Source organism: Polypterus senegalus, chromosome 12 (assembly GCF_016835505.1).
Source record: "Polypterus senegalus isolate Bchr_013 chromosome 12, ASM1683550v1, whole genome shotgun sequence".
In the NCBI taxonomy this organism is placed as follows: Eukaryota; Metazoa; Chordata; class Cladistia; order Polypteriformes; family Polypteridae; genus Polypterus; species Polypterus senegalus.
This window is the reverse complement of record NC_053165.1, coordinates 157659664-157771069: the sequence shown is the minus strand read 5'-3', so window position 1 is coordinate 157771069 and position 111406 is coordinate 157659664. Positions and strand designations below refer to the sequence as shown.

At 43.5% G+C, this 111406-nt stretch overlaps 3 protein-coding genes across 4 annotated transcripts; all 3 read left to right on the top strand.

Annotated features, from left to right (window-relative positions):
• Nucleotides 1–16836: 16836 nt before the first annotated feature.
• Nucleotides 16837–37395, top strand: LOC120540012 (volume-regulated anion channel subunit LRRC8D-like). The gene is made up of 5 exons (XM_039770455.1): nucleotides 16837–16997; nucleotides 19930–20789; nucleotides 29816–30066; nucleotides 31256–32653; nucleotides 34894–37395. Exons 2-5 carry the CDS (start codon nucleotides 19932–19934, stop codon nucleotides 34958–34960), a joined length of 2574 nt encoding a protein of 857 aa, XP_039626389.1. The 5' UTR covers nucleotides 16837–16997; nucleotides 19930–19931; the 3' UTR covers nucleotides 34961–37395.
• Nucleotides 37396–45229: 7834 nt separating this feature from the next.
• On the top strand, nucleotides 45230–52382 carry LOC120540947 (formin-like protein 14). Its single transcript, XM_039772147.1, has 4 exons — nucleotides 45230–45401; nucleotides 46221–46290; nucleotides 46886–47737; nucleotides 52190–52382. Exons 2-4 carry the CDS (start codon nucleotides 46228–46230, stop codon nucleotides 52190–52192), a joined length of 918 nt encoding a protein of 305 aa, XP_039628081.1. The 5' UTR covers nucleotides 45230–45401; nucleotides 46221–46227; the 3' UTR covers nucleotides 52193–52382.
• A 3827-nt stretch (nucleotides 52383–56209) lies between these two features.
• Nucleotides 56210–86627, top strand: LOC120540011 (ATP-dependent RNA helicase DDX39A). 2 transcript variants are annotated; one of them, XM_039770453.1, is made up of 10 exons: nucleotides 56210–56304; nucleotides 70864–71072; nucleotides 76311–76438; nucleotides 78661–78937; nucleotides 79154–79272; nucleotides 79558–79689; nucleotides 79825–79934; nucleotides 80139–80283; nucleotides 84311–84458; nucleotides 86528–86627. In XM_039770453.1, the coding sequence occupies exons 1-10, from the start codon at nucleotides 56210–56212 to the stop codon at nucleotides 86542–86544; spliced, it is 1380 nt and encodes a 459-aa protein (XP_039626387.1). In that variant the 3' UTR covers nucleotides 86545–86627. The 2 variants fall into 2 exon arrangements, with proteins under 2 accessions (XP_039626387.1, XP_039626388.1); XM_039770454.1 differs by lacking the exon at nucleotides 56210–56304 and adding an exon at nucleotides 57776–57850.
• Nucleotides 86628–111406: the final 24779 nt, after the last annotated feature.

Below are 111406 nucleotides of genomic sequence, written 5' to 3'. Positions count from 1 at the left end.
ATTGTTGTAGGGATACCAGAACAGCCTGACTACAAACTCAACAGGTAGGCTTTGGCCTCCACAGGCCAAAAATCAGAGAGGAGACTTTAACATGACCCTCAAAGGAGACGAACTGTCAAGTGTCTGGCTTGAGGGACAAGTCCAAACAACAAATCTTTATGTGAAGGAATTTATTTGAATTTAACAAAAAGAGGCACAAGGGCGGCACGGTGGCGCAGTGGTAGTACTGCTGCCTTGCAGTTAGGAGACCCTTCCCTGCGTGAAGTTTGCATGTTCTCCCCGCCTCGACATGCAGGTTAGGTGCATTGGCGATTCTAATTTGTCCCTAGTGTGTGCTTGATGTGTGTGTGTGTGTGTGCCCTGCAGTAGGCTGGCGCCCTGCCCGGGGTTTGTTTCCTGCCTTGTGCCCTGTATTGGCTCCAGCAGAACCCCGTGTAACAGGTTGGCTAATGGATGGATGGATGAAAAAGAGGCACAAACAAGAGGCAAAAGGGTTCGCCTAACAAGGAGACTGACAGCTAAAAACTCTGACTTTGTTACCCAAACTCAAATCCAGTAATAGAAGTAGAAAATCCACAAACCTAAAGATATTGTGCTTGTCATTTTGGTGAGGAAATCCAACCAGGCAGACCCCAAACTCCATTGGTGAGCTCTGGCATCCACAGGCCTAAAGAGAGGGGAACAGGCTTTACGAGTTCAAAAAACTGTAAATGATCCACAAATATACAAGAATGCTCTTCAAGGGAGAGGAGCCATCAAATGTCTGGCCTGATAGACCCTAACCCTAACAAAGGACCTTCATAAATGAAGGAATGGATTTGAACTTAACAGAAGAGGAGCAAAAACGAGGCAACTGTCAGCTAACAAGTTATCCAAAAATCAAATCAAGAGACTGAAGAAGAAAATTCACAAGCCAGAAAAATGTTTTTGTGGTTCTTTGTGGAAAGGAAATCACTGCAGCCAGGCTGCAAACTCAATGCCGTGATCATGGAGTGATAGATAATTGGATGGACAGATGCATGGATGGATGGCTGAGAGAATGTATCCATGGATTCATAGCTAAATGAGCAGATGAACAGATAAAAATCTGAGGGCTACTGTACAGATAAAATGGTGGATGGACAGATCACTTGAAGAATGAATGAATGAATGAAAGTAAGGAAGGATAGTATGGGAGTAAATGAACTAACAGATAAATGAACAGATGGATGAATGGACTACGAGTCTGAGTTTTACTTCAAGGAATGGAGAACTTTATAGATGAACAGATGGGTGGACTTCTAGATGAATGAATACATGAATTGATGGCTGGAGCAACAGATGAAAGAATACATGGATAGATAGTCTGGAGAATAATGGATTCATAGATAAATGAATAAATTAAAGAATTAATAGTATGAGGGTTACATCAATGGATTGATTACTGTACAGAATTGTTGAATGGATGTTTGGATGAACTGGGGTTGGATGGGTTGCTGGAGAGATGGATGAATACCTGAGTGAATGAATACATGGACTGATGGCTGGAGCAATGTGTGACTGAATGGATGGATGGTGTCAGAGGTGGCTGGGGTGGTGACCCGGCCGGGACGCCCAGGAGGACCAGAGGAGGGCTTGCGCCTTCCCAAGACCATCTGGGAGTGACCGCCCTGGTTCCTTTTGGGGCCACAGGTACAGAGCTTTGAAGCTCCACCCTGTAGGGGCCCCTGGTCACTGCCAGGGGGCACCCCCATGCCTTTGGAGCCCTGGACCTCAGCACTTCCGCCACACCAGGAAGTGCTGGGGGGAAGAGGAGCAGGCACATCCGGAGTGCTTCCGGGGATACAGCCGGCACTTCCGCCACACTGGGGCGTGTCGGCAGAAGATTGCCGGGAAGCACCTGGAGCACATCCGGGTGTGGATAAAAGGGGCCGCCTCCCTTCATTCGAGGGGAGAGTCGGGAGTGGAGAGGACTGAGCTTGCTGGAGGAGGCAAGGAGGCGGCCTGAAGAGAAAGTAAGGCATTGTGTGGCCAGGACTTTGGGGACTTGTGGGGTTTTGTGGTGCACTTGACTTTTATATACAGTGTGAATAAACGTGTATGTGGGTGACATGAACGTGTCTGCCTGGTTGTGTCCGGGCCAGCCTCCACAATGGATAGGCTGGAGAATACACACACTCATTAATATGTGAGCAAATGGATGGATTAATAATCAGTGGATTACATGAATAAATGGATTACTGCACAGATGGATGGATGGATAGTCTGGAGAATACATTGACTCATAGATAAATAAGCAAATGGATGGATTAATAGTACGTGGGTTGCATCAATAAATTGATTACTATACAGATGAATGGATGGACGGACATCTGGATGAACTGATACGTGAATAGTTGGAGGGGTTGCTGGTTGAATGGATGGATGGATGGATAGTGTGGAGAAAACAGGGAGTTATAATTAAATGAATGGATGGATGGATGGATAGTGTGGAGAAAACAGGGAGTTATAATTAAATGAATGGATGGATGGATGGATGGATGGACGAATTTGAGATATCTGAGAGATACATTGATGAATGAGTTATGGTGCAGATTGTCATAAACTTGACAAAGAAACACAAAAAGGTTTGGGGCAGCCACCTGTACATTGGCTGCAAAACTGGCCAAATAAATGTATTACAGATTAGAGTCCACAACCGAACTGATTTGAGATGGCCAAGATGGCAGTTTTAAAGGCAAGTAGAGGAAGTGACGTCATAAAGGGGACCAGAACCGGAAGTGGTGTCATCAGGACCAGGAGGAGTTTCCCATAACTGCTCTGCAGAGAAATTAGATAAAGAGTCAGTACACTCCGCCACCCCCTGGTCTGGTGTGGAATTACTCTCATTCAGGCCCTTTAGCTGCCTCCCATGCACACGTGTGTGACAAGATCAAGGGATGGATGGACATGTGGATGAATGAATGGATGGATGGATGCCTGAAAGAAAGAATGGACTCATAAATGGATGGATTAACAGTCTGAGGGTTACATCAATAATGGATTACTGTACAGAGGAGTGGGTGGATGAGTTTATACACGAATAGGTGAATGGGTTGCTAGAGGGATGGATGGGTGGACATCTGGATGAATGAATACATGGAGTTGATGGGGTTGGAGCAATGGATGTATGGATGGTCTGGAGAATCCATGGACTCATAGATATAGAATAGTCTGAAGGTTACATCAATGAATGAATGACTGTACAGATGAATAGATGAATGGACATCTGGATGAACTGATACATGAACGGTTGGATGGGTTGATGGAGGGATGGATGGATATCTAAATGAATGAATACATGGATTGATGGCTGCAGCAATGGGTGACTGAATAGATGGACGGACAGTCTGTGGAATACATGGACTCAGATAAATGAGTAGATGGATGGATGAATAGGCTGAGGGTCACATCAATGAATGGGTTTCTGTACAGATAAAGGAATGGATGGACAGGTGGAGAAATGAGAGGGATGGATGGATTGCTGGAGGACTAAATGAAGGGTCGGAAGGAAACATAGCCTTGGGATAAATGGATTAATAGTTACATGAATAGGTGGATGGGTGGATGGATTGATAGTCTGAGGGTTTTATCAATGAATGGATGACTGCACAGATGAGTGGATGGATGGACATCTGGATGAATGGATACATATGGATGAGTGGCCTGAGGGATGAATCAAGTGGGAAGTCTGAGGGATCCAGGGATCTGATGGGTGGATGGACAGCAATGTGAACGAATGGACGGATGACTAATGAATGGATAGGTGGGTTGATTGATCATTTGGGGGGATACTTGGATAACCAGATATCTAAATATACAGTAAGGATGTATAGATGGACATCTGGATGGATGGATGGACATGTGCTGATCTTAGGGACTGCAGTGCCTTCCAGGCCATCATCTTCACGCAGCCCACTTCTTCTTTCTTTGGACTTTCATTTTTTTATTGTTTTATAATTTCTAAACTGCTTTATAGATTTACTTTGGCATAAAAGAAATGAAGTGATTAAAGCTCAGTCATAAAGAGCCCTTCATTTTCAGGCCGGTGTTCCACATTTGGACTTCTTCTCAAACACTTTCACCGAGGACTCAATCCAATTAAACCAGCCTGCCTCTCCCCTTCGCAGTGCCATTGATTGTGCCAGTCACAAGTTATCCAGTGTGCCTTCTGTAAATTCCCTTGGCAACCGGAGCATCCACTTCTGAGGTCGTCATGGAAACTGGCACGAGAGCGGATTAGCCGGCTCCTTTGGCAAAGTGTGATTGACAGGAACAGCAGCTCGCCGACTCCTCCCGGTCCAGGCGCAGGTAACAGACGACCAGCTGGAGGAAAAGTGGGCACCAGGCTGGCAGTCGCCACTTGCTTCTTGCGAAAAGTCACCAGCTGCTCCAATAAAAAAAAAACTCCAACGGTGAGGCAGACATCCTAGGAATGACCTCCAAATGGCATCACGTTACAAAGAAATAATTTAAAATCCTCTATGACACGCTTAGTCAGTTATGGGCAGCTGATCCACAAACCTGTGCCAGATCTAACGCCATAAGGGGCCAACTGACATCAATCAGGTCACATTTTCCAAGTTAGTGCCGTTTCAACAAGGTGACTGTCGGTGACTCAAATGGATTGGCCTTATGGTTAGTGACTAAAGTCAGTTTGTGGTGGAATGGGACGGCCCAGCACCCCCTGAATGGGGGGCTCTTTAGTGCAGTGAAAGTCCACCACCAGTTTTCTTGTTTTTTCCAAACACGAGTGGCAGATAATTCTCAAAGTTCTCCACCCGACTGCCCTTTTCTGTCTCAGCCCCCTTGTCCATGCACTTCATTAGTATTACATTTCTAGTCCGAGATGTGCAGGGTGACCAGAAGAGGTGACAGGCCTGTTCCTCCACTGTTCCTCACACAGTCCTTGAGTCTCACAAACTGCGGTCTGCTCGACAGATAGTCCATCATCCAGGGAGCCACAGGCCCATCTCCCTGCTTATCTCTGAGCTGTCCCCTTAACAGAGATGGCTGGGTGGTGATGAAGGCACTGAATAAACCGAAAACTGAAGGTCTCCTGTAAAGCGAAGAGTTACAGAGGGACACGGAGTGGCCAGCAGTGTCAGTACGCCCCCTAGGGACAGGACGCTGAAAAGACAGCCAAAGAGGCAGACAGGCAGATGGCAGGATCTGGGCAGCCTGCTCCTTCAGAGCCCCATAATAGAAAAGGCGGATTAAGAGAAGGAACGGATGGAAATTAAACTAAATAAAGAAAGAAACCAAAACAGATTTTGATGTTTACTTCATAACTGCGCCTGTCAATACACAAGTGAGACAAAGTTAATTCCTCCTAGCTGAACAAATGCACCCCTGCGGTTACTGAATCCCCTTAATCCAATAGCAAAGAGCCTGAGCCAGACAGACAGCAGGAGGCAGCATGGAGAACGGAAGTGCCAGTCAGACAGGTGGGCGGGGCCAGGCGGCGGACCAATGGCTGCCGATCAATGGCCAGACAGAACACTTCCAAGAATCCTGCCAGTGGGATCGTGAAAAGGCAATAAAGTGTCATCGACCAGACAGAAGACAAATAGCGAGGCACTGGAGACTATGGATGGCAGGTAGCCGAAAGACGGCAGGCGATCTCCGAGGTGCAAGCGGGTTGGATGAATTCCCTCAATTCCTAAATGGACACTTTTCTGCTCCGATTGGCATTTTGTGCCATCAGGAGGACTACCAGCTCTTATAAAGATGTCACTTTTTTTGGCTTAACTCAGGTCACATTAAGTCACTTGTCTTTTAACGCCATTCCAATATAAAAACAAAAAAGGATTAAATATGAAATGAAGAAGTTCTCCCCGTGTCTGCGTGGGTTTCCTCCGGGTACTCCAGTTTCCTCCCACAGTCCAAAGACATGCAGATTAGGTGCATTGGTGATCCTAAATTGTCCCTGGTGTGTGTGCTTGGTGTGTGGGTGAGTGTGCATTCTTACAATGTAATCAACACATAAAAGTGCTGGCCAAAGTTATTTTTATAATTGTAAAAATGAATAAATAAAAAATTGTAAAATCAAGTATTGTATAAAATAACATATACTATAATAAAATGAGTGTGGTGGGCTGGCACTCTGCCCGGGGTTTGTTTCCTGCCTTGCGCCCTGTGTTGGCTTGGCTTGGCTCCAGCAGACCCCCATGACCTTGTAGTTAGGATATAGCAGGTTGGATAATAGATGGATGGATCGATGGATGGATGGATGAAGAAATTAATTCTCGATAAAGGATTGAGGAAAAATAAAAGGATTTTTCTTTTTAATAGCACCAGCCTGACTGATTGCTTTTCCAATCTCACAACAACCTCTTTAACCTTCCTCTTGAAATCAGCTGTTCCTGCTTCTTGTCCCCTGTCCCTGGTGGGTGGGTGGTGGCATGTCAGGGGCTTACAGATGCTTCCTATCCAATCTAACGGAGCTTGAAGAGATCTGCTGGGAAGAATGGAATAGGTCCAATCTCCATTAGATTGGAGAGGAGGTGTCTGTTAACCGCCATCTTTGGGGTCTCTCCACAGGTGGTCTCTGGGGTTTAAGAGTGGGCCACTCAGGAGCAGTCAGCGATGTGTCCCAAAGCCACTCCAGCGTTGACTTGACTGTATGCTTCAGGTCATTATCGGGCTTGGAGGTCAACCATCACCCCAGGTGGAGGTCTCGTATATTCTGGAGCAGGTTCTCTACGAGGACCCCCCCTGGATTTAGGTGCATTACTCCTTGCCCACCCCAATGCTGACCAGTCTCCCTGTCCTTGCACACCCCATACCCTGATGATTCCACCACCTCTGTGCTTCATGTCTGGGTTGGCATTAAACGGGTGATGAGCAGAGCCTGCTGTTTTCCAGACAGAGTGCTTGGAGTTCTGCCCAAAGCAGGTCCTTTTTAATGGGCATAGGCTGTGCACCCAAGGTCTGCCCTCTAGTGGTCAGGGCGCATTACTGCAACCCTCAGTAGAGATTCCTATCATTATTTTGTTCAGAAAAATTTGTGTGGACCGGACCGGAGCACAAGGAGATGTTTAGGTTGTGCCCTTCAGTAGTGCCAGCTCTGTCTGCACAAGGAGTAGTGCAGGCAGCGCGCCAGGCATCTCGTGCAACATGCGGCCTCCTTGCTACCTGTGCGCCATGAGGCAGAGCCGCTTGAACTTTGGCAGTTTACTGCTGCCAGGACCAGGAGTCAGGACTTACCCCCTGCACTTCCCACGTGACAAGTGGCCTGCCAGATGGATACCCAGCTGGGTCCCAGTCCCCCCCTCCTCCTTTCCCAGCAGGGTGAGTGACAGCAGACTCCAGTGAGTGGCCGAGTCCATCCATGCCGCTTCCTGTTGTCATCGCCACGGCCCGCTTGGCTTGTTCCTCAGGTTGGGAGGTGCTAAGGTGAGACTGAGAGTGAGGGGGTCTTGGAGGCAGGGGCACTGGCACTGCAGCAGGGACATCATGACCACTACACCACCAGGGACTTCTAAACAATGCATACACTCCAGGGCAGGGACACATTGAATGTTTTATTATTAGTAGTTTATTATTCTACTTACATGTCTTCATTTTTTTATTAAATAAGTGATTGACCTATGTTACTAGCATATTGTGTGTGTCTGTGTATGGCGGTGTGAAAATGGGGTAGGGGGCAGATTTTCTTGCCTGGGGCACCAAATAGGACAGAAACAGCCCTCCTGCTGTCAGAATCCTTTAAATGCCAGTCGACAAACTCCTAGTGGGCAGCCATGCGCCTTGTAGTCAAGAGGAGCTTCTGTCTGGCCATTCAGCCATGAATGTCTGATTGATGGAGTGCTGCTGAAATGGTCAGGTTATATAGCGCCTTGACGTGAGGAGTACAAGTCCAATTAATGCTTTATAACACACTGGTGAGGCCTCATCTGGAGTCCTGGGTGCAGTTTGGGTCTCTGGGCTACAAAAAGGACATAACAGCACAGGAGAAAGTCCACAGAAGAGCGATGAGGCTGATTCAGGGCTACAGGGGATGAGTTATGAAGACTAAAAGAGCTGAGATGAAGAGGAGACCTGACTGAAGTGTTTAAACTGATGAAGGGAATCAGTCCAGAGGATCGAGACGGTGACTTTAAAATGAGTTCATCAAGTCCAATGTGTGCTATATAACACACTGGTGAGGCCTCATCTGGAATCCTGGCTGCAGTTTGGGTCTCCAGGCTACAAAAATGACAAAGCAGCACAAGAGAAAGTCCAGAGAAGAGCAACAAGGCTGATTCAGGGCTACAGGGGATGAAACTGACTGTCAGTAAATGTAAAGTACGACACGTAGGAAGACAAAATGTGAGCAAAAGGAGATGAAGAGGAGACCTGATGTGTGGACTACAAGTCCTATTAATGCTTTATAACACACTGGTGAGGCCTCATCTGGAGTCCTGTGTGCAGTTTTGGTCTCCAGGCTACAAAAAGGACATAACAGCACAAGAGAAGGTCCAGAGAAAAGCGACAAGGCTGATTCAGGACTGCAGGGGATGAGTTATGAAGACTAAAAGAGCTGAGATGAAGAGGAGACCTGATGTGTGGACTACAAGTCCTATTAATGCTTTATAACACACTGGTGAGGCCTCATCTTGTTAGGTCTGAATACACAATGGGGGTCTGAAAGTCGTACCCTTATGAGAAGGAATTGGGAGTCTTAGAGGAGTCAACACTATCAACGTTCAGACAGTGTGCAGAGGTCATTAAGAAGGCTAACAGAATGTCAGGTTATATAGCGCCTTGATGTGTGGAGTACAAGTCACAGGAGGTCCTGCTCAAGCTTTATAACACACTGGTGAGGCCTCATCTGGAGTATTGTGGGGAGTTTTGGTCTCCAGGCTACAAAAAGGACATAACAGCACAAGATAAAGTCCAGAGAAGAGCAACAAGGCTGATTCAGGGATACAGGGGATGAAACTGACTGTCAGTAAATGTAAAGTACGACACGTAGGAAGACAAAATGTGAGCAAAAGGAGATGAAGAGGAGACCTGATGTGTGGACTACAAGTCCTATTAATGCTTTATAACACACTGGTGAGGCCTCATCTGGAGTCCTGTGTGCAGTTTTGGTCTCCAGGCTACAAAAAGGACATAACAGCACAAGAGAAGGTCCAGAGAAGAGCGACAAGGCTGATTCAGGGCTACAGGGGATGAGTTATGAAGACTAAAAGAGCTGAGATGAAGAGGAGACCTGACTGAAGTGTTTAAACTGATAAAGGGAATCAGTCCAGTGGATCGAGACGGTGACTTTAAAATGAATTCATCAAGTCCAATGTGTGCTTTATAACACACTGGTGAGGCCTCATCTTGTTAGGTCTGAATACACAATGGGGGTCTGAAAGTCGTACCCTTATGAGAAGGACTTGGGAGTCTTAGAGGAGTCAACACTATCAACGTTCAGACAGTGTGCAGAGGTCATTAAGAAGGCTAACAGAATGTCAGGTTATATAGCGCCTTGATGTGTGGAGTACAAGTCACCGGAGGTTCTGCTCAGGCTTTATAACACACTGGTGAGGCCTCATCTGGAGTCCTGTGGGCAGTTGGGGTATCCAGGCTACAAAAAGGACATAACAGCACAAGAGAAGGTCCACAGAAGAGCAACAAGGCTGATTCAGGGCTACAGGGGGGTGAATTATAAAGAAAAATTAAAAGAGCTGAGCCTTAAGGAGATGAAGAGGAGTCCTGAGTGAAGTGTTTAAAATGATGAAGGAAAACCGAGACGGTGACTTTAAAATGAGTTCATTGAGAACACGAGGACACAGTTGGAAACTTGTGAAGGGGAAATTTCATACAAATGTTAGGAAGTTTTTCTTCACACAGCAAACCACAGACACCTGGAGTAAGTGACCAAGTAGCACACAATATGGGAAGAGAATCCATACTGGGCTAAATGGCCTTTTCTCGTCCTGATTGTTCTAAGGTTCAAATTCTCAGAAGAGGACGTCTGAGGTTCTGTCAGAGTGACAGTTGGGTTCTCGGTCACCTCCCGGCCCAAGATCATTCTTTTCTGTTTACTGAGTTTGGCTGGATGGCCAACGCTAAGACAAGTCCTGGTGGTTCCAAACATCTTCCATTTCAAAATGTTTAAGGCCACTGAGCTCCTGAGAACATTCTAAGCTTTACAAATGCTCTTATCCCACTGTCCTACATTAGATTAGATTAGATTAGATTAGATTGGATAAACTTTATTAATCCCATGGGGGAAAAAAATTCCCATGATATGCCCCTGAAGACAGAATTTGATCACAGTGGTCTACAGAGAGTTTCGTGGACTTTATGTCTTGGCTTTTGGACCGACACGCAGTGTGAATTGTGAGACCCTTAATGCACGGGGGGCACATGTGATTTTTTAAATGACATCCAGTCAGTTCAGTTGGCCACAGGTGGACTCCAATCAAGTTCTGGACACAACTCAAGGACAGAACTAAAGCAAACAGGATGGAGCCGAGCACAACTCGGAGTGCCACAGCAAAGAGTCGGAACACATCTAGGAATGGGAGATTTCAGCGTTTGACTTTGAAGACACGTTTCTGAAAACAGTTTCTCATTTCGTCGTTCTGGGTTATTGAATTGTAGATATCCATTTAAAACGAAATCTGCAACACAATAATGGGGGTCTGAAGCCTGTGTGAATCCATCGTATATGGCAAACCAGTTCGCAATAATAAAAAGCATATCTTTATTTTAAAGGATTTATTGTATTAGTGCAGGAATGTTTAGACTCCAACCCCAACCGGTAATAAAGGTGGTAACAGGAAAGGCCCTGTTGGGCAATCCCGCCCATTACAATATCGTGACTTTGAGCTCTGCTGGTGGCCTGTGCGACATTTAAAGCGATGAGTGTTTTCAGTTGTACGAACCAGAGAACGCGCAGCTCGGCAATTGCCGGAAAAGCGCACTGCACTGCTGCCATCTAGTGGACAATGGAAGAAGCGCTGCTGCCCGACGATTGTACTGTCATGTCTGTGTATGTGGACTTGTCGTTTTTTCCGAGCCTTTCCCTACCATAAACAGAACCAACACCCAGAAAAAGCGAGTACCTTAAGTTAATAGGGGTCTCTAAATTATTAGGACGGTCCACCACCCCGGGGCTCTTTCCTGCCTTATGGAAAGTACTGCCTGGACTGACGCTAGTCATTAATCTGGGAATAAATGAATGAAGATGTGCAGATAAGATCTTTGTCCAATTAAAGTGCTTTCCAAGAAAAAGTAGTCAAACTAGGGGTCTCAGACTCCAGTGGATTCATACAATAGATTCAAACCCCCCTTCACTTTCTGCGCACATTGCTGTGCTGTCGATTACATTTTAAAATGGATGCATTTGCCATTTTTGCACTCAGCAACTCATAATGTAAGAATAATGTAAGTAAGAACAAATTTAATAAAAATCAAAAAATGAAATCTCTCCTTCCTAGAAATATTCAGACCCTTAATTCAGCACATTATTGAAACCCGGCTGCCAGTTATGAAGGAGATGAAGCGGAAGGGGCGGGTCCAGCAGTCCCAGGACCGGAAGTGACGTCACAACCCTCAAAATCTTGGGCGCCATATCTGAGAAGGGCACAATAGGAGAAACGTTACAAGGCAGCGCCAACTTCTGGGTTGAGGTGGAATTACAAGTCGACAAGCCCTGAAGTTGTCTCGTGACAAGTCTCACACTTGTTAAGGAAAATTACGAAAATAAAAATGAAAAAGAGTGCAGAGAGTGTTATAGTTCAGCCAGGGTGGGGTTCACATCTTTGTTTTATATCTTCATTGTTCCTGTTTGATTGTTTTGTTTATGTTAATATTGTGAATTATGTTGGAACTCTGTGATTACTTATGTATTTGATCAGTTTGGTTTCTTTGTCTATCAGTTGCCTTTGTAATGTATCTTGTGTTCTTGTGGGTGGTTCCCCAAGAGGCGGGGCCAGCTGTCCATCATCGCCAGGGACCGCCCTCAGTTCTATAAAGGTGAGGAATCCCCACAGTGCCTGGCAGTTGAGCAGCAGTGAGTTACTGTGATTTTCTATTTTTATTGTGATTTTCATGTTTTGACTTGGTGCTCTGTTTTTAACATTGCTTTTCTGATGGGCAACACGGGTTAGCTGGCATCCCGGCCAGGAGGGCTGGTTTCTTACCTGGCAGGGAAGCCCTTGTAATGGAAGGATGTGGGAAAACAAACATCCTGACCAGATTGTTGAGTTGTGCCTTTCTGGGTCGGGAAGCCATTATAATGGATGGACAGTGGGAGACTGCTTACCCAGCATCCCTTTGTTTGGAAACCCACAGGGCTGCATGAGAGTTGTAGTTTTGGCGGACGGTCCTGTTAGGGTTCTTGGGTGCCACTAGGGGGAGCTGCTGGAGGCTTTCACAGGGAGGGTCTGCATGACCTGGAAGGGCTTCTGGAATACAACGTGACAGCACCGGAAGTAGTCCACCATAAAAGACGCTGCTCCGCTTCACCTGGGGGTCAGAGTCAAGAGGAGGTGGACGAGAGTGCTTGGAAACTGTTGAGAAGAAGAAGAAGAAGAAGAAGAAGAAGAAGAAGAAGAAGAAGAAGAAGGCAAAAGGAAATTGTGTCGTGTTCACTACTGTTAAGAAGCCTTTTGTCAAGGGATCATCTTATAGTAAACCGTTGAGCCCGGGGCTTGCATGGTGAAATTGTGTTTTGATGGGGTTCGGGGTGTTACAACGCCCCCTACAGACACAGTTTCCTTCCTTGCATTGTTTTGAGCTTCATTGTTATTTGTGAAGAATAAAGATGTTATTTTATAAAGATTCATCCTGGCCCTATTTTGTATCTAGCCAGGGTTTTTTGACAGGATTTCCCCCTCTAGTGGGCATTTTTGGAGCTGCTTTTTGAGACACACGTGCTTTGGGACTCCCAGTACATAACAGATAGCAGGTCAGCTCCCGAAGGTTAAAACTAAACTAAGCATCCTTGCAAGGTGGCAGATGGACAACTGGGACAAGCCCACTAATTAACCAGACAAGCTTCAGTAACTTCAGGAATTGGCTTTTAATTAAGAGCGAGCTGGCAGTCCTCAAGGAATTGGGTGGTTAGATGGCGGGGTTAATTAAAAGTCAGAGTTGAATTCTCAGCAGGCTGCGGACTCCGACTGGCATCTCATTTGGCATGAGAAGCTGCACACGCTGCTTGCTGCTGTTATGTGTGTTAGCCGGAGTTTTGTTTCTAACAGGGGACAACAAAGACAACACAGGGACGGCTCAGGGAATGTCCTCGTGCCTGATGTCACGTCCCCCCCGGCTGGGGTTCTGATTCATGTCTTACGTCTCTTTTCTTCATGATGGTTTTGTGTATCTGCTGTACATAAGCCGCCTGTTAATGCTCCATGTGTTTTGTGGGTGTTCCCTTAAGAGGCGGGGCCACCTGCCAATCACTGTCAAGATCCGCCTACAAATCTGGAGGGCGTCCTACCATTCCTGGTAGTTCATTGAATGTGCTGGGGAGTTGGTGAGAGTTGTGAACTTATTGGACTCTCTGCTCTGTTTTTAGAACCTTAGGACAATCTGGAGGAGAAGAGGCCAACAAAGCTTACCAGTCCTGTCCACTTCATTCTTCTAAAATAACATCAAGGTCCCTAAAGTCCTGCCGTCCACCACACTCCTTGGTCACTCAATCCATGGGTCTGTGGATTCTTGGATAAGTGTTGGCTTTGGATCGCCTTTTGGTGTCACAGGCAACTCCTTTTTGTCTTTTGTGCTCCTCTTGTGCTTACAAGCCATTTTGGTGAAGAGTAAATCTTGTATATTTTTAAAGACTCTGTGTTTGCCCTTATTACTAGCCACAGTTTGACCATGATCTCCCCCTCTAGTAGACATTTTGGGAAGCATTTTTTTTAGATTAGGTGCTTTGGGACTCCTAGTCCATGACACCAGAGACCAGCCTTGAACCCAATTGAACGTCTCTGGTGGTCTCCATCCAACCTGATAGAGCACCTCCAAGTCCAGGTGTGTGAAGCATCGCATGTCAAACCCAGGATGACACCAGCCTGCCAGATGGCATTGCCCAGGCTAAACTCAATGGCATCTTAACAACAGCATCTGTCTTTGTCACAACATTTTGAAACTGCAAGAGGCTTCAACTCATTGGTACCTGCCGTCGCCTTCAGGGCTCACCTGATGTATGGAGTACCACCCCGGGATGAGAGGGGGCGCTGATGCTCACGGTCTTGTTTTCTTTCACAGTGCAGAGAAGATACCCAATGAGGGTAACTGAGCCAGAGAAGCCCCGCCCCTTCTGGTCTAGACAGTATAAGAGCAGAAGTCGCCCCCCCCTAAAGAACCAAACCTAACCAGACCCTTTTGATTGCTTGTGTTAGAGCGCCACCATGAGCCTGCTGATTTACTTGATTTTTCTGCCTGCATTGAACACGGCGGGCCCAGTTAACACTCCAACATTTTTGTACATTTGTCACTTGTGCCACGCTGTGCAGGTTTAAAATGAGGAATGTGACACTTTCTTCTGAACACTTGGAAGTCACTTCAGTTTTTTATGTCCAGTGCCTCCTGACTCACTGGTATAAGAAAACCTACCACATATGATGATATGATGTGTTGTTGGACTCGCCTTGACATCAAGCTTTATGGGGTTTGCCCTCGTTCTTAAGCAATTTTCGCACCACATGTCATGCAGGAAGTGACACCCTTATGACAAAGAATAAGCCAATAGGTGTCTTCGGCAACAGTGATAAGAAGGACTTGAGGTGGTGCAGGCCACATCAACTGACCCCCTAATGGGATATGAGGGGTTAAAGTTACTTCTTTTCAGAAAACCATGGAAAAATGAGGATTGGCAATAGTGGCATGGTGACGTCGGTGGCTTCAGCAGTTAGTAAGGGCATAACCTCCGCTCTCTGATTAAGCAGATGGAAAAGTGGTGGGAGGGAGTTTTCATGGGGTTGACAAACACGGGCGTCCCCTATGGGCTTTTTACACAATCGACAAGAATTATCAGAATGTCAAAATGGGAAGGAAAAAGACCCGGACTTGTAAAAATGGGGGGCTATAAGCCTATTGGACAGGTGAGGGGGTTGTGCTCTCATTATTCAGGGGCCAAAGTCCCAGAAGCCCACCTAACGACCTCGCTTATGAGTAATATAGGCATATGGAGCATCTTGTTATGCTATTTTGAGGTTAATGATCACAAATATGATCAAATTTTGGTTATCTAATTTATTTCCAGTGGTCCTAGCCCTCTGAGAGCCACTCCCAGAAGGTAAAAAAATGACAAATTTCCAACATAAGCATGTGCGGTATTGTTTTAGACTAGTTTATGGTCAGTGATTATGAATTTGATAATACTAGCTGTGCTATCCAGCTATGACCACCATGTATCTGTTATATGCAACTTGGCATAGGATTTGTAAAAACAGGGTTAATGCTTGCAATGCACCATCTGTTGGAATGTGAAATGCAATACGTTTTTTTACTTCAAAAATGTACAATTTGCAATCTGTTGAAATGAAAAATGCAAAGCATTTTATTACTACACAAGTGTGTAATGCGCCATCTGTTGGAATGAAAAATGCAATGCATATGTCTCTGTTACATACCATTGGGTATGGGGTTTATGAAAGCAGTGTCAGTGTTGGTGATGCACCATCTGTTGGAATGACAAATGCAATGCTCTATTACAGTAGTTCTTAAACTACAGTATAGGTGACGCCTGAACTTGGGTCGCTCTGAGGAGTGAATTATAATACTACTGAATGAGAAAGGGTTGCAAACAGTATACAGAAAGCCTTGGGTTGCAAGACAAAAGTTTAAGAACCACTGCTCAATGATTAAAAATGTTTTTGATGCACCATGTGTTGGAATGACAGAGACATAGCAAGTGGACATACATGCAGACACTTATCCTTGTAGTAGGGTGCATTTCTGAACCTTTACTAGGGACATGGCCCTCTATGGACCTCCATCAGAAGGTGAAAAAATGACCATTTTTTATTACAATCAAGAATCTTTAGACTTTAAACATTTAAACTGGAGCAAACAGTTAATATCTCAAATATGTAACTCGGCTATTCTTGTTTATTATGCACTTCTACCTCATTAAATAAATGTATAACGTTTCTTAGGAACACCCCAAAATTTGAGTGGCTTATGCTAATTCAGACTTTTGTATTTTTGAACTTAATAAATCAATTGTAGCAGAAAAATGTGTATTTTTTGAGGTTTATGAATGTGGGGAGAGGGGACATGCAAGGTGTGGATGTAACGGAGCAAGATGAAGAGGACAGCAAGATATGGATGAAGATGATCCGCTGTGGCGAAAACTAACGGGAGCAGCCAAAAGAAGTAGAAGAAGAAAAAAATGTCTTTAGGTTACTGTTGACGATGTTCGTAAGTTGTGTGAGTAAAGCTGCCTAGAAACGAAAAAGTAGCCCACGTCAGCCTCGTCGACCTGCGGGGCTCCTGCATCCCGTCTCGACTTCACTATCGCGACCCTCGAATGTAGATAAGAAAATAAATAAATAAATACATAAATAAAACGAGCCGTGAGGTTGTCGCCGGGGAGGCTGCAGGTCCTTCTCGGCGCAGACATCTCGAGAACCTTGGGGGTCTGTTGGTTGCATTAGACGAAGGGTTAGTGCGCTGATAATAATAATAATAATAATAATAATAAAATACAGACAAGCTTATGAGCGAAAGGTAAAACTGACTTATTTATAAAGAAAATGTTACAGATACAGGGGCACTCGAGACAAGTTTAAACAAAACAACGAAGGGGGAAGCGAAGGAAAGGAGGAGCTCCGGCTCGGAGCCAACAGCACAGAGAAGCGACAAATAGACCGCGAGGGGGCGCACTTTTCCGGTTTGATTAGCCGGAGGAGTTGAACTTGGAGTGGACAAGACGTGCGGTCGTTCGGACGGAGTGCACCTGGACATGACGATGAAGAAGTGGGATCTGCTCTGCGGGCAGCTGGGCACGTGAAGTAACGGAGGTCCCGGTGGAGCCACAAGCGGTAAGGGTCGGGGCGCGCGGCGGGCGGCGGGCGGCGGGCGGCGGGCGGCGGGCGGATGGGTGGCGCGCTCCTCATCGTACGAACACCCCCAGGCAGAGGCGGGCAGATGAGCCTCCTTTTATTATTTTTTTCCCCTTTTCTTAAATAGCGTAGCTTGTGATGGCGACGCTGCAATTGTACTTTAGAACCCCCGCCCCTTCCCCCAGGCGCGGACCTTTGCTCAATGGCGTGTCTGCGATTTCCGTGCTTGCGACGCCTTTTTTTGGGGGGGGGGAGTTTTGGCGATCCAAGTTTTCGGGCCGAGAACTTCGTGCTGACTTGACGGACGGCTGGTGTGTTGGCTGGCGATTCGGTTTGCCTGAGGGGTCCGTTACAGCGCGAAGTAGTGTAAAGCAGCAGACCACCATTATTTCACGCAGGCCAGTCTTCCTCAATTCTGTTTTTATTTATTTATTTTTTAATTGCCTAATCTGTAACTTACGCGAGATTCTCTAGCTGAACTTTTTGTCGCACTTTATTCCATTACGGTGTCCCTTTGTCGTCCTGCGGTGATTTCGAGTCTCGTAGGGTGGCGTAACGGTGAGCACCGCGGCCTCACTGCACCTGGGATGTGCGTTCAAATCCGAATCCAGCCTCCATCTCTGTGGGGGTTTAAATGTCCTCCCGGTCTCGGTATAAGCGTCCTCTTAAATACCAAAGATGTCCGTGCAATTCGGTTTTATTATTACTATTATCGTGTTATTCGTGCAATGATCAAATCAGCCAATCACGTGTCAGCAGCTCAATGCATAAAATCCTGCAGATTCAGGTCAGGCGCTTCAGTTCATGTTCACATCAAACACCAGAATGGGAGGGAAAAAAATGTGATCCCTGTGGCATGTGTCATTCCATGGGACTCTGGGAGAACATGCAGGCTCCATGTAGACTGCCCATAAATCACGGCATCTAAGCGTTTTAGAAAAAGTCAGCCGCTTGCCATTTGATGGTATCTGAGCATGGCGATTAAAAGGAGATCAAGCAGCCATGAGGTGAGTCATCCGACAAGCATCTCCATTAAAACCCGGACACGGCCACAGGCTTACGAGATGTGTTTACTCTGTTGACTTACTGAAAGTGATGCTTTCATCCTCTGTGGATTACAAACAACCACACTTGTTGATGTGTTTCTACGAGTGGCGCGCCGCCTGCTGAAGCGCATCACGGTGGGGGTCACACGAGGACACACAAACAAGATGGTTATATTGTGCCTTTCTTGTCCAAAAGCTAGTAGCATGTCTAGTCGAAGTAAATTGGAGCGGCTGCAGGCTACAAGCTGCAATTATGGTTATGCAAGGGACACTAAAATGTCATTTTATACAGCACCTGTCTGATAGGAAAGCCATCTCACTGCTAATAACAAGTTTTGTACAGTTATGTATGTGTCTTTGTCAAATGGAGCAACTGCAGGCTACGTGATGGTTGTCATACCAGGATATAAAAATGCCATGTTATATAGCTCCTTTTTATTAAGATGACAAAATTTAGAAGTAAAAAATGCATTGCATTTTTCATTCCAACAGGTGGCACATTACACATTTTTGTAGTAATAAAATACATTGCATTTTTCATTCCAACAGCTGGTGCATTACAGACTTTTGAAGTAATAAAATGCATTGCATATTTCATTCCAACACATGGCGCATTACACACTTGTGTAGTAATACATTGCATTTTTCATTTGAACAGATTGTGAATTGCACACTTTTGCAGTAATAAAGTGCATTGCATTTCTCGTTCCAACAGATGGAGCTGTACACATTTTTTGTAGTAATAAAATATATTGCATTTGTCATTCCAACAGATGGTGCATTGCAAACATTAACCCTGTTTTTACGAATCCTATGCCAAGTTGCATATAACAGATACATGGTGGTCATAACTGGATAGCACAGCTAGTATTATCAAATTCATAATCACTGACCATAAACTAGTCTAAAACAACAACTTGTTGATGTGTTTCTACGAGTGGCGCGCCGCCTGCTGAAGCGCATCACGATGGGGGTCACAAAAGGACACACAAACAAGATGGTTATATTGCGCCTTTCTTGTCCAAAAGCAAGTAGCATGTCTAGTCAAAGTAAATTGGAGTGGCTGCAGGCTACAAGCTTCAATTATGGTTATGCAAGGGACAATAAAATGTCATTTTATGCAGCGCCTGTCTGATAGGAAAGCCATGTCACTGCTAATAACAAGTTTTGTACAGTTATGTATGTGTCTTAGTAAACTGGAGCAACTGCAGGCTACTTGATTCAATGGTGGTCATACCAGGATATACAAATGCCATGTATATAGCTCCTTTCCATTAAGATGACAAAATTTTGAAGTAAAAAAAAAGCATTGCATTTTTCATTCCAACAGATGGTGCATGGTGTTTTTATGTCCTTGTGTGACCCCAAGTGAGTCACGTAACCTGAAAATGCTTCAGTTACTGCCATAAACAAGTATGGCACAACTGCTTATGATTTTGTAATTGGAGCGACTGCAGGCCACATGATTCAGTTACAGTAATACAAGGACACACAAATGTCACTTTGTATAGCGCCTTTCCATTTAGACGACCATCTTACTGCCGTAAACAAGTTTAGTACATTTGCTTATTTGTTTTTGTAATTGAAGCATTTTCAGGTTACATGTCTCACTTGGGGTCATACAAGGACATAAAAGCAAATTCACTTTCACTTTATATAGCGCCTTTCCAGTAAGAGCAGCATTCTGCGCCTATTAACGAGCATTCAGTAATCGCATGATTGTTTTTTTGTTGTTTCTGGGACATTTCCAGGTTACATGATATGGATGGGGTTACCCAAGGCCAATATAGCACCTTTCCATTAAGAATGCCAGATATTCTACACCCGTGGACACTGACAGGCTTCTTGTGTCTTCTTTGTTCCAGACATGTTTGCCCTCAGTGAGGTTTCCTCCCTCAGTGAGACTCAGACCACCTTTAAGATCCTGAAGCCATGGTGGGATGTCTTTATGGAGTATCTGGTCTTCGTCATGCTCATGGTTTCCATTTTCGCCGGGACCTTGATGATCTCCAAGGACCAGGTCGTCTGCCTTCCCCAGGACTACGACACCCCCACCAATGCCAGCGCTCCAACCCCCGGCCCTCAAAATGAGACATCTGTCGCCCCAAAGGTGGCACCCACCCAAGCGCCAGCCCAAGGTGGGCGCCCGACGAACCTCGACTACCAGCAGTACATCTACATCAGCCATGTGTGCTACCAGAAGGCCATCCCCTGGTACTCGCGCTACTCCGCTTACGTCATCCTCATCCACTCCATCCTCCTGATGGTCAGCAGCAACTTCTGGTTCAAGTACCCCAAGACGTCCTCCAAGATCGAGCACTTCATCTCCATCCTGGGGAAGTGTTTCGAGTCACCCTGGACTTCCAAGGCCCTCTCCGAAACGGCGTGCGAGGAATCGGAAACCTGCGCTGCCATGGAGAGGCTCATGTTCTCCAGCATGCCGTCCAAGAGTCGAGGGGCCAATGTCTTTGAGCAAGGATACGGGAGACTGAGTAAAGATTTGGGAGCGGGTACACCCCTGTGGGCCATGGCCAGTATGTCACAGCTAGCCAGAGCGAGTTGTGCTGCTGCTGCTGCTCCTCCTTCTCCGGTGGACAACCCCGTGACTTCGGGACCCCCTTCTATGACGATCCTGGACAAGAAGGACGGGGAGCAGGCCAAGGCGCTTTTTGAGAAGGTGCGCAAGTTTCGCATGCACACGGAGGATGGAGATCTGGTCTACAAGGTGAGTGGGGCCGGGGGTCCTGTTGGCCAGACATGTTTCCTCTTGAGCTTTTTGGTGGTTGTGGAGTGGGAGTTGCATGTCATGGCTCCTCTTGTGGTTTCCTGGTGGGGATGATGTGGCCTGAGTGCCCCTTTAGGACAAAAATGAAAGAATGTTTAGTGTAATTATAGACAACTGAAATACGCAGTCAAATACCATCCATGATCAACTCTAAAGAGGTTGGTGGTCTACTGCTTAAGATCACGGACTGCAGTCCAGACTCCTGCCACTGTGAGACCTCAATCCCACCCATTCCCCAGATGGAAAGGTTAACCAGTTTATGATAGCCCTGGATTTGTAAAGGGCCACCATAGAAAGGCGCTATATACAATAAAGGTAATTCATTTGATTGTTAGATGCTGTTTGAGTGCTATGGAGATCGCAGGCCTGATTGAAGCCTACAGTGCCTATCCAAAGTATTGGACCCCCTTGTATGTTCTCACATTTTGTTGACCTCCAGCTGGGTTTCTTACTACTGGTTGATGCCTCAGGGAGAAGAACTGTTTAGGCGTCTGCTAGTTTTAGTTTTAATTGACTTTAAGCTTAGTAACATGATACAAGGAACACAGATAAAGAGTTGGAGTCCCACCTTGGTAACCCCTGTGAGTGGCATCTGGGTAGGACAGGCTTCCCAGCCAGGATGGAGGTTGGCTGCCGGCCATGATGGAAGGACAAGAGGCGTCTTCCACTCAAAGTCATAATCTAACCGTACACAAGGTGGCAGCATCCAACTAGTGGGACATCCATTGGTCTAACCGCAGAGCAGGCTGGGACTTGTAGTCCTATGAGACAGCCCTAGTTGGGTTCTTGGGGGAGTTGCAAGGGACTCATATGACCCCCGTCTGACCTGGAAGTGCTTTCAGTGTGTGCTGCTGTGGCACTAGAAGTACTCCCGAGTTTCCTGTGAGGACAGTCAGAGTCAGGAGGCGTGTGGACGAGGCTTCAAGTGAGGCGTGGAAAGAGTTAAAAGGCAACTGTGTTATTCTGGAAGAGAATTTGGAGAACGGTGGAGGTAAACAATAAAATAAAATAAAATAATAACGTTCTTGTATTTGAACCCTGGCCTGTGTTGTGTAGTTGTGTTGGGGGGGGTTTGAGACGAGTCCAGAACAGAACTGAAGCAGGCAGCTGGTCTTTCAGGGTTATGAAGCTAGATGGCAGGAGGGGGCGGGTCCAGGAGGACGGACTCTGGTGATGGATGGGCTGTCAATCATCTGGTCTGCAAAGCGAGAGAGAGAGAGAACCGGAGAACAGCGCCATCCTCTGGCTCGGCGGGTAACTGCATTCAAAGGAGCCTCCTTAAGCTGTCTCCCGGGTGCATGTGTGTGGAGGGGGAGTCAGAGGTGGTCCTTTTTGACATGGTTAGTGACACACAGGTCTCCTTCTGGTGGAACAACACAGCCATTGCTCTTCTCAGCGGACGTCACGCCACATCATCGTCGCCAGTCACTCTCGTGTTTAATGGGAATGAGTAGCAGATGGCTTGTGAAGTGGGAAGTCACGGGTTGACTAAGCAATCAACATGACATGATCATCGTTCCCCAAGGAGGACCCTCATCCTCGCTTTGATAATCAGCAACGATTCTTCAAGGGGGGGACACACGCTATGATGATCGTCCCCCAATTGGGGGTTTTGGTGGGGCAGGGGGTGTCCCACATAGGGTGTGTGATCCCAAGGAATATGTTTGAAAGAAATTACAGCTTTACTAAACCAAAAACTGTTTATATATAATTGTGAAACAGAAGATATCCCTCCCTGTTTTCGCGGAGGTGATACTAAGATGAAGAAAGAGAAACGGCACTAAAGACAGGATGCACATCCTGTAACCTCGTTGAACATCGGCTTACACTCCAATAGATATTTAGTCGAAGGAGCTGCGCTGTGACGATCATCCATGAACCTCCAAGGGGGATGTCCCCACATGACACTGCAGATCACAGGGGCACATTATAAACCTTGGGGGTGTCCAAACCCCATTTTGACAATTGGTCGATATTCTCCACGTGGGACCCCCAGCCCCACATGCTCTGATGATAATCTGTGAACCTCCAAGGGGGTCCGCTTTATTGACTGTCAACACTGAAATTAAATTCACAGCTCACAGGGGCACATTTCAAACCTTTGGCCCGCACCTAAACACTATGATGAACATTTAGGGGGGGGCACAACTGGGTTTCAGAAAGCCTGGTCGACAGCATTGAATCAAAGTGGCCTGTAGAGCCACAGAAAAAGACCCTTTAATGTCAAAGTGAAATCCGATCTCTGCAAACTGGTCCAAATGAATTACAAAAATGAAACACTAAATCACCAAAGGCGTGAGAGTTTGTATGATAATAAAAATGTGAGAACTTCCAAGGAAAGAAAATATTTTTTATGGGCACCATATGAAGGTCAAGGTCTTTTTATTGTCACATGTGGAATGTATGGTGACATTCTTATTGTGTGATGTTCCTTGCAGGCACAAAAATTCAAAAAAAGAAAATCAGGAAGAGAAAAAAGCAGAAACGTAAATTTACCAACAATAAAACACCGAGGTCTTCATGTCCAGTCCCTCAGGGCAATCTGATTGGTCAATTTGTCTTTGTTGTGACTGGTCACTTTGTCATTGTTGTGACTAGTCAGTTTGTCTTTGTTCTGACTGGTCACTTTGTCTTTGTTCTGATTGACCAGTTTGTCTTTGTTCTGATTGACCACTTTGTCTTTGTTGTGACTGGTCAGTTTGCCTTTGGTGTGACTGGTCACTTTGTCTTTGGTGTGACTGGTCACTTTGTCTTTGTTCTGATTGACCAGTTTGTCTTTGTTGTGACTGGTCAGTTTGCCTTTGGTGTCTTTGCCTATCTCATCACCCTGCCATACAGATGTACTTTGTGTAAATTGCGCTGAATTGTAGGACGATGTACAGACACACCGTCTGCAGTGAGATGTTCTTGCAGATCTTTGGAGGTGATCTGTGGTTGTCTGTCACCATTCTCACAATCCTGCCAGTGCATATGCCACTCCTGTATTTTTCTTGGCCTGCCAGACCTGCTGTGTTGGTTTAACAGCAACTGTGCCTGTGGCCTTCCATTTCCTGATTCCATTCCTTACAGTTGAAACTGACAGTTTAAACCTCTGAGATGGCTTTTTGTAGCCTTCCCCTAAACCAGGAGACTCAACAATCTTTGTTTTCAGATCTTTGGAGAGTTGCTTTGAGGATCTCATGCTGTCTGTCACTCTTCAGAGGAGAGTCAAAGGGAAGGAAGCACAACTTGCAATTGACCACCTTAAATACCTTTGACCACTCATGATTGGACACTCCTGTCTATGAAGTTCAAGGCTTAACGCGCTCATCATACCAAGTCATCAGCACTGAGCAGTGACAGGCATTCAAATCAGCACAATGACAAGGGGACCCACATTTGTGCACATCCAGTTTTTCACATTTGATTTTATTTCAACTAAATACTGCGTCACTAAAAATCTTTGTTCGGAAAACACCGCAGTGCTCAGATGTTCCTAGGAGATGAAAGACATACCACTGTTATCTTTACTGTTGAAAGGAGAGTCGATTATTATGCAGGCTGAGAGGGGGTCCCAACCTTTTCATATGACTGTAACATCTTTCTGTGGTGACAGAACATCATAACGTTTGTGCTAAATGCTGAACAGTTGCTTCCCTGTTTCTATAATGGGAATCTGGGCTGGCAGAGTGACTCGCCTAAAGGGCCCAAAGTGAGTCAATGGTGGGGAACGAAGTGGCGGTCTTGTGCCTTCAAGTCACAAGCTGCTGAACTGAGAAGCCTCCGCACCCTAAGAGACCTGACCGGCCCCCTCCGGGACCTTTCATGGTTCCTGCACAGCAGCACCCCCTAGTGGCTGCATCCCCTCCAGTACTCTCTGGATGCCAGTCTTTCCCAACAATATGCCTTTACCTTGGATGATAAGGTGCTTTACAGGTAAGTATAACAACAATAACATTTATTTTTATAGCACATTTTCATACACACAGTAGCTCAAAGTGCTTTACATAATAAAGAATAAAAAAATAAAAGACACAATAAAAACCAAAATAAGTCAACATTAATTAACATCGAATAAGAGTAAGGTTCAATGGCCAGGGGGGACAGAAAAAACAAAAAAAAACTCCAGACGGCTGGAGAAAAAAATAAAATCTGCAGGGGGTCCAGACCATGAGACCACCCAGTCCCCTCTGGGCATTCTACCTAACATAAATGAAACAGTCCTCTTTGGATTCAGGGTTCTCACGGAAGGACTTGATGATGATGGTCACGTAGACTTCTGCCTTTTAATCCATCCATCATTGTTGGAGCATCATGAAGCTTTGAGTAGGTGGAGGTGACGCAGGCCAACACCACAGAGAAACCGGAAAAAGAAACAGAAAAGAGAGTAGGGGTCAGTAGTGATTTTAGAGCCACCATGAATAGTTATTATGAGGAAATTGAGCATACAGAGTACAGCAGAATAATGCAACATTAACGCCTCCGGTCAAAGGTGATTGATTGTGAAGGAATATTTCAGGCCAAATAAAATACATTGTGACCACCAGGGTGCGAGGTAGCACCCCAAACTCCCTCAGACACGACACAGTCCTGGGTTCAAACACAACATCTTCTTTATTTTTCTTGCTGGTGTGGTGTGTCATGGAGAGGACGTGCAGCATTGTTCATAATGGCACTCAGTTCTGTTTTCATTCTTTCCTCCACTTCTACCTCCATTGTGGGTCTCGTAACATAAATGAGCCTGCCCTTTTAATTAGCTTGTTGAGTTGGTGGTCCTCGCTCTTGAAGTGATGTGACCAGCCCAGCACACCACATTGGCCAACACAGAGTTGTAGAAGATGTGAAGGATGTCACCATCCACAGTTAAGGAACACAATCTCCTAAGAGTCTGGGCTCTGCCCTTTCTCCTCCAGTTCCTCTATGTTAGGAGACCACTCTAAACTGTCATTGATGTGGACCCCCAATGCAGTGACGTGCGGTGAAGTTCATGGCTGGTGACTCCTTCAGAGTGAGATTTACAAATAGATGAACCCAAAGAGTAGCTTCTTCGCCATTCAGTTGGCACATTGCCTACTGGTTATGTTTCATAACTCATTCTTTACACACACAGAGGTAAGGCGCATATTTGGCTGAGAAAGAACGTTACGTTTATAGCGCAGAGAGCGCATTTGCTCGGCAACCTCCACGTGTTCTACAGTTGCTGTTGCAATTCCACAATCCAGATGTAAGTATCGGGAGGTGTACAAAAAAACGGATTTCAATTTTGACCTTAAGTGAAATATTTGGCTGTTTTTTAAAAGCTTTTAATTCTGATGCTTTAATCAATTTTAATACAGATTAGGGGGGCTTCGCTCGCCAACCCCCGATTTTTGTTTTTCCACATATACACTTTTTTTTCTGTAAAAACAATATTTGAAATCTTTTAAATGAGGTCTGTGAGACGTGTGTTTGTACCATAATTCAGGATAGCTTTCTCTGTTTGGAATTTCAGCACAGACAAAACGATCTTCATCATCAGCAGTTAATTTTTTTTTTTTTTTTTTTGCAAAATAACCAATAAATGCATGTGAGGTAAACTCCGTTTTTGAAAATCTCTTGACTTAAGCCTTACAATATTTCCATACTTCTGACATATCACCCATGTCCATATATTCGATCTCTATTCGCCTTTTCGTTGTTTCTCCGAGTAATAATTTCTCTTTCTTTGCGCTAATGCGATTTTTACTTTCTTTGGTTTGACACGGTCGTTTTTTTTTTCTGCTTTCATATTCGGTATCTTGCTCTGTTTGTGTTTCGCGCCTGCGTTTTTTTTTCCTTTGAATTCCAGTTTTCATCATCTCTAACCTCTGCGGTGGTCTGGCGCCCTGCCCGGGGTTTGTTTCCTGCTTTGCGCCCTGTGCTGACTGGGATTGGCTCCAGCAGACCCCCGTGACCCTGTAGTTAGGATATAGAGGGTTGGGTGATGGATGGATGGATGGATTATCTCTAACCTGCTCTGCATGTGTTTGCCCCCGTGTTTTTAACCTTTTTATGACGTTTTACTTTGTTTTTACGGAAGCGTATTACTGCCACGACATAATAAAACAAATATGCTCACTATCACGTTATAACGTGAAAATATTACATTATACCGTGAAAACATCACGTTAAAACGAGAAATCGTATCATGTGATAACGTGAAAATATAAGATTATAACGTGAAAACATCACGATAAAACGACAAATAGTATCACGTTAAAACGTGATAATATTTCACGTAATTACGTGATAAAGTTTCATGTTATAACGTGAAACTTTTTTGGTTATCCAGTGAGGAGTGCACGTCTGCAAATGAAACGGTCAGATGGCTCATTTACACGACTTGATCAAATTCTACTTTATGCTTGGGGTCAGACATGGAGAGATTCTGCTCCTGCTGACTAAGGTGGATGGTTTTGTAATAAGTATGCGTACACTGAGAAGAATTTTAAAAGACATGGGGCTTTACAGAAGAAAGAATCAGTCCGACATTTTGGAGGTAGCATCATTTCTCATTGACCAGCTGGAAGGGCACGGAAGGCTCCATGGATACAAGCTACACCATCTCAGCTGCATTCAAGCTGGGCATGTTGTGACCCAAACCACGGTGAGGCATTTAATAAAGTTTCTAGACCCCCGTGGTGTTGAGCAAAGACGGAGGAATCGACTGATGCGACGCGTGTACATTAATCCTGGACCTAATTTTATGTGGCATGTTGACTCTTATGACAAACTAAAGCCGTTTGGAATACTGTATGTATAAATGGAGCGATTGATGGTTTTTCAAGGCTCATGATATGGCTTCATGCTTATTCAACAAACAGCGATCCCAAGTTTTAACGTGATACGATTTCTCGTTTTAACGTGATGTTTTCACATTATAATGTAATATTTTCACGTTATAACGTGATAGTGAGCATATTTTTTTTATTATGTCGTGGCAGTAATACGCTTCCGTATGTTTTCTACTCTATATTTGGTGATTATTTTCCCTTTTTCGAGTAATAATTTCCGTTTGTTTGCGCTCCTGCGATCTTTACTTTCTTTTTTTTTATACTTTCTAATTTTCCTACTTTCATATTCTTTAACTTTCTCCACATGTGTATCGCACCAACTATTTTTTGAGCCTTTCCAATTCCTCTGCTTTCATTATTTCTAACCTGCTCTGCAGGTGTATAGCGCCAGCGTCCGGGTTGGACGTGCTTTTTTTCAATTCCACTTGTTCCAGGCTGATAAGTACTTTCCTTATTTTCTGAATTTGCACCTAGATTATTCTTTTTCTTTTTTGTCTCTCCAACGCTTGTGAGTCTCTTCTCCGCGTTACTTTCTTCTTCACTTTGTCGTCAATTTCTCATTTATAACGTACTGTCCTTGTACGCTTTATATGCGCTGAGAGCCCTGGATCTGTGTCTGCTCAAAGCCAAAACACGACTGAGTGTGTTTGCTGGCCGTGCTCTTATTTCTAGGGTGGCCCGGATCTAATTATGCAATTTTCATTAGGCTATAACAACGTGCAAGGCAGGAATTTGGACCGCCTGCAGTGCATAGGACCACGATCTCCCAAAGCAACAAAATGTCTGACCGGACTGGTAGCGCCAATCACCCGAATTGTATTGTTTTCCTGCATTGCCTTAAGAGTTACATAATTAGATATGGACCACCCTGTATTTGTGAGTAGGGCGTGTCTTAAAGGATCGAATGTTCTGCGTCATCGCGAGACGGTCCTGGGTCAAACTCTTGGCACAAAGTCTCATGTTTAAGGTCCCCGCGAGGTACTCTGTGGCCAATCTCTCTAGTCTGGCGGGTATTTTAAGTGACTCTCATGATCTTAATGTGAAGATCACGTCTCGTCGACCTACTGTTTCTCTCCAGCATTTTCTTTTATAATAGACCGTTCAACAAAAGGATAACAAGAAAAAACAAAAGAATATTTTATTTAAGGGCAAAATTTAGTTTTTAAATATTGGATTTTTTATTTCTAAGTCTGGTCCCATTTTTTATAAAATTGAAAACCGTTCATGCTCTTACCGTTATTTGTAAATGAAGTCCATGCGCCGATCCATGTCCACGAAAATCTCCGTCACTTTCTTGTAAAAAAAATCCTCAATTTCCATTTCCATTTTGTCAGTCAGTCGGGACAAAAAATAAAAATAAACGGACTACGGACCGCTGCGGCGCACTTGACTTTCTGATGTCGCTAACTCCTTGGCGCCAGCAGCAACGAGGAATTGTTGGGCTCACAAACGCCCCCTTCAGGACGTCACGGTACTGTCGGCCTCACACTGTCTTTTTACTGCGTTTTTATGTCCGATCAGCAACACTAAACATGTCACACGCACTCATTAAAGATATTAGCCAGACTGTGGAAAGTCAGGGTGTATAATAAACGTGTCTGCACAAATTATATTGGCGACGTAGAGAGAGACAGCGACAGGCACGCGACAATCGTGTGAGGAGGGTGCTGTCTGAGGTGAGGCGAGCCTCGCGTTTCTACCCGGTATTTGAACAGGAAATGCGTCAATTCAGCGATTTTGACGATAAAAATGATAAGAATTATTGGAATCGTACAGAAATCAAATTTAAAGCATAGAGCAGTGGACATATTTATGTTATGTTACCATTATTGTTTTTTTTACTTTCTCTGCCTCCCCTGACCGCACGTCCCTCTGCCCCAATTCAATCCTAATATTTAGTTGCAGACGAGAAGCAAACTCCTCCACCGCTTTTCCAACAATCCACGTGAGCTCCGGCAGGTTTATTGGCCCACGCGGGTCACACAGGAAGTCAATAGTAGGAACTGAACCTTCTTCTTTGTGATTGATGGCCCAAAGTGGTGGCCACGATAAAAGTTGCTCTTTCTGTGCTTGTTTTTTACAATTGTTTTTTTAATTGTACCAACTGTTAGAATGCCACACGGACCCCTGTGGTGGTTCTCAGCCTGATATTCTGTTCTTCTTCCCCACCCTCAGATCTACGTGGGCCAGACGCTATTCAAGGTGCTGAAGTTCCTCCTCATCCTGGGCTACATGTCCACCTTTGTGGAGTCCATCACCTTTGAGCACGTCTGTCGCCCCCACATCCGCAACCTGACGGGCTACAGCGAGTTCTTCTGCACACACAACATGGCCTTCATGCTGCGCAAGCTCCTCATCACCTACATGGCTCTGGTTTGTCTCTATGGACTCACCGGCATCTACACTCTCTTCTGGATCTTCTGCAGGTATGGCTGACCTCTGCCGGGGGATGCTCTGTGAACGTCTAGTAGGTCCATCCATCCATTATCCAACCCGCTATATCCTAACAACAGGGTCACGGGGGTCTGCTGGAGCCAATCCCAGTCAACACAGGGCACAAGGCAGGAAACAAACCCCGGGCAGTGCGCCAGCCCACCGCAGGGCACACATACCAAGCACACGTTAGGGACAATTTAGGATCGCCAATGCACCTAAACCTGCATGTCTTTGGACTGTGAGAGGAAACCCACGCAGACACGGGGAGAACCTGAGAAGCGAACCCGAGTCTCCTAACTGTGAGGCAGAAGCACTACCCACTGCGCCACCGTGCCACCCTCTAGTAGGTCCGAATGTTGGATATTTGTGTTGTGAAATGCGTGTGCCAGTTTGTTTGGGTTGCTTCCTTTGTTTTCTGTTTGTTTTAGATGTTTAGCTAAACTTTCTTCAAACGGTTGTATTAAGTGATCTTTCTGCAGCTCGCACTCTTTACACCCATCTATTTTATGCTGCTGGCTCAGTGCAGGTTGCAAGGACCAGCAGTCTAAGCAAAGAGGCTCAGATGCCCCTTTTTACCCCAGTCAGCTCCTCCAGGGGGGCATTACCAGGCTAGCCAGTGGAGGTATTGCCCTGAATATGCCCTCTCCTCCAGTCCTTCCATTATAGGGGCGTCCCGGCCGGGTTTGTGCCACACAGTCCACTTCTTCTCCACTCCTCAGGCTTCCTCTCATGTTCCAAGATTCCGTTAAAACAATCTGGATAAAATCTCCACTGCTGTCCTCCACAGGTATGTCGTCTGGATCGACGGCCATCCCGTTCTTCATCCTCTTCATCCAACTTCCTCCTTGTGAATCCGTTGCACTTCCCGATTTTCTCTCTCTCTCTCTCCATATCATCCACCCTTCTTTTTCCCTCTCATTCTCTTCATTCATCAGCCTCTCCAAGTACTCTTTCCATCCACGCTTCTAATGAACTGGTGGGCCGTAAATCCAAGGTGCTGCCCCCACCACTCTACCTGGCATGACTCGGATCCTTTAATCGGGTTCTGTCTGTTAACACTTCCTGTTGTGAACGTCAAGCGACTTCCGAACACTTGACTTGCAGCCTTTGCCGCCCTGCCAGGTTTTCACGTTTGAGGCCCTCACTCCATTTTGTTCTTGTTTCTTCTCTCCTTGGCAGGTCCCTGAAGGAGTACTCCTTTGAGAAGCTGCGGGAGGAGAGCGGCTTCAGCGACGTTCCCGATGTCAAGAATGACTTTGCGTTCCTCCTTCACATGGTGGACCAGTACGATCAGCTCTACTCCAAACGGTTTGCCGTCTTCCTGTCGGAGGTCAGCGAGAACAAGCTTCTGGAGGAGAACCTCAACCACGAGTGGAGCTTCGACAAGCTGCGGCAGCACGTGTGCCGCAACGTGCAAGGAAAGCTGGAGCTGCAGCTCTTCATGCTGTCCGGCATCCCCAAGGCCATCTTTGAAATGACCGACCTGGAGGTGCTCAAGTTGGAACTGATCCCCGAAGCCAAGCTGCCCGCCAAAATCTCCCAGATGTCCTCCTTGCGCGAAATCTACCTGTACCACTGTCCGGCCAAAGTGGAGCCCATCGCCTTCAGCTTTTTGCGAGACCACCTCAAGGTCCTTCATGTGAAGTTCACCGACATCGACGAGATCCCTTCGTGGATCTACTCTCTACGGGGTCTGGAGCAGCTTTACCTGTCTGGGAATTTGAATTCGGAAAACAACAAGGTGATTGCCCTGGACTCTCTGAGGGAGCTGAAGCACCTAAAGGTCCTTCATCTGAAGAGCAACATTACCAAGGTGCCATCGGGGCTGGTGGAGGTGGCCAGCCATCTCACGGAACTGTCCATCCAGAACGATGGCGCCAAACTGCTCGTTTTCAGCAACCTGAAGAAAGCGGGCAACCTGACGGAGCTGGAGCTGCTGCACTGCCAGCTGGAGCACATTCCTCATGCCATTTTCAGCCTGTCCAACCTCCAGAAGCTGGACCTCAAGGGGAACGCCATCTGCACCATCGAGGAGATTGTCAGTCTTCAGCACCTCCGGCGGATGACCTGCCTCAAGCTCTGGCACAACAGCATCGTCTCGGTGCCTCCGGCCATCGCTCTGGTCCGAAATCTCGAGTACCTCACTCTCTCCCACAACTGCCTGACCAGCGTCCCTGTGGCTCTGTTCACTCTCAAGAAGCTGAGACACCTGGACCTCGGGAGCAACCTCATCGTCGGCCTGCCCAAGGAAGTGGGAGAGCTGGACATGCTCAATTACTTCTCCATCAGCAACAACAAACTGGAGATGGTGCCTCCCGAGTTATTCCAGCACTGCTCCAAGCTGAAGACCCTCAGCCTAGCGGACAACTGTCTGACCGCCATCCCACCTGAAGTTGGCCTGCTCCTTCAGATCACCTACCTGGACCTGCAAGGGAACAGCCTGGAGTCCCTGCCCGTGGAGCTGGCTGGCTGCGTCATGCTGAAGAAAGCCGGCTTCCTCGTGGAGGATGAGCTCTTCAACACCCTGCCCTCCGACGTCAGGGAGAATTTCCTGGAGACGGACTATTCATCCCCGGTGTGAGTGTTGGGACCTCTAGACTTGGAAGGCCCTCCTTGTAGCTTTAGATTGCGGTCTTCGGTAGCTGAGTCCATCCCTGTAATAGTGGACCACAAATTCAAGTTTATAATAAAATGAGACTCGTCCCACCGAATCCAAATCCAAATGTATGGAAAAGTGCAGTGGAAGTGTTGCAGCTGGCCGGCTGGTGGTCTCATCTCATGGAGACAAACGAGTTGGGTCAACAACATCCCGCTCTGATTTATCCTACTGAATGTAAACTCTACGCTGTAAAATATTGCAACAGGGTGGAACTCGGATCTTGGGGAGATAAACAAGTTGTCACATCAAATTTGAGATAATTCCAAAGTGGATTTACTCCAATAAATCCAATTCCCACTCTTGGAAGAGTGCACTGTAAATTTTGCGTCTGGCAGGTAATTCAGTCCTACGGACACAAAAAAGTTGTGATAAAAGAGTCCAGTTAATTTCAACATGGCTTTATCCCACTGAATCCAAATCTTGCAATTGGAAAGGTTCACTGTAACTTGAGCAGCAGGCTGGAAATCGGATCTTGTGGAGACAAACAAGTTGTCGCGCCAAATTTCAGTTAATTCCAAAGTGAATTCATCCCAATAAATCTAAATGCCACTCTTGGAAAAGTACACTGGACATTTTGGGGTCTGGTCGGTAGTCGGATCTTATGGAGAGAAAGAAGTCGTGACGACAAACTCCGAGTAATTCCAGCCTTGATTCTAACTGCATCCAAATCTTATGCTTGGAAAGCATCCCTGTAAATTTTGTAGCTTGCCGAAAGTTGGAATTTATGGAGGCCAAGAAGCCATGATGACAAAATCCAGTAAATCCAGCCCTGAATTATCCTACTGAATCCAAATCCTACACTTGGGATTTTGCATTGAATTTTACTTTAAATTTTGTAGCTAGAAAGAAGTTGAATTTTATGAAGGCAAACGATCCATGCTGACAAAATCCAGTTAATTCCAATTGGGATTTATCCTACTGAATCAAAATCCTATGCTTGAAAAAGTTCATTTTAAAATTTGTAGCTGGCTGGAATTGGAATTTATGGAGGTAAATAAGCCATGATGACAAAATCCAGTTAAATCCAACTGGGATTTATGCTACTGAATCGAAATCCTACACTTGGATTTACATTTTCTACAAACAATTTTAATTTAAATTTTGTAGCTATCTGGAAATCGATTTTTATGGAGGCAAAGAATCTATGATGACAAAGTTCAGTTAATTCCAGATTTGTCCTACTGAATGTAAATCCTATGGTTACTGCAGATGTTGTAACTGGTAGAAGTCAGGTTTTATGGAAGCAAGCAAGTCTTGATAAGCAATTCCAGTTAATTCCATCTGGAATTTATCCTACTGATTCCAAATCCTACACTTGGAAAACTTCATTGTAAATTTTGTAGCTGGCAGGAAGTTGGAATTTATGGAGGTAAAGAAGCCAGGATGTCAAAATCCAGTTAATTCCAATTGGGATTTATCCTACTGAATCGAAATCCTGCACTTGGATTTTACTTTAAATTTTGTATCTGTCTGGAAATCAAATTTTATGGAAGCAAAGAATCTATGAAAACAAAGCTCAGTTAATTCCAGATGTATCCTACTGAATTGAAATCCTGCACTTGGATTTGCATTAAATTTCAACAAACAATTTTAATTTAAATTTTGTAGCTGTCCAGAAATCGATTTTTATGGAGGCGCCGAGTCCATGATGACAAAGTTCAGTTAATTCCAGATTCATCCTACTGTATGTCAATCCTGCTCTTGTTAAATTGCACTATAAATACTTCAGCAGGCGTAAACTCTGCTCTCATGATAAGAAACAAGATGTCACATCAAATGTCATGTAATTCCAACCTGGATTTTTCCCACTTAATCCAAATCCCATGCTTGGACGGATGCACTTTAAATATGGCGGTAGCTGGCTGGCAGTCGGACTTTATGGTGGCAAACATTCCTCAATGACAAATTCCACTTCATTGCCACCCAGGGTTATCCCACTGAATCCAAATCCCACACTTGGAAAGGTTGCTGCTGGCTAACAGTCCAGTATTAAGGAGACAAACCCGTCGTGACAACAAAGTCCTGTTAGTTCCAAGCGAGACTTGATAACACCGCACCTTATATTTGGTAGCCTCCTGGACATCGGATCTTGTGGAGGCGTTCAGGTTGTGACTCTGGAAGCAGACTGCAGTAAGAACCTCTCTCTTTCTCTTCTCAGGTGGACTGGCATCTCGCCCAGGGCGTCCCTTCTCCCTTCTGCCTTGTGTCCAGTGTGGCAGATCTGAAAATGGACCCGACCATCTGTGACAACTCAGGACCAGCCTTCGCCAGGGAGACTTGTCCGGCTTGAACTCTCCATCGCGTCCCATCGTTTGATGTGTATGGTGACTCTGGATGAGAAAATCTGCCACCTGGCGTCGATGCCATTTGATTTTGCACATTTTGGCCACCAAGTGTCCTTAGGCTCTCCTACTGGCTTGACGTTCTTTCATTGTTGCTTTCCTTTTCCCGGTGCCGTCTGGGATTTAGTGAATATTTTCATTAATATCTTGGAGCGGATGCCTTGATTTTTTTTTTTTGTTCCTTTTCTATTTGCATCCAAGCCCGAAGTGACCGCCACGGCAATTTACAATGGAGTTCCCACAGCACCCTGTCCTAGGGGGCCGGAGGCATTCTCGTAACTTTAAAAAATAAATCAAATTCCCACGGAGAAAAAAAATAAGACGACCTTCGTTGCGCATTATAACTCCAAGCCGACCTGAAGGCTGCCCAGACGTGTGACGTCTGTTCCTAATATCTCTGAGATTTCTGATCTCGCATCCTGATAGGAAGAAGTCTGCTGATGTGTTTATTTTTAGCTGCGCTCCGAGTTTATTCCACTGTTTCGTGAACTGCATTTTCGGACGGCTTGGATGTGTGCGACGTTCACACTAAATGACGCAAGCGGATCAGAGACTTGAAAATGAATTTGGAATGTCTGGCGTGATCCGTCTTCACTCACCCCTCTGCCCATCCATTTTACGCTTAATGGCAGTCAGACATTTGGCAGACGATTAATGAAGGTCCAGAGGGTTTAAAGGAAAATGCGATCCTAAATTGTCCCGTGTGTGTGTGTGTGTCCTGTTGTGGGCTGGTGCCCTCCTTGCGCCCTGTGCTGGCTAGAATTTGGCTCCAGGTGACCCCATGTTAGGATATAGCGAGTTGGATAATGACTGACTGACTGGCGCTGGGACCCTCCACCCTGACAGCCTGAGCACCGCGTCCGGGGGATACAAGGGTGGATATGAGAAGGAAAGGCTCCAAGCCTCTGCTTAATCCTAAATTTCGGGAGCAACACGCGGCACCTCAGTCTTATCCTCATTTAGCTGCAGCCATCCAACTCTTAACGGCAGTCAGACATTCAGCAGATCATTTATGAAGGTCCAGCAGGTTTAAAGGAAAAACGCTTTGGTCCTGCAGTGCTTGTTTGAAGGTCCACGCTGGGCCCAAGGGTCTCTTAAAAATGAAAGAATATCTGCAGTTCAGTGAGCGGGCAGTCCACAAAGGGTGGTACAGGGTAAAGGTGGAGTCCAGCATGTTCCTAAGTGAGAGAAGTAGATGTTGGCATAGTTTCATGCTAGTGCAGAAGGGTGCACACTGGCAAGGCAGCAAGCCCTATAAATATACCAGGTACCCTGAACTACAGCCCAGGCACCTGAGGGGGGTTGAGTGTTAGGTGCCAACCGGAAAGGAAGATTATGACCTTAGAAATGCATTGCCAGATCTTATGTCTCAAGGTGCCCGTCACTGAAGCTTCTTCTGCCCATTAACAGTTCTAGTGCCACCCTCTGTGACCAGAACCTCCACCTACATAACAGGGGGGAGCTTTTGTGGAAGTGAAACCACTAAGACCCCCTGTCCTGCAGTGCTTGTTTGAAGGTCCACGCTGGGCCCAAGGGTCTCATAAAAATGAAAGAATATCTGCACTTCAGTGAGCGGGCAGTACACAAAGGTTGGTACAGGGAAAGGGTGGAGTCCAGCATGTTTCTAAGTGAGAGAAGCAGATGTTGGCACAGTTTCATGCCACCTGAGGGTTGTGTTAGGTGCCACCTGGAAGGAAGAGTACGACCTTTAGAAATGTGCCTTAAGTGCTCACCGATATCTGCCCATCCAATGTATAGTCCATTAATTGAACTCTAGTACCACCTACCTAACGAGGGGGGTCTTTTGTGGAAGTGAAACCATGCCGCCCTTTCTCTCCCAAAAGAGATGAACTTGCTGAGGTGCCACCTGAGTTTTAATGCCCATGCCAACTAAGTAAGATCCTCTCATCATCTGGCAACCAGCATCCCCACACAGCCACCTTGCATCTCAAAGTTGTTTTTTTTTTAAATAATTTTTAATACATTTGCAAATATTTCTCGAGTCCTGCATGAAAGAGAAGTGACTTGCAGGGCCCTAAAATAGTTTGGGGTCCCCCATTTAATTGGGTCTCGATTCGTCATAAATAAAAGGTAAGAAGGTAAAGCGGTGCAGGGTGGCCTTGGAGCATAAGCCAGCCTTAAAAGTGACTCTGGAATGACGGGCGTGATCCCTCTTCACTCATCGCTCTGCCCATCCACTTTATGGGCTCATTTGCCTGACGCTTCATCCATCCATCCATTTTCTAACCCGCTGAATCCGAATACAGGGTCACGGGGGTCTGCTGGAGCCAATCCCAGCCAACACAGGGCACAAGGCAGGAACCAATCCTGGGCAGGGTGCCAACCCACCACAGGACACACAAACACACCCACACACCAAGCACACACTAGGGCCAATTTAGAATCGTGCCTGACGCTTTTATTTCACATTTCACATCCATTTTGCTTTTCCAGGTGGAGCCCAGGCAGGTGAAGTGACTTGCTGAGGGTCCCACAGCGGTGTGTCACCCCCTTGTAAGCCCTGCCTGACTTCTCTTCTTTGAGAGCTGCTGCCAGCGCATGCCCGCAATCCTCCCGTGTGCCACATCTGCCTAAGATGGTTTAAGCCACGTTCCTCTCCGGCTATTGCACATCTATTTTTTTTTTATAGCCAAATACTAATTTATATTTTGTATTTTAGAATTTAATTACAATAAAAAATTATATAGCTTATGAAATATCTGTTGTCTGTCTTTCATGTTCAAATAGTTTTTATTATATGTACAATATTGAGAATTTTTTTCAGCTTATTTACAGTGTGGCCACTAGGGGGCTCACCAGCACTCCAAACCCCAAGCACAACTGCACCACATAGAGTCACGGGTTCAAGTCCAGCACTTTTACACTTTTGAAAATTTACCAGCTTCATTCCTTCAGTGCTTTGGTGGCTCGCACATCTCCATACAGCCCAATTAATACCGTCAGTCACTCCCTTGGCTCCTTACGTTGTCCTCCATTTGTCCGAGTGCAGGGCTCCCGTTTAACTCTGGACCTGGGAGGACTTCCAGCGCGTAATCAGTCGCCTCCAGGAGGCACCACAACGGCCCTTGTATTGTCACTACTCAAGAGCTCCCCCTGGAGGCCCTCACAGAACCTGACAGGGCAGTTCCATGGGACTACAATTCCCATGCTGCCCTGCAGGCATCTGTAATGGGGCTTGCCAGACAGGATGCTACCACCCTATGTACGACGACGGGTGGGGGACAACTGTGCCCATTTGCAGGCAGCCACCCACTGTGCTGTCCTTCTAGGCTCCCAAGTCCATCTCTGGGTGTCGCTCAGTGGCTGTTAGGACACCAGCCCCTGTGTAGCTGCTGTAACATCCAGGGGTCCTGGCATGAATTCTGGGGGTCCTGTCCTTCCATTATCAAGGCCTCCTGGCCAGATAAGGGAGTGGTGGGGGTCCATACACATATGCACAATTATACCGGTGACATGTAGGCAATACCTTTTCAAAACAACACAATATGTTGGCAGAAAAATACAATAATTGTTACTTGGTAAAGCAGGGCTTTTTTTTTTTTTTGAGGACTGAAAATAACCTAAAAAAATCCTGCAGACGTCAAGTTCAGGTGATAGAGCGACAAACGACATGAACAGTGGTGGGCGACTGCTCAGCGAGGCCAGCATTGGCACAACAAGAAGAGGAGAGTCAACTGTTGAAGAATGAACCCCAGAAAAGAGGGCGGGGCCATGGGCACACCTTGCGGTGGCTGTAGATGGAGAGCCAAAGGCAGGCAGACCTAGGGGGCGCCATAGAGCCAGGTGAGCACTCACACAGATTTTGGCCTCCGTTGAGTGAGGTTTTCTAAGTCTTTGCTATTTCAGATATTTAGACACACGCACTACACCTTGACCTGAGGGTGCAGACAGTGGCGGTTTTAGAGTTGGCATCAGTGGCATACTGTTGTGCTCTTGGCGATTACAGGAAGGCTGACCCACAGAGCCAGGTGTGGCACAAATAAGAGCAGAGAGTGCCTCAGGCCACGTGAATTTCCATATCCATGAATTCCTGATAAATATCAATGTAAATGTGGCGAGTGAGACCACATTGTCCTGGCAGCTACTCTTCTGCATACTTGTTTGGCTGTGTCACCCACTCCTCTGCTCCTGCATGACTCTAATTGCTGTGTTTTGATGTGAGCGGTTCTGGCACGAGCTGTGATTTACCACCTAACATCGCTCAGAGGAACTCAGCCAAGCTTGGCAACTGAGAATATGGAGCTCACCCTGTCGTAAAGGTCATGGGAATCCTTCATGAGCCCAAGAGGTCATCCCACAAGTGGGATTTACAGCCTTATCTCCATGGAGAACATTTAGAAATGAGGTGCCAGTGGGGCGCTTCTGCTCTTAAGCTTGCATACTTTGAGTCACCATGTGACAGTGTGCCCAGCTGAGTGGCACGGGGACAGTCCTGTAAAAGTCAGGTGTGAGAATATCTGCCCTGGATAATAAGCCACCACTGTAACGCAAATAAGTAAACTTTAGTTATATAGCGCCTTTCATAAACATACAATCTCAAAGTGCTTCACATATACAATAAATAGATACATACATACTGTATATAAACCCAACTAGTTGTGGTACCCATTTAAAATGGGTGGAAATCTAAATAATAAAAGTAGACCTCAGACTTAATGTTTGCAGTGCAACATGCAATGTGTATGTCACTCTATTATAGGCCATTTGGTGCAGAATTTGTAAAAGCAGCATTCACATTTTTGATGTGACACCTGTTAGAATGACAAATACAAAGTATACGTCTCTGTTATATGGCATTTGGTATGGGATTCATTAATGCAGGATTAATGTTTATGATGTGCCATCTGTTGGAATGGCAAATAAAATACATCTCATCACTACAAATGTCTGTAATGCACCATCTGTTGGAATGAAAAATGCAATTCATATGTCTCTGTTATATGCCATTGGGTATGGGGTTCATAAAAGCAGTGTCAATGTTGGTGATGCACCATCTGTTGGAATGATAAATGCAATGCTCTATAACAGTGTTTCTTAAACTGTGGGTAAAGTCTGAACTTGGGTCACGTTGAGGTGTGAAGTACTGAATGTGAAAGGGTTGCAAATGGTTTACAGGAAGCCTTTTGATGGGTCACTGCTTGCAAAGGGAAGCCTCCCCCTGGGGGTGGTGATTGGTGGCAGTTCCATATGGAAAGGATACCCAGGATTAAACTTTGTGGTGATTATGGTCTGGAAAGACATACAAAAGGCAAGACTGGGTTGCAAGAAACAAGTTTAAGAACCACTGGTCAATTATTACAAATGTTTTTGATGCACCATCTGTTGGAATGACAGAGACATAGCAACTGGATAGACATGTATCCTTGAATTCAAATGCATTTTTGAGTCTTTACTAGGGATGTGGCCCTCTATGAACCTTCATCAGAAGATGAAAAAATAACAAATTTCCATTATCATATATTAAAAATCAAGAATCTTTACAGTTTAAACATTTAAACCAAAGTACGCAAGTTAATATTTCAAACATCTGACACAACTATTCTTTTTTTTTATTAGGCATTTCTACCTTCATCCATCCATTGTCCAACCCGCTGAATCTGAACACAGGGTCACTGGAGCCAATCCCAGGGCACAAGGCAGAAACCAATCCTGGGCAGGGTGCCAACCCACCACAGGACACACACAAACACACCAAGCACACACTACGGCCAATTTAGAATCGCCAATCCACCTAACCAGCATGTCTTTGGGAGGAAACCCGCACAGACACGGGGAGAACATGCAAACTCCACGCAAGGAGGACCCGGGAAGCGAACCCGGGTCTCTTAACTGTGAGGCAGCAACGCTACCACTGTGCCACCGTGCCACCTGGCATTTCTACCTCCTGAAGTAAATAATGCCATTTCTTAGTAACACCTCGAATTAGAACGGCTTATGCTAATTCAGACTTTGGTATTTTTTCAGCTTAATTGCTACAAAGGTTTATGATGCACCATCTGTTGGAATTACAAATGCAATGCAAATATCTTTGTTATTTGCCATTTGCTATGGGATTTGTAAATGCAATGTGCCATCTGTTGGAATGACAACTGTAATGCATTTAATTACTAAAAAGTGCTTGTGAGATGCCATCCGTCGAAATGACAGAAACATTTAAGCCTCATGGACACACAGACACTTAACCCCAAAAAAATCATAAAAATTGCAAATGTCACTTATTTTGAATATCTAAAATAAATAAAATCTATGAGGAGAAGTCTTAAGCTTTATTTTTAAATTATTTAGAGTGCTCTAGAAACGCAGAGCCGCAGGACGTGAATTTCAATATCTTGGAGCCTCCACCCTGACAGCCCGATCACCACGAGTCTTTAATCGAGTCCGGGGGATACAAGGGTGGATATGAGAAGAAAAGGCTCCAAGCCTCTGCTTAATCCTAAATATGGAGTTTTCGGGAGCAACACGCGGCACCTCAATCTTATCCTGATTTAGCTGCAGCCATCCAACTCTTAACGGCAGTCAGACATCCGTCTTCACTCACCCCTCTGCCCATCCATTTTACGCTTAACGGCAGTCAGACATTCAGCAGACGATTTATGAAGGTCCAGCGGGTTTAAAGGAAAAACACTTTGGTCCTGCAGTGCTTGTTTGAAGGTCCACACTGGGTCAAGGGTCTCTTAAAAATGAAAGAATACCTACACTTCAGTGAGCGGGAAGTCCACAAAGGGTGGTACCGGGTAAGGGCAGAGTCCAGCATGTTCCTAAGTGAGAGAAGTAGATGTTGGCACAATTTCATGCCAGTGCAGAATGGAGAACACTGGCAAAAAACGAAGCCCTATAAATATACCGGACACCCAGAACTACAGACCGGGCACCTGAGGGAGTTGAGTGTTAGGTGCCACCTGAAAGGAAGATTATGACCTTAGAAATGTGCCTCAAGCTTTCCCATCGGTGAAGCTTCTTCTGCTCACTGATATCTGCCCACCTGATGTATAGTCCATTAATTGGACTCTAGTACCGCTCTCTGTGACCAGAACCTTCACCTTGTGGAACTGAAACCACGCAGACCCCCGGTCCTTTCTCTCCCAAAAGAGATGAACTTGCAGAGGTGCCACCTGAGCTTTAAAGCCCATGCCAACTAAGATCCTTTCATCATCTGGCAACAAGCATCCCACACAGCCAACCTCCATCTCGAAAAGTTGTTTTTTTTTTTTTTTATTTTTAATACATTTGTAAAATTTTCTGGAATCCTACATGGATGAGAGTGACTTGCAGGGTCCTAAAATAGTTTGGGGTGCCAACCAGGCCACCCCGTTTAAATGGGTCTCAATTCATTATAAATAAAAGGCAAGAAAATAAACCAGTGCATGATGGCCTTGGAGCATAAACCAGGCGTTTAAGCAGCGGTTCCTTTCCTCCTTTCTGAACCGGGAGCTCCGCCCTGCTGAGAGTTTGAGTCGCAAGTGAGACTCCTTCTTCCTGGGGCGGGCTCTTTTATATGCGTCAGCCTAGAAGGGGTGGGGCTTGTGGGAGTGATGGGGGTGTGGTGTATTGGTCTCTTGGGCTGTCTTCTCTAAAGCGCAGAGGGAGGAGACAAGACAGCAACAGCGCCCCCTGTCACCTTGGGGTGGTACCACATGCTTGTTCAGAGCTGACTAGGTGGTCCTCAGATGCACATGCGTGACTCCTGTTTATGCCTTATTGTTCTGGGGTATTGATGTGTGGGAAAAAAATGATAATTTTAGCCCATGGCAGCAACATAACAAAACATATAAAAGGTGAAGTGTCTGAAGACTTTCTCAAGCTGCTATATGCTGTTATATAAACTGTGAAGGGCGGTCGGCAGCTCAACCCGGCCAGGACCACCAAAGAATGGAAGGATGGGGGAAGGCAGCTACTTTGGGACTCTGCCTCCCCCAGGACACAGGATTGTGACTTCCCTGCAGCATGGTAGTGTCCCGGATTCACACAGGGCACCATGGGATCTGGAGTTTGGCTTCACAACCTTGCTGGGTACGGTGGGTGCCGCCAGGAGACACTGCAGGGGGACCTGGGAGTTTTTACTGTCTGCATAGCCCGGAAGTACTCCCAAGTCACGGGGACGGAAGCCCCAAAGTATTTCCAGGCTGAAGAAAAAGCAAGCTCTGCATCTGACCTGGAAGTGCTGGCAAGTCACGTGGACGGAAGAATGGAAGCACTTCTGGGTCAAGGACAATATAAAGGACTACTGAAGACCCAGTAAGCGAGCCGGAGTCTGGAGGTGTAGGACAGAGCTTGCTGGGAGGTGTGGAGGAGAGGATTGTGGTTATTATTGAGAATTGCATTTGCTGAATTGCCTGTTTATTGTGGCTGGGGTGCCTGAAGGCACGATTCCTAGAAGAAAAATAATGAAATATCTTCTTGGTGCTTTTAACCTGTGACCTGTGCGTTTGTCTGTTGGGGTTAAAGGGGTAACAGCGACCTCTGGTGTCCACAATACATACTCATAGGCCACTTTATTAGGGACACCATGCTAGTTAATTGGGTTGGACCCCCTTTTGCCTTCAGAACTGCTGTAATTCTTCATGGCGTAGATTCACTAATGTGCAGGAAACATTCCTCGGGGATTTTGATCCATATTGACATCCCGGAGGTGCTCTACTGGATTGAGATCTGGTGACTGTGGAGGCCATTTGAGTCCAGTGAACTCCCTGTCACGTTCAACAAACCAGTTGGAGATGTTCTGAGCTTTGTGACCTGGCGTGTTATCCAACTGGAAGTAGCCATCAGAAGATGGGGACACTGCGGTCATAATAGGATGGACACAGTCAGCAACAGTTCTCAGGTAGGCTGTGGCATTTAAATGACTCTCAGTTGGCACTAGGGGGCCCAAAGTGTGCCAAGAAAATACCCCCCACCATTAGATCACCAGCCTGAACCATTGATACAAGGTAGAATGGATCCCTGCTTTTATGTTGTTGACTCTGCCATCTGAATGGCACAGCAGAAATCGAGACTCGTCAGACCAGGTGACGTTTTTCCAGTCTTCCATTGTCCAATTTTGGTGAGCCTGTGTGAATTGTAGCCTCAGTTTCCTATTCTCAGCTGACAGGAGTGGCCCCCGGTGTGGTGTAGCCCACCTGCTTCAAGGTTTGATGTGTTGTGTGTTCAGAGATGCCCTTCTGCACACCTCGCCTTTCTATCAGCTCAGACCAGTCTGGCCATTCTCCTCTCACCTCTGGCATCAACAAGGCATTTTCGCCAGGAGAACTGCCACCCACTGGATATTTTCCCTTTTTCGGACCACTCTCTGTAAGCCCTACAGATGGTCGTGCGTGAAAATCCCAGTAGATCAGCAGTTTGTGAAATACTCAGACCAGCCCATCTGGCGCCAACAGCCATGCCACGTTCAAAGTCACTTCAGTCCCCTCTCTTCTTCCTCATTCTGATGCTCAGTTTGAACTTCAGCGGGTCATCTCGACAAGGTCTACAGGCCAAAACGCATTGAGTTGCTGCCCTGTGATTGGCTGATTAGAAATTTTGCGTTAATGAGCAGTCAAACAGGTTTGCCTAATAAAGTGTCCCCTGAGTGTATGTTAAGACTCTAAACGAGATCTGTTCAGTGGACACGTGACTCTGACTTGGCCCAGTGACTGGCTGTGTCCAAGAGGGTGGCCTGTGACCTACTGGGTGTCCCATTCACAGTTAGGTTTAGAGCTTTGCACCCATTGCTGTTGGCTCAGGCTCCAGCTCCTTGAGCAACTACCAAGAACACGCCTGCTTTCATGCTGCCCTCTACAAGATGTTTGGCAGCCGGCTTCACCACCATCCATTGTCCTCTTGAGGCGCTCCTGTGATGTACAGATTTTAATCTGAATGGCACCTTTGGGATCAAAGAGCAGTTTCGGATGAGTCAGCGAGTGCCCTGAAGCGAAGCTCCGTGTGCCTAATTAAATGGCCTCGGTAATGGATGGATTGTTTCTCGTGCGGTCTAGCAATCTCTCCGATGCAAAAACCTCACTCTGGTGTCGAGAGTCTAGCCAATCCGCTAACCACCTGGGCAAAGTCGGGCAGAGTGGTCTTGCCAGGGCACGGCAGCGACCTCACGGTAGAGGAATGCGTGCGTGTCGGTATCTGCTCGCCCGTCGCTGCTTAAATGAAGACGCTGCAGACTTGGCAGGCTCAGTTGTGCTAGCGGAGAGGACCGGATAGAGTGAGAAGAGCAGCGCCGAGACCTTCTGACAGCCATCGTCACGCCAGGTTAACTCTGTCGAGGTGGAGCGCACACCTGAGCCGCGGGAGGATACGGGACGATCTTACGGAGAATGTGAGTTCATCTCATTGGGTCTGCCGCACCAGCTCCCCTCACTTGTGTCAGCAGCCGCTCCTGTGTGTGTGTGTGTGTGTGTGTGTGTGCACGCGCGCGCGTGCGTGTGTCTGTGTGTGACCTAACTGGCCTCAGTAAACAGAAGTGCGTTTCGATCACTCATCGCGTTGCGCGCCGGTTGAGTCTAAAAGAGGCACGCCAAAGCCCACCCGAATCCCCCCTGTGGCAAAAATTAATTATCACACGCTACGCAATAAACATGTGACTGAGCACAAAACGGCGAACAAGAAACCCTACCAATGCAGTCCACTAACTGTCCGACCCACCCCAGCTGCGAGGCTGGTGAATTGCAGGACGTTAGTAAAACTCGAGCTCCCCGTCCGAGGCCACGCTGACAGCTCACTTGACGTCTTCTACTGGATCCTCTCCTTAATACCCCTTACCTCTGATGCACATGAAGCTTACTGTCCTGTTGTTACTTGGACCGGCCCGACCATCTTTTTATTTAATGGATTTGCTATTAGGGTGGCGCAGTGGTAGCGCTGCTGCCTCGCAGTAAGGAGACCTGGGCTCGCTTCCCGGGTCCTCCCTGTGTGGGTTTCCTCCCACAGTCCAAAGACATGCAGGTTAGATGCATTGGAGATCCTAAATTGTCCCTAGTGTGTGGTGTGTTTGGGCGCTGGCTGGGATTGGCTCCAGCAGACCCTGTGTTAGGATATAGCGGGTAGGAAAATGACTGACTGAATGATTTCTTATTACTAGTTGATGTCATTTGTAGCCTTTTCTAAGTCGTGTGTGTGTCTGTTTGTTGTCCTGCAGTTTAACCATGAAGAGGATGGTGGCAGCCCTCGCTTTCCTGTGTCTCCTGTCCACTGCGAAATCGGCCTCGGTGAGTAACTTCTGTGAACACCTGCTGTCCTCTGTCACCTGATGGTCACTCATTGATGTTTTTGTGACTAGAGAACACTTTTCCTGATGGTATTTTGCAAATGCTTTTCCACTGCTAAAAAATCTCTGTCTAGGGATGGGGACATTGTGATATAAAGATGGTGCCATCCTTCAGATGAGATGTAAAACTGTGACCAGGAAAGATCTACTCTCTTTAAAGATCATTTACCTGCTGCTTCTCTCTACCTGCAACTAATCAATTTAAAAATGATTCACTTCCATGCTCTTCCCTCTCAGCATCTAATCTATTTAAACATCATTCTCCCTGTGCTCCTCCCTACCTGTACCTAATCTATTTAAACTTCATTCTCCCTGTGCTCCTCCCTACTTGGATCTAATTTCTTTAAAGATTCTCCCTGTGCTCCTCCCTACCTGTATCTAATCTATTTAAACATCATTCTCCCTGTGCTCCTCCCTATCTACATCTAATCTATTTAAAGTTTATTCACCCTATGCTCCTCCCTGCCTGTATTTAATTTTTTTAAGGATCATTTCATTGAACTTGGAAGTGACAACCCTGTGTGTTTCTTCGGCAGGTCATATTACCTCTTGTAGCCGAAAGGTCATCAGAAGTACAGGAAGTGGCCACAGAAATGCCAAAGGAAGAGACTGTGACTGAGCCGGTCAAGGGGGGCAAGGTGGAGATGCCAGGCATGCCCGCCCAACCTCCCCGCCCGCCTTTCTCCTTCTTCCCCCCTCCTACCACCTCCTTCAGCCAAGTGGAATCCAAACCTCCTTCCCCTCCAGTCCCAGGCTTTGCCGGCCCCTCCATGTTTTCTCCCTTTCAGATTCTTCCACCACTACCACCACTCCCACCATCACCACCACCACCACCACCAGCACAAATCCCCCCTTTTATCAACGGATTTCCACCATGTGCCTCAAATGGCTTCTACCATTCTCATGTTCCCAGTGCTCCATATGTCCAGTACCCTGCTCGCATGCCCCATCCCTTCTTCCCTATGCCCAGGATTCCTAACTCATACTTTATGTACAAGGAAGGATTCTTTCCTTTACCTGGGTTAAGAAGTCGACATTTCTTCCCATACATCAGAAGGGGTCTTCCTTCTCTGCCTTATCCGATGCCCCCTCCTTCTGGGACTCCTCCATTTCCTGGTGTAAATCCCCTCGAGCCTGGAGAGTTACTTCACACCACCTCCATCACCCAGTTCCAGCTGCCACCCCCAGTGTCTTCTGGTCCTTATGGCAAGGTGGTCGATTCTCCTGTACTGCCACCTGCTGCCCACTTACGTCCTCCAATTACATCTTCTTTCCCGGCTTTCTTCCCTTTTAATCCTTCTGGAGTGAAGAGCCACCCGTATCCAATCCCTCAGATGCTGGCTGCAGAGGAAACTGTCAATGGTGAGGAATCAGCCGAAGGGATGCAGGTAATTTAAAAAAGTGAAGCTGCATGTCATTGTCACCAGCTTCATATTTTCTTTATTGTGCCAAATCAAGTAGAACGTGAGGAGTGAGACTCACCAGCCACATACTGTGTGTCACTATTGAGCCGAGTTACCTGGGACATGCGCCCAAGAAGTGATGCTCACCTGCTCCCTGCTTCAATTAGTTTTAGGAGCCAAGCCTTGAGATGTTCTGTCATGAGTGGTCTTCATCAGCCCACTACTATGTCACGTTAAGTGGGACATACTGCCCACTGCAGCTCCCCACACCCATTAATCTGCGGAGCAGAGCTGGTCGTGCAGGGACAGGAATGGTGTTCACAGTTCAGCTTCACGGCCACTAGAGGGCAACGTCACTCGCAGAAGCATCGCGTTTCCAGCGCGTTCCTTCCTTTAGCTGTCACTTTAGTGGTTAGTGTGGCGGCCTCGCAGCTCACATATTTCTCCATTTTAGGTGACCTGCTTTTCTTCCCACATGCTAAAGATGTGTGTGCTGCAAATAGTCAACTATTTTGTGACAGGCAGGCCACAAAATGAATTCAGGGTGCGGATTAAAGTGCGCCATAAAAGAGGGGCACCCTTGTCCAGGATTAGCTCCCGAATTGAACATTAGAGCAATTGTGACGATTCGGCTGGGATCCCCCCTGTACTATTTAAGATGGCATATCCTGCAGCCCCCCTCAGCCCTAAAATGTTGTTAAAGCATGTTGGGAAAAAGAATGTGAATTTAGCTGATGCTTTCATATAAAGTCACGATATAGACAGATAGCTATGAAATGTACTATATAACAGATATATATATATATATATATATATATATATATATATATATATATCCTGCGGTGGGTTGGCACCCTGCCCAGGATTGGTTCCTGCCTTGTGCCCTGTGTTGGCTGGGATTGGCTCCAGCAGACCCCCGTGACCCTGTATTCGGATTCAGCAGGTTAGACAATGGATGGATATATATATATATATATACAAACCAGATTCCAAAAAAGTTGGGACACTAAACAAATTGTGAATAAAAACTGAATGCAATGATGTGGAGATGGCAAATGTCAATATTTTATTTGTAATAGAACGTAGATGACAGATCAAACGTTTAATCCAAGTAAATGTATCATTTTAAAGGAAAAATATGTTGATTCAAAATTTCACGGTGTCAACAAATCCCAAAAAAGTTGGGACAAGTAGCAATAAGAGGCTGGAAAAAGTAAATTTGAGCATAACGAAGAGCTGGAAGACCAATAACACTAATTAGGTCAATTGGCAACATGATTGGGTATAAAAAGAGCTTCTCAGAGTGGCAGTGTCTCTCAGAAGCCAAGATGGGTAGAGGATCACCAATTCCCACAATGTTGCGCAGAAAGATAGTGGAGCAATATCAGAAAGGTGTTACCCAGCGAAAAATTGCAAAGACTTTGCATCTATCATCATCAACTGTGCATAACATCATCCGAAGATTCAGAGAATCTGGAACAATCTCTGTCGTAAGGGTCAATGCCGTAAAACCATACTGGATGCCCGTGATCTCCGGCCCTTAAACGACACTGCACCACAAACAGGAATGCTACTGTAAAGGAAATCACAGAATGGGCTCAGGAATACTTCCAGAAACCATTGTCAGTGAACACAATCCACCGTGCCATCCGCCGTTGCCAGCTGAAACTCTACAGTGCAAAGAAGAAGCCATTTCTAAGCAAGATCCACAAGCTCAGGCGTTTCACTGGGCCAGGGATCATTTAAAATGGAGTGTGGCAAAATGGAAGACTGTTCTGTGGTCAGGCGAGTCACGATTCAAGTTCTTTTGGAAATCTGGGACGCCATGTCATCCGGACCAAAGAGGACAAGGACAACCCAAGTTGTTATCAACGCTCAGTTCAGAAGCCTGCATCTCTGATGGTATGGGGTTGCATGAGTGCGTGTGGCATGGGCAGCTTGCATGTCTGGAAAGGCACCATCAATGCAGAAAAATATATTCAGGTTCTAGAACAACATATGCTCCCATCCAGACGTCATCTCTTTCAGGGAAGACCCTGCATTTTTCAACAAGATAATGCCAGACCACATTCTGCATCAATCACAACATCATGGCTGCGTAGGAGAAGGATCCGGGTACTGAAATGGCCAGTCTGCAGTCCAGATCTTTCACCTATAGAGAACATTTGGTGCATCATAAAGAGGAAGGTGCGACAAAGAAGGCCCAAGACGATTGAACAGTTAGAGGCCTGTATTAGACAAGAATGGGAGAGCATTCCTATTTCTAAACTTGAGAAACTGGTCTCCTCGGTCCCCAGACGTCTGTTGAGTGTTGTAAGAAGAAGGGGAGATGCCACACAGTGGTGAAAATGGCCTTGTCCCAACTTCTTTGGGATTTGTTGACACCATGAAATTCTGAATCAACATATTTTTCCCTTAAAATGATACATTTTCTCAGTTTAAACTTTTGTTCCGTGATTTATGTTCTATTCTGAATAAAATATTAGAAGTTGGCACCTCCACATCATTGCATTCAGTTTTTATTCACGATTTGTATAGTGTCCCGACTTTTTTGGAATCCGGTTTGTATGTATATATATAATATATACATATAGAGATAGGAATGACAATATAGATAGATAAATAGATAGGAAAGGTGCTATGAAATACAGCAGATTGATGAAAGGAGCTATAAAACATAGACAGATAGATATGAAATACACTATATTACATATAGATAGATAAGGCAATATATAACAGATAAATATATACTCAGCAAAAAAAGAAACGTCTTCTGACTTTCAACTGTTTTTACTTTCAGTGAACTTAATGTGTAAATATTTGTATAAACACTAAAAGAGTCAACACCATAAGACATAAACTAAAAATGTTTCACAATGTGTCCCTGAATGAAGGGAGGCTCAAAATCCAAAGTACCAGTCAGTATGTGGTGTGGCCACCAGCTGCTTGAAGTACTGCAGTGCATCTCCTCCTCATGGACTCGACCAGATTTGTCAGTTCTTGCTGTGAGATGTTACCCCACTCTTCCACCAAGGCACCTGCAAGTTCCTGGACATTTCTGGGGCGAATGGCCCTAGCCCTCACCCTGCAATCCAACAGGTCCCAGACGTGCTCAATTCCTTCGATGATAAACACGAATCCGTCCATCACCCCTGGTGAGACAAAACCGTGACTCATCAGTGAAGAGCACTTTTTGCCACTCCTGTCTGGTCCAGCGAAGGTGGGTTTGTGCCCATAGGCGTTGTTGCTGGTGATGTCTGGTAAGGACCTGCCTTACAACAGGCCTACAAGCCCTCAGTCCAGCCTCTCTCAGCCTATTGCGGACAGTCTGAGCACTGATGGAGGGATTGTGTGTTCCTGGTGTGACTCGGGCAGTTGTTGTGGCCATCCTGTACCTGTCACGCAGGTGTGATATTCGGATGTACCGATCCTGTGCAGGTGTTGTTACACGTGGTCTTCCACTGCGAGGATGATCAGCTGTCCTTCCCGTCTCTCTGTAGCGCCGTCTCACAGTGCGGACATGGCAATTTATTCAGCAGTCCTCATGCCTCCCTGCAGCAGGCCTAATGCACGTTCACGCAGATGAGCAGGGACCCTGGGCATCTTTCACAGTCGGTAGACAAGTCTCTTTAGTGTCCTGCGTTTTTAGAACTGTGACTTTCTGTAAGCTGTTAAGGTCTTAACGACCATTCCACAGGTGCATGTTAATTCATTGATTATGGTTAATTGAACATGCATGGAAAACATTGTTTAAACCCTTTACAATGAAGATCTGGAAAGTTATTTGGATTTTTAAAACATTATTGTTGAAATACACAGTCCTGAAAAAGGGACTATATATGTGAAAGGCACTATATTATATACAGATAAAAAGATAGATAGGAAAGGCACTATATAATAGATAGATGGATAGATGGAAAGATATGAAAGACACTATATAATAGATATGACAGACACTATATTAAATATAGATAGATCATGGTGTCACGTAAGGTCTGCCCTACCGGGTGAAGTGACACAGAGGGATGCAGTGATGGGGACTGAACAAGCAGCCTTGTGGATTACACTTCAGTGTCCACTCCAGTCCCTTACTTATATGCCACCTGTGTATGACTTCTAAATGCTGCCACACCTATTTATATGCAATGTCAAATTTGTCTATTTGGGTGGCTTGTTTTGCTCTGAAAAAGCAGTCGGCCACCTTGGGAATTTCCTGATAGAAACTAATGGCTCGCTGGGGACTGAATGAACTTAACTAGAATAAGCGTCCTCAGGGGTGCAATTACAGCCGGTCTGTGGTGGGCACCTTGGAACTCGTGTCTGTGTCAAGTGATCGGCATGTCTTTCTCGGAGAGCCAACAAGTAATTGTGTGTGTGTTTTTTTTCTTTTTTTTTTCTTTTCTCCCAACCCCCCCCCACCCCCAACTCCCCATACAGTGAACACACATTGAGTCTGGCAGCCCTGCTGATTCTTCTCTGCAGTAAACAACGGCCAGCCACCATGTTGCACTCTGCATATCTGGACCACACAGAGAGGAAGACGCACATTCAGCCTAAGCTCCCCACACTTTAAACATTCAATGCTTGTTTGAATATATGATTGTGTTTGTAAATAAAAAATGGATTCTTATCTCAAGTTGTATCTGAATTTCTTTGTGGAGGCCTTCTGTGCAAAAATAGATAAATAGATAGATAGATAGATAGATAGATAGATAGATAGATAGATAGATAGAAAGGCACTATATGATAGATAGATAGATAGATAGATAGATAGATAGATAGATAGAAAGGCACTATATGATAGATAGATAGATAGATAGATAGATAGATAGATAGATAGATAGATAGATAGATAGATTTGAAAGGCACTATATAAGATAGATAGATAGATAGATAGATAGATAGATAGATAGATAGATAAAGGCACTATATAACAGATAGATAGATAGATAGATAGATAGATAGATAGATAGATAGATAGATAGATAGATAGACATGAAAGGCACTATATAACATAGATAGATAGATAGATAGATAGATAGATAGATAGATAGACAGATAGATAGATAGATAGATAGATAGAAAGGCACTATATGATAGATAGATAGATAGATAGATAGATAGATAGATAGATAGATAATGCGAAAGGCACTATATATAGATAGATAGATAGATAGATAGATAGATAGATAGATAGATAGATAATGCAAAAGGCACTATATATTGATAGATAGATAGATAGATAGATAGATAGATAGATAGATAGATAGATAGATAGATAGATAGATAGATAGATATGAAAGGCACTATATAAGTGAACGGAAGGTGAAATAAAATCATGAAAAGGGGAAATAGGGGGTGTCATTGGGTGCCACAGCACAGCACAAAAATTAGCTTATAAAATGTGAAGGTTATTTTTAAATTCGATATACTGAAATAGCCAAGACGCTAACAACAATAACAACTCTGTAAGCAGACAAATGTTTACACCTCTAAATGCTGTCTCCTCTCCCAGAAGATTCAATTACTGGGCGTGATCTTCACTGGGACTGGCACTACATGTGCCACTTTGTAAACGTACAGTTACATCCCTTCTCCAGAGTGGTGAACACCGAATAGGCACCTCGGAATAAATCCCACCTCGGGTCCCTCCACAGATGCCGTGTGATGAACCCTCTGCATCGGGATGTCCCTCAAGATGGCCGCAGTACCTAGGGTACACATTAATGAAGAGGGACGCTGCCCTTTAGTTCTTACCCAAAGTCCACCCTCAAGATTCATTTTGTTCTCCCCAAATTGACGTGCCACTCCAAATCACCAACTAGCTCTCAAGTCTTTGGCAGACAAAAGAAATGCCCAAGCTAAATCTGCACAGATATGGGCATAACATACAGAAACCCCCCACCCCAGAGAATCATTGGGGTCCTTTGGGAACCCAGAATCCTGAAGCTGAGAGACAGCAACACCAGCGTGTAAGCAATAAACCGGAGCAGCACAGCTCTGGAAACAAAACTATGCAGTCCAGATGGCAAATAACTGCTTTCTAAATGCTGGACGTATATACAGTATACCTGGCAAGGGAATGCCAATGGAGAGGTGGCTGGACAGTAGCATAGGAGAAAGGGGGGGACCACTCTTTAAGTGAATGGTTAGAGTGAGTTAAAAATTCATACTGGCAGCTCCTGAACATCATTTTGGACAGACAGAGACCCATAATGGAATCATCCGGGATCCGTGACTTACACAGAAACTGGCATCCCCAGAAGGAAACCCATAAGACTGCTTTGGGATACCACAAGGTAAGACTGGCACTACTGGCTTCTTGGTGCCACGTTTAGCCCTGGCAAAAGCAATTCAAATTCAAAGCGATTTGACTTTCTTTTTATTCGGATGTCGTGGTTGATATTCTCTAATTGAGGTGGCACAGTCAGCAGAGTGGGTAGCGCTGCTGCCTGGCAGTAAGGAGACTTGGGTTTGCTTTCCTAGTTGTCCCTGCATGGAGTTTGCATGTTTTCCCTGTGTCTGCATGGGTTTCCTCCCACAATCTAATTGAGCATGCCATTGTATGCCCAGGAATGGCATTAGCGCCTCATGTGCCAATGACACTTTAATTTTGATTCGTTATCCTCACTCTTCTCCTTCTAAAGCTTTTTCCACTTTCATGTGGGGTGGTCCAATCCACTCTCACCTGTGGTACACATCCCTTCCCGGTACCCACTTTCTCCCTTAGATGCCCACGCATCTAACGCATGGGCACACTGGGCACCACAAGCATAGGGACCCATGTTTTCTCTGATGCTTATCTATGTTTCTGTTTTGCTATCAAAACAGGTGCCCCCATTGTTCTACTTTGCTCAGGGGCCTATGATGCTGCTAAGATAGCCCTGTAGATCCCCCTTCACACCGGCCATCCACTTTCTCTTTGGTGGTACCCTTCTCTTCCATATCCACAATTCATTGTTTGTCACTCATCACACCACATGCCCCTGCCACTTCAACCTTCTTTCCGTTGAGATTTCCCTAATTCCCGACCTTATCCAGTTTTATATTATTCCACACCTCCATCGCCACACTTTAGTTCCTGTAACATCCAGTTTCCTTTCATGAACCTTTTTAACTGATCCATACAACGATGCTGGTCTGATTCTTTAGGTTATATTAACACTCCTCCGTTTTTTCCAACCTGATTGCATCTATGGGTTATTTCTTGATCTAGCTCTCCATCCTCTGTTATGTTTGATCCAACATATTTGAACTTTTCCACCTTTTTTAAGCCTTTCCCCCCGGAGGTTAACTTCTCTATCTTGTTCTTAGCTCTTACATCTTACATATCCTGTCCTACAAATCTCAAAGTGTCTGTCTTCTGTAGTTCTTCTTCACTGCTACAGTTTCCATCCACCCGTAATCCATCCGTCTTTCTACCCTGCTTGTTCCTGAGCAAGGTTTCGGGGAGCTGGTGCCCGTTTCTTTTCCACAGCATTCTTAATGGTGCCACGCCGAACAATGCCATCTACAAATAACATGACCCATGGGGCTTGCTTGATCTATGACTCCCTTGTGAGTAACAACCACAGCTAGAATGAAAAGATGTGGGCTTAATAATGGTCGTTGTAGTGATAAGTCAAATAAAATGACACCTTTAATTGGTGAACTAAAAAGATTACAAAATGCAAGCTTTTGAGGTAACTCAAGCCGCTTCTTTAGGCAGGATGTAATCTGTACTGTCATTTTTTATATATTTGTCTCGTGACTCCAATCACGTATCGGGCGACTCCAAGGCTGGGAAACGCTGCCTGACATACTGTACTTCTCCAGTACTTTCCTCTCTCAATCAAATGCCTTCTCTAAATCTCTGAATGCCAAGTTTAGTCCTTTCTGATTCTCTGTCTACTTTTTATCTTCGGTCTCAATGCAAACATCACATACTGTACCTTTTCCAGACGTACGTTATTCTCGTTATAAAACAAAATCCATTTTAGGCTTCTCAGATTACATGTTTCGGCATTCTGCTCGATAAAAGGTTAGAACATGTAATATTTATGTTCACCGGTTCCTAAGATACGACACATTGCACATTTTTCGAACAGTAATGAAACATAATTACAAATTAATTCATAAAAAATGTACGTGTCTAAGTCAGCTTTCAAGTACTAGTACAACGCTAGAAACGATACATAAAGTACTTGAGTATGTGTACAGAAAAGCGTTCTGTTGATCCTTCCTTTTTCGAAGCGATTACTTTTTATTAAACAGACAAACGGTGGCTAAAAACACGATGAATTCTCAAATAAATGTGCAGTTTATCGAAAGGGGTGGAATTACAATAACTGACTAGAACAACAACCAATAGCAGTGAAGGCTTTTCGTGATTGATAAAACTTTCAACCAATTAAAAATCAAAACAGGGTTTTCCTGTGTTTAGCATTTGACCAATTAAAAGTGATCGTAGCCGGAAAAATGGGCGGTACCGGAAGGCTTTATAAAAAAAAAGCCAGGTACCATGTGAACTTCAGCAGAGAAAAGTCTCTGAGCCGGAGGAAGTCGCTTGTAAGGTGAGGGAATGGCCGTCTTTGATTTTTTTTTTTGTTTATTTGGGTTTGACAACTTGGCTTATTAAAAATTAAGGTCATATTTTTATACGTCGTTATCTACGTGATTTTGACATGTAATTTTTCTCCATTATATGAAGTTTTTTGTGTTAAAGTCGTGTTTTGAGTGATCAAAACAGATTTTGTTGCTTTTGTTTTTATAAAAAATGGTTAGATATGTTCCTATTAAGTGTCGATTTATGTTTTCAAGAGAAATAACTCTAGAGTTTGATTTGTCATTAGAAAAAAAGTCTGCTGTATTCAGTATTGTATCACTAGTGCGTGTCGCTTCCGTTATTTCATATTTTTATCGCAAAGTTGACTTAATTTCCGAGTTTTTATTTCCCAAATGTTATTATTTACACTCGATTTGTAGTATTCCCGGGTGAACGTTCATATCTTTGGTTATCTCACGCATCCACGATATGCGCCTTGAAACAAAGCAATCTGTCGTACATCTGCGGAGCGGCCCACTGCGGTTTAGTCACGACAAGACTTGTAGCCCCCTTTTTTTTAAAAAAGAGCGCAAAAAAGTGGTATTGTTTAAATTGACTTTTCGCACAGGACTGTGAGTTTGAAACAGTCGTAGGCTTTCGAGGGAAAAAAAAAGCACGGGCCATTCTAATCCGTCCACCTCGTGGCGTCGTCCTCGGAACTCTACAAACCCTCCAACGGCCTTTTGTTTAGACCGCGCCGAGACGGCCCCGCCGTCGCCTGCCGCTCGCCATCCGATGGGGGCGGGGGGATAGAAGGGGAGTGGGTGTTAATAGTACCTTCTGACCCGGATGCAATTCTGTTGTCCGTTGGCCCATCATGCCCAGAAAGTGATTTTATTTTAATGCCAAGACCTAAGAGAGTGCCACGTTTATTAAGCGTAGGCCTTAAACGGTGTACCAAACGATCCCTAGCCGCACTGACTGGCGATCTTGCAAAAAGTTACTGGATTCGAGGCGGAGCCATTTTGAAAATGGCGACTTTCGTCCAAAACAAAGTGGCCGGTTTGTGCGCGCCTCGCCCTCGGGCAACCTCAGTGTGTGATCCACGTGCGCCATGGAGACGTGGAAGTGGTTAGTCAAGACTGGCTAGTCAACACCGTGTCTTCCTACTGTTTGCGTGGGTGATGCTGGTGCCATTCATATGTGATGCAGGTTAACATTTCAGAAACGACGCTTCGGTGTTTTAATGTGTTTAGTAGAAGTCCACTTTAAACGGCGTGAAATATGTGGGGTGATCCTCTTGGATCAGCAGGCTCGGTCTCGAAGAGCTGCAGTAACTGTCATTTTCTCCTGTGATTTACATTTGTATAAAAAGTTAAGGTTGAATCATTCAAATTTGTATTTAAAATGAATCAAACACTAAAACTTTTTTTTCCCTTTGTGTGCTGGTGGCTTTCCTCCCACAGTCGAAAGATTTGCAGGTAAATGATTCGATGACGTCAGTGGGGAGTTTATGCCCCTGATCTCTGAGAAGCGCCCACCTGGCACTCTTGATTCAAAAAAAGGATATCCAGGTACAACTTGTGAGAACCCCTGTTGGGGAACAGGGGGTTCGATTCAGTTTCGACTCCCTGTCATTTTTGACACGCTTGCTATTCGGATGGGGTGACTAAGCCTGTGGTAAGGAGCTGAAACTATTGGTATGGAAGATTATTCGTGTCCAAATTCAAATGCGATCCACCGTGTTAACCACATTCACATGACGAGTAGTGCATTTTATTTTGGCTCGGTTTTATTGCGTCACTTGTATTAAAAGTACATCAACTAATTGATCCATTGCTTTTCTCTACAGAAAGCAATTTTCGTGCCAGTTTAAACTGCAATATAAAACAAGACAATTTATTTTTCTTTAATGTTCATAGATTGCATGGCAGCAGTTAAGATGAGGCTTTTTCCATTTCTAGACATTTGTATTCTGGTGGCAAGCACATGGCCCATTGCTGTAGACTGATTAATGAAACCATGAAAAGTACATTTTAGATCTCACTGATTCAGTTGTGTACTTTTTCTTTTTATAATTAAGCATTTAAATTGGAGGTTTTAGGTTATCCGTTTTAAGCAAATACTGAATACAGTGAAATATTTTAGTATCGCAGAGCTTTGGTAGCTTCTTTTCATTCATAATCCGTGATGACCAGATTTTACATTTTTTTTTCTCCCCTTTTTATTTCGACGTAGAGTATGAATTGTTTGGTACTGGGCTTAGCATTTGATCACATTCAGTTTTTGTTTCATTTATTTGAAATCCAAATCCAGTACACTACATTTTATTTTTGTATAGCCCAAAATCGCACAGGAAGTGCCACGGTGGGCTTTAATAGGCCCTGCCTCTTGACAGCCCCCCAGCCTGGACTCTCTAAGAGGACATAGAAAAACTCCCAAAAATACCACAGAGTAACCATTTAGTGAAATGCATTTGTTTTTCTTTGACTTGCAATCTATGTACATGCAATACAGAAGCAGATTGCATTTTAATTTATTTTTAACTGGCATAAAAGTCCAGTGCTGCAGTGAAAAGCAAATGAATAAACTGTTTGTTGGTATGTGTTTGTTTTTTTCATAACTGACATATGTAAACCGTGCCAAAATGAAATGCACCACTTGCATACTGTATGTGTTGCATGGTAATGTAATTAACACGCTGGATTGCAGTTCATTTTGGAAAGAATAGTCTTCCATAGATTAGGTGGCTTGGCAATGCTAAATTTGCCCATGTTTGTTCACCCGGTGATGGATTGGCACACTGTTGAGGGATTATTCCTGTCTTGTGCCCAATGCTTTCTCAGCTAGGCTCTAGAGACCCTGCTGTGGATAACGCTGGTTGATCGAGGGGTTACGGTACCTGAATTACTTGTAGGGATGGCTGATGTGGCCTAAAAATTGAAAAAATTACACTTTTTGTTTTAAAATGAACCCCAAGACCTTCAAATAGGTGGTTTTTTTTTTTTTTGGATGGCTTCTTTTCTATAAAAATGCATGCAGAGGGAGTATCTTTAGATCTCTTAATTGGTCTCTGAATGCTGCTCACCGACTGCGCCTCTGCTTATAGCTGTTATTGTAGATAACGTACAGAAAATGGATTTCCCTCGTGGGGATCAGTATTGTCGCTACAGGTATTTTTGAGATTGCCACTGGCTCGCACATATCTTGGAAGTACACATTTCTATTGTCTTCATTATCTTCTATTTCATCTAATCGGGGTTTTCATTATATTTTGTCTAATGTAGTTCATCCTGGAAGTATTGAGCAAAGGTCAGGAACCCACCCTGGTCTTGGTGCCAGTTCATCACTATCTGCATATGCTCTTATGTGGCCAGATTAGAGTTTGTGGTCCATCTTAATGCAAGCCTTTTGAGAGTCCTTGGAGAGAAATACGCAGTGAACTCGCAGCCAACTTGACCACTCGTGTTCTGGATCTCCATTTTGTGACAGTTAATCTTTGTCACGCCTTACATTGATTGCACCATTAGAAAGGTGGCTGAATATCGCATGCTGCTTCTGATAATTCTTGGTGAAAGTTACTTTCATAGTTTAAGTGGAAGTATGCATTTCAGTTTACAAGTGTGTCATTTTAGAGCTGTTTCGAAAACTTGAAAGAGATTTAATGACCTGTGGCGTTAGATTGTATGCTTCTGCTGAGGTATGTTAGAATTTGCACATGCTCTTTCCCAAAACAAAACGGGGGATAATCCTTAAATTTAAGGCACCGTATGTGGCTTTAGGATTGTCAAAGCATGCTGGAACTCCACATTGGCGCAAAATGAGTGGCCAGAAGTCAGAATATGATGCCTAAACATTAATACCACCAGTTTATGGATACTTGCAAATTACTGATAAATCTTGTTGTCCGTCTTTAAAGAACAAATGTACATGCTCCCGAGGGTTAACATGAAATTTATTTTTTTTTATACTTGATTTGTGTAATCTTACTTTCTTCCCATTACTCTATTATTTTGCCTGATGTTAGCCCATCCACATTATTTATTAGTGGTGCCAATAGATTTTTGTTACATGCAGCAGCTTATGATTTTTAGCCACCATCCAAGTACTGGATCACTGAGAGCTGTGGGCCTGATCCCTTGACACCATGCCAAGAGATTATATAAACAAGACCTGGGATTGTCCTCAAGTCTCTGCTGATGTGCGCTAACTTCATTAACTACTTTGCCACTGTGCTGCCAAGATGACCGCTAAACAAAGATTGATGAAACGCACCAATCTACTGCATAATAATAAAATACTAAGGTCTCTGTGTCCAGTCCCTCTCTTGATTGGATTGGTCAGTTTGGATTTGGTGACGTGATGAAAGAGGAAGGGGGTGAGATGCACCTTGTAGCGGTCAGAAGCCGCTAAGATTCACACCGTCGTGAGAGACAGTGATTTATTTATTTTATATGAGGATTACCAGGGACAACCCCAGCCTTGGCACGACACACACACTCACTACAGAGACAAAGAAAACGCACTGGAAACTTAAACAATAAAAAAGTATAATGAAATTAAATTAACTAAATGAAAACAATAATACCACCCCTGATCCCTTCGGCGATTATTACAATTAACAGATAAACACGACAAACACGCAGTAAAGTCCATGTATGAAATGATCAGCGGTGAAGTTATGTCCAGTGATTTGTATGAAGCAAGGGAAATGGAAAAACACAGTCCTACTGGTAATTGCTGAAGTATGATGACCGATGAATGGTTCAGGAGCGCGCCTTCTTCCGTGAAAGCCAATGAATCTAGACAACGTCCTCCGTAACAGTAAACAGGTAGACCAATGATTCCAGACCCCAACAAACAATACAATCCAGGACATGAAGATGTAAAGCAGGAAAACGACAGGCAGTTCAACAGATAGTACAAGCACCAAACCAACAAGAAGAGAACTTTTTCTCTTCGACCCCTGCCCTCCTTTTAAACCCCTCTGGCCACCTTTGCCCCCAACAGCCCCTGCAAGGACTGCTGGGAGATGCAGTTCTAACCAATGGTAGCACTGCTACAACTTTGGTATGCTATAAGAGTCGCCTTCATAGATGCCAAGTATAATAAAACCGAGCAGGAGGTGAGAAAGGTGCTTCGAATAAAATGACCGTTTTGAGAAGCGGGCTTTATGGAATCCCACTTGAGAAAGATGGAGAGACAATTGTGCATACCACAGAAGATGCATGTAGGGCAAGATATGGTCATTTTTATTCTGTTACCTGTCTTTTTGACAGATATAGTAGTTAGTCATTAATAAATCGATTATCACATACATTGGGCTGAGTGATATTCTGCAGAAGCTTTCTCAGTGAGTTTGCCAGTTTAGAATGGAACAAATGATGCACACTTGTATAGAGTAATTTTGCTTTTCCTCTCAAAACTTGCAATTTATTGCACTGCTGGACAACTAATTGCCACATGCGTACCAAAGGATAAGGGATCCATGATGTGTCAACTAGGGGTGACAAACATGCTGACTGTAAGCAGCAAATCGAACCTCTGCAGCAGTACTTGAAGTCTGTGAGTCCTGAATGGACATAGTCCTTAATTCTGGGGCGATGGTTGGTTTATTAGGGTTTGGTATCTGCCTAAATGACAGGCTGGGCTGGTCCCATAACACTGGAACTATGCAAGATTTCTGTATTCTGCATTACTTTAGTGTGGATAGAGACATCCTTTCCACATTCTATACGTCTGTGAGGGCCAGAGTGATTGTCTACACAGAGGTGTGCTTGGCTTGTAATGTCACAGCAAGGGAGGCCAGCCAAATCAACTAGATTTAAAAAGGCAGGCTCCATTATGGGAGTCTCCATGGTTATTTTTAATTTGTTATTGAATGAGTATTACAAAGTAATGAGTAAAAAAAAAATAACCCTTGTGTGGCCCACCAGGCTGGCACCGCCAGCTTAACCCGACGCAGACAAGCATGGGACACAAGTTCCAAGGCACACCAGGTTTATTTTTCTTTCCCTTGTGGGAAACCCATTCCCTGTTCCCCACAAATATAACACAGTCCAGAGCACCGCACAATGCACAAACAATGAATCTCTTCCTTGACCCCTCGGGTCAAGCTTCATCGCTCCTCCTCCCAACTATGGCTCTCAGAGTAGTGGCTGCTGGCTCCTTTAATAAGGCACCCGGAAGTGCTCTTGCTTGATTACTCGTTTCTGGCAGCACTACCAGGTTTTTAATCAGAAGATCTGCCCATAAGGACTCGGCAGCTCCTGCTGCATAACCCCCTGGTAGTGCCTGCGGATCCCAATACCCTGCAGGAGTCTGAGGCACTGCTGCAACTCGGGTGGGGGGCTTGCCATCTAGTATCCTGGGGGAGGTAACGCTCTGGCCACGCTTGCTCCCCCAGTCCTCCCAGCGTGGCAGCGTCCCGGCCGAACGCTACACCTTATTAAGCTTAATGAAAAGATGGCTGGGAACGCATTGGGATTCTCCCGGAAGAGCTAGAAGAAGTGGCCGGGGAGAGTTAAGTCCGGGCCTGTCTGCTCAAGCTGCTGCCCCCTTGACCCGACCTCGGATAAGTGGAAAGGGAGGGATGGATGGATGGATGAAAAGATGGCTTTACTGTAAAGCGAAACTTGCTTTTTAGCATACAGAGGCCTGGCTCTGCTTTTTCTCGTGCTGACTCAATCGCCAATATTTTATGAAAGTCAAGTACGATTGTGTATTCGGGGGGGGTGCGGGGGGATAACCAGGTCATTGTTTTAGCAATGCAGCTCCTTACCATTTCGATCTTGAGAGACAAGTTGTTCATTGAATTTGTTTCGATAAAATGATTGGAACATCTGGCACATGTAGTGAAGTTAAGATGAACAGCTTCATTGAAGTGATGGACTTGGTTAATGGTGTGAATAACTGGAAGGAGCAGAGATGTAATCTAAACCCATGCACTTGCACCATGGTCAAGCCTCGGTTACATTTGTTGTGTAATAAAGATTTTTCTGCACTTCCATGTTGTCTCCAAGACTGCCTTCTTTTGAGAGTGTGTTCTTCTCCGGGACACAGTCTGGTTGTGAACGCTAAAATGAAAACCCAAACGGAGTGCCATTATAAAGAATGCTGCCCATCAGCTCTCTGACACCCTATCATTAAGTAGTTTCATCCAGCTAATTGTTCAGCAGAAGTATGTCAAACACTGTTTGGGGACATTAAGGTTAGCATCAAGTGGAAACCAACCTTGAGCAGAGTAACATTTCAAGGTGATAATTTGTAGTGGCGGCTTACTTAACCTGCATGGCCCCGTACTGTAGGAGGATAATTGGAGCCGTCATGCTTTCCGGTTGCTTCGGGGTAACTCCAATCACGCAGTGCTTAGCCTTAGGTTCAAACTTGAGACTCGATGGCTGTGATCCTAATGTTAAATATACTCGGGCGAGTCGAAAAATGATCCGCACTCCAGCTGTAGGGTTTGACAGTTTCTTTTCTGAAACTATCTCCCTGCTTTTCAATAAACTTTGTCCATCTCTCAACAAACTTTTTGTATTCCCTCATTAAAAAAACGTTTTAGGCTACGCTGCCAGCCACGAATGCACCACTGTCTTCAGATGCGAATCTTCGTCCTCTTAGGACTTCCTTCGAACCCCAAGTCTGTCGTGGTTTATTGCATAGGCAGAGCCATGGCTGCTGATTTGCCACATCTTCTGTCACTCGTCTATTCAGCAGGATCATTTCACGTGAACACTGTCATCGCTGCTCCTTCATGGCTGACACTTTTATGACCCTCCTTGAACATCTCTATCCATTCATGCACAGTTTTTCACGGCAAAACACTTTCTCCATACTGTGCACAGTCTAGTATCGGCACTAGGCACATCCTCAGACCACAAACTAACGCAGCTCGTTGCTCTTTCGTGCAGATCGCTAGTGAGGTAGCCATTGTTTCTTGCACTTCAGTTACAAAAATGATCTGACGTAACACAGCAGTGAGTGGAGAGACGGGGACCTCGTATGGAAAGCACTGATAAAACCTGTTGGCAGCACTGTCTCTTCATATAACCGCAGTGTGGATAATTTGAGTCACCCTTGTAATTATGGAAGTTAACTTAATCTAACTTCGTTTCTTAACAGTCCACGTGCCTCTCTCTCCTTTTGTACTAATTTAATCAATTATTCAGGATGCAGTTTAATCTGCAAAAAAAAAAAAAAAACTGGTTTTGGGTAGTGACGTGGAGCAGGATATCTTCTTGCACTTGTCTGCTCAAAAATTAACCGTGTAAAGTGAGTTTGTGAAAGAGGTGTGACTAAATACTTGGGCATTTTTGCAAAATGAAAACCATCATTCAAATCAGGAAAGAAGCCGACTTTAGCAAAATTTGTAAAGGCAGCTGAGCATGCTTGGAATTTAGGGCAGTTGCTTGTAGCAATAATTTGAGGCTTGAGTATTTCAAACTGCAAATGTGTTTTAAAATTTTCAAATTTAGGTTCAAGTTCAATTTATATTTCTGATTGAATGGACACGATAAGCGGGGTGAATATTAACTTTGTTTTCCTGTTGAAGCAATGCCTTGGCCTGTTGAAAAAGTGGTTTGTTTAATGTGATCACATTAATATTTCCAAAAAAATGGAAGTGGGGGGGTGGAATTAAACATTGTAATTGAGATTTGAATCCTTACTGTTCGTGGTGATTGAATGCAAGCTTGTCAAATTCTGATTCAGAATACCACCGGATATCTCTACATTGCCACTTGTGCATAGCATGTTAGCGAATGGATCTTTTCTTAAGGATTATCCTGGTCACTACCCTGTCTGTGCTATGCATGTGCAGAACTTTGACGCATGCATGCAGTACACTTGATTATCTCTTTGTGACTCTGCCTGATTTGTGCCTCTTATTTTACTTCCGTCACCATCTGATTTGTATCGTGCATGTGCCCTCTGCCTGAATTGCAATTTGGTTTTCACACGTGTCTACTCTAAATTACTTTGACTGTGCATGTGTGTATTTTATGACCTTAGTCACCGGTCCTATTTGCATTGCACTTGCGAATCCTTTTTGTATTGCTGTTGAGTTTCTTTGACAGGTGCACTCTTCGCTTCTTAATGAAAAAGATGAACACATTTGAATATTTATGCTTTGAAAGAATTTTCACCTAAATGATTTAATTACAGTCTAATGAAGAGGGAGCAAAGTGAAATGTGATGTCGGTCTGTGAACTATATAATGCTATTTTTCCTCCCACTTGTGATCTGTGACTTATTTGTGTGTGTGTTTATTTAAAACTTAAGCTTACTGTTCAAAGAAAGATGAGGAATTTCATTTGGGGTGAGTGTTTGTACACTTTACCTCACTACCCAATCTGTTTCATACTTAAAACTATTCATGCATGGTATAAATTGGGTCCCTATAAATTCCAGGCACCGATGGTCCCTTTAATGCCCCAGGCTAGGATTGTCTAGGTACATGATGAGGAAATCCTCTTAATGCAGTGGTTCATGGCTATTGATACTAATCCTTGATTATCTATCTTTGTAGCACCTTCAATAAATTTTGGGTCCCCAATATTCTCTAACCCACTTAATCCAGGTTAGTATTGTAGATAGCTGGTGTCTTTGTTTGCCTGATTACCTTTTTATGATGCTGGGATTAGTGCTGGAAAGGGCTTTAGACCATCATGGGTCCCGTTCATGCACATCCTCAAACTCTCAAGGGGTCACTTTGGAATTGCTAGTCAGCGTAATGTGCACAATTTTGAGCTGTAGAAGGAAAGACTATGCAGAGTCCATCTGGGCCACCACTAGGCATGAGATTACCAAAGTGTTGGATCCAACAACAACATTTATATAGCACGTTTTCATACAAATTAATGTAGCTCAAAGTGTTTTACATGATGAAAAAAGAGGGGGAAAAAAGACTAAGATTTACAAAAAAAAAATAACACTACTTAACATAGAATAAAAGTAAGGTCCGATGGCCGGGGAGGACAGAAACGAAACTCCAGACGGCTGGAGAAAAAATAAAATCTGCAGGGGTTCCAGGCCATGAAACCACCCAGCCTCCCTCTAGGCATTACCTAACATAAATGAACTCCCAATCAGTCCTCATTGTATTCAGGGTTCTCGTGTAAGGACTTGATGCGACAGTCACGTGGACTTCTGGCCTTTTAGTCCATTAATGTAGGGACATCGTGGTGCTTTTGATTAGGTGGTGGTGGTGCAGATCACCACCACAGACAACCGGAAAAAGAAACGGAAGAGAGAGTAGGGGTTAGTACGGATTTTGGACAGACAGCAGTGCTTACTGCTGTGCCATACTTATGAGTCCAATAACCATTTTTAATATTGGGAGTTTGTGCTAGCATGTTATGGAAATGCATTGCTGCAGGTTTTATTTATTTTATAAAATTTAGAGACATGCTATTTAGTCAAAGGGGAAACTAGTAATCTTCTTGTGGCCCCCGTGTTTATTATCATTGATAGATAAAAATGATGCACTAAGGCTTTGTTCACACTGCAGCCACAAACGACCCCAAACAAAACCCATTTGTTTTATTTGTTTTGTATTGTACAAATGATCCATAAACTAAGATCCTGAATGTGTGACACATGCAAAATTATCAGCACATTTTTCAGACTGATCAGACTTGGACCACCATGAACCCCAGCAGTCCACTGGCTGCTGCAGTGTTTCACATTTGTTTGATTTCAGCGTGGCGTTCACTGACACATCAGTCTGTAGAAACTTGCAGGCAAGAGAGAACAACATGGACTAGTGGGGTGAGATGTGGATTACGTCGATGCAAATCAGTGGTTTGACAATTTTCAGAATGGAATGTCTGACAACTTCTGTTAATGCCTCCCCAAGAATCCCTTGGGTTAAAAAGAAAATCAAACCCCTTTTTTTTTTTTTTTTTTTTAATCTGTCACTACAGGGCCAGGTGGTCAGACTTGAACATGACATACTTCATATATCTGTTTGGGGTCAGTCTAGTACCACATATGACTATGGCCTAAATATGCTCTGGAAAGTTGCATTGTGCACTTAAAATCAGATCTGTGTCACAACTTGAAAGAATTGGAAATGCTCGTAAGTGTTGCTGGTAACCTTGTAATATTCCAGTGGATGAAATGTTGCAGTGTTTCTGAAAGTTAAGCACAGTGGCTGACTCTGAGAGAGAGAGAGAGAGAGAGATATATATATATACATACATACATACATACATACAGTGGAGGAAATAATTATTTGACCCCTCACTGATTTTGTAAGTTTGTCCAATGACAAAGAAATGAAAAGTCTCAGAACAGTATCATTTCAATGGTAGGTTTATTTCAACAGTGGCAGATTGCACATCAAAAGGAAAATCGAAAAAATAACTTTAAATAAAAGAGAGAAGATAGAAATTGATTTGCATTTCATTGAGGGAAATAAGTTTTTGATAATATAATAAACAAACTCCATGATACAGAGTATTGAAAATTGACAGACTGCTTCTCATATAAGGCTTTCTTTTTGGTTAATGTTCAAAAGTGTGCTAATTGTACCCCCATTATGTACTGAAGTTTGTAACCTTTTCTCTTTTTACTTTAACTGTACCTGAAACTGCAATAATCTGTCTAGTGTGTGCAGATGGCTTTCAGCTTTGGTTAAAAGAACTGTGGTGTACATCAATGAAGAGTCTTGATGTCCAGTTTAATTACTGGATATACTTGCGTATATGTTGGGTCTTGAAACCTGAAAAGTGCATCATAAAATCAGACCCCAACTTATATGCCCATTCAAAAATCCATCCATCCATGTTCCAACGTGCTCTTATCTTAACTACAGGGTCACTGGGTGTCTGCTGGAGCCAATCCCAGCCAACATGGGGTGCAAGACAGGAAACAAACCCAGGGCGGGGTGCCAGCCCACTGCAGGGCACACACACTCGCACACCAAGCACTCACTTGTCTTTGGACTGTGCGTGTGTTTCCTCCGGGTGCTCTGGTTTCCTCCCAGATACGGGGAGAACATGCAAACTCCATGCAGGTAGGACCTGGGAAGCGAACCCGGGTCTCCTAACTGCAAGGCAGCAGCGCTACCCACTGTGCCACCATGCCGCCCCCATTCAAAAATACAATTTTTTTCTTCTTGCTTCCTCCAATCTTGCACCAGTTTCTCAGAGAAATCCAATTTGGTTGCAGCAACACAGTTACCAATTTCTTTTGCCACGTCAACGACTTAACCAGCTTCGTATTTTCTTCTGATCAAACACTCCATCATAGATAAGGTGTTGTGGGAGCGCGATTACCAATTTCTTTCGCCACTTCACATCATAGATAAGGGATGTTTTTATGATAAAGGTGTATGAGGGTGTGAGACAAAAAAAAAAAAAAAAGCAAATCGGTGCAATCATTGCTTCGGAATAGTTCGAGTATTACTGTGTGGTCATGTAGGCACAATACATGGGGAATAAGGCAGGGTTTTCCATAGTTACTCTTAGGTGGGCATTGGTATATCATGTCTTGGATCAGTAACATGAGTTTTCCACATTCGACTTATACGACCAACATTATAAAATACCGTCAATTTTATGCAGTAAAATCAAGCCCCGCCTTATCCGCAGGAGAACTTAAAACGCGAGTATATACGGTACAAACTATGGTCAAATGACCACGAAAATCAAGATGTAAATAAAACCTGTGGTAATCCAATGCCAAAAGATTACACAAACACCCTGGGTCATTCTACAGTCCTTGAATGTGTCGCCATTAACAGGCTACTCCTGTGGAGCTGTCCATCTTCCATAATCTCTGGTGGTGGCATATACGGGGGTGGGGGTGGTGGCGTGACACCGAGCACCAGAGGTGTGGTGGTGGGAACAGACAATTGGTGATCATTCATCCTTTTTTTGAAATTTAAGGGTTACAACCTTGCATGAGTAGGTAGTAATTATTTGGCCTTCGATATGGAAGACCACAAATTCCATTTGTTGGAGGTAATGCTAAAGGCCGTCCAAGGTACAATTTCTTTTTAACTGTCATGTTCTGCTAAAGGGGCATAGCAACACTAGAAGCTGTGCAGAGAAGAGCAATAAAGACTTACGCAAGGTCTTCAAACTCCTTCAAGAGACTGAAGGTTGATCCAGCTTAATTCGGAGATTTCTGTACTGAAGCCAGGGATTGTGTGGTGTTGTGTATGTGGTGTGGTTGGTTGTGTTGTGTGTTTTTTTTTTTTTCTTCAAACTACTAAGTCATGTAAAGTGAAAATGGTTTTTAATGTATCTGCATGAGATATTATGACAACTTAGCTGTACAAACCAGCTTGATGGATTGATTGGTCTCCTTTTCATTGGACAAATGTATCCTAATACATAGCTAAGAAAATAAGAACATGTTACTTTTAAATTGTTTTCTGTATTCTATCCACACTCCCTTTTTCCATTGTAATACAGGAATGTTCATTTGTGTATTTGCTTCAGTCAGACTCTTCAGCAGGATGTCTGTTACTAATCCAAAAATGTTGCTATGCGACTGCCTGAATTCTCACAATGTAACTTACTGGAACATTCCAAAGTGCATCGCAGCATTCAGTTGGAGTTTTTAGCTGCTTAGCCCTTCTCACTATGAAATGAGCAGCCTGCTTGTTTAAGGTGTGCTGTGAAGGATTCCTTAAGTCTAGCATGAGACATGAATGTCACGGAGAGAACTGCCGATATCTATACAAAAGGACGAAGGTCCAACTCTTCAGAGTCCTGGTACTTCCTGTCTCGCTATATGGTTGCGAGACATGAATGCTATCTGGTGACCTGAGACTGGACTCTTTTGGTACTGTGTCTCTTTGGAGGGTCCTTGGGTACCGCTGGTTTGACTTTGTGTTGCTCAGTGTCCCGAATGAGGCACCTTACCTGTAGTGTGAAGGAGATTATGGTGTACGGCCATGAGGTGCAATTCCCCAGGGCGTCATCCGGTTCGCAGGATCCTCATTGTGGATTACCCGAGTGATGGACTAGGCCGAGGGGATGCCAACATGACACCTGGCTGCAGCAGATAGAGGGTCTTTTCCTTTTCCGGAGGGTGGCGCTGGGCCGTGTGTCTGTCTGGGGAGGGTTGCCAACCAGGATCCTGAGCTGTTTCGTGTGATGGGTGCTGCAACACGTTGTACCAATGCATGCTCACTAACCTGACCTGATGGATTTTTGGACCTTCTATCTGGCACTGCGTGTGCATGCGTTGCATACTGTTGAAACCTAGGTTTTGAAAACTGTTACTGATCTTGTTTTGTTGTTTTCCTACTTCAGGTTACTGTTCTTATCATTGGAATAAATGCTTTTGGAGATCAGGGCGTTTTATATTAGTTTGATTCTGAGTAGTGCTTACGTAAAAGTGTTCACACATTCAATCAAATTCAATGTAGTCTACGTATTACCCATCAAACTGTACATCCTGATGTAGGTTTACCTTCCTTACTTTTCATGTGCTTAATTATATTCATCTAGCATGTCTGAATTGGAGGTTAGGATTATCTGCTTGCCTAGTTTTACACGGTTGATATCATGTTCTGTAGAAGTATGTAGCCCAACTTTTTGTACCTTTTTTTTTTTTTTTGTTCCTACAGGATGGCAGAAAATGATGTTGAGAATGAGCTGCTAGACTATGAGGAAGACGAGGAGCCCCAGACTGCTCCAGAGACTGTACAGCCTGCTGGTAAAAAGGACGTCAAAGGTTCCTATGTGTCCATCCATAGTTCCGGCTTCAGAGACTTCCTGCTCAAACCCGAGTTGCTCCGAGCCATAGTTGATTGTGGCTTTGAGCATCCATCAGAAGGTAAAAAACAGCTTTACCTGGCTTTTTATTTTTTGTGTTAGAATTGTCGTCTTCTTCCACTCGACCTGTTTAAAGCAGACCTGACCATTCATTTATTTTTTTAGAGCCTATTTATTCTAGTACAGTGGTGCTTGGATAGGCTTCCCTTCTTAATGTGAAGAACAAGGCAGAAACAAACCTTGCATTAGGCACAAGTCCATCATGGAGTGCGCCGACTTATATTATGGCTAATTTGCTAACTTTACGGTTGTACGTAAGCCTAATCCATCCTTGTTTGGACAGTGGTAAGAACCCACACTTTCCAAACGCAAGCAAGCAATAGGGGAATTTGCAAACACCATGTTGAATGTCTAACTTTGGTTTTGAATGCAGGACTTGGGAACTGGTGGGGCAGTATAGCTAAATTCTCCATTAATGTGCCATCCCGTTCTCACTTTAGCCTATATTTCTGTGATGCCTATTTAGATCTTTGCAATTCCTAGTGGGTTATACATGTCATTTAAGTTAAGGTCCTGTGTCTCGAGTACCAAGGAGCAGTTCTGGGAATTTTATAGGTTCTGCTTTGCAGAGCTGTTAAATTGCTGTGCCTTGCCTAGCCACAAACATGATGCATGGACTTCAACTGAAGTGAAATTGGGCAGTAATGTAGCAGTGAGACGGTGGTCATGTGGAGCTCAACAGATGGATTTTGAGTTTTGTGTACATCTGGAATAGATAACCTGCATAATTGGTCTTTAAGATGGCCTGTTCTTGTGAGTGAGTAAAAGAGAGGAGATGAGCTGATGTCCCATTAAGAGTCGGTTCCTTTGGAGTTGTAGACGGTCGGACCCTGGCACCAAGCATGTTTCTAAGTCGGTTAAACACTGGAATTGCAGTTGCAGGTAAATTTTGTTTTGCTTTAAATGGCATGAGGTTTCTTTCAACTCCCATCTTATCTCAATGTTTTATTTTTGGTTAAAAATACAAATGAGTAATCTGCATTACGTGTTGAGGATTGTTCTCTAGGCCAATGAAAGTTGACATTTAGATTTTAAATCTTTGGGTGATCTTTTTATGTGAATGTCAATATTAACCTTTGTGAGCTGCAGTATGCCATCTGCTTATAGTTGTTTAACTAGTCTGCCATCAGGATTAGTCGGAGAAGGGCTTGGTGTGTGTTCTTTCAGTGTGGAGGAGATGGTGGCATTGACCTATTTAAGGTGTGCTCGCCTTTCTCTATTTACTCCATTGACGGAACTCTTATTTCAGTGTTTTAGATCTGGTAATCCACGATTCTTCATAATGGGTTATGGTGCTATTGTACTGCAGATTTGGGGTTACAGCATGTATGCTGTAGAACGGAGTGTGTCTTTAATACAATTGATAATTAAGACTTCCTAATTTACCTTTATTTGTATACTGGTGGGTTTTGTGGTGGTAAAGCAGTGGAATCTACCGCCAAGCTCATTAGTTTGGTAACGGATTGATCCTAAAATGTATTCCCACTTATTCTTGAATTTGTTTATTCTTATTTATATAATTGTGCACACCCTCTTCTAAAATTCTCAACGGTCTTTGGAAGCCTCTCCTTGTTTGAACCTTTGCTCAATATAAAGTTAGGATCTTCAACTGGTGGGACATGACTGTGTGTGGGGTTTTTTTTTTTTTTGTTATAATTGATCTAGTCCATTTAAAATGCATTCATTTATCACTGGAGATCAACTTGTTTCTGAGCACCAATGTACAGAATTCATATCCCTGGAGTAGAAAACGGCTTGTTCTCCTTGCCTCACCCTTTGCTGTCACACCAGGATTAGAAGCCTCTATAGTGTGCGCCTCAAAGCTTTGCTGGGGGCTAAGATTCCACTACTCCTCCTGTTTTTCAGCAAGCAAATGTCTACAATGTCTTTCTCTATTTTAATGTGAAGATTTGACAATGAACACAGTTCAAAATAATTGCACTGAGCAATATCTTTTTGTACTTTGTTTTAACAAAACCAGTATGTCTACTGTGCATCAAGGCTGTCGCTGTCATGAAAGAATACAATCTGAGAAATGCAAAGCACTCTTTAACTTTAACACATTTTCCAGCAGGCTCAGATGTTCATAGGCTTGAAGTGCAAAGTCTAGTAATGAACTATGAAAGCAGATGAGCAAGAAAAGGCTCCATCAACCTTCCTCTGTGTAGCAGGTATTCTTGGAATAAAGAAAAATGCATTCGCTCACAATCCCCGAGGCAGTGAATGGTTATTAGCTACTATAGAGGAAGTTGTGACAGACAACAAGAGCACCCTAACTTCATCTCTTCCAAAAAAAAAAAAAATTGTCTGATACCGCAATGAATGAGATGAAGTACAAGCAAGTGATGATCTCTAAACCCTTTTAGAGATAAAAAAAGGCTGATGTAATGTCGATAGCTGTTAACTAATCGAGCTGTTAAAATGAGAAATGCTTTTGTGAGGACTTGCTCAGTCTAATTCCACTGGAGTGACAGAAAATGGGAATTTTTTTTTTTTCTTTAATTGAAAATTGATTATTTGCAGCACGTAGACCTACTAGTAACAGATGGTGCAGGGTCTGTCGGCCTGCCTGGCTGAACTTGCATAGCATATGAAATCTTTACCTGATACATCAAAGTGCTTTGTGTGCAAAACAAAGCAATGAGTTAAAAGTTAAGAAATGCAATGTACGGTGTTATGTTGATGATCAATTTCATCAGAACAACTTCGAGCCCACAGCACTGCTTGTTTCACAAACTCCGGTCTGACATGTCCGCCAAGCACAATGATTTACTTTGCATAATGATGTTAGGAGGTGAAGTAAGGCTAATGTACTTAAACGGGTTTGTGAACTCGGGGAAGAGATTGTTGCCTTTCTCTGCAGCTGTCCTCTTAAAGTAGAGGCATTTCTATCCAAAATGCTACACAAGATGCTAAGGAATCATTCCTCCTGCATGTCCTCTTCCATCAATCTTGGTTTGCAAGTAAAGGACAAAACAGTCTGATGTTGTGGAAAACGATTAACGGATTTAAAAACAAAGTGGACTTGTTTTCAAATGATTTTAAATACGGAAAATTCTTAAGTTCCCGACACTGATAAATTAAATTTCCATAAAAATGACATAATCTTTACACAAGTTAACAGCAAACTTTGCGGTGAGGATTGACAACTTTGACATTCCCACTGAGGTGATGCAATTATGTAAGAATCTGTTTATGATTGAAATGGGAGAAGAGTTTTAATCAAAAGCCAGAGGTTCTTGTGTCACTTGAAGACTCCTTGCATTTAGAACTATTAGACTTGCAAGAATCATCAGAACAAAAATGGTTGCTTCGATTTGTGGGATATGTACAATTGTTTTGGACAGAACCAGTTCCCAAATGCTAAATGGTTGGCTGTTTTTCTTCTAACAATGTTTGCTGTGATGCAGTGGTTCCCAAACTTGATCCTGGGGAACCCCCAGTGGCTGCAGGTTTTTGTTCCAACCATCTTCTGTTTTTCATTGGACTCTTAACCTGATTAAGTGAATCATTTCCTAGTTTTTGTGTTTTGGAATTATTGTAGAAATTACAAACTTAGTTTTGGTAGATTTTTATTAAAATGTAATAAGCAGTTATGGGGAATATGTAGTGGCGTGTGTTTGTTCAACCTAATTTTCATTCTGCTTTTCTAGATTTTCAGGTGTTTTGATTATTTACTAATTAGCGGGTCTCACACTGAAGTTGTTGCTTTTCATCCCAAGTGTCTGCTCTGCTGCTTGTTAATTGTCACTATTCGGGTTAAATGAAGGGAGAAAATAATGGAAAACCACAAAAGAGTTGAGCATTTATAGTGTTAAAAATAAATGTAAAAAAAAACATACTTTTGTGTGTTTCTGAATGCAGAGTAAGAAGAGTTAAAATGAGCATCTAATTAAATGAGTTATTGATTTATTACAACCGATTTGTGAATCTGGTTGGAACAAAAACCTGCAACCACAGGGGGTCCCCAGGGAGGAACCACTGCTTAGACATTATAAATGAGTCAAGCTTTTCTCATATGAATGCAATAAAAATGAGCAAGCATTCGCTCGAACCCCACAAACACCCATGTGTCCCAGTGTCTACGAATTGCTCTCACTTCATATGCATTTAAAAATGTTTGTAACAAATTTATAAAATGTGATTTATATCAAATGTAACAGTAGTATGTCAAGGGACTGACAGTCCAGACTATTATTCAGTTAAGTGGCATTGCAAGGTAAATTTGTAAGAATTGTTTGGTGCCCGTTTGACATTTTAAATCAATATGAATTAATCCTCTTTCAGCTGCTCCCATTAGGGGTTGCCATAGCAGATCATTTTCCATCTCTTCTGTCCTCGTCCTCTTGCTCTGTCACCCCCATCACCTGCAAGTCCTCTCACCACATCCATAAACCTCCTCTTTGGCCTTCCTCTTCTCCTCTTGCCTGGCAGCTCTATCCTTAGCATCCTTCTCCCAATATACTCCGCATCTGTCCTCTGCACATGTCCAAACCAATGCAATCTCGCCTTTCTGACCTGAGCTGACCCTCTAATGTCCTCGTTCTTAATCCTGTCCATCCTCTTCACACCCAATGCCAATCCTAGCATCTTTAACTCTGCTACCTCCAGCTCGGTCTCCTGCTTTCTGGTCAGTGCCACCGTCTGCAACCCATATAACATAGCTGGTCTCACTACTGCCATGTAATCCTTCCCTTTCACTCTTGCTGATTTAAATGTTAATATCCAATATTGCTGTCAAATACACTATTATAATTTAGTGTGCATCTCATTCCCATGTGAATGTTGAGAGCCAAGAATTATGGTTGACCCCAAAACCCCCCACTATAACATGTAACATTTGGTAATCTGGCCCTCAATAGAAAGTAGTTGAAGAACCCCTGATATAAAGGCACTCCCTCGGACTTATTTTAGTACCTGCAAAGCACCTCCTCACCCTATTGCCATTTTTATTGTTTGGAATTATAGTTAACTTGCACTAGTTTTACTTTGTTCATATTAAATCCTCTTGTTTTCTGCTTCTTATGTTCTGATGTCCGTTTCATTATTGGCAGTAAAGTGGCGGTAAGGAAAATTCTGGGTAATTTTTATAGGTTATCACATCTGAACATGGCTTTGCTTTTTAATTACCTTGATAATGTTAGCAAAATTTTTTTTTTTGTTTAGATTGCATCTATCATTTTAGTTCTTTCTGTTCATATTAAATATCTTTTTTTTTTTTTTTTTTTCTTTTTCTTAGTTCAACACGAGTGCATTCCTCAGGCAATTCTTGGTATGGATATTTTGTGCCAAGCAAAATCTGGTATGGGGAAGACTGCCGTGTTTGTTCTGGCTACTCTGCAACAGATTGAACCGGTTGATGGTCAGGTAAGTGTGTGTGTGAAGCTTTAGCATTAATTACAAATCTCATTATGCATATTTAATTATATTTTAGAATACTATTAAATTCTTGTGATCCAATTAAAACCAACTGCTTTCGGGTTACGTTTCTTAGCCAGTTCCTTCTGCCATTGTACGGAATAGTTGTGTTGTATATCTGTCTAAACTGGAAAACCTGTTTGTGTGGTGTGAGCTTTTTAAATTTATAAAATGAACTGAGATTGTTACCTCTGTTTTTAGACAGTGGTGTATGCCATTTCCTTCTGTTCACAAATTGTTTTACAGTATGTAATACTCTTCTTGGTAATGCGAAAGAGCTTCTACAGTTAAAGCGACTTTTTACACTCCAAGCGAGCCGATAGAAGTTATTTATTTTTATTTATTTTTTTTTAATAAGTTTGACTGGTCAATGAACATAACAGAAAAATGAAGTGCTTATTGTTTGGGGACCAGCATTGACCCTGAAACTCATTTTTAGGTCATTAATTGTGTTTTTATGGTGTCCAGTTGATCTCTAATTCCAGTTAGTATTTTACAGTAATCAGACTCTCGGGCCTGGTACCATTTTTCAAGGTGAACCTTCGCTGCGCATGTACATACCACAATTTTGAGCTGGTTCTAAAATTTAGTACTCTGAAACTGCATGCTAACTTGAAACTTCTCGAGCAGAATTAACATACTTTCAGGTGGTGCCTTAATAGATCTATTTAAAAATTGCTTCATCAAATTAGCTTTTGAAAGAACAAAGCCCATCCTGCCAGCAGGAGCATCTATATAGATAGATAGATACTTTATTATATTGGGTAAGGCACCAGTGGTCTATTGCAAGGAACGTTGTGAATGCGGATCATCATGTTAACATTTTATATTCCACTAATAGACCACTCAACCCCACCCGTGTGTGTATTTTTTAAAACTACAGCTTGCCTGTATTGTTTGTTCACCTGGTCACTGCTACTGCAGGATCTGCTTATTGTCTATACCAAATCCATTGCAATGATGTTGGACTTATCAGACTTGCTTATTTGTTTGAAAGGAATTTCTCTCCCTATATTAAAAAAAAAAAAAAATTCAAAAAATCCTGGAATGGAAAAAGCAAGGCGACAATACGTGATCTTCTCGGAAGTTCTCGAAAGACATTTTAAAGGCCCGCGAGACAAAGACTGGCCAGAGCGTCTTGCGGGGACTGTAAAAATGAGACTTGGTGCCAAGAGATTGTCCCAGGGCAGTCTCGCGGGGATGTGGTACATAAGATTCTTGCAAGACACACACCTTCTTATCAAAGAAGAGCCCGGACAGCCAGCAAAACATTCAGTCATGTAAAGTCACGTGGCACACACAGATCCTGTGCTCTCAGCAAAGAGCAGCATGGAGAAAAGAGACCCAAGGCGTGATACATATGCAGAGAAAGGCACAAAATATGAAAGCAGTAACCGTCGAAAGTATTGTAGCGTCCCAGCCAAGCTGAAGCCTTTTTTTAAGTGACTGTTGGGTCTGATCGAGGGAGAGCAGAGTGCAGCACGGAAGGCTGATAGCGGGGCGCTGATTGATGCGGTAAGGGGGAGGCGAGACCCGTGGGAGGAAGGGTTGGAGTGGGTGCTAGAAAGTTGTGTTTGGGGTTAGACAGTCGGCGATTGTTAAAGTAGAACTTTTGTGACACTTTTGTGATATCAGTTGCTACAGTATCAACAAAAGAGCACAGAACGCATTGACGCAAACAAAAGGAAATTAGTCAGAGAATTGCAAAAACGGAGTTTACCTCGCATGCATTTATTGGTTACTTTGCAAAATTAATGGCTGATGATGTGGATCGTTTTTGTCTGTGCTGAAATTCCAAATTGAGAGACCTATCCTAAATTATGGTACAAAGTCATTAAACACGCTTTTCAGACCTCATTTAAAAGATTCAGCATATTGGGACACGAAAGATTCAAAATATTGTTTTTTACAGAAGTTCTGAAATAAAAGTGAAACTAATGAAATAGCAACAATTCAAAGAAAAAAAGAGAATCTTACAAGTGTGTATCCGGAAAACCAAACGCGGGTTGGCAAGCGAAGTGAGCAGGGGGTGAAGCCCCCTAGTAATTTTGAATTTAAACTTTTTTTTTTTGATTATTGACTTTTTTTTTTATTTGGTGTTTTTCTGAAAAAACTATTTTTTGTAAAACTTTGTTTGTGGTAAATAGTACATGTACTTTTTTGTTTTGTAGGTGTCTGTGTTGGTGATGTGTCACACGCGAGAACTGGCTTTTCAGATTAGTAAGGAATATGAGCGTTTCTCCAAATATATGCCCACTGTGAAAGTAGCAGTATTTTTTGGAGGGCTGGCAATCAAAAAAGATGAGGATTTGCTAAAGAAGAATTGCCCTCATATTGTGGTGGGCACCCCTGGCCGTATCTTGGCTCTGATTCGCAATAAAACGCTCAGCCTGAAGAACGTCAAGCACTTTGTCTTGGATGAGTGTGACAAGATGCTGGAGCAACTTGGTGAGGCTTATTCTGGCCTGTCTTTATTTATTAAAAGTGGTCTCCATGTTTTATTGCTTTGGTAGATTGTGTAGAAATTTTTTTTCTGCTTCTGTTTATTTTTCATACTTGAAATGTTGCATAAGAAATCCTACCTAAACAGTTCAACTTGCCTAAGTGTATTAACAAGCATTTCTAGTTTGTTCCATGAAGATCTTTTTCATTTTGATTCTTTAGACATGCGCAGAGATGTGCAAGACATCTTCCGGCTGACTCCCCACGAGAAGCAATGCATGATGTTCAGTGCCACGCTTAGCAAAGACATTCGGCCCGTCTGTCGCAAGTTTATGCAGGATGTAAGTATTGCACATAAAAGGATCTGGAAAGAGTTGCAGCAGGTCACTGTCATTCAATTTAATATTTACCAGTCATTAACTGAAATGTTCTAGTCTTCAAGCTAGTTTGATTTTAATACCATTTCGTGTAACAAAGCTCATCATTTCATGTTGGTTTTGGATAGGAAATGCGTTTTGGAGATAATGTTTCCATTCTGACCCTTACCAGTAGGCTGTGCCATTTACTACTTCTCCATGGTAGTGTAGACTGTCCCAGTTGAAAGTGAAGTTTTTGTTTTCTTGCAGCCCATGGAAGTTTTCGTTGATGATGAAACAAAGTTGACCTTGCATGGTCTTCAGCAGTACTATTGCAAGCTAAAGGATAGTGAAAAAAACAGAAAGTTGTTTGATTTGCTTGATGTGCTGGAATTTAATCAGGTTGGTTGATCAGCTTTACTTTTTTCCTTCTAACTTCTGCTTTTTTTTTTTTTTTTCCTTTTTCTTTAAAATGTTGCTACATGAAAAATTGTAGTGCTCTTCTGTTCCACCATGTTGTTTTTGCTATAATTCCAGGTGGTCATCTTTGTGAAGTCAGTCCAGCGTTGTGTCGCCCTTTCACAGCTGCTGGTAGAGCAGAATTTCCCAGCAATTGCAATTCACAGAGGCATGACTCAGGAAGACCGGTAAGCTGATGTGTGACACTACCTGCTGTTTTCACTCCTTTATAAATGATTTCAGCTGTCGTCATGCTGGCTCACATATCCTTGTCAGCATAAGGAAAGGAGCTGTTTTGTTTTTCCACATCATTCTGTTTTTAATCTGCATGATGTGGTGGTTACTTCTTGATCGAGGCTGAATGGTCATTGGGGCCTTTGTCTGTCTGGCAGGCTGTCACGGTACCAGCAGTTCAAGGATTTCCAGAGGCGGATCCTGGTTGCAACTAACCTATTTGGCAGAGGAATGGACATTGAACGGGTTAACATAGTGTTTAACTATGACATGCCAGAAGATTCCGATACTTACCTGCACAGAGTGAGTAATCTTTAAGTTGGGCTACATTTATCATTTGGAGTTTGATTTTGTGGGGCAAAAACCACTATAGAAAACCAAATACAGGGTGACTCCAAATTATGTTGACACTAATAGTACTGCTATGTATAAACTTTTATACAATTTTTGTGGATAGTTTGTGCCACATATGGGTACATGTGTTGAACAGGTGTGAGACATTCCTGTAAATCATCTTGCACATATGAAGTATGTTTTGTCAGTAAATTGTTTCCGCCTTTCAAATGCTAACATAATTTTGACTCGCCCTGTAGATTTTATATTAATCTCTGTTAATGGTATTCAAATGTTAAACAGTTCCTTTGGATAAAATGTTTGTAAAGAAGTGCACAGTACAGGGGAGTGTTTGGAGTAGGGCATCCGCTCTACCATTTGCTTGCAAGTATGTTCTCCAGTTACAAACAATGGTTTCTTCCTTTACCAGTAATACTTTATTAAAGGTTTTCTCCATTAGCAATGGAGGCAATGTGCTCTGGGTGGTAGGAATGTGTCTTTAACATTCCCTTTCTGACTCTGTAAAATGGAATATTCTTTGCAAATGAAGTTACAGTGATGGAATATGAGTGTGTGTGTGTTTTTTCCAGAGGAGCACTTGCGTTTTGTCAGTTTTAAACTGCAAAAGTACCGCGATGTGACCAACGACTATGTATGGATTTTAAGTCGCTTTTTGCATCATACCTTCTCATTTAGTGCAAAATTATAACGAGCAGTGTTTGCAGATTTTTTTTTTTTTTTTGGCCATGATGAAATGTCTTCTAGTTGTGTGCATGGGCATGAAAATTCTAATTCACAGTAAACCAACCTTGATGCTTGGTATTCCTAAAGTTCTCATTATAGCTAACTTCTGATAAAGGAATGCAAACAAGTGTGTACAACCATTCTTATTTGACAAGCATATTAAAGTTTTAGTTCACAATGGGTGCAAATATCTTAAAAGCTTCAAGCACACAGCAAGAACCAAATTAGAATTGGCACCATTACATGATGGGGCACGGCACAATACAATACAGTTTTATTTTTGTATAGCTCAAAATCACACAAGTGCTGCAATGGGCTTTAACAGACCCTCCCTCTTGACAGCCCCACCAGCCTTGACTCTCTAAGAAGACCAGGAAACACCCAAAAAAACCTTGTAGGGAAAAATGGAAGAAACCTTAGGAAAGGCAGTTCAAAGAGAGACCCCTTTCCTGGTAGGTTGGGCATGCAGTGGGTGTCGAAAGAAGAGGGTCAATACAATACACAGAACAGAACAAATCCTCAATACATTATAAAAACAATTTAGAAGTATGGAGCAGAATTTAACAGTAGAGGATATCACATAATAAGATTTGGATATTTTTAGAGTCCTGGAGACCTCCTCCATCAAGCTGCCTCTCCCCATTTGGCCATTCCACGGCTGAAACAGTGATTGTCCAGCCAATCCAATGAAAGGACCCCCCACAGTCATACCAAACACTTGGAGGTACAATTTTTTAAGAGGCAGGAAAGTTGTGACATTTTAAGCTGATCTGCGTCATTCTACTCCCCCAAACCCATAATCCAATCCAAACCCAAAAAAACCCTAGTGTTGATATGGGAGGACATACTAACTTGACACCCTATGTGCTCCAGTGGCAATTTTTGACCAAGGACCCTTAAAAGCAGTACTGGCCGTGTCACTTTACAATTTGGTTTTTCATCTCTCCATCACCCCTTAAGCCCAACATGGAGGCCCTTGGAATAATGCTGTGTTTTGAACAATGAATTATTTATAATTGTACAGCTCTTAAAGTCTCTCTGTACACCCCAATACATTTGTTTGTATTTGAATGCACTTGAACTCTCAGCTTTAAGAAACTTGACTGGAGAAGCTGCCACTCCCCTCCTTGATCCTCAAAGTCACCTTTTTTCAGTACTGAAATTTCCTGCAAAACTAGTTTATCCATCATGTTCCTTGTTAGGTATTGAAATGAGATTTTTTTTTTAATCTTTATGCCCAACCTAACTTACCTTCTCACTCCCATGGTACAAACTACAGGAGTTCCACAGCTGTGGGACTCTAAACTGCACATTACCTGCATGGCGTTTCCCACAGCAACTTCTGTCTTTATCCATGGCAATTTACTTAAGGTTATGGCTAGTTGTCAAGGAAAACTGAAAGTTGATTGGCTGTCATTATCTGCTTTCTGCCCCTTGTGTACCCCTAGACTGAATAAGTTGGGCTTTGTAGAGTCTACCATTGTACCAAATTGTGTGAATGCAGCATACTTGTTTTTATATTTTATTTAAAAATAAACGAAGCCAAAGCTGAATGCCTTACTGCAGGAATCATCACTCATGGTCCTAGAGGGCCACAATGGCTGCTGGTTTTCAGTCCAGCAAATTTCCATATTCGAAGACAGTCCTTGCTGATCATGAAACTTGGTATTAAACCATATGGCTTCTTAGTGTGTTTATTCATCTAAGATGAATTACATTGTAGAGTTTGAGTGTGTGTGTGCACACTTTTTTTTTCTCCCTTTTCAGAACAGATATACTATTGTCATTTCAATTGTAGAACGTCATAAAGAATTTGGGTGACATGATACACATGCAGAGCAGGTTAGAGGTGATGAAAGTACTAAAATTCAAAAGTCTCAATAAATGATAGTAAAGATTGCATTAGCTCAAACAAAGGAAATTATTACTCTGTGAAATAACAGAACCATGAAGAGATCCAATATATTGTTCGGATTTAAACTTTGTCAGAGACTTGTAGATCGTCGAATTTGTGCTGCCATCAGGGAAAAGTTGTCTTGCGTCCTAATGAAGAGATGTATCCGCAAGAAATGATTTGTTGTTTGGAGAAGGTGAAATCCGCATACGGCAGTGGCAGAGATGTAAAGTGGCTGGGCAGTGGGTTGGTGAGAGAAATGAGCATGGGGTGAAGCCCCCTAGTCTTAAAAAAAATAATAATAAAAAAAAAAAATATTAAGGACTGATTAATTCATGAGGCATGTTCACCATTGTAAATGGAAACCGGTTAGCTTGGAGAGCTTGTGGTGATTTTTGCATTTAGTTATCAACTACTGGCTGGATAATAAAAGCAAAGACCATTAAAACTTAAATGCAGCTCTTTAAAGCTGAAATTGGCTATGAAGATTTCTGAATGGTAACAAGCCAGTTAACTACAATTACTGCTTTAGCATCAAATAAAAGGGAACCAATGAAGAAACGGGTTGAAGTGAAAATCTGTGGCTCTTTAGACCCTGTGAGTGCAGATCTGTCCCTGATGGTACAGTTTGTCTAGGTGCCCAGTATTGACTCTTGAAACAAGGTTTTTAGTAACTCTTTAAAGATGTAAAGATTCTGCCTTATGGTGTGGAAAGAAAGTTGTTTGGCACTTCTGGAGCCAAATTTGACCTGGGAATGTCCCCTTTACTTGGTTCCTTCCCAAGGTGTAGCTGCTTTCACAGATACTGAACAACTTGCCTACCTGTCCCTGTTTTAAAAGCTATCCTTTTGCTCTGTTTGGTGGTTAGATTAACAAAGGGAGTGTGTCTCTTTACCATTTACCATTGCATACATCTCAAAAATTGACACATGGGCCCTACTGAGTGACAGGTCTGCATGAATGTCTACAGTAAGTATAGCTTTCTAAACTTGGTTGGTGTGTGAATGTGTGGTGTGTGTTGAACTAACCTCAATCCCATGTTTGATTCCTCACTTGTGCACTGATACTTGTAGGTTAACTAAAGACCTGAATTATTCTGTATGACCCAGCTGGGATACAAGAGATGATTGGATGTTGAAGTAGAGATTTATAAAATACACCAAAATTTACTTGTCACAAAAATCTGAGAACTGGGAGTTGGGGGCAGTACTGTCCTCTGGATATAAAATACCTGGGAAGATGTATATTTTTCACAAGCTGCATGACCTCTGTTTAAGAGTTGAATGGTTTCATTTTTTGATGGTTTGATTTCTCTGCTTTTAGAGGCCTCATGGTTTTTAAATTTTTATTCCCCTCCAGGTAGCCAGAGCGGGCCGTTTTGGAACTAAAGGTCTGGCTGTAACATTTGTATCCGATGAGACAGATGCCAAAATTCTGAATGATGTGCAAGATCGCTTTGAGGTCAACGTGGCAGAACTCCCAGAGGAAATCGACATCTCGTCATATAGTGAGTGCTGTGGGGGTCATAGTTGGTGCAGAGTATTATGCTTACTGTACAACAGAACACTTGAAGGCTGCTTTACTAATGGTATTGAAGAGGCCTGTAGCAGTATACCTTATTAACAGGAGTTGGGAGCAAATTTACCTTTTGCCTTGTAGCAGTCAACGTGTTAATATGGTTAAAGCACCACTTCAGCAGGGACCGTTTTTAACAACGTCCCTCTTCACTCATGGCTTTAGTGTGTTTCAATTCCAAGAATATTCTACTTACTACTGGTTAAAAGTTTTAGAACCCCTCTGATTTAATCGGTTGAAATGCAATGCATGACCTAAAATGGCAAAAATGTAAGTAGCCAACTTCCAGAGTTCTAAAGTTTAGGTTAGCAAAAACTAAAAACATTTTCGGAATAGTAAAAATTGGCCTACTTCAGGGAACAACTAATAGGTTACAACCAACAAATATTCTGTAGCAACTAAATGTAAATGACGCAAGCAGTTTGTTTGCACAGGTGTCCCAACTTCTGTTGATTACTTAAACCTTCAGTCTGGTTTAAAGCAGAGTTGGAACAGACTTACTACACAGTCTGAAGTACTACTTGGACAGTATTCTAGTGATAATGCCAGGAGAGCATCAATTAACAAATGAAATGTGTCAGAGCATTATTACCCTTTGAACAAGTAGGCCTTTCGTTTAAAGAAACTGTACACTGGTGCTGTACACAATCCAGGCAATTGTAAACTGCAGTAAACTTGAATGGGATGAGATCTGGCAGACTCGGTCGCACGCCAATCAGAAGGAGAGTTTCTGAGGGTCACCAGTTAGTGTGATCGGCACCTGACAGCGTAACATTTCCAAGCACAGCTTAACAGTGCAATTTGGCAAAAGCAAGTCCTCTCTCTTTCTCTCTTGTGAAGAGGAGACTTTTTATTCGGCAGGTTTGTCGGGGGGGAGTGTCGGGAAGAGAGCCATTCATTAAAAAGATAAAATAGGGCCTTGCAATACCGGCTGTGCACTGCTGCAGACTGGAACAAAGTCTTCTGGACCGGTGAATCCAAATTTGAAATCTTCAGGTCATCACGCAGGGTCTTTGTACGCTGTCAAGTTTGTGACAGGATGGTCCCTCAATGTGTGTCCCCCAACTGTCAAACATGGAGGAGGAAGTATGATGGTCTTGTCACAGAGTGACTGGCATTCAGAATCAATAGGGTTACCAGTTTGACTGTTATATCAGCACAAAGTGGAGGCTACTTTGAAATAAAAATATGAATAAAGTTTTCTACTCTTAATGAATCCTTGACTTATTTTAATTTGCCATTTTAGTGTTTTTTTTTAACCAAAGCATAACATAAACATTAAGACATTAAACTGAGTACATTTCCATAATTAGGTGCTCTAAAATGTTTGTCTACCTATTTTGAAATGCTCTCCTTCATCTGTTAGTCTGACAACTCTGCAGAAATTAATCTCCACCACTAGATGGAGCAATAGGCTTTTTTTTTTTTTTTTTATTAAAAGCAGTAGACCTTGTTTGTGCATTTTAATTCCAAAATATTACTTTCCCACATTTGTGTGATTTGCCTTTAATTTTGCTCAGTGATAGTTATACAGACTGCGACTTTACCCGTATATTATGCATTGCACAAAAAGCAGTGGAGATGTTTGTCGTAGCTCCTAGTATCTGTATATATGTGTCGCTATTGTTTGGGGGTTCATTATGGTATCCCCCATATCCAACGGATTCTTCTCTATGCCTCCTAAGTGTCCTTTGCTTTGTCATGGACCGATGTGTCGGGATATGCTTTGTGTCGCTGTTTTATTGAAGGCCTGCTCTGCCCAACTAAAGACAGGCAAAACATTTGATCACCGCTGTTCTATTACAGTAAAGCAGTAGGTCTTGAATGAAGTTTTGTTGCTCCCATAGGATTCGACATTTTTTCTTTCCCAAAGACCTTTAGGGCTTCAAAGAAATTTCTCATTTGTGGTGCTGCAAAGCTTTTAGATGTGTTGGCTTGAACCATTTTGTATTGGATTTAAATGAGACCGGCAACTGATGTATGTTCTTCTTTTCTCAACAGTTGAGCAGAGTCGATGAAAGCCATACTATTGAACCTTCCAGCTCAATGAACTTCTGTTGAATTTTGTTTCCCTCCACCCCAAACTTTTTAAAACTTTTTTTAAATGTCCACCTTTCAAATGTTTGTATTTTTGTTTATCAAATGTGGAAATTTTGAGGAATAAACCTTTTATACAAATGTATCCTTGTGTGGATTTTCTTTTTTTTGGAGGAGAACCTTGTTGAATAACTGCTGTTTATTGGGAGATGGAGTGACTAAGTGTGTGGTTTCTTGAGTGGAAAAATTAGGTTTTTAACTGTCCACTTGTTGCAGGGGCTTGATGGGGTGTGTGTGTTTTGACATGTACTTTTTTTTTTTTCTTTTCACATGATGATTTACTCTTACTTAAACGTTGCTTGTGTGCTACAGCTGTTGGTACCAAAGTGGAAACTGCACAGAAGCCTGAGTCAGCCAGCTTTTAAAATAAGTTAGCCACTTGATGTGGTTTTCAAGGCTGAAGTTGAGGGCTTTACAGTGGGAAGAACAGAAATTCTATGACCTTGTAAATTAAACCCAACATCACTCAGAATGCAAGCAAAGGGGAAAATGTTTATTATATTGTTTTAACATCAATGTGGAATTCATTAAGATGTGATGAAAGTTTGTTTTTCGAGATATTTTTATACCTTTTTTGTTTCTTGTAAATTTAATTTCACTGGAGTTTGTGCCAAATTACACTCTGCATATTAACTACGGCAGATATCCTGCCGCTCATTTTAAAGTGGTGGGGTTTTTGGAGACTCTTCAGGCCCTTTTTGTGTGTGTTCTGGGTCTGTTTTCATCCTGTGTGTGTGTGTGTGTTTACCGGTATACCAGGAGATCAAAGGTGCATCTGACAGCTGGAAGTCCCCACTATTCGCATTATCCTGAGTGACTGCCTTGATCTTGCCTGAAAAGAACGGCCTTTTTATTAGAAACCAAGGGAATCAAATTTGTTTGATAGTAGGCTTTATTCAAAGGTCCCTTTAAAAAATCAAACTCTGACTTGTTAAGGTATTTAAACATGCAGCATAGAGAAGGTGAGCAGTTCGAATTGGAAAATTAGCTGGTGCTACAGCATCATGAGAAATATAGTATGTACACCCCATGAAATGTGTTTTCTTGAGGACATTTTGAGATTTTGCTCTTCATTTAAACGGCATCTACAGGTAAACATGTTGTAATATAACAAACTCGTGTCACTCTTGCGTTTTTTGTCGTGGTAAGGTCTTACAGTGACCATAGTTGACTGTCCTCTTTGTCCGTCTTACCACTATGGGGAGTAGAGCATTAGCTCTGGAACTCGCTACCATCTGAGCTTAGAAATATTGAATCATTTTCACTTTTTTCAAATTTAAACTTAAAACTCATTTGTTTAAGACTGCTTTTTCTCTGACTAAAATTGCTGTCTGATTTTTGTATTTCAGTTTTGTTTATAATGTGTTTTATCTATTCGTGGCCTTGAGTGTTTAGAAGGGCGCCTATAAATAAAATGTGTTATTCTTCTAGTCTGCTTCCATTATGTAGACGTTAACGGAATACCTCAAATCTCATACCCTTACCATACTGAGGTGCTGTCATTCCTCTTGCATTCCGTAATCCCATACAACCAGGCAGGAGAGAGCAACACTTGCTGCATGTGTGGACAAACTTGTTGGTACTCCTCCATGGACCTCCCCAATTAGTCTCTGAAACTAAACTGACAAAGAAAATTGGCACATGTTCATGTATGTTCTGTATACAAAAAGTCACATTTTGCTTTTAGAGCTTTGATTCAACAGAATATTTCAAATAACACAAGGCATGGACCAAAAAAAAAAAATGAAGGGACCCTTAATTTTTGGGTTGTCACAAAGTTTAGACACTAATCGCTGCACTTGAGATTCCTGGTAGTGTCTCTGAGATGTCTGCACTTGTCCACAGGTTGGGTGGCTCACTTGGCCTGAGCCAACTGCTCCAGCTGTGTCCAGGTTGAGGCGGGTTATCTGCAGACTGCTTGTTTCGGTTCTTTCTATAGATGTCTGATGGAGTCAAATCGGGGCTTACAGGAGGACACTTTTTGGTTCACTATTTTGTTCTTAGCCATTCTTGGGTGATTTCTAACTGTCTTGCCTCCTTTATCCTTTTGGAGGATCTGTGACTGAGACGGAGCTTTATGCTGCTTCACTCCAGAATGTCTTGATTGTTCCCTGCATAGACTCAAGATACCCCATGCTGGTCACAGTAAAGCACCCACAAAACCTAACTGAGCCTCCATGTTTCACAGTAGGTATGGTTTCTTGAAAGTTTCTTTGGTCCTGTGAATGTAGAGTTGCTGTGACTTGTCAAAACTCCAGTTTTCTCTTGTCTGTCCAAAGGACCTTCTCCCAATAGCCTTGTGGCTTGTTTAATATACAATTTTTTGCAAGTTTCCATTGGACTTTTAGAGTCCTCCTAGGTTATCTTCCATTGAGCCCGTTGTCACTCAAAGCAATAGATGGGCCTTGACCTTGGAGTTCAGCTCTTCAGTCATCTGCCTTTCTCACTATGTTTCTGCCCAATCTGGGGTCTCTCTCATCTTTATGCAGCCAGCTGTATCCAGGGAGGTTGGTTACGTTACATTCCCACGGACCTTTTTAGAATGTATACATTTTGCAACTGTTTTCACAGGAACATTAAAGCTGCTTTGGATGTGCTCTTCTAGCTTTTACCTTTTAACATGGTTGTCTATTCTTCTTTAGACAACTCTCCTCCTTGGCTTTCTCTGGTCCATGTTTAGTTTGGGACACATTAAGACCCCAAACAGCAGACTAATTACTTTACTCTTTTAAATCGGTTGAATGACTGATTTGCAAGGTTGGAGACACGTGTGCGTGACATGAATAAAAGAAAATGGCTAGTTTGAGAAATCACTTCAGTCCATTTCTTTAGGATCTTTTCTAGGGGTGCCAACAAATGTGTCCAAGCCTTTTTAGAAGATCTTTGTAGAATAAGCAACACTTGATTTCCTGCCACATTTGCTTTGCTCGACTCGATAGCGTAGAAAAGGCATTCTGGTCTGCAGGAGACGGTGACTTTTCAGGAGGCAGACGGCACTTTCTGAATGAGCTGTGAGGGGCACCAACAAATCTGTTCATTCTGGGCAGATTACAAATGCGGGCAGAGCAGTGTCCTCGTCATCTAGCAGGTGGCTCACGGGTCTTATTAGTCTTTGTGCTAGCATGGATTTTGACTTTGGCCACCAACTTGGGTGGTCTTTGTAAGCTTCCTCCTGTTTTTGTACTCTGTAGTCTCTGACTTGCCCAGTGAAACCACTCGGGTTATCTTTGCTGGTCATATGGCTGACCAAGTGCACTTATGCAAAGGGGATACACATACGTGTAAGTAAAATGTATTTATGTAAAATAAAAGACCAAACGTTATAATAATATTATAAAAGTAAAAATATACTAACAAAACAACCAGACTAACATCAGATATACAGGAGACCCCCGCAAAGTCACGGTTCAGAGTTCACAGTCTCAGTCATTCGCAGATTTTTCCTTCGAACCTAACTAAAATTGTTTGTTGGAAACCACATCTTTCCTCCATAATTTTTGTCTTTTTTTCGTGACCGTATATAACTTTTTGTGAGTTTTTTTTAGTGCTAAATTAAGAACAATTTACTAATTTCGTCACATAAATATTAATGTAAATTTAGCTAAATGTCCATATAAAATATAATACTGTATACTTTTTTTTTTTTTAGTACTGTAGAGCGAACACAAAGCGACTGAAGAGGAAAATATGGCTTGGGATGGTGAAATACTGTACCTCTGTACTCTGAGGCGGGAGGTTTGAAAGTAGCCAATCCGAGAGTGTTATTCATTTCTCCTTTCTGCTGATTTGGCTGCTGCCCTGTGACAGATCTCCGGCAGATGCAGCCCAGCTTTCCCGTGTCATAACCGTTTACCGTGTGTAGCTATCTCGAGTGTTTCGCTGAATATTTTCGTGCTTTTTTTTTTTTTTCCCGTTCTTCTCAAAGCCCTAAGATTCCGCCCAAACACCCTGTACCTTCTAAGGCTTCTGGCGAGGAATCCTTATGTTTTGGGCTCTCAAAGTTAATAATGATATCGATGCTGCCATTCAGACGTATAAAACCCTCCTCTCCGCCATGAAGAAACAACGACCGCAACTTCCCATCACGATGTTCCTCAAACCTATCAAGAAAAGCCAGCACGAAACCCCACTAGAAGACCAGTCAGAAGATATGACTCCTGAAGAGGCGCGCCACCCGAGGAGCTGTAAATCTGCTGTGCAGTCATGGTCTTCATTACACACCTTCATCGTACTGCACAGCTAATTCATCATCATCATCAATATCGATCATTATTGGTGAGTACCTGTACATTTTACTGTATTTTTATTAAATTATTACTGTATTTACCCTACTTATACCAAAGTAAACTACAGTGCATCCCAAAAAAAGTGCTTGCATGGCTTACAGTACATATAGCAGTAACATCTGTATTTTACATTCTAGCAGGAGACATAGCAGTACAGTACTGTACAGTATACGGGTTTACCTTCACCCTAAAAAAAATGTATTAAGCGGAATTTGAAGTGAAATTTAAGTGTTTTTGGGGCACATTTAGTGTTTGCACTACAAAAATGGGCATTTATAGGCTTTTTTTTTTTGGGACCACATCCAAAATTCACGTTTTTTCACAATTTGTGGGTGATCTAGGAACGTAACCCCTATGAATTTTGGGGGACGACTGTATTAACAACCAGACAGATACTGATCCATCCATTTACTTTGGTAATTGTATGGGAACTGGAGGATTGGGGTCTCAGTATTTAAAATTGGCAAAAGGGTCCTGAAGACAAAGTGGTTATGGATTAAGATTTGACACTCCTATTAATGTATCTTGGTAAAATGCAGTTTAGTTGCTGATCTTTGTGTTTTTAGTCTTTTGGGGAAAACGTCAATTCAAACAATGTCGTGGCACATTGAAGCTCGGTTTCTCAAGTGACGTGTATGTGTGCGAGAGTCCCTCTCGATGTGTGCCATTCCAAGTGTTCTAATTTTTGACTCTGCTCCACACCCCTATAATAAAGTTTGCCTTTTCCTCCTCATTAAAGTTTCAAACATCAAAGACTGGGCCGGGGTGTGGTGCCATATATCCATGCCAGCTTGGATGGTAAGTTGTTACAAGTCTTAATTTGGACTTGTATTCTTATCTCCAGATTGTAATCGCCAAATTGACTTTAATGTCGTCTGGCGATGGGAAAGGCGGCCTCCTTCCCTTGAGTAGCACTGCTGGCCTTAAGCCGGCGTCCAATTGTGCAACTTCTAATCGTAAGCTATGTCAGACTTGGTAACTGCACTTGGACAGTGACACCATTTTCATAATTTTGACTCTGTACGTTGCCACAAAGGATTTGAAATAAAGCAATTATGTAATGGAAGTATAGACTTAAAGCTGTATTTCAAGGGGTTTGTAAGAAGCCAGTCTTAGAAAGTTAATGCTTAAAGTTAAAATTCATATAGTGTTTGCTTGACTCCTACAGTCCTGGCCAAAATTATCGGCACCCCTGGAATTTTCCCAGAAAATGCACCATTTCTCCCAGAAAATTGTTGCAATTCCAAATGTTTTGGTATACATGTTTGTTTCCTTTTATGTGCATTGGAACAACACAAAAAACGGAGAAAAAAGCCAAACCTGACACTATTTCACACACAACTCAAAAACCGGGCCCGACAATTATTGGCACCCTCAACTTAATATTTGGTTGCATGCCCCTTGGGAAAAAAAATAACTGAAATCAAGCGCTTCCTATAACCATCAACGAGCTTGTGACACTTCTCAGCTAGAATTTCCGACCACTTTTCTTTTACAATCTGCTCAAGGTCTCTCAGATTTGAAGGGCGCTTTCTTCCCAACAGCAATTTTGAGATCTCTCCATAAGTGTTCAATCAGATTTAGATGCGGACTCATTGCTGGCCACTTCTGAACGCTCCAGCGTTTTGTCTTCAACCATTTCTGGGTGCTTTGAGGTATGTTTGGGGTCATTGTCCTGCTGGAACACCCATGACCTCTGACGCAGACCCAGCTTTCCGCAATGTGGCAGACACTTAAGTGAATATCCAGACTCGCACTCATCAAGACCTAAGTAACACTTTATTTTAAATATCAACCAGAGTTGAATTCGATTGTTCTCTCGTTCGCTAGCTAAGCGGCGTTAAGGCCCCGCCCCTTGGCCCGGATTCGCGCTAATAAATCGTCACCGCAAGCGAACTCTGATACAAAGCAAAATGAGAGAAGTCGCAAAATCAACCAGAATGTTCAAGCAAATTATAGAAAAAAAACCTGATAAAAATCCGTTAAATACGAGGTGTGGCAGAAAAGTAATGAGACGGATTTTTTTATTTACCAAATTTTTTATTTTTTTCAAATATCGATGTTATCCCCTTCAAAGTAGTTCCCTTGGGCAGCTACACACCGATGGAGACGTTGTTCCCACTGTTGGTAGCAGCGCTGGAAGTCTTCAACCGGTATGGTCTTCAGCATGTCCGTTACACTCTTCTGGATGTTTTCTAAAGTCCCGAAATGACGTCCTTTGAGAACATTTTTCAGTTTAGGTCACACGGATTGAGGTCAGGTGAATAAGGGGGCTGGGGAACCACAGGAATGCCTTTTGAGGTCAAAAATTCTGTTTTTTGGCACCATTTTGGCACAGACCTTTCGCATGTGCAAATGTTCAGTCAAAATTTGATGAACGGTAAATTTGTTCAAATTTAATTGTTCACTCAACATTCTTAATGTTAAACGACGGTCTGATCTCACAAGAGTGTTCACACGTTCGATGTTTTCATTGGTTTTCGAAGTTGAAGTCCTCCCTGAACGGTGTTCATCTTCAACGTGTTTTCTGCCTTCCAAAAATGATTTGTGCCAGCGAAAAACTTGAGCTCGGGATAAAGAATGTTCCCCATAGGCCGGTTTTAACTTTTCAAATGTCACACTTGCCGTTTAATGGCACAACGTTGCTCCAAATTCCGCTGTTCCATTTTGCGTGACGCACAACCAAAACACAACTTCGCTAATAGCAGTCACAAAAATCACGTAGTTAACGGAAGGAGTTGAAACTCGCACTGAGCTATGGGAGGGGACTGATACACGGGCTCTATCAAGGACAACAGCGCAGCGTTGCCAGATCGCTTGCAGTGTTGCCAGTCTCATTACTTTTCTGCCACACCTCGTAGTTCTCTTGTGAAAAGCGGACAGACATGCATACAGGCAGTGAGACATTGGATTTTATATATTATGTATTATTAAATAACGTACAGTTAAAGTCTCAACAGCATTCTCAGCATTTCTGGAGCTTAGTAGAGCCAGATAACTACAAGAATCTTCACTAAGCAGCTCTGAAAATGTCTGCTTTGTTTGGGTCTCCAGACCTCTGAGTCTGACATGAATGTCATGAAGTCAAAGTTCAGAACACGACTGACAGACGAACATTTAAACGACTCCATAAGAGTGAACCTCAGTGGCTCCACTCCACCACACACCTCAGCGCCAGGCATCTGACAAACTAAAAAACACGTCACACATGCGACTGGACACGTGAATAAAGTGACACAGTGACAAAATGACAAATAAGTCATAGCTGTGTGTTTTTTGTTCTGACAGCATTCATGTTTTAATTCAATAGCGTGAGATACACGAGAAAATGCCTACAGACACACAAAATGCACTTGCATGTGAACTCAATATTTTTTTGTGATGTTTTCATGCAAAATGTGAGTTGTGGACACCAACATTTTGTAAATGTTCAGGCAAAACAAGCATATTCAGTCTGTTTGGGTTGAATAAACGTTCGAAAACACGAGTAGCTCTCGGCCATTTTCATTTTGTAAAAGTAGCTCTCGGGTTGAGGTTGGAAACCCCTGCTTTATAGTGATGGCAGAAACACCCGTAATGGTCAACTCAATTGTTTTGGTAGATTCTTAAAAAGGAGGAACACCCTGGTGAGCACAGTGACAACAGAAGGTCTGGAAAACCACAGAAGACAACTGTGCTGGATGACTACAGAATTCTGTCCTTGGAGAAGAAGAACCAAACCAAGACCACTCTCTGGGAGGTTGGCCTATCATTGACAAAGTCTACAATCGAGGGGAGACTTCATGAAAGTAAAGACCGAGGGCTTATCATAAGGTGCAAACCACTGATAAGCCTCAAGCAAAAGGGCAGGTTAGACTTTGACAGAAGACATTTTTAAAAACCTGTCCAGTTTTTGGAACAATTTTGTCTGTACAAAGGAAACCGAGATCAATATATTCCAGAATGTTGGAAAGAGAAGAGAAGAAACGGCCCTTGATCCGATGAATACCACATCCTCTGTGAAACGTGGTGGAGGCCGTGTTGTGGTCTGATCGTGAATGGCTGCCAATGGGAGTCGGTCACTGGTGTTTATCGATGATGTGACTGCTGACAGAAGTGGCAGGATGAATTCTGAAGTACACAGGGCGGACATACTCTCTGCTCAGATTCAGAAAAATGCTGCAAAACGTATTGGACGACACGTCACAGTACAGATAGACGATGAGCCAATATATACCGGGACAGCAAATTAAGTGCTTTACAACACAAAGTGGTGGACTATTCTTCAATGGTCAAGTCGATCAAACTGAACTCAACCCAACTGGACATGCAGTTCACTTTCTGAAGACAAAACTGATGGCAGAAAGCCCAGCGAACAAGCAGCACCAGTAAAGGCCTGGCAAAACATCAGTAGGGTAGAAACCCAACACTTGGAGAAGGTCATGGGTTCAAACTTCAGGCAGTCATGGACTGGAATACAGAAAATGATTGTTAGTTTGTCCAAATACTTTTTGAACCCCTGAAAATAGGGGGCCTTCTATCAAAATGGCTTTCATTCCTAAACGGCTCATGCAATATTTTTGTCCAACCCCTTGATTTAATAGTGAAAGTCTACACTACACTCACATCTTGATTGCTTTCTTTCAAATCCATTGTGGTGGCGCACTGAGCCAAAATTATGAAAATGTCACTGTCCAAATACTTCTGCACCTGACTGTTCATGTTAATTTACTCAACTGAAAATCGCTAGGCACGTCAAATTTAGCAACGGTGTGCCAGTCTTCTAGTACGATGGTTCTTGCATCCATTTGTGATGTCCATTCATTGGTGGTCCGCTGTCGTGCACCCAGAGCCGCCACTACCGCTAAGCCCGAAATCCAACCTGTTTGAGGGGCGAGTCAATGGAGATGTTGGGCCGCACAACTGAGGATCACGGCTGGGTGCTTTCGACGGTCTCCAGCTCGCTGAGCAGGTGTTAATTGAAGGCTACACCTGAATCTCTGGGGGAAACGTCCCGTAATGTGAAATGGCATTTGGTTTCATTTGGTGTCGCCTACACGTTGTTTGGCTGTTCCATGCCACTAATCTCCTGATTGTCAAGGTGCAGACTCTCTGCTTAAATGGACAGAAAAGGCAAAAATAAAGATCTAACTGGAAACCCTGACTGCCCTTTTATTTTGTTAGACCTGAGGTAGATTTTTGCGGACACGTTAAATGTGTTCACAGCATAGAGGTGATCTGTCTACCGAGCCCAAGAAATTGGGGAAAACCAGTCACAAAAGGAAGGGGTTTTGACTTGGAACATTTAGAAATGTTTTTTGCAGCAAGCGTAGTGCTATTAAGATTCACTCTGGTGCAAGTACGGTGACTTATTTATTTTTTTTGGTGGGGACCCCCAGGAATGTACCCAGCCTCAGCCTGAGTCATCCCCCTCACGCACACAGACCCGGAACCAAAAAGGTTTAACGGATAATCAAACTGAATATATTAAACGAAAACACAATCCCTCCCCGGCAACTGATTGGTGATCTCAAAATAAGACGTTACAACTACGCCAAAAAGTACCTAACGATAAACGCTGACGACAAAGTCCATAGATAACTCGATCCAAATGCAGCGGCAACAGATAATGAGGTATGAAGGAGGAAAAATCTGATGATCCAGAAACCGCTTTCTGTAAGTAACGTACAGTCGACCCTTGATATACGACCGGCCTGACATGCGAACAACTTGATTTACGACCAACATCTTGCGTTACGACCCGAATGCGGTCACGTGTATCCGCTTGTGCGATTTGTAAACAAACGGCCGAGAGCGTTCGTAAGCGTCAGTCGGAGCCCAGATACATGTGTTTGTGGACGTAATTTCGCTCAGTGTAGTGATTTATCTGTGTGTATATATATGTGTGTGTGTGTGTGTGTGTATATATATATATATATATATATATATATATATATATATATATATATATATATATATATATATATATATATATATATATATATATATACACTGCTCAAAAGAATTAAAGGAACACTTTTAATCAGAGTATAGCATAAAGTCAATGAAACTTATGGGATATTAATCTGGTCAGTTAAGTAGCAGAGGGGTTGTTAATCAGTTTCAGCTGCTGTGGTGTTAATGAAATTAACAACAGATGCACTAGAGGGGCAACAATGAGATGACCCCCAAAACAGGAATGGTTTAACAGGTGGAGGCCACTGACATTTTTCCCTCCTCATCTTTTCTGACTGTTTCTTCACTAGTTTTGCATTTGGCTACAGTCAGTGTCACTACTGGTAGCATGAGGCGATACCTGGACCCTACAGAGGTTGCACAGGTAGTCCAACTTCTCCAGGATGGCACATCAATACGTGTCATTGCCAGAAGGTTTGCTGTGTCTCCTGCACAGTCTCAAGGGCATGGAGGAGATTCTAGGAGACAAGCAGTTACTCTAGGAGAGCTGGAGAGGGCCATAGAAGGTCCATAACCCATCAGCAGGACCAGTATCTGCTCCTTTGGGCAAGGAGGAACAGGATGAGCACTGCCAGAGCCCTACAAAATGACCTCCAGCAGGCCACTGGTGTGAATGTCTCTGACCAAACAACCAGAAAGACTTCATGAGGGTGACCCAAGGGCCCCATGTCCTCTAATGGGCCCTGAGCTCACTGCCCAGCAGCATGCAGCTCGATTGGCATTCGCCATAGAATACCAGAATTGGCAGATGCACCACTGGTGCCCTGTGCTTTTACAGATGAGAGCAGGTTCACCCTGAGCACGTGACAGAAGTGAAAGGGTCTGGAGAAGCCATGGAGAACATTATGCTGCCTGTAACATCATTCAGCATGAGCAGTTTGGTGGTGGGTTAATGATTGTCTGGGGAGGCATATCCATGGAGGGTCACACAGACCGCTACAGGCTTGACAAAGGCACCTTGGCTGCCATTAGGTATCAGGATGAAATCCTTGGACCCATTGTCAGACCCTATGCTGGTACAGTGGCTCCTGGTGCACGACAATTCCTGGCCTCATGTGGTGAGAGTATGCAGGCAGTTCCTGGAGGATGAAGGAATTGATACCATTGACTGGCCACCACACTTTCCTGACCTAAATCCAATAGAACACCTCTGGGACATTATGTTTTGGTCCATCCAATGCCACCAGGTTGCACCTCAGACTGTCCAGGAGCTCAGTGATGCCCTGGTCCAGATCTGGGAGGAGATCCCCCACAACACCATCTGTCATCTCATTAGAAGCATGCACCGATGTTGTCAGGCATGTATACAAGAACACAGGGGCCATACAAAGTGCTGCGTACAATTTGGAGTTGCTGCAATTCAATTTGGGCAAAATGGACTAGCCTGCCACATAATTTTTTCACTCTGATTTTTGGGGCGTCTTTGAATTCAGGGCTCTGTAGGTTGATCATTTTCATTTCCATCAAACGATGTGGCATCCTTTCATTCCTAACACATTACCCAGTCTATATCAGTATAGATATCCAGGAGGATTTCTTTATCCCATTGAGATCTGATGTGTTTTCAAAGTGTTCCTTTAATGTTTTGAGCAGTTTATATAATTCACTAAGACCATGGCAAGCAAGACGCCTAATTGCTAAGGAAGGAAGAGAAGGTAAAGAAAGCGATTGCTGGTGCGGCACATGATGATGTCATCAGGCTGAGTCAGCACCGGCGTGCGTTGGAGTGTCTTATTACAGCAGTTCACAACACGACCAGCTTTGAACTGAGTGCTCAACTACTGTCATTATTAACTTGAGAAACAGCGATCACAATCGAAACGAAGAAGGAAATTGTGCGGAAATATGAGAGTGGTGTTCGTGTGACCGATCTCGCTAATATGTACAGCATGTCGAAATCCACCATCTTGACAATTTTACAAGGAAAAGATTTGCATAAGGAGACTCCTTCTAAACAATAACCACCTTCCGTTTCATTCTCCTCCTCCCTTCCTGCAGCCCAAAGATGTCAAATTAAATGGTGAGTACAGTATGAAATTGTTTCTGGTAGGCTAGGCACTTTTTATAACTTTTTGGTTAGTACATTAGACAAATTATTGGTGTTTTGGTAGATTATGCACATTATACAACCCTTTTTTATTATGAAAAGGTTAAGTAAGTGTTGCTGTGGGAGGTTCGGAGTGCATTATGGGTATTTCCATTATTTCTTATGGGAAAAATTCCAACCAGCCTTCGCGAACGAATTGAGTTTGTAAGTCAAGGCTCTACTGTATAAACAGACCTACCGGTATTCCTGATGTGGCGAGATTTGGGCGCACACCCTCTGATGAACCACAACGATAAATCTCACTCCCTTCTCGCACGACAGGCAGGCACATCCATACAGGTACGATGATCCAGGATGGTGACGATATGCTGACAATACTGACAGGTGACCTCAGACACAAGCAACGGACACCTGACTAGCCGGCTTTCCTTTTTCCAAGTTCCTGTTGGCCAGTCTTGTCCCCAGCAGCCCTTGCGCTGTCCTCGAATGTCCAATCAAATGTAGGATTTGCCGGGATTTGAAGTTCTTAAATCGCGAGGTGCTGCTACAAGTTGTGATGAGAACGAGGCCATTCAGCCCAGCAGGAAATTCTCCAAAAGAACATCAAGTCGAGATCTGAAGGTCCTACCGTTTCACCACAATACTTGGCCATTTATTTCATATTTTTGTTGTTTGTTATTTGAAGAAGACCTGAAATTACAATTATGGAAAGTCTGGCCTTGAATTTCTAACCACCGTCCCCGTGTTCTTGTTGAACTTATTTTAAAGTAACCTTCTAGATCCACTGGACTGTGTTTTCATAATTCTGAACCCGTCAATCAGGGGAGATTTTCTTACTTAAACTGAAAAGGTTGAACCCTTTCAATCTGTCCTCGTAATTAAGACCTCTCTGTACTGAAGCACCCTGGTCATTGTGTCTCACAGCTAAAGCGAGCAGCACCTACTGCAATAGCCCAGTCTGTCTGTCTGTCCGCACGAACCCAATTTTACTGATAGTGGCACACTTGTTCTTCAAAGAAGAATCTTCAGAGATTTAGTTTGTTGAGATGTCTTGAACGATTTGCGCTGTGCAGGGGTTTAAAATTTTAAATGTGTCCCAATTGAAAAGCTTTGGCGAATCTGCAAACTCGTCTGTCTTAAAACCGAATCGTTTTGTGCAAATTCGGCTACAAAAAAACGTATGAAATGGCATAAGCCACCCTAATTCGGGGTGTTCACAACAAAGGCCGGGATTTACTTTTACGAGGCAAAAATCCCTCATAAAGAGCAAAGAGTTGCATCGGATATTTTAAATTTCAATCTGTGTGTGTCAATTTAATGTTTAAACTCTATACATATTCTCGATTGTAACAGAAATTTGTCATTTTTCACTCTCTGGCAGAGGGCTAGATCTCTAGGAGAGGATCAAAAATCGCATTCCTATTTGTAATCATCCATCCATCCATCTTCTAACCCGCTGAATCCGAATACAGGGTCACGGGGGTCTGCTGGAGCCAATCCCAGCCAACACAGGGCACAAGGCAGGAACCAATCCTGGGCAGGGTGCCAACCCACCGCAGCTATTTGTAATCACTGACCTTGAGATAGTCTGAAACGACACCCCACATGCTTAGGTTTGAAATCCGGGAGTGGCTCTTACAGGGGTAGGACCCCTGGTGAAGGATCAAATATCAAAAATATAATCCTATTCGTGAAATGGCATAAAACGACACTCCACACGCCAAAGCTACCAATCTCCATTTTTTTTTTTTCCCAAAGTGTCGTGACCCCCTTGTATCTCATTAGGGGTGTTGGTTGGTTGATGTGGCCTGCACAACCTCAAGTCCTCCTGATTATTTTTGCTGAAGATGGCTGTTTGGTTTTCTCTTTATCATAAGGGTGTCATTTCCTGCACAAAATATGCTCCAAAAAAGGCCTAAAAAATGTGGATACTTGGAGACTGGAGGGCCAGAAATCTTCACATCTCGCATAAGCAGACATCAAGACAATTCGGATGGAGGTTCACACACCACTTCATCAACATGGGCGCCCCCCCACCCCATTCTGCCAAGCCTCTCATGCAGGCATCTTCAGCCCCTGCTTGTTTCGGGGGGCTTGTCCGCTTAATGTTTTCTCTTCAGCATATGGAAGGCCTGCTCAGTTGGATTGAAATCGGATGACTGGCTTTGACATTCCACAATTTTCCATTTTGTAGCTTTGATAAACTCCCTTGTTGCCTCAGCAGTGTGTTTGGCTCATTATCTTGTTGTAGGATGAAGCGCTGTCCATTGAGTTTGGAGTCATCTGCTGGAACTTGAGCAGATTAGATGTTTCTACACACCTCAGAATTCACTGCACTAGTGAAGAGAAGTGCGCCAGGACCTGTGGCAGCCATACATGCCCAAGCCATAACACCCTCAACACCGCCATGTTTAACAGATGAGGTGGTCTGCTTTAGATCTTGGGCAGGTCTTTCTCATCTCTGATGAGGTTCATCTTTGTCTCTTCTGTCCACAAGCTGCAGGCTCTTTGAAGTCACAAACTGTAATCTGACCAACTTGTTTTTGTGGCTTACATCTTGCAGCGTGGCCTCCTCTGTGTTTGTGTTCATGAAGTCTTCTGCCGATCGTCGTCTCTGACACACACACATCGGACCCCTGAAGACTGTTTCTGATCTCTCACACAGGCTTTTCTTGACCAGAGTGAGAATTCTTCAGTCATCAGCAGTGGAGGTCTTCCTTGGCCTACCAGTCCCTTTGTGATTATTGAGCCCACCAGTGTGTTCTTTCTTCTTCATGATATTGCAGAGAGTTGGTTTAGGAGACCCTAAGGTCTTACCGATGTCTCCAGTGGTCTTATTCTCATTTTTCTGCCTCATGATGGTTTCTTTGACTTTCATTGGCACAGCTCTCATCCTCAGGTTGAACAATGGCAGCTACAGACTCCAAAGGGTAGAAGCAGGCTGAGGTATCTTATGAAGCCATGAAACCCACCTGACAAGTCACAAACATTATGGGGGGTGTATAAAAAGTGTGGTGTGGTGAAAGTCTGCCATGTGCACTTTAAACACAATGTCTGAATTGTTTGATTGGTCATTTTAAAGTGTGGGGTCAATCAAGGAGAAATGGGTCTTTGTCCCAAACATGATGGAGGGCACCATATAGAAAAAAATATTTACAATATTCTTCTCCAAAAAGTAATAATGCACAGTCTTACCAGCAAATCCCAGACGTGTATGAACGCTCTGGAGACGCGTCTCCTCTAGAAGGATGAACAACGTTAAACAGGTGAGTCTGAAACTGTACGCTGCCGTCCTTCGATGATGCTTCATGGCTATGAAGGCCGTAACACAGAAGCGGGTGAATTGATCTTGGCACAGTTACGTACGTGTCAGTTTGGTGATGCCAAGTCTTTAAAGATGATGCCTGGTTGTTGTTGCTCCGAGTTCAGGTGGAGGATTCTTCTTGCGGTGGACTGCACTCTTTGTCTTGGTCTGTGCCGTTAGTTAAGCCCTTTGCTGTGTCATCTGCAACTTTGTAGGGAAAGGCGTTACTCTTTCTGGCACAAAATGCTGATGTTCATATTTGAAGGAAATGGCTTCTTGGGCTCAGTGACTGCCTAAGAAAACCGTTAAAATGTTTTGGTGACCTGAGCAGACCAACATGACTGAGACGTTCACCTTTCTTTATTTTCAGATACTGTGTGATGGGCACAGGTGAGCTGGTCGTGTGGCGGCCTATTTTGCGAGGGGCCCATCTTTCTGCAGCTCTAACCTTTGGCTTATGAACTATTGTTGGTTTCTAGCTCATCCACTTTAATAAAACCCCTGTGTGCGTCCAGGTGTCCACGTGTGTGTCTGTCTTCTGGTGAAGTGCGCATGCGCGGGGCCACACGGCACGTGTTCAGTCTCTTCCTGTGCATTCCCTGTGCAGAGAGAGACACACACACGAGACAGACAGACAGACAGACACACACAGATGCGTGCCAGACAGACAGACACACAGATGCGTGCCAGACAGAGAGAGAGAGAGAGACACACACACACACACACACACACAGACGCGTGCGAGAGACAGACACACACACACACGCCACAGACAGACACACACACACACACACGAGAGAGAGAGAGACACACACACAGATGCGTGCGAGACAGACAGAGACACACTCACACACACAGGCGTAAGCGAGACAGACAGACAGACAGACAGACACACAGACACAGGCGCACACGTGTGCATTGTTGCAATGTTGCTTTTCTTGGTTGTTTATTAAATTACAGATTTTTCAAATGTTCATTTTTTTCCCTGTGCCTAAAACTCATAAAAATGTTTTTAGCGAGCGGGTCGTAAGGCTGTAGCGCGAACTCTTGCAGTGTTAGTTTTCAAGGTTTTCTTAGTGTTATTCAATGTTTTTACATTTAGTTTACTATTACGCTGTGCATTCAATGGTATAATTAACTATTTTTGTTCTTAAAAATCTTTAAAAAAATATATATATTTACATACAGTTCATACGGCCTGGAATGGATTAATTGTATTTACATACAATCCTATGGGGAAAATTACTTCGGGTCACGACCAATTTGGAGTTTTGGAACGAATTATGGTCGTGAGCCGAGGTTCCACTGTATTGCTGTCAGAGAAAATTACAGGCATTTCACGGAAATACAAACCAGTATTACTGAGAAAGAAAATGAAAGGCACACAATACAGTGACGCATATTACAGCCACATACGAGGTCCCTTGCCATTTAATATCGACTGTTCCTACTAATGTTTATGCACTACTGTTCTAGCGCCTGTTATTGTAACGGCCTTAATGTCTAGTACAGAATAATAAGAACTATGTAGGCATAAGCCTCTTCAGTCCTAACCCTGACATCTTAATACTTAGTAAAATATAGAGTCTACTTTTCTCGTGTGCTTATAATACTTTTCTAGTACGTAGAGATTACCAATTTGAAGAATACATCTTTCTATAGTCCTAGATTCCCCAATGTGCTGGAAACGTTCCTCATGTTGACATGATGGTATCCCGCAGTGACTGCAGATTTGTCAGCTGCACATCCAAGATGCAAAATCTCTCATTCCACCTCCACCTACTCAAAGCATCAGGATGCACCAACATTGATGGACTGAAGGCCAGAAGTCTACGTGACCATCATCATCAGGTCCTTCCATGAAAACCCTAAATACAAAGAGGACTGTTTGACTTATGTTAGGTAGATTGCCCAGAGGGGACTGGGCGGTCTCTTGGTCTGGAACCCCTACAGATTTTATTTTTTTTCTCCAGCTTTTGGAGTTTTTTTTGTTTTTTCTGTCCACCCTGGCCATCGGACCTTACTTATTCTATGTTAATTAATGTTTATCTTTTATTGTGTCTTCTATTTCTCTATTCATTTTGTAAAGCACTTTGAGCTACATTTTTTTGTATGAATATGTGCTATATAAATAAATGTTGATTGATTGATTGATTGATCCCAAAGGTGCTCTACTGGATCGAGATGTGCTCAATGTGGAAGCCATTTGGGTCCGGTGAACTCCTTGTCATGTTTGAGATGATCTGAGCTTTGTGACCTGGCATGTTATCCTATCAGAAGATGGGGACACTGCGGTCATAAAAGGGATGGACACAGTCAGCCACAATACTCAGGTGGGCTGTGGCATTTAAACGACGGTCAGTTGGTACTAAGGGGCCCAAAGTGTGCTAAGAAAATATCCCCCCACGCCATTAGACCACCAGCTTGAACCGTCGATACAAGGCAGGATGGATCCATACTTTCATGTTGTTAACCCTCAGCAAGAAACTGAGACTCACCAGACCAGGCATCGTTTTGTCCAGTCTTCTTCTCACTTTCCCCCTACAATCCTTTGTAGATCAAAAGATCCAAAATAAATAAGATAAGAAGTCATTGACAGACATCTTATTATCATGTTCTGCGCCACATGCTGTTAAGTATTCCTGTTATTTATTGAACTGAGCCCCCTTTGTCTTGTCATTTATTAACACAACTGTCAGTCACATCCCACAAATCCCGGAAAGAAGCGCACAGAAAAAAGCGCACGAGAAAATGCATACATGGAAAAAAACGCACGTGGAAGAATACGCATACGGTAAAGTGCGCACGGTGGCGACATATAACTGTTATAAATATAAAATATACTCCCCCTATACTGCTAGACACTTTTTATTATTATAAAACAAGGACTGGCTTGCTCTTGTACAATGTCTCCGTTCTTCGTTTTCATTAAGGAATGGCACTTTGCTGATCGATTCTTACGGCACCTCCAAGTTTCTGTTCTATTTGTTGTACGAAAACGCAGATATTCACATCCCTTGTAACCGAGAATTTGTTTGCCTTTCTGATTGGTTGAAAACTCTGTCTCGTTTATTAAAAAAAAAAAAAAAAATGTCGACTTGCCTTGCTCAAAAGTTAGGGAAGATTAAAGAAAACTCGTACTGTGTGGCCTATTTATAGGACGACCTTTACTTACTTGCCGTAATCAAAACCCTAATTTGCCTACCTGTGGAATGAGACGGTATAATATCAATTCTGAAAACTATTGTAAAGAATAAGAATTTCCTAGAAATGGTAATTGAGGCACAACAATGACAGTAATAGGATTAATGACTATTTTATTGTATGGACCATACAACAGCCCACTACCCCAATTAGCACAAATTAAAACATACAAGCTTATAAATATGTTTAGTGAACAATTATACAATTTCGTTTATTGTGATGTATAATATAAAAATGTTTTCTTCTTTGCATATACGCCTTTGCCGTGTGCACATTTTTCCGTGTGCGGTTATTTCCCTTGCGCTTATATGACTGTGCGCTTCTTTCCGGTCACCACGTCCCACACTCGCAGTCCCATAATAACCATTTAAATATAATACACCCCATGTGTCTCACGTAGGCTCCCCTTTATCTCTTGTTTCGGTTGCGTCCGAAGTTTATCCTCACAAAGCTCCGGGACCAGATGGCATCCCAGGCCGTGCTCTCAGGGCATGTGCTGACCAGCTAGCAGGTGTGTTCACCAACATGTTTAATCTCTCCTTGAGGCAGTCGGTGGTCCCCACTTCCTTCAAGGCATCCACCATCATTCCTGTCCCAAAGAAACCGGTGGTCTCCTGTCTGAATGACTATCGCCCAGTTGCACTGACATCGATCATTAGGTAGATAGATAGATACTTTATTAATCCCAAGGGGAAATTCACATACTCCAGCAGCAGTATACTGATACAAAAAAAAAAACAATATTAAATTAAATAGTAATAAAAATGAAAAAAAATAAAAAGCCGACAATAACTTTGAGTAATGTTATCATTTACTCCCCCAGGTGGAATTGAAGAGACGCATAGCATGCGGGAGGAACAATCTCCTCAGTCTGTCAGTGGAGCAGGATGGTGACAGCAGTCTGTCACTGAAGCTGCTCCTCTGTCTGGAGATGATCCTGTTCAGTGGATGCAGTGGATTCTCCATGATTGACAGGAGTCTGCTCAGCGCCCGTCGCTCTGCCACAGATGTCAAACTGTCCAGCTCCGTGCCTACAATACAGCCTGCCTTCCTCACCAGTTTGTCCAGGCGTGAGGCGTCTTTCATCTTTATGCTGCCTCTCCAGCACACCAACGCGTATAAGAGGGCGCTCGCCACAACCGTCTGATAGAACATCTGCAGCATCTTATTATAGATGTTGAAGGACACCAGCCTTCTAATGAAGTATAGTCGGCTCTGTCCTCTCTTGCACAGATCATCAGTATTGACAGTCCAGTTTATCATCCAGCTGCACTCCCAGGTATTTATAGGTCTGTACCCTCTGCACAGTCACCTCTGATGATCACGGGGTCCATGAGGGGCCTCGGCCTCCTAAAACCCACCACCAGCTCCTTGGTTTTGCTGGTGTTCAGGTGTAAGTGGTTTGAGTTGCACCATTTAACAAAGTCCTTGATTAGCTTCCTGTACTCCTCCTCCTGCCCACTCCTGATGCAGCCCACCATAGCAGTGTCATCAGCGAACCTTTGCACGTGGCAGGACTCCGAGTCGTATTGGAAGTCTGATGTATGATGGACAGTCCCCTGCGGTGCCCCCGTGTTGCTGACCACAATGTCAGACCTGCAGTTCCCGAGACACACATACTGAGGTCTGTAAGATAGTCCACAATCCATGCCACCAGGTGTGAATCTACTCCCATCTCAGTCAGCTTGTCTCTAAGGAGCAGAGGTTGGATGGTGTTGAAGGCGCTAGAGACGTCCAGAAACATAATTCTTACAGCACCACTGCCTCTGTCCAAGTGGGAGATGGATCGGTGTAGCATGTAGATGATGGCATCTTCCGCTCCCACCTTCTCCTGGTATGCAAACTGCAGAGGGTCAAGGGCGTGGCGGACCTGTGGCCTCAGGTGGTGAAGCAGCAGCCGCTCCATGGTCTTCATCAGATGTGACGTCAGGGCAACAGGCCGGAAGTCATTCAGCTCACCAGGATGTGATACCTTTAGGACAGGAGTGATGCAAGATGTTTTCCAAAGTCTCAGGACTCTCCCCTGTTCCAGGCTCAGGTTGAAGATGCGCTGTAGAGGACTCCCCAGCTCCAGCACAGGCCTTCAGCAGTCGTGGCGATACTCCATCTGGACCCGCTGCTTTGCTGGCACGAAGTCTTCTCAGCTCTCTGCTCACATGGGCTGCTGTAATTGTGGGTGGGGATGTCTCACCTATGCTGGTATCAGCAGAAGGATTATGAAGTGCTTTGAGCAACTGGTCAAAGGTTACATCTGCTCCTCCCTCCCCGACAAGCTGGATCCTCTCCAATTTGCTTACAGAGCAAACAGATCTACAGAGGATGCCATTGCACTAGCAATAAACACTGCCCTCACCCACCTGGAAAGAGGAAATACATAAGTAAGAATGCTGTTCATAGATTACATCTCGGCATTCAACACCATCATCCCCTCAAAACTCGTCTTGAAGCTTGACGACCTTGGGTTGGGGACGAGCATCTGCAGATGGATTTTCTCTTTCCTCACAAACAGGTCCCAGGTGGTGAGAGTTGGCAAACACACGTCCTCATCGCTCATTTTAAACACAGGAGCGCCGCAGGGTTGTGTGCTTAGCCCCCTCTTGTATTCCTTGTTCACCCACGACTGTGTTGCAAAACACAACCATCATAGGCCTTATCACTGACAACGATGAGACAGCCTACAGAGAGGAGGTGCTGGCACTGAGTAATTGGTGCCTGGATAACAACTTGTCTCTTAACGTCAGAAAAACCAAGGAGATGATCGTGGACTATCGGAAACAGCAAGGCGGAGAACACCAGGCCATCTACATCAGCGGCGTAGAAGTTTAAAGGGTTAACAGCTTCAAGTTCCTCGGAGTAAACATCACCGAGGATCTCTCGTGGACCCTTCACATAGACACTGTGGCCAGGAAAGCTACTTCCTGAGGAGGCTGAGGAAGTTTGGTATGAATGCCAACATCACCTCAAACTTTTACAGGAGCGTGGTCGAGAGTCAGCTGACGGGCTGCATTACCGTCTGGTATGGGAGCTGCTCTGCCAGCAGCCGAAAATCACTACAGAGAGTGGTGAAGGCAGCAGAGCACATCCCGGGCAAGAGTCTCCCTGCCATTGAAGACATTTACCGCCATCGGTGCCAGCACACCAGCTGTTCTCCTTGTTACCGTCTGGCAGACGATACAGAAGTCTGGCTGCTCGGACTACAAGACTTCAGAACAGTTTTTACCACCCGGCCATTCGACTCCTCAACAGACACACCTGAACACTTCTATTACACCTACATTGCATTATATCTACTGTACATTGCACTACAGTGAACCCTCGTTTATCACAGTTGATCCGTTCCAGACTCTACCGTGATAAATGAATTTTTGCGAAGTAGGATTCTTTATTTATAAATCGAATATTTTCGCAGTTAGAGTATAGAAAACCTGTTTACGACCTTCTAAATACGTTTTTTAACATTATTAGAGCCCTCTAGACATGAAATAACACCCTTTAGTCACCATTACACTCGTATTACCCAATATATTAGACAAAACAAGAGAAAATAAGACATATTAGACGTTACAAGTATCATATTACTAGGCGCACTCGCCTTTTAAGGCGACCGACTCTTATCCTCAATTTGTGTGCGCTCCATGTGTACATCAGGCATGTAAGTGTAGGGCATGAGAACATCAAAGTGCCCGTTCATAACATCTCCCGAAAACCTATGTTTTGTTTTTTATCCCCTCAAGTGCCTCTCCAAAGTCGTACAATGTCAGCCCGAATCTGAACTGCTAAAGACGGAGTTTCATGCACTAAATAAGCTATAGATGAGAATAAGCAAGCACCATCTCGCCTGATATTTACTACGCGGTGAGGCATTTGTACTCCATCATTAATTATTTCCAGAGACATCATTTTGTCTATTTTTTCAAGCGCATCGCGCACAAAAGCAAGGGAACGATGGGAGCAGCAGAACTCTGCTCACATCGCGTCGCTTCGTACTTCAAGCCGCAAGTAGTACGTCTGTGATAAGCGGAATACCGCTACGCTTTGCACTCACGGGACGGAAGGACAATCCCGAACGCTTTTATATAGTAGACTAGGCTGACCCGCCTTTTAAGGCGACCGACTTTTAAGTTGACCACTTCTGAAGGCAATTCAATATGTAGATCAATTTGATATTTTATACAAACTCATTAATTTGGTTATATTACATTTGAGCGGTATTACTTTAATACTCGTAGTTTCTGTTATTTTTGTGATGAAATTTAAACTTTTTTTCTATAGTGAGGTCACCCTTTTGAACCCACTACGCTTTCCACTCACGGGACGGAAGGACAATCCCGACCACTTTTATTTAGTAAGAAAGAAGAAGAACAACAACTTTTATTTCTATAGCACATTTTCATGCAAACAGTAGCTCAAAGTGCTTTACATAATAAAAGACACAATAAGAAAAACAAAATAAATCAACAATAATTAACATTGAATAAGAGTAAGGTCCAATGGCCAGGGGGGACACAAAAAACAAAAAAAAACTCCAGACGGCTGGGGAAAAAATAAAATCTGTAGGATTCCAGACCATGAGACCACCCAGTCCCCTCTGGGCATTCTACCTAACATAAATGAAACAGTCCTCTTTGGATTTAGGGTTCTCACAGAAGGGCTTGATGATGATGATGGTCACGTAGACTTCTGCCTTTAAATCCATCCATCATTGTTAGAGCATCATGAAGCTTTGAGTAGGTGGAGGTGGCGCAGGCCACCATCACAGAGAAACCGGAAAAAAGAAACAGAAAGAGAGTAGGGGTCAGTACCGATTTTGGAGCCACCATGAATAGTTATTATGATGAATTGAACATACAGAGTATCAGGATTAAGTTAAAGTGAAGTTATAAAAAGGCCATGTTAAAGTAATGTGTTTTCAGCAGTGTTTTAAAGTCCTCCACCGTATCAGCCTGGTGAATTCCTATCGGTCAGCTATTCCAGATTTTAGGTGCATAACAGCAGAAGGCCGCCTGCCCGCCTCACCACTTCTTTTAAGTTTTGTTCTTGGAATTCTAAGGAGACACTCATTTGAAGATCTGAGGTTACGATTTGGAATATAAGATGTCAGACATTCCGATATATAAGATGGAGCGAGATTATTTAAGGCTTTATAAACCAGAAGCAGAATTTTAAAGTCAATCCTGAATGACACAGGTAACCAGTGTAGTGACATCAAAACTGGAGAGATGTGTTCGGATTTTCTTTTCCCAATTAGGATTCTAGCAGCTCCATTCTGAAGAAGATATCGCACAGTCTGGAGTAGAAAAATCATCTTTTACCTGAAAAACGAAACTACAAATCCCATCGTGCATTGCAAAATGGACGGGGCGTGTGTGAAACTCCGCGCCTGCGTAGCACTCACGGGATGGAAGGACAATCCCGACCGCTTTTATATAGAAGGATTATTGTACTGTACATTTAATTGCACACAACCACTAACCTATGAAGGCACGACCTCAGTAGGAGAGTCTTCAGAGGTGGTGCAGTATCTTCAGCAGGTGCGTCGTTGTCTTCTTTACACTGAAGGAGTACGAAGAGTAGGCAGTGGGTGTCTGGGTGCGCGGCTGAAGAACATCTTGATAGGCAGTTGCTGGCGCTGTCTTTTCATATGCGTGATGAGGCTTTGGTAGGGTATTGCCATCTTTAATCATATCCAAGAGTTTCACCTTCTCCTGGATAGTAAGCATCTTCCTCCGCCGCTTAGTTTTATTGTCAGAAGGCTTAGAAAAAGCAGCACGTTTAGGAGCCATCGTAGGGCTCAGATAAAAGTTCTCCGAAAGCGCAAGCGTAGTGACGTAAGCGTGTATGAGAAAAAAATCGCGAAAGTCAAAGCGTGATATAGCGAGGGATCACTGTACTCGCACACAAACTGTACCTGCATACACTCTGAATACTGACTGGAATATGCATCTGTACTTAGAAAACACTATCTGTGCAATAACTGTCATTTGTAC

Excerpts from the sequence above, each read along its gene's own strand:
- LOC120540012 (XM_039770455.1), top strand. The coding sequence starts at position 19,932 with ATGTTTGCCCTCAGTGAGGTTTCCTCCCTCAGTGAGACTCAGACCACC. Across the intron at positions 20,790-29,815 it reads ATGGAGATCTGGTCTACAAG|ATCTACGTGGGCCAGACGCT; the intron begins GTGAGTGGGGCC and ends CCCCACCCTCAG. Across the intron at positions 32,654-34,893 it reads ACGGACTATTCATCCCCGGT|GTGGACTGGCATCTCGCCCA; the intron begins GTGAGTGTTGGG and ends TTCTCTTCTCAG.
- LOC120540947 (XM_039772147.1), top strand. The coding sequence starts at position 46,228 with ATGAAGAGGATGGTGGCAGCCCTCGCTTTCCTGTGTCTCCTGTCCACT. Across the intron at positions 46,291-46,885 it reads CCACTGCGAAATCGGCCTCG|GTCATATTACCTCTTGTAGC; the intron begins GTGAGTAACTTC and ends TTTCTTCGGCAG.
- LOC120540011 (XM_039770453.1), top strand. The coding sequence starts at position 56,210 with ATGGGCGGTACCGGAAGGCTTTATAAAAAAAAAGCCAGGTACCATGTG. Across the intron at positions 79,273-79,557 it reads GTCGCAAGTTTATGCAGGAT|CCCATGGAAGTTTTCGTTGA; the intron begins GTAAGTATTGCA and ends GTTTTCTTGCAG. Across the intron at positions 79,690-79,824 it reads ATGTGCTGGAATTTAATCAG|GTGGTCATCTTTGTGAAGTC; the intron begins GTTGGTTGATCA and ends CTATAATTCCAG.